We start from the raw sequence: 108,763 nt of genomic DNA, 5'->3' as shown, positions 1-108,763 counted from the left end.
TGAGTGGCAGCTATCTGACCAAAGAAAGGTTGTTTTCTCTTAACATAAGTCAAAATGGTGGTGAACAGAATTGTCAATGAAGCCACCTTGCATAAAACCCTGAGTTTACAGAAAAATAAAAAGAAAGGAACTGTTAGAAAAACAAAAACCAGGTGGAACATGGTGGCTTGTGCCTTTAATCAAGAGGCAGAAGAAGGAGGATCTCTTGAGTTGGAGACCAGCCTGGTCTACAGAGAGAGTTCTAGGACAGCTGGGGATACACAGAGAAACCCCAGAAGAAGAAAAAAAAAAAAAGGAAAAACAAGAAGCCCAGATGGATCAAAATCTAAAAGGCAATGTACATGTATATGAAGAGTGACCTTCTGGAATTTTCTTAAATATATAGAACAAATTTCAAGAACTGTATAAAGACATTCTCAACAGAAAAGCTGAGCCCAGCTGGGCATGGTAATACATACCTGTTAATTCCGCCACTGGAAAGTGGAGACAAAAGGCTCAGGAATTCAGGGCCAGACTAACAACAGAGCAAGCACAGCAAGTCTGAGATTCTGTTAAAGGGGGAAAAGAAGGAAAGAGGTAAAATCTGAATGTCAAGGTCCAGAGGAGGAGAAGGAAAGAAAGAAAGCAAGAAAGGAAGAAAGGAAGGAAGGAAGGAAGGAAGGAAAACAGACAGACTACTCCAGAAGAGATGAAGACTTAAAAAAAAAAAAAAAGCTCCTTATGAACTGTCAGTTTTTTTTTTTTTTTCTCAGAACTGTCAATTTTAAAACGTAGCTGAGATTCAAAATGTCTCTGAGTTTGAGGCCAGTCTGATCTATAGAGTGAGATCTAACACAGTCAGGGCTACATAGAGAAACCCTGTCTTGGAGAAAAAACAAAAACAAAAAGGATGGGGATAATAAAATATTAAAAAGAGTGCAGAGCTCAGCTACCTACCCAGACCTAAGGGCAAAACTGCCAAATTAATTCATAGCTTTGAAAAGGATAAAGGACGATAAAACCTCTTGGGCTACCCAGAGAGAAGAAATTCACATAGACTTTTTGTAACTTTGCAGAGTCCTTTAAGACATTTGTACACTCTCTTAACCTGTTTTAGTTTTGAGAAAAGGTCTCACTGTAGTATTGGCTGGCCTACACCTCACTAAATAGATCAGGCTGCTTTGATCTCACAAAGACCTACCTGTCTCCTGATTAAAGTCCAGCGCCACCACACATAAACTCAGTTTACTGGAGATGTTTTCCTGCTGACTTATTTAGCTCAGTGAATAGAGGGCTTACCTAGTATGCATGAGACCTTGGATTTGTCACCAGCACAACATAAACACCAGTGTTGGTACTCACTCTTTATTCCCAGCACTTGGGAGGTAGAGGCAAGAGGATCAGTTCAAGGTTATCATTGGAATTTGAGGCCAGCTGGGAATACATAAGACTCTCAAGAATTAACTGCTTCTTTGGGCTGATGAGATGGCTCAGCTAACCACTGAGCATTCTTTGGCTGCTCTTCTTTCTGGAGGACCCAAGTGCAATTCCCAGCAACCACATGGTTGCTCACGATCATGTATAAAAGAGTCTGATGCCCTCTCCTGGCACGCAGGTGTACATGCAAACAGAGCACTCATATATTAGAAAGTGAGAGAGAAAGACAGAAGAAGGGAGGGAGGGAAGAAAGAAGTGAAGAAAGAAAGACTATCTTTAAAAAAAATCAGGATGAATTGCTTATGGAGGACGTGCTAAGCCATCCACTTGCAGTTTTAGAGAACTGCCCTAGGCACTTGCTAGGAAGACAGCTGTAGTTAAATAACCATGTGTATTCTGATCCTGTCCCCATGGGCACATTTGACACAAGTGTTCTGCAGCCTATTGGGTGAATTACCAGGAAAACTGCCTAAACATGAAAAGCATTATTTAGCAGAATCAAACAGATATCAAGAATTTAACCTGGGGCTGGAGAGATGGCTCAGCGGTTAAGAGCACTGACTGCTCTTCCAGAGGTCCTGAGTTCAATTCCCAGCAACCACATGGTGGCTCACAACCATCTCTAATGGGATCTGATGCCCTCTCTGGTGTGTCTGAAGACAGCTACAGTGTACTCGCTTAAATAAAATAAATAAATCTTTAAAAAAGAAAGAAATTAACGTGGAAACACAGGAGAGATAATAAATTGAGAGCAGAAGGTCCCTAGATCGTGGAGGATGGGCTGCAGCTCAGCAGTAGTGTTTATGAACGTGTATGAGATCCAGGATCGATCCAGGATCGATCCCCAGTCACTGGGGAAAAGTCACTACAAAATTAGTCAACACTCCTGCTGATAAACAGCACTAACTGCACTCTTACACTGAGCCATCTCTCCAGGCCCACCAAATTAATGTTGAATGGGAAAAAGAAATCACAATATGGGGTTGGAGAAGTGGCTCAGTGGTTAAGATGAGTGTCTACTCTTCCAGAGGTCCTGAGTTCAATTCTCAAGAACCACATGGTGGCTCACAACTATCTCTGATGGGATCTGATGCCCTCTCTGGCATGCAGGTGTACATGCAGATAGAGCACTCATACATTAAATAAATAAATCTTAAAAAAAAAAAAAAGAAGAAATCGCAATATGTGATCACAAAATAGGAAGAAAAAGCAATTTTAAGCAACTATATAGGTTTTTTTCTCTACATTTTTGCTTTGAGTTCTGTCATTCAAGATTCAGGCTTCATGTGATGTCCAGACCATTGCGACTTTACGAAATTAAAATGTGCGGCTGAAGGCTCTCTTCTGCCCAGTGTGGAAGCTTGCAGTGTATGCGCACAAGGGCACTGAGTGCTTACTCACTGGCAAATGTGACAGGCGCTGGCTCAGGAAGTTCTGCACATGCATGTGTGTGTAAACACTTGGCTTATGAAACCTAGAGGACTTACTCCATGTAAAAGACTAGACTGCTGTTTTGGTTAACTAGGCCACTTAATGGGTAGGAACAGCCACCAGTCTTAATCTATTCTTCCATAGATTGGAATGGTAGGAAGATGAAAGGAAAAGAAAGAGTGGTTACTCGTCTTTCTTTTCTCTTATTTTATTTTATTTTATTTTTTATAGTAAGATCTAATCGCGTGTGTGTGTGTGCGCGCGCGCGCGTGTGTGTGTGTGCGCGCGCGCGCGTGCGCGCGTGCGCTAGAGTTCCCAGCAGTTTAGAGCTGCCTGATGTGGGTGCAGGGAGTCAAACCTGGGTCTTCTAATGTGGGTGCAGAGGCTCAAACTTGGGTCTTCTAATGTGGGTGCGGGGAATCAAACTTGGGTCTTCTAGCAAAACAGTACATGTTCCTAACCACGGAGCCACCACCCCAGTGCCTACTGCCTAGTTTTATAGAAAAGAAGAACAGTTACCAGGGAGATGGTCTGCCCCCAGCACGCAGGGGTGGAGCCAGCATCAGATCATCATTCCAGTAGGTCAGCAGGTACATGTGCACAGGGAGCAGGGACGAGTCTAGCATCCTTTGTCACACTCTGCCCATTCCACCACCTTTGAGACAGCACCTTCTCCCCTTCCTCCTCCCCCTTCCCTTATCCTTCCTCCCTCCTCCCCACCCTCTCCACCTGGGGCTTGGGTCTTCTTAGCTAGGCTAGAAGCCAGCTATCTTCGGTCTCTGCCCACCTCAGAGCTGGGACTACAGGCATTTGCATGGATAGCTGGTGTGTTAAGCAAGCGCTGGGATCCAAACTGCAGTCCTCATGATTCCAGATCTCAGCCATCTGTGAGTCCTACACACCCGTCCCCCCCCACCCCCCACCCCCACCCCCCATCCCCCGAGGCTGGGGACTGAACCCAGGGCCTTGTGCTTGCTAGGGCAAGCGCTCTACCACTGAGCTAAACCCCCAACCCCACACCAATCCTTTCTAAGCTGTGTTAGATCTCCTGAAGTCATTGAAGAGCAAGTAGCAATATCGAGTGAAAGAGATGGCTTCATCTCAGTGTAGTGGTGTACACCTATAAACCCGGCACTCCAGAAGCAAAGACAAGTTCAGGCCCAGACACAGCTAGTTCCGGGCTATCTAGTTCAATGTATCAAATTCCAAGCCAGCAGCAGCTACAAAGCAAGACTCTAGCTCAAATTTATTTTTAAAAAGTAAATCAAATGAAAAGTAAATGAATGCTTCAAAATTCACAATCATTTTCAATGAAGATTAAATTAAACTATATTCTTTGGATTGAGAGAAAGAGAAACTAGGATAGCCCTGAAAAAATAAAAGTTCCGTAGAACATTGTGAGTGACATTCAGTCCATGCTGGAGGTGTGTGAGGATCAGGGAAGGCTTGCTAGAGAGATAGTCTCCTGAGATGTGTCTTAGCCAGGACTGCAGAGAGAGCAGTAAGAGCAGAGTTATTACATAGATAATAAGCAGCACAGGTACTTACACAGACCCTGGAGATCAAGACTGGAGCTGCCCACTTGGGAGAATGTCTGAGGTCTGCCACTGAAGTCAGGACTCTGAAAGGAGGGTTAAGTGGTGTTATAAAGTGGATATGAGGGAAATATCACCCTAAAGGCTCATTTGTTGAAAGTTTGACCAAGTGCACAAGTAGTGCTCAGAGATATACTTTAGAAAGTGATTGGAGGCTGGAGAGACGGCTCAGAGGTCAAGAGTGCTGGCTGCTCTTCCAGAGGTCCTGAGTTCACATGGTGGCTCACAACCATCTATAATGGGATCCAATGCCCTCTTCTGGTGTGTCTGAAGACAGCTACAGTGTACTTATATATAATAAATAAATCTTTAAAAAAAGAAAGTGATTGAACTCTAAGGACTCTTGTTAATTAATTAACTAACTAATGGGGTCATCGTTGAAATGGTTGTAATGGGCCAGGCAGTGGTAATGAAGTCAAGAGGCCAAGGCAGATGGATCTCTGTGGGCTAGAGGCCAGCCTGGTCTACAAAGTGAGTTCCAGGACAGCCAGGACTACACAGAGAAACCCTGTTCCAACAACAGCAAAGGTAACTCAGTGGCTGTCTACTATGCACAAAAGCTGTGTTCAGTCCTGGGTGGGGTGTAAACTCCTGGAACTCTAGCATTTAAGACGTAAATGCAAGAGTATCCTCGACATAAAGAATTTGCAGTCAGCCTGAGCTACATGAGGGCCCATGTTGAAACAAAAATATTCATGTTTTTTATTATGTCTGGAGGTACAGGGTAGGAATGTGAATATGTGTGGGGGTCATAGGAAACCTTCAGTGCCAGTCCTCATGTTCAGTCTTCTTTGAAACAGGGTCTCTCGGGGTTGGGGATTTAGCTCAGTGGTAGAGCGCTGCCTAGGAAGCGCAAAGGCCCTGGGTTCGGGTCCCCAGCTCGGAAAAAAAAAAAAAAAAGAAACAGGGTCTCTCTTGTTGTTCTCAGCCCTGGGGCTTCCAGGGGTTCTGTCTCCACCTTACATTTTGCTCAGGAGCACTGGGAATACAGGTGTGTGCCCTGTGCCCAGTTTTATGCAGGTTCTAGGGATCTGAACTCAGCTTCTCACACTGGCAGGGCAAGCGCCGCACCCATGGATCCATCTCTCCTAGTCTCCTCCCCCAGAAAAAGAAAACTTCCTCAAAGTAGCAAGGAGCCAAATAGTGGTGGAAATGGCTGCAATATTTGAGGCAGACTTTCAGAAAACATGGAAAGCATAAGTTATAGGGCTGGAGAAATGACTCAGTGGTTAAGAGCATTGACTACTGTTCCAGAGGTCCTGAGTTCAATTCCCAGCATCCACATGGTGGCTCACAACCATCTGTAATGGGATCTGATGCCCTCTTCTGGTGTGTCTGAAGACAGCTACAGTGTACTTATATATAATAAATAAATCTTTAAAAAATTTATATATCGTCGAGCAGGACATGTAGAAAGACAGAATGCTGAAATGACAGAAATTAGTGATCAAAAAGGTATTAAACTGGGCTGGAGAGATGGCTTAGTGGTTCAGACCACTGGCTCCTCTTCCAGAGGTCCTGAGTTCAATCCCCAGCAACCACATGGTGGATCCCAACCATCTGTAATGGGATCTGATGCCCTCTTCTGGTGTGGGTGAAGACAGGATGGTGTACTCATACACATAAGTAAATAAATCTTTAAAAAAAACAAACAGGCTAAGTGGAAAGACAGACCATGTACACATAAATTACTCTTAGACTAATATAAAATTATCAGTAATATAACTTCAAAACTACCCAGGAAGGGCTGGTGAGATAGCTGAGGATAAAGGAGCCCATCACCAAGCCTGATAAAGCTGAGTTCAATCCCAGGGACCCACAAGGTGGAAAGAGAGCCAATTTCTGTAAGGTCTCTGACTTACACACACATACAAGTGCGAAAAAAAGCAAAAAGAACCACTAAAATAACATCAGTTACTAAGTTGTATAATTTACAAACAAATAGAAAGCCCACAGGACAGATAAATACTTAAAATAAAAGAAAAATGAAATGAGAGAGAAATGTGCTTTTACTGCCAAGAACCTGAAACTCTGAGCTCTAGTTATGACCAGAGTTAATGACTTAGCTCCAGGCTAATTTTAAAACCACCATGATTAGGACAGTATGGTGAGCCTGACAAGGTGGTACACATGTTTTAAACCAGCACCTAGAGGCAGCGGCAGGTGACAATTTGATGTTTGTGACTTCAAGGCCAGCCTGGGCTATATAGTAATTTTATAAACCAACAAAAAATAGTGAAACAATTCAGTGATTAAAATTATTAATCTTGGGGTTGGGGATTTAGTTCAGTGGTAGAGCGCTTGCCTAGCAAGCACAAGGCCCTGGGTTCGGTCCTCAGCTCCAAAAAAAAAAAAAAAAAAAAAAATTATTAATCTTGGGCTGGAGAAATGACTCATTGGTTAATAGCACTGATTGTTCTTCCAGAGGTCCTGAGTTCAATTCCCAGCAACCACATGGTGGCTCACAACCATCTGTGATGGGATCTGATGCCCTCTTCTGGTGTGTCTGAAGACAGCGTACTCATAATAAATAAATCTTATACTAAAAAAAATATTGATCTTTTTGCATGAGTATATATGCATGGTTCACATGAATGTGGATTCATGTGCGAGTGTGTGTGTGTTTGTGTGTGTGTGTGTGTGTGTGTGTGTGAGAGAGAGAGAGAGAGAGAGAGAGAGAGAGAGAGATCTGTGTATGTTTTTTATTTGTGTATGTTTTTTATTTGTGTATGTTGTGAAAAATCAGGTCCTCATGCTTGTGTGGCAAGAATTTTATTGGCTGAACTATTTCTCTAGCCCTGTAAACTTGCTCTGTGGACCAGGCTGGCCTTAAACCCAGACATCCAGCCCCCTGCCTCTGCCTGAGATTAAAGGTGGTAGCCACCGGCATCTGGCTTGGTTTGTTTGCTTGCTTGCTTGCTTTTTAAAATCAAGTTTCTGATTATAGTCCCAGCTGAACTCAAACTTGTGATTCTCCTGCCTCAACCTTCCAGAGGCATGGATCACAGGTATGTTCCATTGTGCATAACTTAAACGATTTTAGAGAAATTCTGTATTTGTCAGCATGAGGGAGGTTGGTTTGTGTTTTTATTTTCCCTGTATCAGGGTCGTGCTGGTGTCAGGAGTTAGAAAGTGTTTCCTCCTTCTCTGTTTTATGGAGGAATCTGTATATAACTGATGTTCTTTTTCCCCCTTAAGTATTTGGTGGCATTCACCAGCAAATTCATGTGGGCTTTGAGTCATCCTTGTGAGAATATTCTAAGTAAAATTCAATGTCCCTATTGTCTTTTCTTTCTGAGTGCCTTCTGGCAGCTTGTACTCTTAGAGGCATTTGGCCGTTCCTTGTAAATGTATTTAATGGTATAAAGTTGGAGAGATGGCTTAGTCTGGACAAGAACATGAGGACTCTGGTTTATTTCCCGGTAGCCACATAAAAAGCTGAGTGTGGTAATGTACCTACTTGTAAGCCCAGTGGTAGAGAAGCAGACAGGCAAATTCTTCAAGCTTGCTGGCCAGCCAGCCTAGCTTAACTAATGAGTACAGGTCCCAGTGAGGGATCACATCTAAAAAGTGGACTTCTCCTAAGAAAGAGACTGCTGGCCTCCACACACACATGCACACACAGGAACATGCAGACACACTCATGCTTCCTACATATAAAATTATTAGTAATTGGTAGTTGTGTATGTGATGCTGGCAAGCAATCAAACCACAGTCCTTGTACATAGTGAGTGTTTTACTCATGAGATACTGAGATACACCCCCAAACCTATACTTTCTCTCCCCTCCCCCCTTTTTTAGCTTGGCCTTGAACTTTGAGTTTCTCCTGCCTCAGCCTCCCTAATATCAAGAATATAGACAGGCGTGTGTCACTGCATCTCACTAGTACCCTTTTTTGTCGTCCCCCGGCCACCCTGAAACTCACTCTGTAGACCAAGCTGATCTAACACTCAGAGATCCACCTGCTTTTGCCTACTAGTGGTGGGATTAAGTCATGCACCACAACTGGCTTCCTTCTGCCCTCTTTATTATAGTGTTTGCTTATTTTGGATCCTTTTATAGCTTTAAAAGACTTTATTTTATTTACATGAGTACACTGTTGCTGTCTTCAGACACATCAGAAGAGGGCATCAGATCCCATTACAGATGGTTGTGAGCTACCATGTGGGTGCTGGGATTTGAACTCAGGACCTCTGGAAGAACAGTCAGTGCTCTTAACCACTGAACCATCTCTCCAGTCCCTTTTATAGCTTTATATGATAGAAACACAAATATTGGGTTTTAGCTCTTCTTTAAAAAAAAAAAATCTCTCTAGACATTGATGAGTTTACTGTGTTTTCATTTTACATGGTTTCTGTTATGTGTATGCACATTTTTGACTGCATGCATGTCTACGAACCACATGACCTCAGTGCCTGCATAGGCCAGAAGAGGACATCAGGTCCTCTGGAACTGGAGTTACAGACCACTTACTGTGAGTACCCATATGGGTGCTCTGCGTGGAAATTGAACTCAGCTCCTCTGGTTTCCAGATTTTTTTTTTCCTTTTTTGGGAGCTGGGGACCAAACCCAGGGCCTTGCACTTGCTAGGCAAGCGCTCTACCACTGAGCTAAATCCCCAACCCCAGGTTTCCAGATTTTTATAACCCTTTCTGACTTCCCTCGTGGCTTCTTTTTGACCAAAGCTTGCCTTTCTTCTTCTTCTTCTTCTTCTTCTTCTTCTTCTTCTTCTTCTTCTTCTTCTTCTTCTTCTTCTTCTTCTTCTTCTTCCTCCTCCTCCTCCTCCTCCTCCTCCTCCTTCTCTCTCTCTCTCTCTCTTTCTCTCTCTCTCTCTCTGTGCTATAACTCTTTCTGATTTCCCTTGTAGCTTCTTTTTGACCAAAACTACCTTTATTTATTTATTTATTTATTTATTTATTTATACTGAAGATAGATCTCAGGACCTTGCCTATGCTGGTCAAGGTTTCTACCACCACACTATACCCCCAGCTAGCCTGAAGTATTACTTAAAGCTATGCTGTTTAATTTCCAAATACTTCAAGATGTTAATGTAGCCCCTGGAGATTAGTTTTTTGTTGTGTTTACATAGCAAATATTTTTTTTTTGGTTCTTTTTTTTTTTTTTTTCCGGAGCTGGGGACCGAACCCAGGGCCTTGCGCTTCCTAGGCAAGTGCTCTACCACTGTGCTAAATCCCCAACCCCAGCAAATATTTTTTTTAAATCTTTTACTCTGTTTATATTTCAAGTCAGTTCCTTGTAGGGCAGATGCTATTGAACCTTGTTTTTTTGTTTTTGTTTTTTGTTTTTTTCTCTCAACTATCCAACAATCCTAGCTTTGTTGTTGTAGTATTCAGACCCATTTTATCTAGTTTCAGAATGCTGAGTTTAAATATACCATCTCACTACCTGATCTCTACTTGGTTTATATGTCTTTTACGCTTTTTCTGACATATTGCGGATTAACTCGGTATTTGTTCTTGTTACTCCTTTTTGAGAGGAAGAGCTGAGTCTCACAAAGCTGAGGTTGGTTTTAGATTTGAGAGACTCTCCTGCTCTGCTTCCCAGTAGCTGGGACTAACAGCCAGGCTACTGCTCAATTTATTGCTAACATTAACTAGCTTGCTCACTATACATTTTGGGGGGTTTGGTGTTCATGATAACAATATTCTTGTCATAGTATACCTTAGAAATACATGTTTTCTTTTCAGTTTTTGTGTGTTTATGTTTCTTGCCTGCTAGCCTTGTGTGCTTGGTGCCCGAGGGATAAATGAAGGCGTTGGAACCAATGTTACAGATGGTTGTGCGCTGCTGTACAGGTGCTAGGAATTGAACCCAGGTCTTTTGGCACTACAGTCAGGGATAAGCGCTGAGCCTTCTCTCCTGCTCCTATAACGCCATTTTAAATGAGTATTACCTTCACGTACTGGGGGAATAGGGCCAGGAAGTATGTGTTTGGGGGCGTAATTGGAGACAGAGTTTACAGTGATGCCTGGAATTCAGACCCCAGAGACCAGCATCAGAGTGCAGATACAACTTTATTGTTTATTACACAAGCTTATTTATAGCTTTTTAGCCAGTTAGGATATATTTATGTATTCAATGATAAATCAGGGCGCTACAGGTGTTGTTTATCAGAGTCTGACTCACCCGAGTCAGAGTCCGGTCTATCCAGGAGCCCGTAGAGGAGGGTCCAATCTCCGGGGGAGATTTCCGGTCACCGCCCTGGCCTTGGGTCCTTTGTGCTGTCTCACCGGTCTGTTGGGAGTTGTCACGTCAGATCAGACACTGTGTACAGTGGATCAGGACTCTTCGGGGAGCTATAGGAGCCGCAGGAGCCTGTGGCGCCTTGCTCTCTGTTCGACTTCCTCCGCATTCCCTACATCCTTCACGTCTGATTCCATGGTTGGTCCTGTTATTTCCCTCCTGCGTACGCTCCGGGATGCAATGTTTTTTAATATTTGTATTTGTTTATTTTGTGCACATGCATGTAGGTGTGCATATGTTGAGGTCAGCGGACAAACTGTGGGAATCAGTTCTCTTCTTCCACCGTTGGACATCCTTGGAGTAAAGGTAAAGAACATTGACCTGCTGAGCCATCTTGCTTGCCCTAGTTTGTGTTTAAACAGTTAAGGGTTGTTTAAATAGATTGTCTCAGCCGTTCCCGTTGTTAGAACAAAATATCTGTGAGTGGGACTTGCTGCTTCTCTACCCAGTACAAGGCTCCAGGTTTGGTTCCCAGTACTGAGTGCAAGGAATCTGTTGCTAATTTATTTCTCACAGTTCTGGGTACTAGGATTTCCAGATTCTATATCCTGGCAAATTTAGAGTCCAGGCGAAGGCCTGGCTTTCTGCTTTCAGGATAGAACCTCTTTGCTAAGTCCTGACATAATAGAAGGTAGAGGGCAAAAAGGGCCAAATCAATGTGTGTGTGTGTGTGTGTGTGTGTGTGTGTGTGTGTTTCACATGTGCAAGTGCCCATGGAAGCCGGAAGAGGGCCCTTATTAGAGTCCCTAGAACTGGAGTTACAGGTCATTGTGAGCTGCTATGTAGGTGCTGGGAATTGAACTGGGGTCCTCTGTAAGCTACCTCTTCAGCCATTTGTGTATACATTTTCAGGTGTGTGTGCAGGTGCGTGGGGAGCCCAGCAATGAGGTTGGGTGTTCCTCAATTTCTCCCTGCCTTATTATTCCTTAAATTCCTAATTGAGTCAGGGTCTCTAATTGAATCTGGAGCTTACCAGTTTGGCTACATTAGCTGGCCTGGGAGCTCTAGGGAGTCTCCTGTCTTCCACATCATCAGTGATGGGATTACAGGTGAGTTCAATCCCTAGCTTTATTTGTGGGTGATGAGAATTGAACTCTGGCCTTCAGGCTTAAACAGCAGGCCCTTTACCAACTGAGCCATCTCCCTGTCTTCCCAGCCCCTTTGGCTTTTCTCCAAACCTGCACATTTCGTCCATTAGGGGAGGACCTCCATGCTTCACTCACTTCCTGAACTTTCCACCTCAGTGTCTCCGTGAACCTTGGAGGGACACAATTATTCAAAACTAATAAGATATTTTCTGACACTTTTCATTCCTTTGTATCTATTTAAATTTTGGGGGGTATTGTCCTTCTGTTTGAAGTGTTCTCTACGATTCCTGTAGCGCAAGTTTGCTTCTGAAGAATTCGCTTTGATTTTCTTTGTTTGAAAAAAAATGTTAATTTTGTTTTCATTTATCTGTTTGATAATTATAGTAGATGGAAGTCTCAGTGATAGACACATCTTACTTGCTGAGTTTTTTTTTTTTTTTTTTTTCGGAGCTGGGGATTGAACCCAGGGCCTTGCACTTGCTAGGCAAGTGCTCTACCACTGAGCTAAATCCCCAACCCTACTTGCTGGGTTTTTGTTTGTTTATTTTTGGAGACAGGGTTTCTCTGTATAGACCACACTGGTCTAGAATTCACAGAGATCTTCCTGCTTCTGCCTCCTGAGTAAGTGCTGGAATTAAAGGTGGGCACCACCAAACACTGCTTCTGATTTTTTAAAAACAATTTTTATTATTATTTTGGGGGGGTGAGATAGGGTTTTTCTAGGTATGTAGCCTTGGCTGTACTGGAATTCACTTTGTAGATGAGGCTGGCCTGGAATTCATAGAAATTCACCTGCTGGGGGCAGGAGAGATAGCTCAGTAGTTGGGAGCACTGACTGCTCTTCCAGAGGTCCTGAGTTCAAATCCCAACAACTACATGGTGGCTCACAACCATCTGTAATGAGATCTGATGCCCTATTCTGGTGTGTCTGAAGACAGCTATAGTGTACTTATATATAATAAATAAATACATCTTTAAAAAAAGAAAGATATTCACCTTCTTCTGCCTTCAGAGTGCTGGGATTAAAGGTTTAAGCCATCAGTGCCTGGCCCAATTTTTATCATTTTTAATTATATATGTAGACTAATGTGCCTGATTGTGGTATGTGCATGTGAATGTAGGTGCCTGCCGAGGCCGGAGGTATCAGATCCATTAGAGCCAGAGTTGAAGATGGTTGTGAACTACCTGACAAGGATGCTGGGAACTGAACTGGGATCCTCTGGAAGTACTCTTAACTGCTGAGCCGTCTCTCCGGCCCCATTTTTCTATTATTAATTAATTAGTTGATCAAATACGTAGGTCTGTGTGAGCACCTGCGTGCCACGGTGCAGACGCGGTCAGAGGACAATCTGTGAGTTGATTTCTTCTCTTTCCACCAGGTGGGTCCAGGGCCTTGAGTTTAGGCCATGCTTGGAAGCAAGGATCTTGGCCCACTGAGCCATCTTGGCGGCCCATTGTGCCAATTCTTACTCATGGGGACTTTGCTTCGTGAGCTGAGGCTTGCCCTCTTTTAGAAGGGATTTCTGTTTATAGTTACTGTGCCTGTGGTCACTTTGATTCTACACACTGGCCTCGAGACAATAAATCTATGAGGATAAACTCAGAAAGGGCTCTTAGCAGTCCATTGTAATGGCGAGAGTCACTGGCAGCCACTTACAAAAGACATGCTCCTTTCGGATCTCAGGTTTCTCTCATGCATTCTTCTCTCTACCCTATCCTTTGAGTCAGCTTGTTCAGGCTCCGGGCTCTCTTTCATGGACTCCTGTCTTATCCAAAACCTGAACTCCCTTTCTCCTACATAGTTATTAATCATTGAGGTAATAGGATAGACCTTCAGGGCTCTCCCATAAATTTATTATTGCATATTTCATTTTCTTTTGTCATGCTTGGGATGGAATCCATGGCCTTAGACTAGACAAGTGCTTCTCCATTAATCTCTGCCTCTGGTTCTATCTTCCCTAGCACTCGAGGAATTCTCTTGTTTTCCTATCAGCCCAGTGGTCCACTCCAGTACACATTGGTTGTGGTCTATCTGCCGTCAGAGTGTTCTCATACATAGGATTTTTCAGAATCTGAGTTCCAAACTCTTCCCCCAAAACCCCCCGCCTGTTTTGGAGGGAAGGGGACAGCATTCTGGAGTCAGAGTCCTTGCCAAACCCACTGAGTGGACAAATATCTTACCAATGCACAATGGGCATCCTCCAAACTGCTGCATGCTCAGTAGCAAGTGCCCCTGTGTTCACTAGTTTAGGACATCGGGCTGGGAAGTGTAGGCACATGATTACAACTCAGTACTTGAGAGCCAGAGAGGGTTGCAGCAAGTGCAAGGCCAGCCTGGTCTACATAATGAGGCCAACCAGGGGCGAACGGGAAGACTCTGTCTGAAAAAAATAAAACAAAATAAATTCACTGAGCAGAGACTCTGGTTGGCACAGTTAGTGACCAAGATAATGTAGTACGAATGGGAAGGTCAGGCCCTGCTTCTTGGGTTGGTGAAACAGGATCCAGAGAAAGAGAAAATAAACTGGTGGTGGTGTTCACACCTTTAGTCCCAGTACTCGGGAAGCAGAGGCTGCTGGATCTCTCTGAGTTTCAGGCCAGCCTGATCTGCAGAGCAAGTTCCAGGACAGCCAGAGCTACACAAAAAGGCTGTCTCGAAAAAACCAAAACCCAAAAGCCAAACAAACAAAAACAAAACAAAAAACAAACAAACAAAACCTTATTTATAGAAAAGCACCTCTTTTATTCTCTCTAAGTGCTCTAAACTTTCAAAGAATACATCAGTTTGCAGATTCAGTCTACAGGATTATTTTAGTCATAGAAGCAACACTAAAATGGCAATTAAAATATTGTGTTACATTCTAGTTTATGTTGTATATGTGGCAGCGCGTCGCACAGTTTGAGTCTGGAGAATGATCTGTGGGAGTCAGTTTTCTCCTTTCTCCATGTGGGCCATGGAGACATAACTCAGGTGGTCACACTTGGTGGCAATCCCTCTTACTTGCTGAGCCATTTCGCGGGCCTAGGAGCAGTTTTTGAATAATGCCCAAACCTCTATGCTAAATATGTCTTAGACCTTCTCTCTTCTACTCTGACCGTGCACCCCTGCTTATACTGGCCTTGAAGTTGCTATGTAGTTGAGGGTGACCTTGGAGTCCTCCTCTGGTATTACAGGGCATGTCCTACCATTCCTGAGTCTGTGCTGTGTGTTCTGGTTTATTCTTTCGATTCATGAAATTGTCTATATGGACTCTTCTAGAGTCTTTCACAAACAAAGCATTTCAACTTGACCTAATTTAAACTAATGTGTGTCTACTTTCTATTCTATAAATTATCTTTTTGGTTTTACATCTAAGAACTCTTTGCTAGTTGGGTCTGGTGATGAAGTCATACAATTTAGCAAGGCCTTTCCTCTTTTCTTTTTTTTTTTTTTTTTTTGGTTCTTTTTTTCGGAGCTGGGGACCCGAACCCAGGGCCTTGTGCTTCCCTAGGCAAGCGCCTACCACTGAGCTAAATCCCAACCCTCCTCTTTTCTTTTACTTTTTTTCCACTTTTTGTGCATTTGGTGTTTTGCCTGTATGTATGTATATGTGAATGGCAGTGTTGGATCCCCTGGAACAGGATTTGCAGACAGTTGCAAGCTGCTATGTGGCTACTGGGAATTGAACCCAAGTCCTCTGGAAGAACAGCCAATGTTCTTAACTGCTGAGCCATCTTTCTAGCTCCAAGGCCTTTCCACAACAACAACAACAACAACAACAACAACAACAACAACAAAAGAAAAGTCTATGCTGTATAGCTCAGTAGTAAAAAAAATATGTTTAAGGTTCTGGGTTCAATCTCCAGGAAAGCAAAAATGAGCAGAGCTCAGGATCAGCAAGATGGCTCAGAGGGTAAGGCGTTTGCTTTGTGAACATGGTGATCTGAGTTCAACCCCCAGGATTCATGTAAAGGAGGAAGGCGAGAACCATCCTGACAAGTTGTCCTTTAACCTCCATATGTGTACTGTAGCATGTGTACAGTCCCCACCCATCACATACACACAGTAAAATTAAGCAAATGCATCTAAAAGTATTCTAACTTTTAAAAAAGCAACGGAACTCTGCTCAACCCACGTCATTGGACTTTTCTCATGTTTTCTTTCAGAGGTTATTTGTTTTATGATTTTTATTTATTCATTTGTTTTTATGTGTTTGTGCATCTGTGGGATTGTGTGCATGTGCATGCAGAAGTCCATAGAGGTCAGAAGAAGGCATTGGAGTCCCTGGAACTGGAACTACAGATAGTCACGAGCCACCATGTGGTGCTGGGAACCACACCTCTGTTCTCTGCACGCACATGCTCTTAACAACCGAGCAATTTCTCTAGCCCATGATTTCGTTTTAGATCTACGACCCATTCTGAATTAATTTTTGTATTAAGTATCAGATTGTTTTTCCTCTCTTCAGTAGCACCCTTTCTCTAGAATAGAGGACATACTATTTTCTCCATTAAATAGCTTTCAGAAAACATTGATTTGAGGCTGGAGAGATGGCTCAAAGGTTAGGAGTACTTTGTGTTGCTCTTGCAGAGGTCCCTGGTTCAATTCCCAGTACTACACATGGTAGTTTACAACCACCCTGGAATCCAGTTCTGCTCTCATTGGGCATCAGACATGACTGTGGCATACATTTCTACATACACACATGCAGACATGCAGACACTTACACATGAAAGAATTTGTTTGTTTTTCAAGAGAGAGTTTCTCTGTGTAGCCCTAGCTGTCCTGGAACTCAATCTATAGACTAGGCTGGCCTCAAACTCATTGATAAGTCTGCCTCTGCCTCCTGAGTGCTGGGATTAAAGGTATATGCCATCACTGTCTGGCTTAAAGATTTTTAAATATTCATTTTATTTTAATTCTATGTACACCTGTGTATCGGAGTGTGGCTGTGCATGTGAGTGCAGTTGCCTGTGGAGGCCAGAAGAGGGCATCAGCTCCCTTGGAATCTGAAGTTGATATCCTGTGTCTTTCCTTGAACCGCTCTACCTTTATTTTATTTTTAAAAATTTGTCGGGTTGGAGAGATGTCTCAGCGGTGAAGAGCACTGACAGCTCTTCCAGAGGTCCTGAGTTCAATTCCCAGCATCCACATGGTGGCTCTCAACCATCTGTAATGGGATCTGATGCCCTCTTCTGGTGTGTCTGAAAAGAGTGACAGTGCACTCCATACATAAAAAGTAAATAAATTAGGGGTTGGGGATTTAGCTCAATGGAAGAAGGACCTGGGTTAGGTCCACTGAAAAAAAAAAAAAAAAAAAAAAAAAAAAAAAAAAGTAAATAAATTAAAAAAAAAAAAAGGCATGCACCACCATACTTGGCTTGAGAGTCATTTTACTTTTTAAATTTATTTTTGTTCTAATCGTGTGTATATGTGTCTGTATGAAGAAATGTGCAAGTGAGTGCTGGTGCCCACAGAAGCCAAAGCAGCTGGATGCACTTAGAGTTGTCATTACAGACTGCAGTGAACCACCTGACAAGGCTGTGGGAACGGAACGTGGGTCCTCTAGAAGAGCAAGAGGGTTCTTAGCTGAGCTATCTCTCCAGCTCCCATGTTATTGTTGTTTGTTGTTTGTTGTTGTTGTTGTTGTTGTTATTAGTGGATTTTGTTGTTGGAAGTAATCTCTCACTATGTAGCTTTATCTGGCCTGGAACTTCCGATGTAGACCAGGCTAGCCTCAACATCATAGAAATCTGCCTGCTTCTTCTGCCTCTCATGACTGGGATTTAAAACATTTGGCACTTTATCTTATTTGTTTTAAGCTTCATATTTTATTTTTTTCTTTATTTTTAAGTGACATTTATGTGCATCCCTGTTAATGTGCACACACATGTGCCACAGCATGCTTGAGGTGACTAAATGACAGCTTGCCGGAGTCCTCATGGGCGTTGCCTGGGGTTTTCAGCCTGGAGGAAGGCCCCTTTACCTATCGAACCGCCTTGCCAGCCTCCTAACTTTACAGGTTTAAGGTTTTCATTGGTATAAATCTTTGTATATTGGGACAAAAATGTAAGATTAATTCTGTTCCAAGACAACATCTACACGTTTCAACTCTTAGATAGTCCTTGTGCCTATGCAGCTCATTTGAAAGTACAAGGTTTAACCCGTCCTTTTAAGAGATGCTATTACACAGTTTTTAGGATAATTAAGCAATGCAAGTTACTAGCCAGTCAACCAAACTCATGTCATGTTGGATTATCTTAGAAATAGACTTCCTGGGTCAGCAGATAATAGGGAGCTGGAGACGAGCAATGTTTGCTTGTTCGGATATGCTATGAATAGATGCTCTTCCGGCCTCAGAGACTCATAGGATATGGCATGTAAAGATCTTTTCTATTAACTTAAGGCTTTTTGACATTGAGACATGACAGCTCCCGGCAGCAGCCTCATTTGACTTGGAAGAAGAGCATCAAAAAGCCTCCCTATGGAGTTGCTTCAATTGTGACAAACTAGCTACTGGGCAGAGAAAATTCCCAAACTGTATCTGCAGACAGAACGCCATCCAGAAAGGACAAATGGATGCAGGGAAGTCGATTGCCAACCTCTGCCAATACAGGGCAAGCAAGTCTTTCATAATTACTGCTTCACAAAAGGTCTGTCAGATATTCCAAAGATAGATGCTCCAACGTTATAGAGAATTTTAGGGACTGTCGGGGTGGGGGTGGGGTCAACTGTCTCTGTCATTTTATATTTTTGGAAGCTGCATCCTTGTGCATCCTGCATACAAGTAATATTTATTTTCTTCTCAGGCCTTTGATGGCATTGATGACAAAATAGTCATAGTCTTGCTATAAGCTTAAGTTGTTTAGGATATAAAAGGATGCTCTAGAAGGCAATTTTAGGAATGTAATGCAAATTAGGATAGAAATTGGTTTAGATACAGAGCTCTGAACTAACAAGGAGAGGCTAGATAATACTCTCTCTTGAGTTGCCAAGTATGAATAGACTGGATTATTTGAATGTAACTTTTATTTAATAATTTTCAAAATAATTTTATAATTGTTCCTAGGGTATGTTGTTTATTGTTATAAGAGAAAAGGCCTTTTTTAGTTAGACAAAAAAAAAGGGGAACTGTTGATGTTCGGTCCATTGCCATCTATTGTAATGCTACATTCTATACTGAAAGGTCTAAGCCTAGGAGAGATTTCCCTTCCCTGTTTACAAGCTTTTGTTGCAAACCTTCTTCCTTAGTTTAAAACTATTGGTTAAATAAAATTGGCCACAGCCAATTACTGGAGGGATTAGAGGTAGGTGAATTTGGAGTGCCCTGGGTAGAAGAGGAGAGACTAAGGAAAAAGAGGAGGAAGGAGAGAGGAAGAGGAAGCTGCCGTGACAGGAAAGGAACCATGAGGACCTGACCAGGAGAAACTGCAAGTATCTGGGGTTCACTACCAGAGAGGTAGCCAGGCCTGCCTGCAGTTAGAAGAGTGGGTTAGGGGTAACCCCCAGTAATTGTTAAAGCCCAATAAAATAGCCATAGTGTGAGCCTCACTTCTTTGTGAGCCAGTCAGGAATAAGCTTTAATTGTTTGTACCACACACACTGAACCTGAAATTTTACCGACTCGATAGCTCGGGCAAGCCAACGAATTTCAAAGATTCCCCTTTCTCTGCTAGGGCTAGGCTTCTGGCACCCACCGATGTGCCCAGGTTTTTATGTGGGTCCTAGGGTCCAAACTCAGGCGAGTCGCCTCCCCCAGTCCCCCTAATTCACTAACTCATTTATGAGTGGATTAGTCATTCCTCACAATTCCACCGGGTCAGCTGGGTGGTGATAGTGAGTGCCATTAATCCCAGCACTTAGGAGGCAGAGGCAGGCAGATCTCTGAGTTTGAGGCCAGTCTGGTCTACAGCATGAGTTCCAGGACAGCCGGGGCTACACAGAGAGACCCTTTCTTGGAAAACCATAAAAAAATCCACTTGTCTGTCTTCTCTGTTTAACACTTCCTAGTGGGATCTGGTGCACCGTGGGCTTTGGCAGTGCAGTAGCACAGGCAGCACAGTGAATGCATCCTGTGATGGCTTCCTCCCAACTTGTTAGGTGAGACCTTGCTGGTGATGTCTGCCTCCTGACCATGTTTTGACCCAGATTCTCCAGTCTTCCCAACAACTCTAAACCATGTTCTGCTGTAGAATATTCGCCAGTGAAGACAGTCTGGACATGGGTTTAGGCCATGGAAAGTCTTTATTAGCTGACTCTTGACTTCACTGCATGTTCAGGACCCCAGTGTAGCCCTGCCGTCTTTTCTCAGGGTGAGCTTTTAAGCACAGAAACCATGTTCAGAGTTGACACACTTCAGTTAATAACAGTTAGCCAGAAGTGGAACTACAGAAGCTAAAAAAGGCAAGGTTAGTGCGCTTTGAGACTTCCAAAAACTCTGTGGACTGTGATGGATTAGGTCTTGGTCTTCATTTGGTAGGTGGTGCTCTCTACATGCCGAGTTTTAGAGCCCGAATGGCTCTTCTGTCATGGAGTCAGCTGTGCTAAGGCCTACTAAGTCAGTGGCTGGCTCCATTACAACACTACCTTTCCAGTAAGTTAGCTTTCTTTTTAAATTAATGAGAGTGAATTGATAAGCTTTCTCTCAGTGGACAGCAAAGAAACCTCAAGGGAAATTGAGGAATTAAATTACTCTGTTGCCGTGGGCAAGAGCCACCCCTAAAATGAGGAGGGCTATGTGAGTAAGCCTTTCCTTGGAGGTGTTCACTGGTCTGATTCCCTTCTTGTTCTGATCCTAGCATCGTCGAACACTGTTCTCACTACAGTTCTCTCATAGAACTATTATGGGAACAAACGTGCTGTACTAATTTGAAGGAGTCTAGTCTGAAACTGGGTATGGTAGAGCATGCCTAGTTTCCCTGTGTGCGTGCGCGTACGTGCATACACACACAAACACGCACTTCCAGTCTGGATAACATAGATAAGAATAGTATCTCACTGGAAACTTTTGGTGTGGTATCTCCAGCCTGGTAAGCTGGGTTTATGCATTTAAAGGTGAGTTCACTTCTGGACGTGATAGGAAAACCAAATTTTCCTACCTACAAGGCAAGGCTAAAAGTGCGTTTCTTGGGATCCGGAAAATTCACCAAGTCAGTGGCATTTCTTAGCACCATATGTATACTTCACACTATATACCTGGATGCAGTCTCCTGAACTTAACGTGTGTGTGTGTGTGTGTGTGTGTGTGTGTGTGTGTGTGTGTGTGTGTGTGAGGAGAGAGAGAGAGAGAGAGAGAGAGAGAGAGAGAGAGTTTGAAAGAAATGTCCCTTGTAGGCTCCCATATTTGAACACTTGGACCCTGATTGGTGGCATTGTTTGGAAGGTTGTGGAACCTTTAGGAAGTGGGCCTTTCTGGAGGAGGGCGGGCTTTGAGAGTTGATAGCCTCACCTCACATCCAACCTTATCATAATTTCAAATTTGTGGCGGAAGATATGATCTCAGCTACCTGTTCCAACTACCTGTCATTATGGACTCCCCGTCTGGCAGAGAACTTTTTTTTTTCCATAAGTCATTTTTGGTGATAGTGTTTTATCCTAGCAGCAAAAAATAACTAATCATGTATTTGAAGAAAAAAAGTTGTAGATTAAGAACAAATTTGTGTCCCAGCCCTCAGGGGGCAGTGTATACTTTTATGCACATAGGGACATGTGCATTTGTATCTGTCTTTTAATCATGTTTTAAAATATTTTATTTTTATTCCATATGTCTTGCTGTTTTAGGTTATCGGGGCCCTTGTTATAGACAGTTGTGAACTGCAATGTGGGTGCTGGGAATCGAACCTAGGTACTTTGGAAAAGCAATTAATATTCTTAACTGTTCAGCCAGCTCTCCAGCCCCTCTTTTCATACTTTTTGTATTTCCTGGGGCCGGGGAGATGGCTCGGTAGTTAAGAACACTTGTTGCTCTTGTACAGTATCTCGGTTTGAACTTGGCGCCCACCCGTACATTGACTCACAGCTACTTGAGACTTGGCCTAAGGCTCTCATTATATTATCTGGGTTCCCAAAACTGCACAAGATGCCGAGTCTCCCTGCCCACAGCTGTTTTCCATTGTAAATAAAGTTGCCAGCAGCCAATGGCTGGACAGAGAGACAGAGGCGGGACTTTAGATTTGCTGGGAAGGAGACTGAGAGGACAAAACTGCCATACTGGGTTCGGGTGGGCAGTGGGGAACAGGGAGAGGAGTGGAGAGGTGGGTTGAGGGGAGGAGAGGCAAGGAAGGGGAGGAGGGCAGGACAGAGAGACAGCCAACATGTAAGAACCGGGGAGGAAGAATGCCCACCCCCAACTGGGTCTAGGGTAGCAAAGGTGGAATGAAGATTTTAGTAAGTAATAACTCAGGAGTTTCAGAGGGGAGGCGTCAGCAACGTGGAAGCTTGGGAGTGGCCCAGATATTGAGCTGTTTAAAGCATATTAAAATAGAAGGCTGCAGGAGTTTGTCTTTCATTTGGGAATCCACAACCTAGGCGAGGTTAGCGAGGAACTCACACCACAACCGCCAGGAAGATTAGAGCAGATTAATCAAATACAGCAACACACAGCTGCCCGCAACCTCAGTTCCAGGGGATCCAAAAGGCATGAGCACATGATGCACATACATGCATGCAGGCAAACATTCATGTACATACAATTTAACATCTAAAAGTATTCAAATAGTTTTTATATTTCTTGTTGCAGCTTATCATCATCATCATCATCATCATTATTATTATTATTAATTATTCCTTCTGTGTGCTGGGATCAAAGGCTTGGCTTTTCTGAGTCTCATGGAGCAAATGGGACGGAAGAAAGGCCCAGGACCTGGTGGGAACTCTAAATCTGGACACTCAAGTTCTCACAGAGGTGAATGGGGAGTAAATACACGCCAACCCGACAAACAGGAAGGACAGTTGTCACGGAATGGGAGAGGTTGGGGAGTGTGTGCTGCCACTAGACCCATAAACCGGGGTTTACAGCTCAAACAGAAATGTCCTGGTGGCCTTTAATTAACTAAAACAAAAACAGTGAATTTAAAATATTTCTTCCTGAGGGAGAAAAAGGACCAAAAACCCCACAGTAAATCCTCTCTGGAACAATGACCCAGTATTGCTCTCACAGTCAACATTCCAGTTAAAATACCAGGGGTGGAAAGAATGGAAAAGAGCAAAACCCACTGAAAATGTAAGATCTGATAGACCCAAGTCGCCACGAAAGGAACAAAACTAGTTTCCCCTCATTGTTCATGAAATTGTGTTTCTGCAGTGAAAGGATTCAAGAACTCTGGGTTCGTTCTCTGCAGAAAGCCACACAAAATAGACTGCCACCAGCTTTCTTGGATTTGGAGAGATGGCTCAGCATTTAAGAGCACTCCTAGATCTTGCTGAGGGCCTGACTTCCCAGGACTAACATGGGGGCCTCACAATTGTTCAAAACCACAGTTCCAGGGGATCCCATATGCTCTTCTGACATCTGTGGGCTCATGCATGCAGGTGGTAGTGTATATGCATTCACCTAGGCACACATGCATACACCAGGCACACATGCATACATCAGGCACATATGCATACACCAGGCACACATGCATACATCAGGCACACATGCATACATTAGGCACACATGCATACACCAGGCACACATGCATACACCAGGCACACATGCATTCACCTAGGCACACATGCATACATCAGGCACACATGCATACATCAGGCACACATGCATACATCAGGCACACATGCATACATCAGGCACACATGCATACACCAGGCACACATGCATTCACCTAGGCACACATGCATACATCAGGCACACATGCATACACCAGGCATACATACATACATCAGGTACACATGCATACAGCCAGGCACACATGCATACACCCAGGCACACATGCATACAAAGAAAATAAGAAAGAAAACAACTTTCTTCTGCACCTTAATTGTCCTCCCTGAGGAGGGCTATTGCCCACGATTTTGGGGATTTTTCTTAGCATCACCATTTAATGTGGGATTCAGGATTGGGTAAGTGCTTGCTGGGCTAGCAAGAGGTGACCTAGGTTAAAACCTCTATATTCACATAAAACCCTGGCTATGAGGGTTACACTTAGTTGTCAACCTGACTAGTTCTATACCCGTGAGGGCAGGTTGTCCTTATGCCTCCCTCTTCTGCCCCCCTCTGCTCTGAGACATAGTCTCACTGTGTTCTCTCTGGCTAGCCTGAAACTCCATAAACAGACTAGGCTGGCCTTGAACTCAGAGAGATCTGCCCATTTCTACCTCCTGGGTGCTAGGACTGAAGGCGTGCAGTTCCACTACACTGAGCTGTACGGGGGTTTCTTGAACAGTTGAACTGAAGTGGGACATTCAACCAGAATGTGGGTAGCAATGTCCAGTGGCAGCGCAGATAAGAAGGAAGTCCAAGAAACTCCTGCTTTCTCCCTACTTGCCTTCTTTGTGCCGGCACTTCATCTAACCGTTGGCATTTTGCTCTCTTTCACTGCTGCTGCCATCTTTTGCCGAAAGACCTCAGTCTCTTTAGAATTCCAATATTTACTGAAGACCAGTGGCTTTTTTAGAAATCCCCCAGGCCTTCAATGCCAGACTAGGACTACTGAGGTATCTGGCCTCACGGACTGAGCATGCTCCTGGGCTCTCAGCCTCTCCAGTGTAAAAGCAGCCACTGTTGTACCTAGAGTACATTGCGTAAGTCAGTTGTACTGGTAAGTTTAATGTCAACTTGTCACATATTACAGTCATCAGAGCTTCACTTGAGAAAATGCCTCTATAGGATGTGGCAGTAAGGCATTTTTCTTAGTGATTGATGGGGAGGGCCTGTAGTGGCTATTCCTGGTTGTCAACTTGACTGTATCTGGAATTCCGATTCAGAATTGGAAGGCTCAACTTTGATCCTGATCTTGAGGCTAGGAGATACAAGTTTCTGGCCTGGATCTTGGTATGGAGATCTTGAGGCAAAGTGACTGTGAATTCCAGGAGCCTAAGGCAAGGAGATCTCTAAGTTCAAGGTCACCTGAGACAAAGCAAGTCCCGGATCCAGGCTTGGTGGTACTCACTTTTAATATGGGACACACCTTCTGCTGGAAACTTACGTAGAAGGAAGAGTCTCTCTTTTTCACCAGCCTGTCTGCCTTGTGGGACTGAGCCACTGCTAGATCCTTGGACTTCCATTCACAATGCTGCTGCTGATCATTGTTGGGGAGTTGGACCACAGACTGTAAGTCATCAACCAATTCTCTTACTATGTAGAGACTACCAATAAGTTCTGTGACTTTAGAGAACTCTAAGACAGGGCCCAACCCATTGTGGGTGATGCCAATGCTGGGCTGGTGGTCCTGGGTTCTATAAGACAGCAGGCTGAGCAAGTCATGGGAGAGCAAGCCAATAAGCAGCACTCCTCCATGGCTTCTACATTCTCCAAGTTCCTGCCCTGTTTGAGTTCTTCTTCTGGCTTCTTTTAGTGTCAGACTACAATGTGGGAGTTCGAGCCAAATAAACCCTTTCCTCCCAAACTTGTTTTTTGATCATGATCTTTAATCATAGGAATAGAAACCCTAATTAAGATATCGGTTTAATAAGTCTCCATTTTAATAAATATGCAGTGTATTGGTTCTGTTCATATACTGGGCATGGTAGCATACTTTTGTAACCCCAGTACTGCGCAATAGAAACAGGAGGATCTTGGGAGTTCACTGGCCAGGCTGTCTAATTTTCTTGGTAACTTCCAGGCTAAGTGAGATCTCAAACAAATAAACAAACACCCCAAACCAACCAACCGACCGACTGACCAACTGACCTACCTACCAGCTAGTCAGTCAGCCAACCAACCAACCAACCAACCAACTAACCAAAACAAGGTAGATGGCTCTTTTTTTTTTTTTTTTAATATTTATTTATTTTTTTTTATATATGTGAGTGCACTGTCACTGTCTTCAGATACACCAGAAGAGGGCATCATTGGGTCCCATTACAGATGGTTGTGAGCCACCATGTGGTTACTGAGAATTGAACTCAGGACCTCTGGAAGAGCAGTCAGTGCTCTTAACCGCTGAGCCATCTCTCCAGCCCCTAAGATGGCTCTTGAGGAATAATGCCTAAGATTGACCTCTGGCCTAAACATGCGCCTGACTCATGTGCCCATGCACCAGCACCCATACAAAAACACAAAGAAACTAAACCTTAAAATGCTAAATGTTTGTTCCTGTGATGTTTTAACCCCATTTTTTTGTGGTGCTGGGGATCAAACCCAGGGTCTTGTATATGCCAGGCAAGCAATCTCTTTCAAGCTACACACATAGACCAATATATTCATTTTATAAGTAAGGTTATGAAATAAACTGGCAAAGCTACACACAGCCACAGAGGCGTCCTAAGGATAAAACCTTTGTCATGCCAACCAACCTCAGGCTTGTTTAAAACTTGTTAGCTTAACTTCTTTTATAAAATCCCTTCTTTCTTCTCCCTACAGCATCTTATTTCTAGTAAACATTTACTTTTTAATGCGATATAGCTTAGTTCTTATTATCCTGGTTTGTGATAGGGTGCAGGAGGAAAAAAAAAAACAACTCCTCACCCAGGTTTTCCCACTGTTGGCTCTGTGTTGTGAAGAGATACTTCTCAGCAGTACAATCCATGCGCATAGCTCATTCACTGTTTTGTGGATTTGGCTTGACTATTGATCTAACTATGTCCTCTGAATCAGAAGGCCATCGAGTGTCCTGCTGGAATCAGAAGATGAGGTCTTATCCAGTGTTGTCAATAGTTTGCTGTGTACCTTGGCAAGTAACTTAACCTTAGTTTTCTCTCTCAGGTTAACCATTATCAAGATAAATCATATGTTAAGATTGTCAGAGCCATCAGAAATTACTCAGCAAAATTCCTTTATTTTATGGAGGGACTACCAACCTAGGTAGTTAGTTTTCCTAGGCATTACAGAACAGTGTCTTTTTCCATGCGTTGTGTTTTCTCTCCCTGTTGTCTCAAGAAATAAATGAAAAGAAAGGGAAAGCACTAAACAAATAAAAAGCTATTTTTAAAAAGGTCAGATAATAGTATTGACATTAGCAGGCACTGTAATCTTAAATTTTATTGGAATGTGTGCTCTAGCTATCTTGCACAATTTAAAAATTAAAAGTTATGAAGCCTATGTAGGGAAAAAGACAGGAAAGGAATAAGGCTGGAGTGAAATTAAGTGAGTTGGTTGAATACCTTTGAAGGGAAAACAAAACACCCTCAAGCACAGTAATATCCTCTCAATGTTTACTGGTGTTTTTCCATTTTGAGCATTTCTGAAGGAAAGATGTACAATAACAATGTGCCGTGTCATTTCCCAGTTATATAGAACACCATATCATTTGTTTAATTTACAATACTTCTTCCCAGGCCACTGCCCTAAACAAGTTGCGGCAACCTGCAAAAACCTCAGTCCCGGCCGAGACTACAAGTCCCGGAATGCTTTCCGGCCTATATGCCCCACCTATTCGCAAAAGTGATACTTCTATCGGGAATTGTAGTCAAGTAGAGCCTGTATTTCTGGGCTGTGGGATAGCACGACAAACATCCAAAAAAACTACAACTCCCAAAAGACCGTGCGCCCTTCCCGCTCCGCTGTCATCGCGCTCCACCCCTGGCCGCTCCTCCCTCTCTGGGTTGCGCTGTTCATGCCTTCCTGTTGGTCCGAGCTGGGAGAAGTTCACTCTGATCAGCTGATTCCAACTGACAACAAGAGAGGAGGAAGCCTGGGAGGCAGCAGAGGAGGAGGGGGCGGAGATGGAACTGAGGATGGATCCACCGGGGCCCTAGAGCAGCCCGGGTCCCGTCGCCAATCCGCGTCCCGCCACACACCGCCTTGCCTTGGCCGAGCTGCTCCGGGTGGGCTCTGCGGGCCGCGGCGGACAGGGCGGGGGCGCCTCGGCCCAGCCCCGGGCGAGCTCTTGTCCCGGGGCTCCAGTCGCTCCTGGGAGGAAGGGGGGACGGGTGCGGCTCGGGTGGGGGTGGGGTGGCATAAACAATGGATTCGGCTCCGGGTTGTGCGGGTTAGGGTGAGATTTGGGGGGCCTTCTTTGTTCTTCAGCTCTGCTGCCACCCCTTGGGCTGTGGTGGTGCCTGGGAGCAAGGTTGTGGGGTGAGGGACCCTGGATTGGAGAGAGGCGTCGAAGTGTGTGTGTGTGTGGGGGGGTCCGAATGGGCATATTGTTTGCTTGACCTGGTGGTGTTGGTGGTGAGGGTCAGCTGTTCTTTTGAAGGTTGGTTTTCTATTTTTCTCAGTAGTGACAAGTTTTGATTTTTTTGTTTCCCTTTTGGGAGCTGACTGGGCACGTCTGAGGTTAAGGTGAAAATAAGGTCTCCTGGTTACTCCCTTGCCTTCCTTGTTTATCTGAAGATCAGATGGATAGATTGGCTACTGTAAGGGAGGAGTGAATATCTGAAAGGAGGATTTTTACACTTGGTTGTGCTCTTGGCATAGAAGGCAAAGGTAGGGAGAATTAAGAGTGTAGTTACATGTAGAGTGACCCAAAACCCCTGTCCCGCCTCCCCAAGTTTTTAATTTGATTTGTTGTGTTTTAAGTATTTGAGTGACAAGAGAAAATGAGTTGTTTTGACTCACTCTAGGGCCTGGCTCTACTGTGCGCTCTCTAGTTCAGGAATTCTGCCTCCTGTTGCTCCCAGCTCTCTTTCTCTACAGAAAGAAGGGACAAAAGGAAGCAGAGTAGTTGTTTTATTGTTTTTGAACATGAAATTGGGTCTATTGTTGTCAATTTTAGAGCCTTTACTAGGCCTTTGCTTGTCCAGAGCTGAAAGAGTCCATTTATAAGGATAACTGGGTTTGTGGAGGTCTTTGAGAGAGGTCTGAAGTTATTGTTAGAGTATTTTTCTTTAGCTTTTTACAGGCCACCTTCTCCACTTCTCATAAAAGGAACAGGTGCAGGGGGCTGGCCTCCTCAAAACTGTTTGGTGATTTCGAATCAGAATTTAATAAAGCAAAAAGAGCATTTTACCAACAAACCTGCAAAATCCTTTATAGGCTCTGGTCCTAGAAGTGTTTTGTTATTATACATGTTTGTTTTGAGACAGGGTCTCTCTTTAGCCCTGGCTGGCCTGGAACTCACAGAGATCCACCTGCCTCTGCCTCCCATGTGCAGGTGCCCCAGGTTGATTTTTATAGTTTAGTAGCTGGGCTTTAGTCTTTCGAGTGCTAGGAATCACAGTGTACTAGGATTCAGTGTACTGCCGGTGTAACAATTGTTTTCAGAAAATGAGATGATTCTGAGATGATGTGTCTAGTCCTAGAATAAGCCACTGTAGGTTTTATAAGCAAGAATGAGGGTTCTCTCTGGTTTTGGCCTAGCATTTAGGTGCTCTTTTTTTTTGTTTGCTCAGTTTAAGGTACACTTCTGCTTTTTTTCCCCAGATGAGTAAAGTCTCCTTTCTCTGTTCTAGGTAGCCCTTGAAACACTGGCCCGAGGTCCAAGTAGATCGAACAGCTCCTCACCGCCTTCTTCCATCACTATGACTTTGTAGCTGAGGCCCAAACCGATGAGCCGACCTTTGTGAACCCAGCAGACCGCTCGGCGTGCACGTGCCGCAGAGGCTCTGTCATTTCCACCACATCTTTCTTTGCACTTTGCAGAGGATGAGACCATCAAACTCGGTTGTCGCTGCTGCTGGTTCAAGGGACTTGGAGGCAGACAATTAAAAACTTGAACATTTGTGAGTGTGTAAAACTCCTAAGCCAGACAGGTTTTCAGAACCCTGTGGACGCGCTAGCCGCCTTCAGACTCAAAGCATTTGTCTTCCTTCGTTCCTGGAAAAGCACAGTAGTGACTGTTGCAGGGTGGGTGGTTTCCAGAGAGTCTCAGTTATGAGTGCCCAGACTTCCTTAGCAGAGAAGGGCCTGAATCCGGGCCTCATGTGCCAGGAGAGTTATGCTTGCAGCGGGACTGATGAAGCTGTCTTCGAATGCGATGAGTGTTGTAGTTTGCAGTGTCTCCGCTGTGAGGAAGAACTCCACCGGCAGGAGCGCCTTCGAAACCATGAGCGGATAAGACTCAAAGCTGGCCATGTCCCTTACTGTGACCCCTGCAAGGGCCCCAACGGGCATTCGCCAGGCGTCAGGCAGAGGGCAGCCGTGAGGTGCCAGGCCTGCAAGATCAACCTGTGTCTGGAGTGCCAGAAGAGGACTCATTCAGGGGGGAACAAGAGAAGACACCCCGTTACCGTGTACCATGTCAGTAAGGTCCAGGAGTCCCTGGAGGGGGACGAGATGGATGAGGAGACCAAGAGGAGGAAGATGACAGAGAGGGTTGTGAGCTTCCTCCTGGTAGATGAAAACGAAGAGATCCAGGTGAGTCCCCAGCCATTAGGGACTCCTGTCTGTGTCTCTCTCTGTTGCTGGGAATTTGCTCTCCAAATCCAGAAGGAGGCAGGGCCCCTTAGAGGCAGAAAAGGCCAGGGCCTCAGAAGCCTCAGGTTGTCTGGAGTCAAATTTATTTAGTTAGGTGGTTGTTGGTTTTGTTTTGAGAAGTTTTACTCTGTAGCTAGGCTGGCCTGGAATTTACAACAGTCCTCCTGCTTCAGCTCTTTAAGTGTGGGGATTGTAGATGTGAGCCATTATGCCTGGCTTACCTGATGGTTTTTTGAGATAGGGTCTTACTTCGTAGTAAGTAGTTCAGGCTGGCTTTGAACTGGTGATCCTCCTACCTTGTCCTCCTGAGGTGTTGGGATTGCAGAGTTAAGATTTAGTTATTTACCAGCTAGGTAATCTTGGGCCAAATTCATTTTCCTTTCCTCCAAGCCTTAGTTTTCTCATCTATACAATGGGAACAATGATGGTGAGAATGAAATGAGGGCGTTGCCTCCCAGTACTGTCGTTAGTGGTAGGAAAAACTGCTTAAAACAGCCTAAAACATACAGGAGGGTATGCAGAAAACTGAATAATGTTACAAATACGGGACTGTGTATCCTGTATTGAGGGGAAAAAAATCTTTTACAAAACAGTATTCTTTCAGATGGCCTCTTTTGGTTTAATTATATTAACTTCTTAGTCCATTATCTGTTGCTATGGCAAAATATCTGAGTCAGGGTAACTTATGAGGAATAAAAATGTCCATTTTGCTCACAGGTCTATAGGCTGGAAAGTCTGAGTGTCTCTGAGTATTATAGGGCAGGGGTATCAGGATCCTGCTCAAGTTTCTTGGCTCAGTAAGCCACCTCTCCTCTCACAGGGCTGTACTTTGATGACCTTACCCCAATTACTTCCCATAGAGTTCACTTCCAGAATGTCAACATATGATATGAGGATCAAATCTGGGTGGGGCAAGACTGCTTAGTGGTTAAGAGCATTGGATTGTTCTTGCAAATGACCCAAGTTCACAAATGCTCACAGATGCCTGTAGTTCCAGTTAAGGGATCCAGCAGTCTCTTTTGGTCTCCAAGAACACCATGTGCACAATCCCATATTCCACATAAACAAACATACATATATATGTGTATGTATGTATGTATATACTGTGTATGTATATAGTTTCAGAGGACCACTCCAACCATGGTGATGCAGCCAGGCAAGGCCTCCAGAGTGACTCTGGTTTGTCTCACTTGGGGAGAGGGTGGCAAGAGATGGATGTGAAAAAGTATGTCAGGGGTTGGGGATTTAGCTCAGTGGTAGAGCGCTTGCCTAGCAAGCACAAGGCCCTGGGTTTGGTCCTCAGCTCCAAAAGGGAAAAAAAAAAAAAAAAAAAGTATGTCTATTAAGCTGGGAGGGAGATAGTAGCCTGTGACTGTCAGGAATGACTGGAAAGAGTAATTTGTTTCTGTGTTTTTAAGACAGGGTCTTTCTGTAGCCCTGTCTGTCCCAGAACTCCAATCTGTAGACAGATCCACCTGCTTCTGCCTCCCAAGTGCTGGGATTAAAGCCGTGCGCTCCCATGCCCTGGTAGGGTAAGTGTTAGGTTTTTTTTTTTTTTAAGTTGGCTTTTAAAAACGTGCATGCGTGTCTCCCTGCACATATGATGGGACAGTTTATGAGAGTTGATGCTTACACCATGTGGTTCCCAGGGATTGAACTCAGTGTTGGTGGCGACAAGCTTCTGCCATCTTGAGGCAGGCCCTTCAGTTGGCTGTCAAGGGGAGATTGCCTCAGTGTTGAATTCATATCATAGCTCAGCGCTCATGGGCTGTGCAGCCACAGCAAGCTACTCCCGCCTCACTGGTCCCTTCTGCCTCAGTTTCATAGAACCGCCGAGAGAGAGTGGGGGTGGAGACGACTTATCTTACAGGGCCTCACGTCCTGTACAGGTAGCCTCACGTCCTGTACAGGTTTGTTGTTGCCAGTCCCCTTGTGGTATTTGTGGCCCAGTGACTTAGTATTTGGTGATGACTCAGTCTCCAGAGGGAGGAACTCCCGATGTAAGCCACTAACAAAGAGATTTCCCAATTATCCACTAAGTATTTCTTACTTCTCCCTTTTCCTATGTTGACAAGCTGATGGAAATGAATTACGTCATGATCCCTATTCACTTCCCCTATCACTGGACACTTGCTAACACAGACTTCCCTTTATTGGTTTGAGAGGAACTAATAGAGTTAGGGAAGAATGACCCAGATCCCAGTCCGCCTCCCTTGTCAGCAGTAATGTCTTCATTATGGATTATGCTCTAATTGGGCAACATCGTGGACTAAATGTTTTATAAATGGAGCAGCTGGATGAGGTTCTTTTAAAAATGTTTACTGAAGGTATATGCTCATTTTACCTTAATATTTATCCTAATCCCCGCGGCCGTGTGTGTGTGTGTGTGTGTGTGTGTGTGTGTGTGTGTGTGTGTTGCCTGTGTGTGTGTCTTTTTGCAGGCTGAAGCTAGAAGTTGATCTTAAGTTACTCTTGAAGACAAAGTCACTCATTGGATATAGAGCTTGCTGTTTTAAGCTAGACTGTTGCCTGAAAGCCCTTGGAATCTTCCTGCCTCTGCTCCCACCTTTACTGTACCCCTAGAACTCGGGTTCCTGGTACCTGCCACCACACCTGTATCATCTTATCCCCTCCTCCTCTTTGTCCTTTCTTCTTTCTGGAGACTTTAAAGACATTGTTTAGTGTAGCCCATGCTATCCTCAGACTCTTTGCAATAAAGGATGGCCTTGAATTTTCTTTTGAGACAGGGTCTCACAGGCCTTGGATATACTACAAATCACCAGGCTGACTTTGAACTTGGAGATCAGCTTGCCTCTGTCTCCAAAGGTATGTGCTTAGCACCTCCGGCTTGGCCTTGAGTTGTGATCTCTTTCGACTGATCCACCTTCCTACTCCTGGGATTACAGGTTGTCCCACCAAGCCTGGTTTGCATGGTGCTGGGGATTGGCCCTAAGGCTTGCTTCACGGATACTTGGTCAGCACTTGGCCAATAAAGCTACATTCCCAGCCCAGTCAGGCAGTCTGCCCATCTGTTCATCTCTGTCTTGTTCTCTTAAAATATCTTTCCCTTGAATAGGGTAGAAAAGAAAAATCTCAGTATTATTAATCACTTTCAGATAGTGTTTTATGGGGCTGGAGAGTTGGCTCAGAGGTTAAGAGCATTGGCTGTTTTTCCAAAGGACCTCTGTTCAATTCCCAGCACCCATGTGGCAACTTCCAGCTGTCTTGTAACTGTAGTTCCAGGAGATCTGATATTCTTACACAGATCTATGTGCAGGTAGAACTCCAGTGTACATAAAAGTAAAAGTAAGTAAATTATTTTTTAAAAGAGAAAATAACCTTTAATATTTATTGTGAACCAGTGTCATTATTTAGGGTAAGTAAAAGTAAGTAAATTATTTTTTAAAAGAGAAAATAACCTTTAATATTTATTGTGAACCAGTGTCATTATTTAGGGATACTTAATGAGCACAGGCAATTTATCAGTGGTTATACCATGAAGAAAAATATCTTCTCTTCCCTAGCAACTAGTAATTAAATGCCTGGTGATCCTGAGGAAGGCATGTTTATTTTTTTAATGAAAATGTTTTTATTTATGTGTGCGTTTGAGCTTGTCGGAGTTCATGTGTGCCAAAGGTGTGCAGGTGCCAGGAAAGGCTAGAGGACAGTGTTGGAGGCTGGAGTCGTGGGCAGTTGTGAGCCATCTGATGTGGTTGCTGGGAATCAGTCGCTGGTTCTCTGCAGGAGTGGTCCACTCTCTTAACTCTGAGTTACCTTTCCAGGCCCCTCTTAGGGTTTATGGCAGGGTCTCACCGTGGACCTCAGACAGTCTCGAACTTGTAACCTTCTTGTCCCAGTGCAGACTATGGTCATGCCTGCCCTGTAGTTGTACAGTCCATCTTTCTTTTTCTTTTTTGAGGCAGTTTCTCTGAAACTCTGGCTGTCCTAGAACTTGCTCTGTAGAACTCCGAGATCTGCTGGCCTATCTCCTGAGTACTGGGATAAAAGGTGTTTGCACCATACCAAGATGGTCCATGCTTCTTAACAAGGGATTAGAAAGAAAGAAAGAAATCTAATGAGATAAATCTCGCTCCACGGAGACGCCTGCCCTTCATCTGTTTTTGTTTTTGTTTGCGAGTGTGGTGTGTGCAGCTGGGTTGCTGAAGGGCCCTGTTTGCCCTTCAGTCATAAATGTTGACCACTTCCTGGGAAGTAACAGTTTGTCAATCCCAGCAACATTAATTGGGAGGAGTGGATTGGAACAGAATTCGTTCACTTTAGGTGAGGATTTGTTCTCATAGAGCTGTAAGTAAAAACTTAGGCACGGGGATTGATTATCTAGTCCAGTGCTCTAACAGCTGTATGTACAAAGCAACAGCACATGGCTGTGTAACACAAATGTGGATTCTACGTTTATCTAGTTTATGTCTTAGGCTCTACACAGCATCACGTGCCATGAGAAGCACTAGGGTACCACTGCATTCTACTTTATTTCCCTTTTAATAAGAAGTCTTCAGACAGGCTGGTAGAGTGGTTCAGTGGGTAACACCAGGAGAGGGACAGTGTCCTCTGATCTCACATGTTCTGTGGCACATTCATGTGTTCTCACACACGAATGAAGGAAGAGTTAAAGAAAACGTAGACAGAGTCTGATTGTGTAGTTCATGGTCTCAAAGTTCTTCTTAACCCAGTCGGTCCTTGAACTTCTGATTTTACCTCTGCCTCCCAAGTGCTGGTATTACAGATGCATACCCCACAGCTGGCCCTGAAGTTATTTTTCTGTGTTCTAGTGTTGGCTCATAATAGCTGACGTTTAAAAAGTCTCCTCCTACTATGGTGTTAGGAATTTTTCTCAGCACCTGCACGAGACGTTTAACCCTAATGATAATCCTGTGTATTAGTTTGATATCGCAGTAACCAGTCATCATGTAGATTACCATCTAATCTCAGATCAGAAGTCTTAAAGTGAGCTGGTAGGCTGTGCTCTTTGTAGAAGCTAGAGAGGAGAACTTGTTTCTTTTGGTTTTGTCTAGCTGTAAGAGTTGAACTGGGTTCCTTGGTTTGTGGCCCTGTCCTTGAACTGCAAAGTGAGCCATGGAACAATTTCCACTTCCGTCCATTTCCATCCAGGTCCAGTTCCGTCCAGTTCCGTCATGTTTCTCTGCTTTATTATCACAGTCTTTCTGCTTCTGTGTCCTTCTTGATGCTTCTTTGTATAGATCCTTGAGAGTGTATTGGTCCTACCAAGACAGTCCAGCATACTATCCCCATTTCAAGCCCTTAACAAGTTGTCCTCGGGGTTGGGGATTTAGCTCAGTGGTAGAGCGCTTGCCTAGGAAGTGCAAGGCACTGGGTTTGGTCCCCAGCTCGAAAAAAAAAAAAAAAAAAAAAAAAAAACAAGTTGTCCTCAGAGTCCTGTCTGTCACATAAACTGGTGCTTCATAGGTTCCTGGGATCAGGGCTTGGATGTCACTTGGGGGATGGCAGTCTCCAGCCTGCTACATCTTGGGGAGTAAATTGTGTTTAACAGATGAGAACCCCAAAGGTTGATCTGATACAGAATGTCCACAGTGCCGTGATTGAGAAATGGATCTACCAGATAAAGGTTCATGACAGAACTAGGTTCCAGAGGTGTAAAGCAGTAGGGCAAAGAATTTAACCAAATGCCCTTCTTGGTTCTGATCTCTCAGAAGCAACCCTGCTGGAGAAGCCCGTCCTCTCTTTCCTGTGTTTTGTGGCCTTTTTGGTGAAATGGGCAGACTTCTGGGGTTTCACCCGTGGTGTTTTCTAGGCCTCAGTGGGGCTGACTGAGAAGAGCGAGCAGAGTATGTAGAGGCCCATTATTGCATTGGCCACGAAGGATGTGCTGACAGTGTTATAATGTCCAGAAGTCAGACCAACACCCTTAGCAAATGTCTCAAAGGTTAGGAGAATAAGCTTTCTAGTGGCTAGGGTTCTTACAGGAGGAAGAGGCTACTGTTTTCCTATTTTTGGGGTCTTCAGGAAGTTGAACGTCTTGTTTTGTTAATATGCTTAGTTATTGGGGGAAAAGATGAGAATCAAAAAGAATCATTCTTCATTCTTTTTCTTCCAACATTTAGGCCAGTGATCTCATTTTCTAAGATGTATGTGTTTTTGTGAGTTCGTTGCTGTGTGTGTCTGTGGTACCCTGTGCATGTCTGGTGCACAGAGTTAGCGGTAGCTGACAGTTGTAAGCTGCCACGCGGGCGCTGGCAACCAGGCCTGGCTCCTGTGAAAGAGCAGCCACTGCTCTTAGCCTCTGAGCCACTCCCGCTCTCCCTTTAAAAAGACTCTCCTCACCCTAGCCCATTCACCTCTGTGATTAGTTTTACCAAGTCCCTGTGCGTGTTCTCTCTGGCGGAGGCATACTACCCAGAACTGTGTCTCATCTTCTTGCTGACTGAGACTCGGCCAGCAGACTTGGTCTCCTGAGCTGACTCATGGGGTAGTTGTGGGCTGGGGTGGGGCTGGGGGAGGGGTGGCTGACAGTGTCTGGGTGGGTCAGGCTTTCCTTGAGTCGCAAGCATCCACAGAGTCTGTGACATGGGAGCCCAAGCTGAGTCTCCTGCCCTTCCCTCAGCCCAGTCATTGGATACCTCACTGAGGCCGGTCCTTTAAGAAGACCCAACACACTGCTTGGCTGCCTCCCTGTTGACAGTCCCAGAATAGTGCTGCTCAAAATACTGGGACTTGGCTTTTTTCTTTTTTAAATTGACCAAAAGAGACCTTAATTTAGGAGGTTTCAAAAATGGAAAAAGATGTTTTCTTCCTGGATGGGAAGTCTTTATCCTGATGGGCTGGGCAGGTCTGCCACGTGCCTGTTTTGTGTCATGGTCCCTGGGCCTGCTTTACTCTGTCCTCTGTCCTAGGTAGCTTCTGGGACCCTGTCTTTGGGTAGCCTTGTTCAAACCCTGAAGGACTCCATTCTAGCCAGTAGGTCATGAGCAAAAGGAATCCTGATTTTCTACATTGTTCTAATGGCCAGATGGATAGGGAATGAGAGCTGACGCTGGTGCAGTGGGGAGTTACCTGCTGACAAATTGTGGTCAGGATGTGTCTACCTTTTGCCATTAGCTTCTTAGGTGCCATGCCAAGGAAACAACTCTCTGGCGCTGTCAAAATCATAATCAATAATAATCGCCTAAGCGGGGCCTCCCCCAGCCCAGCCCTTTACTCACAGGAAGTAAAAGCTCCTTTGTTTAATGATGGTGATGGACTGGGCAGACGGAAATGGGACTACTGGGAAACCCAGCCTTGTGGATGACGAGGACAAAGAAGCTTGAAAGAGCCCCTATTGTGTCTTTAGTCTCCTCTCGGTCTTGGGAGTATTCTCAGCTTTTCGTTCATTCTGCGGTTACTAACGCCTGACTCTTAACCTGGGAAACTATTTTGTTTAGTACAGGGCTGTTTAAATTTTAACCTATATAAACCATCAAAATTACAGTGAGTCAGCTTTTTTTTTTTTTTTTCCGGAGCTGGGGACCGAACCCAGGGCCTTGCGCTTCCAAGGCAAGTGCTCTACCACTGAGCTAAATCCCCAACCCCGTGAGTCAGCTTTTTAAGGAACCCATCTCTATCTGTTCTAAGTTACCTCCACTTTGTGTGAAGTTTCCTTGACACCCTCCATCCCTCAGCAGTTTTGAAGTCATCTTTTTAAAAAATTCAAAAGTGCTTGCCTTTTTGAGCCAGGATTAATGGAGAGGGCAAGTCTCTTGCTGAGTTGACTTTGTGTGTTTTCTCTGGGGATGTGTCTGCTGGCTGTACCACGCTTGGTCTTTCCTGCAGGCTGTGTAGCTCTGGTGGCTGGCTGGACTGTGCTGGGGACCTGGCCTGCTTAGAAACCTAGGAGCTCCTAGGAGATTGCTTTTAGTTCATGTTTAAGTGCTAACTGATCGCTGATGAGAACTTGAAGGAGCTAGTGGGGAGACCATGATGAAGGGAAGGGAAGCTGAGGTTTAAAGGTTGAGGCTGACCTTGAATTCAGTTGGTAGTGAGGATTACCTTAAACTTCTGATCTTCCAGCTTCAACCTTAGACCTGGGATAGACAGGTAAGCATCTCCATGCCTGGTTTGTGCAGTGTGGGACTTTACCCAGGGCTCCATCAGTCTGCCAAGTGAGCTATTCCCAATCTCATTTTGCCTTTCTTAAAAAAACAAACAAAACAAAAAACCTTGATTATGTGTGTGTCTGTGTGCATGACAACTGTATGTGTGTAACATGTATGCCACTGCCTGAGTATGGAGGTCAGAGGATAACTGCAGAAGTCGATCCTCCTTTTTATACGAGGGTTCCAGGGATTAAACATAGGTCATCAGACTTGGCAGCAAACGACTTTTCCACTCTGAGCCATCTCACTGGCCACTTTCTTACCCCCCCCCCTTTTTTTTAAGATAGATTTTACTGAGTGTATTTTGATTTGTAGACCAGGCTGGCCTTGGACTCACAGAGATCCATGCTTCTACCTCCTAAGTGCTAGGATCAAGAGATTGTGCCACTATATCCATCCATCAGTCAAGAAGAAGTTTGATTTGCGGGTCAGCATGGCCATGGTTGGAATTTTAGGGTAGAGGTATATACTGCTTATGTATAAGAACCTGACCTCAGGCTTCACTCCTTGGGAGGGTGACTTGACTTTCTGGTAACTCCTAGACTCCCCACCCTCTACCTGTTTTTGATACTAGATCATTTCTGGTAGATCATTCTAGATACTGGGTACTTGAAAAGAAATAGCTTTGCTCCTTTCCACACCCACATTTAAGTTAAGTGACAGCACAGCCTGGAACACCTTGGAAGTTAAGGAATACTCTAGAAATTCTACTTTCTAGTTAAGCTTTGCTATCTGGCGACTGCGTCATCCACATGGCTAAACCATTCTGTATCCTCTCATAACCTTTTCTTTCAAAGCTTTCAAAGACATCAGTCTCCTGCTTTGAAATGGTACTTACTGAGGTGTATGTCTTAGTAGTTGGGATAACCCCTCTGTGCAAACCCTTTTTCTCTTGTAGCACGGGGATCAAACCCACGGCTGTATGCTTGGCAGGCAAACGCTCTGCCACTGAGCCACAGCCCTAACCCGACTCCAGTGGTCTTAAAGGAGACCCTCTGTGTGGCGAGTGAGCCTGGGAGGGGGGATGGAGGCCACCCCGCTCGGAATGCCCAGTTCTCTTGCTCGGAATGCCCAGTTCTCTTGCTCGGAATGCCCAGTTCTCTCGTTCATCCGAGTTCTTTGGGACCACAGTTCTTTTTGCACAGCGTCTGGTTCTGATGACCGTGGGTGTGGGTTAGTAGATCACTGTTTCACCATTATCTCCTTAAACTCCGCTGTTTAGATCTGGAATCTTTGGCAGACAGGCAGACAGGCAAACAACTTTCCACCTTCCCTGCTTCTTTCCTTTCTTGCCTTCCTTTTCTCCCCCTTTTCCCCACCCATTTTCCTTTTCATCATGAATTTAAGAAATGAAATCTCCCAACATTAGGGAAAACAGTTGGTGCCACCCAATACAAATGACTTTAGGGTTGTGTTTCATTCTGGTTGTTCTTGAATTTTTTTCTTCCCTTATACAGAAAACCGATTGTGTGTGTGCTGTTTATTTACCTGTCTACATGGGTCTCACTGTGTGGCCCTGGCTGACCTGGAACTTGGAGTGTGTGCTCAGCTGGTCTTGAGCTCACAGAGTTCTGTCTGCCTCTGCCTCCTAAGTGTTGGGATCGCAGGCATATGCCATCATGCCTGCCCGTAACTTGGAGGTGTGGCTCAGTTGGCAGAGTGCTTGCCTGCATGCTTGGAGTCCCACCTCTACAGCTCTGCATAAGCCTAGTGTGGGGTTGCATGTTTGTAAACCAGCACTTGGCAGATAGAGGTAAGAGGGTTGGGAGTTCAAGTCATTCCTGGTCACATGTTGAGACCCTGTCTACAAAACAAAACACAGCAAAACACAAAATCCAACTTTATTGAGATGTGTAGTTTTATAAATTGACAAATGTATGCATCCATGACCAGTAAATAAATACCGTTGCCCCTCCCCTGGGCCCTGGGAGGCAAGTACTCCTACCCCATCATATCTCCATCTTCCAGCACTAAGTTATCCAGGCACCCTTGGGTTTATGGTCTTCCTGCCTCACTCTCCTGAATATTACACCCAGCTTACTGTGCTTTTGAGAGTCATCCATATTTTTTGTACAGTTTATAAGGAAATTCATTTTATTGCTGAGTTATATGATAATTTATTCATTTATCATGATATATACATATATACATATATGTGTATGTATAAATTTTTTATTTGTAGATAGGGTCTTAGCTTATGATCCTTCTGTATCAGCCTCTTTGAGTGCTAGGGTTTTAGGCGTGGCCCTGGCACTTAGCCTGACCTGTGTATTTATATTGGATGTTGTGCATCTTTGCATTAGAATGGGAGCATCAAAGATGGCTGCATTAGTTAGTGTTTGCTGCTGTGAAAAAGGCACATTAAGGAAGGAGGGCTGACATGGCTGGACAACATGGCCGCAAGCTTGGGAGGCAGCCACACTGCAGGGCTGTGGGTGGCTGTGGGTGACGTGGTGGCTTGCAGGTCTCTGTCTTTCTTTCTCCTTCTGTGCTGCTCTGCCTGGATTTGCTTTGATTTGATTTTTATGAGTCCTAGGCATAAGACAGCTTTGGCTACCAAGCTGGACATCTAGGTAAGATGAACAGAGGACCACCATCTGCTCTGCCCCCGACCAATACCAGAACAACACACACAAACAAGGCGTCTCTGCCTATCACCAGGGGATCTCTTTCCCCTTTCTTTTTCTTTCTTTCTTTTTTTTTTTTTTTTTTTTCTCTCTTTCTCTTTTTCTCTTTTTTTTCTCTTTTTTTTTTTTTTTTTTTTTTTCTTTTTTTTTTTTTTTTTCTTTTTTTCTTTTTTTTTCTTTTTTTTCTTTTTTTTTTTTTCCGGAGCTGGGGACCGAACCCAGGGCCTTGCGCTCGCTAGGCAAGCGCTCTACCGCTGAGCTAAATCCCCAACACTCCCCCCCTTTCTTTTTTAAATCCACTCACATCCCTCTTTCCCTGCTATTCCAGTCCAGAGCTCCAGCCCACTGGATGGTGTCACCCACAGTCAGTTAAGCTTCTCTAGAAATACCTTCACAGATGCATCTAGAGATGTTTCTGCTTGATGGTTCTAGATTGCAAGGTTGACAGTCAAAACAACCATCATAGCATTAGAAATAGTGGAGTAAATCACGTTGCTGCATTCACCTCACAGAGAGAAAATTGAGGCCAATGTAAGTTAGATGATGTTGTCAGGATTGTCCTGTAATGGGTAGTCAGCCTAACCAAGCCCTCCATGCTGGTAGTACTCTCTTTTCCCCTGTGCTATCGTGGTTGATTCATGGGGACAATACATACTGACTTCCTGTTGTGCTAGGCGTGCTGTATTATGTGGCACAGACCAGACCCCTGCCCCTCATCCAGGAGCTCATAGTTGTGAAGCTGAGAGCTAGGAAGGAAGGATAGACTGCAGGCCAAAACAAAGGGCGGTGGGGTGAGGATTTGAGCAGGACAGGGGTTTCATCAGCTATTTCTGGTGTGCTATTTTTATTCATTCTTATTATTTGTTGATTTTTAATCTGTTTATCTAGTTTGTGGCCTGTTTCTTTGTCTTCTAGTCTGTTACTTTCCCTTCTAAGGTCCCCCGTCACTAGTGCTCATGCTAGTTTTGTTGTAGCTGAATGGAGTTCGTAAGAGGGAAGATCTCTTGGGTAGGTATTTCCAGTCCTCAGGATTGGAAGGCTTTTTTTTTTTTTTTTTTTCCAGAGCTGGGGACCGAACCCAGGGCCTTGTGTTTGCTAGGCAAGTGCTCTACCACTGAGCTAAATCCCCAACCCCAAGGCTTTTTATTCAGATAATAGGAGAGCTGAACTGGGTGAATTGGGAATATCAAAGAAATTCATCATGGAGCTGACAAGAGCTGTTTTGGAAGGATCTGTGTGAGGCTCATTTCTGTGGCTCTGGTCTAAGCTGCAAGGACAGCAGAGGAACTGTGGGTAGTGCTTGTGAGGCAAGGGTCAGCTGGAGTTATAAGACATGGCAGGGGAATTCCTGACCTTTCCAGTCATGGGACACTTCGGGGACAATGGAGTGGAAGAAAGTGATCTTTGTCCTTACCAAATGTACTCAGTGTTTGTGAGGCCAAACCTGTGACTCCAGTCACCTTAAGAAAACATCTGATAGGGAACTGGCTATGCTTCTAACAAGGAACTCCACCTCACATGTGAACCCACAGTAAGTACACACTCTGTGAGGATAGTGCACACGCTGCTTCCGAGCCTCCTGTGACGTAGAAGCAGGGTTTCTAGAACTTTCTGTCATCCCTTATAAGGAATGGAACCTTTGCTGGGACTTCTTTAAGACTAGACCCCTGATACGTTTGGCATCGTTTCAGTAAAGTCCTACTTGATTCTTTTATTTTTGTTTATGTACATTGGTGTTTTGTTTGCATGTATGTGTGAGGGCATCAGATCCCCTGCAACTGGAGTTGCAAGCAGTTTTGAACTACTGTGTGGGTGTTGGGAATTGAACCTGCGTCCTCTGAAAGAACAGCCAGTGCTCTTAACCTCTCATCTATCTGCATATTTGAATGGATACAAGTTAGATGGTGACTATAAATCATTGCCTGGTGTTCTTTTTACTTTGGGAGGGTTGGAGCCTCCAGGGCCTCATCATGCTCTACCTCTGAGTTCCTGATGGATTTATTTAGTTTTATGAGCATTGGTGTTTTCTATCTATCTATCTATCTATCTATCTATCTATCTATCTATCTATCTATCTATCTATCTATCTATCATCTATCTATCTATCTATCATCTATCTATCTGTGTATGGGCGCCAGATTGTTTTGGAAGTGGGGTTACATATGGACAGTAGTGAGCTGCGATGTGAGTACTGGGAATTGAATCGCAGTCCTGGAAGAACAGCTAGTGCTTTTAACCACTGAGCCATCTTTTCAGGCCAATTTAAAAAAATATAAGTATTGGTTTTTTATTTGCCAGTGAGTGAATGCCCTATGTGTGTAGGTGCCCATGGGTGCCAAGAGATGTCAGATTCCTTGGAGCTGGAGTTACAGGAGGCTTTGAACTGCCTGACATGGGTATTGGGACTGGAACACAGGTTCCTCTAGAAGAGCATCAAGTGCTCTTAACTGCTAAGCCAGTGCTCCTGCCCTGTTGTTTGGAGTAGTATGAAAATGGTTTTTTTTTTGGTTTCTCAAGGGAAAAACCCCCTCCCTTTCCACCTCTCCTTCCTCTACAAGAAAAGAAAATGTAATGCTGGATTTTGTCGCCGTTGGTTATTGATTTGATAGGTACAAGGTGAACTTGGTACTACAGAAAAACTACTTGTATTTTAGGGTACTGGTCTCAGTTGTAATTAGAGAATCTCTTGGTTTCTTTGGCTCTTTTCCTTTGAACTCAGCCAAAAAAGATAAGAAGCAAAGTGAACTAGAAACCAACAAATACAAATAATTAAGAGAAACTCAGTGTTGAAAATAACTGCCCATATGACTTAGTTACAGATCAACCAGTGGGAAATTATAAAATAATCATTTGTTGGATAGAACTTATCATGAGGTTTCTATTGTGATGGAGTAGGGGAGCTTTGGATAGTGCTTTGTGTTACCTGGGGTGGGACTGACTGATTTGGGGCTGCTGACAGTACAAACAGCTTAGCAAACTTGACCGGGATGTCCGATTGTAGTTGGTGCAGATCTGGTTTGCTTTCGAGGCCCGGACAAGAAGGGCCTCCGTGTTGGGCAGCTTCAGAGTGCTTCACGTGCCTTTGTGACTTCTAAGCCTGGCTGGGCTGGAACCCCTTTCCTTCATTCTCAGCTCATTGGTCCTTCCCCATTGCTGCTTTTCCCTACCCAGGGCTGCTGGGGAAGTCCATGTGTCCATGCTTCCTGAACTCTGATTTCCCAATAGAAAGGTGGGGATCATTCATTTTACAAAATGTGCTTGGAATGTTACACAAATTAAGTTTTTTAGTAAGTTGGAAAGTGGGAGAGAGAAGTGGGTAAGAGAGGTGCTGTTGAGTTTGTTTCTGAAAGATTGATTTTTAAAAAATTGTGTTCATGTGTCTTTGGCTATATGTATGTGAGTGTAGGTTAGGGGCACTGGGTCTCCTAGAGCTGGGCTACGTTCTTGATTAGGTGCCCTGGTGGGGTGGGGGGGCATCCTCTGAAGAGTAGTACATGCTCTTAACTGTTGAGCCATCTCTCCAGCCCCCTTGTTGGGTTCCTTTCAGCTTAATATGTATTGGGTGTCACTTTACTAAGAGTCAGCTGCAGCACCGGTATTTATAATGCTATTTTGTTTTGTTTGAGACAGGATCTCTTTATGTAGCTCTGGCTGGCCTGGAACTCTCTTTGTAGACCAGGCTGGCCACGAACTCAGAGATCTGCCTGCCTGTTCCCTGAGTGCTGGGATTGAAGACGTGTGTCACTGCTGCCTGACAATAATGCATGCACTTTTGTTTGATCAGTGTCTGTCTGTCTGTCTGTCTGTCTGTCTCTCTCTCTCTCTTGAGACAAGCCTCACCAGGCTTGGCAGCAAGTTCCTTTACCTACTGAGTCATCTTGCGTGGCTCATTGACCTTCTTTGAGGCAGAGTCTCACTGTGTATGCCCTGGCTGGCCTAGAACTCATGGAGGTCACCTTGACTCTGCCTCCCAAGTGTTGAGATTCAAGACACGGGCCACCACATCTTCTGTTAATTCCTTATTTTGGTTAGTGGGAGAGGAGAGGCGTTTTTGAAGTGTGTGGTGAGATCTTTGATTTTGGGTGCAGCTGGTTAGGTCTGGCCACGCTGCTGAGTTGCTGCCGTCTGGGTAACAGGCAAGGGGAGCCTGGTTGCTCTTGCAGCACACTTGGGTGTTTTCCCAGGGGCGGATTCTAAGTAATAATGGCTCCTGTTCTCTCTCCCTGTGTGCCACACACTGGGCTATGCCCTTTGCTATTTATCTTAGAGAGTACTTTATCTGAGGCAGTCCTCTGTGTCCCCACAGGGTTGGGCAGTCAGTTGTTATCTAATGTCCCGGAGGCTTCCTAGTGAAGTAGCTCTTTCAAGGCCCTGCAGTGGCTCAGCTCTGGGTGGAACCTGGGAGCTGCTGAGTCGCCTGAGGTCTCAGAGTCCGGGAACCGGGAGGAGCAAAGGTGATGTTGCTCCTGCTTTTGCTTTGTTTCAGGGCCAAGGGCTGTTTTAGACCATCAGAATTGGGTGGGGTGACAAAGGTGGCTCATTTCTGAAATGGGGTGAAGATGTGGTGGATGAGTGTGAGCAGACAGGCTAGAATTGGAGCTGGGCCGTGGCCTTCCAGAGCCTTTTTTCCTTCCCTACAAAAGGGAATCTATCTTTTTTTCTTTCTGAGATGTGGTCTTACCAGGAAGTCATGGCTGACCCAGAGCTCCTCTGCAGCCCTGATCATCCAGCCGCAGCCTCCTGTGCCCTGACCTCTTCCTTGACCTCTGCTTTTCCTAGTTTGAAAACTGGTCTTCCTGCCACCTAAATGAAGGCAACTGAGTCCTTTCTGGCTCGGGAAAAGTTGTCCACAGGTTGTTTATGAGTGTTACCAGGGAGCAAAGTAATGTGAAAGACAGAAGGGTGAGGCCTGCCTTTGTGTTTGCCAAGCAGGTTTTCCTCATCTGTTCATTTAATTAGCCTCTGCTTTCCAGTGGAGGTTAAAATGGTTATGTCCTTACTTTACAGAAGAAAAAAACTGCTTAGCATATGCTGATTGCTCATAGACCGCCGGAAGGCAAACCTACCAAGGCTTTTGAGTTCTTTCTGAGTCTGCTTTCTGGGTCCAGATAAGATTCCAGCTGTTAGCTTATATGCATATGTTATCATATATGCATATACACAGAGACGTTACGTGTGTGTGTGTGTGTGTGTGTGTGTGTGTGTGTGTGTGTGTGTGTGTGTGTGTGTGTACTTTGCTTGCTTGCTTTCTGAGATGGGTCTTAGTAGCTTTGCTGACCTTGAACTTGAGCCTCCTGCTGCCTTGGCTCCTGAGTGTTGAGACTGCAGCTGTGTAAGCACACCTGGCTTATGTATATATTATGCACATCATTTACTGGTAAGGCAGAAACACTTAATTCTGTACCTAAACGACTGCTCTTAAACACTCTAGATACCAGTTGCTCTTTCTGGATTGATGAGGTAGATTTTCAGGGGAGACACTGGAGTCCTTGCCTCAGGACTGTTTGAGCACATAGCTGTTCTTCCAGCTGGCTACCCTGACCTTAGCTGACTCCTTACTAGTGGGAATTTATGGGGCTTTTGTTTGTGTCTTGCTGGCCACCTTAGCAACTTGGAACCAGACTGGCTGAATGACCCAGGTCCAAATGGACTGTTCTTTGTCACTTTTTTTTTTTTTTTTGGTTTGTTTTTTGAGACAGGGAATCACTATATTGTAGCCCTGGCTGCCCTGAAACTCTGTAGACCAGGCTGGCCTCAGAGAGATTCACTTGCCTCTCTTTCCCCAGAACTGGGATTAAATGTCCATGCCACTACACCTGGCCACTTAAGTTTTTAACTGGGACTGGAGGGATGGCTCAGTGGTTAAGAGCACTGACTGTTCTTCCAGAGGTCCTGAGTTCAAATTCCCAGCAACCACATGATGGCTCACAGCCATCTGTAAGGAGGTCTAATGCCCTCTTCTTGTGTGTTTGAAGAGTGTTACAGTGTACACACACACACACACACACACACACACACACACACATTTTTAACTTAATTTTTTGCGAGAGTCTTGCTGTGTAACCCAAGTTTGTCTTGAACTTACAGTCTTCCTGCCTCCAACTCTTCTGTGCTGGGATTATAGATTTGAGCTACCATGCTAGCTAGCTTTTGGATCTCTTGTTTCTTAGAGTGATCAGGCAGTTCAAGTAGCCTGGCCCCAAGCTGATCAAATGCTGCTGTGTTCAGGTCTGTGGAAAGTCTGAGGGGCAGGGCTGAGAGGGATTCAAGTTTTAGCACTGTGTTGTTCCTGCGTCCTAAATGCTGTTTTGCTCTGATGGCTGAAAGAAGTTGGTTAAAGGCTTGTTACTGCTGTAGCTAGAGGACACCTGTGTGGTGGAGGTACTGAGTCGAGGTTCAGTTGTCTGAGTTAGTGATCCCGAGGAGCTTTCTGAAGCTCTGTTCTGGATCTTGAAAAACAAAAACAAAAACCCCAAAGAGAGGGAGAAGAGGAGAGAGAGAGAGAGAGAGAGAGAGAGAGAGAGAGAGGGGTGGGGTTGGGGATTTAGCTCAGTGGTAGAGTGCTTGCCTAGGAAGCGCAAGGCCCTAAGTTCGGTCCCCAGCTCCGGGGAAAAAAAAAAAAAAAAAAAAAAAAAAAAAAGAAGAGAGAGAGAGAGAGAGAGATGCGTGTCTTTATGTGTGCATGTATGTATATGTGAATGCTGGCTCTTGGGAGCGCATGTGAGGAGGAGTCTGAGGAGGTGGTTAGAGCACTCCTCTGGTTACCAGGGTGGAGGCAAGTGAGCCATCAGCCCTGCATGTTCTTTCAGTTGTCATGAGGGTTATGAATGTATGAAGTCATAACGGTAAACTTTTAAAATATCACAACTTTATTAAGACGGAACTCAACTTAAAGTTGCCTTTTCAGTATGAGGATATGGGGCCATGACCATGCAAACAGTCCTGACTACTAGATGTGACCCTCAATCTAGATTGGTCTTTTAGAGGGTGCAGGTCACTGAAAGCCCATGCTCGGTCTGTTCCCCAGCACCACAAATGAATGATGAAAGAGAATTGAGTGCATTTAGTATAATCAAAACCTGCAGCCAGAACACCATGTGATTCCAGAACATTCCATCACTTCAAGCAGAGACCTTGTCCTTTAACAGCCTCTCCCTGTTTCCTCCTCTTCTGGCTGCTGGCAGTCACTAATCTACTTCCTGACTTGTGAAGTGGATTGTCCTGAACATCTGACACAAATGAATCACACAATATCTGGCTGTTCTGTCTGGTTCTTCTCATTCAATCTCATTGTTTAGCATGTGTTGGTACTTAGGTTTCTTTTTTCCTTTTAGCATGTCAAGCAAATACCGATAGTTGTTTAGTTTTGAGTCAGTGTTTCTGTGTTCTGAGTTCTGTGTTCTGAGTCAGGTTTCTTGGCTGTCCTGGAATTGGAGTAACAGACAGTTGTGAGCTGCCATGTGGGTACTGGGAATTGAACCCAGGTCCTTTGGAAGGGCAGCCAGTGTTCTTAACCTTTGAGCCATCTCTACATGTCATGGGTTTTTAGACATTTTTGTCTAAGTGTTTTTGGTGGCGATGAAATTGTTGAAAATTTCGTGTTGGTATTATTGTATTTGTGTAATAAATGTATGTGGGTGTACATGTGCCACAGTGACCTTACAACAGCCACTAGTGACTTTTGAGAAGTTGCCTTCTTTTACTGTGGGTCCGAGGTTAAACTCAGTATATAGGGCTTCTAATGAGCCTTTTTTTTCTTGGTATTTTAAAAACAGCGTTTTTCTGTGTAGCCCTGGCTGTCCTGGAACTCACTGTGTAAACCAGACTGGCTTCAAACTTAGAGTTTCACCTGCCTCTGCTTCCTGAGTGCTGGAGTTAATGGTGTGCACCACTGTGCCTGGCTGCAGTGAGCCATCTTGCCATGCATACATGGATGTATACATACATACATACATACATACATACATACATACATACCATAAAATTTTCAGGTAGACTTGCACTTTTCAGGCTAGTCTGAAACTTTGAACATCTTAGACCAAGCTGATCTTCAGCAAGTGGTCCTGCTGTCTCAGTCTCTCAAGGAACAAGATTGTAGATGTTTACAACTGTGTCCCCTTTTGGTTTTTATTATTTTTATAGGGAGAATATTTTTATTTTAACATTTGTAGTTATTGTTTGGGGGATGATACGTGTGTGCAAAACTGTCATTTGTCCAGTTCATAAACATATTTAGAGTATTGGGTTGCAAATAAAAATACTTTGTACTACAAAATATCATAAATTCTTTTAATTAGAACTGGAAACACTAAGACAAATGTAATCATGCTAATTTCATGTACTTCTGATTCAGTAAGAGGTTTGTTGTAAGTGGGATTTAGATAAAAGACTAGTGTGAGTCTTAGGAGAATATGCCTTGTAATTACTTTTCCCACTGAAAAAGTAATTGAAATGATTTAGGAGACATTTTCCAGATAGTTCTTCAGATGTGTAATTCCTCCCCAAAGCTCTTCTCAGACCTTTTCTAACCAGTCAAACAAGTCAGTACAGAAACAGCACCTCACTCTAGGTCCGAGGACATTATTGTGTGTAATGCATGTGTGCTTTTCAGCCATGGGCAGACATAGTCTCACTGCAGCATTTCCTCCCCCGCTGAAGGTGTGTGAGCAAGGACATAGGGAGAAGACTCAGGCGAAGGTGCTAGCCTCCAGTCCTTCCCAGCCCGAGTGTGACCCGGGGACCCACACAGTGAAAGGAGAGAACCAACCCCTTCAACAGAAGCACCATGCTTTCCATGATGTGTCAGTGCACTCGTGTACACACACACACACACACACACACACGCGCGCGCGCACGCACACACGGTGCGTACAGGCAAAGCACCCATACACATAAAATAATTTTTTAAATTAAAAAAAAAAACCTTAAAAATTTAGGTGGTTCACACCTTTAATCCCAACATTCTGGGAGGCAGAGGTAGGTGGATCTGTGAGTTTGAGGCAAGACAGGTACACATAATATGGCCCAAGCCAACCAGGTCTATACAGTTAGACCCTGTCTCAAGAAAAAAAAGAAAAGAAAAAAACATTTTTGGCCAAATCAGCAGTAGGTAAGGCATTTGCTGCACAAGTATGAGGATGAGTTTGAGTACTTAGAGGCCATGTACAGTAGTGTACACGTCATCCCCGTGCTGCTGCGGGGAGATGGAAGGCAGGGACCAGAGACCCACTGGAAGCCTCCAGGCTGGTGAGCCTGATGTAAGCCGAGATGAAGAACAGGGAGACCTCATCTCAAAATGGCGTGGCAAAGACTGACACCTGAGCTGGCTCTCTGACTCGCTCCATGGTATGCCATGGCGGATACACACGCACGTTCAGCACACACACCCCAGAAAGTTTTACAGAATCAGGTCAGAGTAAGGCACATGTGAGAAATGTCTTAAAGGTGAAGATAATAGTTGTAAATGGCAGTAGTGGTCGGGCAGAGGCTCAGCCTCCTTCATGGCTAAATGGTAGCCGTTGTGGGACACGCCGAGTCTGCGCATTCATTCACCAGTCGACCGACCGGTGTAGGGCTGCCTTGGCTTGGGCTGGTATGGCTAATGCTGCTGTTTGTGTTCATATATGGAGAGGTTCTGTGTGCTCAGTTGCTGGATGTAAACCTACACATAGAATTTCTGAGTCACGGGGGTCTTGCATGTCACCTTTTCTTTATTGCATTTTTTTATTTTATACGTGGGTGTTTTGGCTGTGTACTGCGTGCCTGTCTGCTGCCCATGGAGGCTAGAGAGGGTTTTAGAGCCTCTGAAAGCAGTTACGGGCTGCTCTAAGCTGCTGCGTGGATCCTGAGACCTGAACCCAGGTCCTATAAAAGCCAATGCTCTCAGTCACTGAGCCAATCCTCTAGTCCATCTTCCATTGTCTTCGAAACTTTGTAGCACATGGTCTTAAGCTATTAATTTACCTCTTTTTAGAAACGATTGGCTAACCCAATGATTAACATGTTTTCTTTTAAGAACTTTACAGATTGAGCTCTTTATTAAAGTTTTGTTTTTCAGTTGTTGATTCTGTGTGTGTGTGTGTGTGTGTGTGTGTGTGTGTGTGTGTGTGTGTGTGTGCCTGTGGAAACCAGAAGAGGGCATTTGATCTCCTAGGACTAGAGTTACAGCAAGTTAGCCTTTCAGTGCGGGTTCTGGGAACCAAATTCAGGTTCTCACTAAGAGCAGCCAGAACTTTAAATCATCAAACTGCTTCATGCCCCAGTTTTAGCTTTCATGACTACCACGTTCTCCCCCGCCTGAACCTTCAGAGGGTCCCACAAACCGTTTGCTAATGAGCAGCTCTTGTCTTGAGACTTCCTTTTCCTTCCATTTTGACGAGTCAGAAAAGGTCTTCTTCCCGGGAAACAGTTGTGTTTCTTACAGGCATCAGTTTTTCCAGCTTCTATATTTTATTGTCTTCCTTTTTTTGAAGGTAACAAATGAAGAGGACTTTATTAGGAAATTGGACTGTAAGCCTGACCAGCATCTCAAGGTGGTTTCCATTTTTGGAAATACTGGTGATGGAAAGTCCCATACCCTCAACCACACTTTCTTCCATGGCCGAGAAGTCTTCAAAACGTCCCCTGCTCAGGAGTCCTGCACCGTGGGAGTGTGGGCAGCTCATGACCCAGTCCATAAGGTAGCAGTGATAGACACAGAAGGGCTCTTGGGGGCCACCGTGAATCTGAGCCAGAGGACACGGCTGCTGCTAAAGGTCCTGGCCATCTCAGACTTGGTCATCTATCGAACTCATGCAGACCGGCTGCACAATGACCTCTTCAAATTCCTTGGGGACGCCTCGGAAGCTTACCTGAAGCACTTTACCAAGGAACTCAAGGCTACCACTGCACGCTGTGGCCTGGATGTCCCCTTATCCACTCTGGGCCCTGCAGTCATTATTTTCCACGAGACTGTGCACACTCAGCTTCTGGGTTCTGGTGAGTAGACAGCGGTGTGTCACAGACTGGCTTTTTAATGCATAGGAGGTGGCCTCTGGGAGGCAGTATGATGATGGCAATGCCCAGAAAAAACTTGGACCCGGGCAAGACTCAAGAAAATGTTCAAGAAGGCTGAATAATCAACAAGTACAGTAGACTAAGGGTCCTGGGAGATCGGGATGAGGTCTGTTTCCCTGGGATGCTGATGGTGAAAGCTTCAGAAGAGGGCTCAAGAGAGACTAGAAGAGCTAGGCAGAGTGATATATACCATAATTTGAATATTCGAGAAGCTGAGGCAGGAGGATTGTGAATTTGAGGCTAACCTGGGCTACATAGTGAGACTGGTGGTACATTGAAACAGAAGAAAGACAAGTATAATGGTGCATGCCTGTAGGCCTAGCATTCAAGAAGTAGCTACATCCTTAGCTACATTATGTCAGGGCTACCATAGGGTACAAGAAACCCTTGACCCCAAAAAAAAAAAAAAAAAAAAAAAAATCTAGAAAGCAAGAAGAGAGCTAACATACAAGGCACCGACACAAGCTTGTGAATATGTTGAATGAATTCTTGCCAGGAGTTCCGTAGAGGGAGAGAAGTTGGACTATAAAGTGGTAGCTGGCGGCTCATGTGGAATTGCTAAGAACTTCCCTTTTAAAATATTTAAATAGTTGAGATAATGGTGTACTGATGAGAATGACTCTTTAGAGAAGGGGTACATGTAAGAAAGAAACCAGACGCCTCGAATGCTGGAGGCCCTGGTTGAATCCTAAACAGTGCAAATGGCACATGTGGCAGTGCACACCTGTAACCCCACACTTGAGAGGCAGACCCAGAAAAATCGCTGTAAGTCTGAGGCCATCTTGGTCTACACAGTGAGACCCTCCCTCAAAATAAACACGAAAAATTAAAACAAAACAAAACCAGAAACAGCTGGGGTGGTTCTCCGGTGGAGGAGTCGGCATGACTTACGTCTGTGTGTGAGAGGGGAATAGAGCCTATGGGGGTGTGAGTGGGGAGTGCGTCTGCAAACTACCCTGCTGTTTCTGCTTCTTTGAGAAATTTAGAGCAGGGTTATCAGGCGCAACAATATAGATCTTAGGTGTGGGGTAGTGGCCTGGCCCTGAGCAGTTCTACTGTTCACGTCTGGCCATTCAGTCAAGAAAGGACCCACATTGTGTGCTAGGCAGAGAGGAATAGAGCTAAAGCCTCTACCCTTGGTCTACTTGCACAGACCGTCCAGTACTCTGTTCTGTAGCTTGTGTAGGCCCTGGAGCTGCGGGAATGGAGAGGTGGGACCACACATTTAGGAAAGAGGAAGCGATGTCTGCAAGATGAGCCTTGGATAGGCAGAGGAGGGGGAAAGCATGTGCTGGGGGAGCAAATCCCGGGCAGTTTCCCAGGAGCAGCTATATGCAGGGAACTGCAGTGTCAGCCCTTGGGATGCATTCTCTGTCTTCCAGAAGGCTCTCTGGAATAAAAGCTTCAGTTATAATTTAGATACCGTGGCTTGTGATATTCCTGGTTGCTTTCTGTTACATCAAAATGTAATAGAAGCCAAGGGGGAAAAAAACAATCCAGTAGCTGGATATGAGCATGTGCACATCCTGACACTCAGGAAGCTGAAGCAGGAGGATTGAATGTTTGAGACCAGCCTGACACATTGAGACCCTGTCTCAGAAATTAAAAAATAAAATGAAATTTAATCTAAACTCAAAGGTGTATGTTTTACCCCTGCCAATGTGTCTGGCCATTTGTTACCTCCCTTGACCCTATCTCTCCTCACTCTGCGTTGTGCTTGCCCATGTGTATTTGTGAATATGTGTGTGTGTGTGTGCATGTTTATAGGTATGTATAAACAGTGTGTGTATCTGTATGTGTGTGTCTGTAAATATATTTTGCATATGCACATGTGGATACACACACACTGCTCCCTACTACTGGCTGTACCATCTTTTCTGTGTTCTCACTTCGGGATATACTGTCTGTCTGGACCTCTGTGCCCCAGCTACCTTATCTGGGCCAAACCTTTCCTGACCTATGCCGTGGTCCTTTCTGCACTCTAGTGCTGATACTGTCTCCGAATCTGGAATCATCTTGTGTGTGCTTACTTGTTTTTGGTGTTTTCCATGGAAATGGAAGCGATATGAAGGCAGAAGCATTGCCTCCCTTGCTCACTGCTCCGTCTGTCTTACAGGGCCAGGCGGATGTCTGGTGCACAGAGGTGTTGAAGGGCTAGTGGAGAGCGGAGACGGCACAGCATAGCTAGTGTGTGCTCGGGGGAGTTGGAGACACTTGAGGGTCAGACTATGGGTGGCCTTGGGTCAGTTCTCTGAGGGAGACCTATATCCCCTGTCAGGTCTGTATTTCAAAGCATCCCCCTTGCCCAGCCCTGTGTCAGGAACAGGTAGAGGAGCAAGGGAGTAGGGGAGTCTCCCTGATGGTCAGGAAGATGTGGGGACTGAGCCATGACAATGGTGGTAGGAAGAGTGGTTGTTTTAATGACCTGGAGCCAGTTGTTTGTGGTGGTTCCAGTGAGTCATGCCCTTCCAGAGACTAAGTAAGAATGGCTATGAGATAAGGTGAGGAGACAAGAAATGCTAACTCTGGAACTTCCCTGTGTGTGATCAGTCCTTCTAAGTCATTCTGGGTCTCTACAGCCTTAGGGGCCAGGTTTAATTACCAGTTTAGGCTTTGAAATAGCCAGGCCCTAGAAGTCATCCTTTTGCTTTGTGCTATGTAGGCCACTGTGTGTAGCAGCCTCAGATGACAGGTCCAAGAACTCCTTGCTGTCTGTAACCAAGGAGGCCCTTGCAGAACTGGGGCTGGAACACCAGCTTCCAATTCTGATAATCTGGAGCCTTTCCTGGAGCAACGGGGCTTCTTAAAGCCTTACAATAGAGCAAGATGGGCTGGAGAGAGATGGCTCAGTGGTTAAGAGCACTGACTGCTCTTCCAGAAAGGTCCTGAGTTCAATTCCCAGCAACCACATGGTGGCTCACAACCATCTATAATGGGATCTGATGCCCTCTTCTGGTGTGTCTGAAGACACCAACAGCAACAGTGTACCCACATATATAAAATAAATCTTTAAAAAAAACCAAACAAGATGGAGCGAGACAGCAGGGTAGGAGGAGTGCCAACATGTGGGCAAATGGGGCGTTGCATTTTTCTTGCCTCACAGCTGTTCAGCTTCCGATTTCTGTTTGATCTTTTTGCTGTTTTTCTGGAGTGCTGGTAGGAGTTTAATAAGAAATGAACGACAGGTTGAGTATTCCTTACCCAAAATGCTTGGGACCAGAAGTAGGATTGGAGGCTTTGGATTTGGAATATTCGCCAAGGTCTGAGAAAGGAGCATCTTGAATCTGCAAGTGTGAAAGCTAAGCGCTCTCCTGGCTAGGTTCAGAAGTCAACTCGACAGTCCAGGGTTGTCAGAGGGAGTCACAGCTGGGGAACTGGCTTGAACAGACTGGTTTGTGGGCATTTTCTTGATTTATTTTTATGTGTATGGATTTTTTCATGCATAAATCTGCACACTGTATGTATAAACCAGCAGTGTCTGCAGGACCCAGAAGAGGGGTCAGATGCTCTTGGAACTAGAGTTACAGGGTGTTGTTAGCCAAACGTGTGAATGCTGGGATTTGAACCTGGGTCCTCTAGAAGAGCAGTCACTGTTGCCTTACCACAGAGTTTTACCACAAGCCATCTCTCTAGCCCCTATTTTCTTTCTTTACCCCTTTGCCCCCAAAAAGTGTGTGGTTGTTTTGCCTACATGTAAATGTATCTACCACATGCATGTTAATACAGAGGGTGTCAGATTCCCTGGGACTTTGAGTTATAAACAATTGTGAGCTGCCATGGGAGTGCTGGGAATTGAGCCTGTGTCTTTTGGAAGAGCAGCTAGTGGTCTTAACCACCGGTCCATCTTTCCAGCTCCAAACCTTGTCTTCTTGATTGCTAATTGATGTGTAGAGTCTAGCCCACTGCAGGCAGGGCCATCCCTAGGTAGGTGGGCCCTGGCTGTGTAAGAAAGTAAACTTTGCCACCCCCCACACCCCAAATTGCTTTTGGTCAACAAAAGAAATCAAACCAGGACAGTGTTGAAATCATTTCTGACCTGGGAGATTTATTTAGGGATGCCCTGGCTGGATTATGTTATGTAGATGAGCAGAATGAAGTCTTTGGAGAGCAGCGATTGCAAGCTCAGGAAAGACATGCACGGACATTGGGAGGAAGGGAAGGGCCGGGTCAGGTTCCTGGGCTGCGGTGGGAGAAGGCAGGGACGAATGCCTCCCGTATTTCTTTCAAGTCTCAGCAGGAACTGAGTGTAAGGAATAAGTCCAGGATCATGATGGCTGCTATTTAATGACTCTGTCCTAAAATGTGAACTAATACATCTCTAATGTTTGAGTGCTTTTGTTACAACGTTAAAGGAAGTTAATCTAAAGTATCTGTGCAAACAACCCTTTACCTCTAAAAGGTTCACTGACTGCCCTTCCTCTGGCTGCTGATCGGTTGGTGCTGAGCCTGTTACAGGCCACTTCCCTGTGTTGCTAGCTTGTCATAGCTTTGCAGCTTCGTGATGCAAGAGCAGAGTTCTCAGAGCATAATACTGAGTCCTCACTAGTAAACAACTGGTTACGTATATCTGCAGGCCAGTAAACTATATAGCTCTTAAAAGAATAAGGTGCTTCTTCGGTGTATAGTGTAACAAGCGATTACAAAGCAAGCTGTGTAGGAAGGTTTGTGGTGATGTCACAGAAAGTATGGACAAACACAGACCGTGTTCATCTTTCCTTTTATGCTGACGGGTCTACCTTTTCCTTCCAGTAAATCTTTTTCAAGATTCTTCTAAGATATACATGCAGACGAGTGCACATTACGTCACCGTGTATAAGGCGATGAATCACACACCCATGTAATCAGCGCCTGTTTGTGAGATGCCCTGCCTTCTTCTTCTTGCTCCTTTTCAGACAGTGCCAAACAAGTACAATAATTCTAACCACGTGGTAGTTGTGCCCGTATGTGCTTTACCTATGTAGAGTTAAAATTTATCTTCTCCAGTGAGAGGTAGGTAACTTTCATTTTCAAAAAAGGCACTCACTATGCACATGCCTTTCTGCTTATACAGATCACCCCTCAGAGGCTCCTGAGAAGCTCATCCAGGACCGGTTCAGGAAGCTGGGCCGCTTCCCTGAAGCCTTTAGCTCCATTCATTACAAGGGAACGAGGACGTACAATCCCCCCACAGACTTCTCTGGGCTTCGGCGTGCCCTGGAACAGCTGCTAGAGAACAACACTACGAGGTCTCCTCGGCACCCAGGGGTCATCTTCAAAGCCCTGAAGGTCAGCTGGCTCCCGCCCTGGGTACTTCTCATCAGTCCCCAGTACTCCCAGGCTGGTGCTCGGAGGCCTGTGCTGGACTGAGTCGGCACAGAGGGCATGTGTGAGCGGAGGAGGCACACGGCCTATGCCTTGTCTTGTCAGGTGCTCTGGTAGGAAGGAATCTTGAGTCCATAAGACAGTTGGTAACGGGTGAGGAGCTCATAGCTCAGTTGGTAGACTGCTCCTGTTGGAGGTCGGCTCCCCTGGACCACATAAATTGGACATATGGTGGTGCACGCCTATAATCTGGACACTGGGGAAGTGGAGACAGGACCATCAGAAGTTCAAGGACGTTTTGGCTGCTGATTGTCAAGTCTGAGGGCACTTGGGGTTTACGAGACAGGAGTATTTAGGAGGATCTTTGCATGAGATTTTCTTCAGAGCAGATTCTGAAACATTGGGGGAAAATTGCAAAGGGGATGATTTCTGTGTTACCTACATACATGACATACGTGGTATTGGGCTAATGTTTGGGAAATCCATCTTTGAGAATTATTTTCTCAGATGACAGATCAGTGAGTTTAAGGCCATCTTGGTCTACATAGTGAGTTCCAGGCCAGCCAGAGGCACATAGTGAGACCCTGTCTTAAAAACAAAACAAAAACCTATCATTTTCCTGTAAGTCAGGCACATTGTGGATCTGTGCCAGCAGTAGGATCAAGCTGCTGTTTTGTTAGCATAAGAAATGACATCCTTTGTAAAGCCCCTGGCTGTCCATGTTCTGATGGAGGCTGCTTGCTGCTTTGTAAGACAGGCCTTACACCCAGAAGGCCCTACCACCCAGCTGTGTATTTTATTTTCTAACCACCATTCGGGCAGTGTCACACAGTCACGTGTAATCCTATTTAAATATTTTCATAATTTGGTTTTTTTCTGTCCTTTTTCCATCAAGGTTTGACTTCAATATAATCTTTTCTCTTCATTTTATGTACTTTAATTCACTGTTCTCTGTACTAAACTCATTAGCTTATTCTTTTGAGTAAACCATTTCTTTTCAACACTGTCAAATGCTCGCAGGCCCAGGGCAGTAGGCAGTAGAAAGGGAGCAGGGTCTTGAGGCAGTGATAACATTTAAGCTCTTGCAGGCAGGCAAGAGGGGCACTGGCCAGGAGACTGTAGCTGTGCTGAGGATACCCAGTGGCTCAGAGGATGGACAAGGGGACCTGGGAAGGGTGGGACAGAGGATGCCATGAAGCAGGGCGGGCCTGGCCTACATACTCCAGGATATGTCCATATGCTTGGTGTAGTGGGGTGCAGTCTAGACAGTGAGTGAGCTCACTCTTTTAGAGTTTCGTTTTAAAGCCCCTGTAGTCCAGGCTAGCCTCAGTCTCTCCATTTCCCTGGCTTTGTCCCCACACCCCAGGGCTGGGATCACAGATGTACACCACTACACCTGGATAATTTGCACAAATTGTGAATTGTGTCCCTTAAGCTGTTTTTGAGGTGTTTTTTGCAAATTCTTGTATAGAAATAAAGTCACCTGTGGATTGGTACGATAGCTCAGTAAGAGTGCTGACAGTGAAGCCAGGCGGTCTAAGTTTGATATCCAGGGTTCACAGGTGGGAGGGCAGAACCAGGTCCATGCTGTGGCATGTGTATCTCTCCTCAGAAACACACGTCTATAGATAAATGTAATTTAAAACTTTACACAGGTCCGTAAGTCTCTCCATTTTGAGCACCACTATTCTCCTGCAGTACTGGGGTCAGGTCTTTAGCTTTGCCAGAAATAGTTAACTTGCTTCTTTGGAAAACATCTTGGCTTGGTAGTATATCCATGTACACCGAATACACTACACTGGAGGCAGAGGCACAAGGATCACTGTAAATTCAAGGCCAGTTTGGTCTGCATAGTGAATTCCAGGCCAGCCTAGGCTACAGATTGAGACTCTTATCTATAGAACCTTTAAAAAGAAAAAAATCACAAAGAGAAATCTGTATAACTTAGAAGTCTGGGAGCTGGGCATGGTGGTACATGCCTGTAGTCCCAGCACTTTGGAGGTAGAAGCAGGAAGATCACAAGTTCATAGCTAGGCTCGGCTACATAGTGAGCTTGAGGCCAGCCTGGGATACATGAGAATTTATTTCAAAAAAACAAACAAAACTCAGAGATCCACTTGTCTCTGCCTCCCAAGTGCTGGAATTAAAGACATGTGCCACCATCTTCCTCCTCCCCGTCCTCCTCTTCCTCTTCTTTCTCTTCCTTTTTTGAAATAGTGTAGTGGCTTGATTAGGAATGGCTCACACAGGCTCATATATTTGGATGCTTGGCAACACTTCACAAGGATTAGGACATGTGGCCTTGTGGATGAAGTTTGTCACTGGGACTGGGCTTTGGGGTTTCAAATGCTCAAGCCAGGCCACTGGCACTCTTCTGCTACCTGTGGATCCAGATGTGGAACTCTTAGCTACTTCTTCAGCATCAAGCCTGCCAGTGTGCTGCCATGATTCCTGCTATGATAAAGGACTAAACCTCTGAAACTGTAAGCCAGTCCCAATTAAATGTTTTCCCTTATAAGAGTTGCCATGATGTCTATTCACAGCAGTAGAACATTGACTAAGACAGACAGGGTCTCACTATGTAGCCCTGGCTGGTCTCGAACTTGTTCTGTAGACTAGGTAGCCTCTATCAACCCAGAGATCTTTCTGCGTCTGCTGGGAGTAAAGGCATATGCTACCATGCCTGGCCTTACTCCCTTGTTCTCTCTGGTTTTTGTCCTGGGGATTGAAGCCAGGACCTAGCACACATTGGGCAATTGCCCTCACTTCTTACCTTCACTCATATTCATTAGAATGGGAAGAGCAGCTTTGCAAATGTGATTTATGAGAAGGGATGAAACACTGGGAGCATCACTGGCTGCACTTTGAACACGTCGGAGATGTCTGGGCTACGAGTGGCTCGCCAGTTTGTGCCTGAAAATGGTTCCCTGTTCACGGGACCACTTTCCCTGTCATCTGGACACATTGTGTTCTCCAGTCCCCAGAACCAGTCTTAGTTGGGATAACCACTCCTTCCATAAAGGTTCACAGTAGCACCAGCCTAGATACCTGTGAACATGTTTCACAGTTAGGGAATCAAATGAACCAAAGGGGGCTGAAAATTAAGTGGATATCTGTACTTACAGTTCCGAACAACCAGGAGATGCATTTTCAGGTTGAAGCCATGTAGGTGTCATGTGATACCTTCTTTAGCCTCCGATCCTGAAACTCATTTTCCAATTCCATCAAATTGGGAAGCATCTGTTAAATATTTATGAAGTTATTGCTGGAGGGTGGCAGCATTGATTGAAGAATATCCATTTGGAACCAGGCCTTCTACTGCTAGCTCCTGATAAAAGGAGCTAACCTTAAAGGTACAATAGAAAGTCCCCTATTGTTGCCAAGGCAACTAAAGTTCAAGATCATCTGGTTTCCAGGCAACCAGGTCTCCAATTTTGCCTCAAATACTTTGACAGACTCTCTCAAGAGAAGCCCTTCCTTGCCTTTCCCTTGTAGCTTGAGACCTGAGGAGGAGAGACCAAGAACTATGGAATGATGTGAGGTTTGGAATCTTTTTTTAGTGCTAGGGAATGGGCCTAGGACCTCATGCCTGCACATCCCAGAGCTGGGTCTGGGAATTTTGTACTGGCTGAGCTAGTGTGGGTCAGCTAGGGGGTTCTGTCTGTACTAGGAAGCAATACAGTAGAAGGAAGACGGTTTTTCCATCCTGTGTCTAAAATATGCTACCTTTGATTTGTTTTTGATAGTTACTATTCTCTTCCCATGTGCTTCATGTTTCTAAGTCGTCCTGAAGCATGTCAGGGCTGGGGATATGATTGTCAGCCTGTGACTTGGCAAAGAAGTGGCATGCTGGTTCTCTTACCCAGCATTTAAAGGGATGGGGCTGTTTGTGTAGGAGTTCTCTCTGATGTCATAAGAGGTTACTGTTGCCTTTGACAACACAAGTCAGCAGTTAGTGTGTCTGGGTCAGAGAAGGCTGCACTTCTGAGGGCATGACTGCCTTGAGGGGAATGCCACAGCTTGGTTCAGGAAAAGCTCAGAGATACTTTAAAATGGTTGTTTTTGTTGCTGTTTTCAGACAGGGTCTCACTGTTCGGCCCTGGCTGGCCTGGAACTCAGAGATGCACTTGCCTCTGCCTCAACAGTGATGGGACCAAAGTTGTGCACCACTAGGAGTAGCCACTGCCCCCATTTCCGTAAAAAACTTTCAGAGTAGTAAACTGAGCCACTTGGGATGATATAACGTGTTCTGTTAGCCTTGCTGGGTGACAAGTTCCTCCTCAGAATTCAACCCAGATAGTGATTGCATGCTAGCCAGGTACTGTTTATTATTTTGAAGGAAACAAGTATGACCAGAGTCCAGTGGCATCCTTTATGCTGTGGCTTGGGATGTGAAAGTGGGGGGAATCAAGGAGTTTGGGTTAGCCTTGGCCACACAGTAAATTTGAGGTCACACTGGGATGCATGAGACTGACTCAGAACAAAAATGACAAGTATTTAAGTTAGCCTTTGGCCTAGCTGCTGTAGAACCCTCAAGGCTATAATGTTGCTGTTCTTTGGTTTCTCCCCTACCATCTGTAGGGCAGACTCCATGTTCCTTCCCCGGCTTTCTGTTGTATCTCTGTGACACTTCATTAGATTAATAAACATTTGTTTGCAGGTAAGTGTTCATCTGCAGGTGCTAGCAGCCATGAAGACCAGTAAGGAGAGAAGGCCCTTTTCCATTGTTTTGTTTGAGTTGGGGTCTCATTAGTCCAGCCTGGCCTCAAACAAGGATCACCTTGACTTTCTGGTCCCCTGGTTGCACCTCTTCAGTGCTGGGATTATAAGCATACAGCCTGAGAAAGGCTCTCAGGTCCTGTGCGCTGTCTGTCTGTCAGCGAGAATGCTTAGGAAGAAGGGAAAGCCACCTGAGTATCAAAACCAGTAAGAAGATGCTAGCGGCGGCGGCTGCTAACAGGCACAGGTCCCACATGGGTGGGCTCCTTTGATACTCGGTGTTTGTTGTGAGAGCTAATGAAGAAAGTGGTAGAGGGATGGATGGCCCATTCCAAAACAGAGGAAACAGGCAGCACAGCACTGTCAGCTACACACTGAAGTGACTTGTGTTTCAGTGCAAATTTTCCATTGATTTTCTGTATCAGGGCTCTTTAAAGGAACAGGGCTGGTAGAATACTCATATGTATGCACACGCGCGCGCGCGCGCACACACACACACACACACACACACATGCAAAGAGAGAGAGAGAGAGAGAGAGAGAGAGAGAGAGAGAGAGAGAGAGAGATTTTTACTAGAGTGGCTTCTAGGCTGTGTTCTGAGTAGTCCACCATAGCTGTCTACTGAGGGATGGGCCAGTAGTTTTTTATAAAACTGATCCCAGTCTGGTGCTGGAGTCCTGTGGAAGCTCTAGAGAGCTGTCAGTTTACAGTCCACATTGGAATCCAGAAGAAGCAGGTTCTACTCTAGTGAAGGAATGGCTCAGACAGGAGAGATGAGCTTGCGGTGAGAGTGAGGGCAAGCAGACAAAAGCCAAAGCTCCCTTCTTCCATGATCTTTTATGTGGGCGGCCAAAAAAAGGTGTTGCCCAGATTTAGGGTGGGTCTTCTGACTCAACTGATCCAACCAAGAAGAATTCCTCCCAGGTGTGCACAGCTGCTTGGTTTTAACTTATTCCAGATGTAAAGTTGACAGCAAAGTTTTTACCCTATTATCTTCTTTGGTTTTTAAAATATAAAAATAACCTGCCAACTCTTTTGGTGACGTAATAGGACGATGATGACCTACTTTCCCACCATTATCCTCCAAGTTAGTTGTGCCAATCATGCTTGAGAAACACAGCTTCCTGTCTTAGGGTTTCCACTGCTGTGACGAACCACTATGACAAAAAAAGTAAGTTAGGGAGGAAAGTGTTTATCTGGCTTACACTCCCAGATCAGTCCATCACTGGAGGAAGTCAGGACAGGAACCTGGAGGCGGGAGCTGATACAGAGGCCCTGGAGGGAGCTGCTTACTGGCTTGCTCACATAGCTTGCTCAATCTGCTTTCTTATAGAACCCAGGATCACAAGCTCAGGGTGATCACCACGCACAATGGGCTGGGCCCTCCCACATTGATCACTCATTGAGAAAATGCCTTACAGATGGATCTCACAGTGGCATTTCTTCAAGTGAGCCTTCTTCCTCTCTGATGACTCTTAACTTGTATCAAGTTGACATACAGAACCAGCCAGTACACAGCTTTAAGAGTTATAAAAATTTTGGCCAGTTAAAGGAGTAAAACTTGAGACGGAACATGAGATAAAAGGCTGGGGCCAGACCAGGACCTAGAAAGTGAAAGGAAGGAAGGAGTTGGTGCTTGGTGGGTCGATGCTTGGTGGGTCGGTGCTTGGTGGGTCAGTGCTTGGTGGGTCGGTGCTTGGTGGGTCGGTGCTTGTCACTTCACTGAAGACCTCTGCTTAGGGTTTGCAGTTGATTGCAGAGGAAGCTTGGCAGGGTTGTGATCTAACCTGGGAGGAAAACGTGAAATATCCATGGTGTTGCACTTCAGCCTGCTTAGTACCTAGGTCAGTGGTCTGGTGCAGTCGGTGCCTCCTAGAAGGTGAGGGTGTGGTACAGTGAGAGAGGGGAGACCAACACATTCCCTGATGGGAGAGTTAGGCCAGCAACTGGTTATCACTTTATTCCCATTACGATTCCACACACTGTCAATCGTCAGTGTCAGGTCTTTGCTTTGCTAAATTCCCAAGGAGGATAAGACAGACAGAATTTTTGAAGTCTTTGTTAGCCTGACTCAAAGATTGCCACTTGGTTGCTGCCACTTAGGAATGGTGTTTGTGGTCACTTCTGTCCTTGCTTTTGTGTCAGTCTCTACTACTCTGGCCTTACACTGATCTCACTCAACACTGCACCTCATGCTGTTGTATGCCTTTAAGCTTACAGCTCAGGTTAAGGTTTTATTGAAAAGAAGAGAAAACTATTTTACTTTTTTGCAGTGCTGTGTTAGAATTTATTTAGGTTTTAATGCATTCTCAGCAAATTCTTATTGAGTGAGACTCTTTAAAAACCTTGAAAACTGGGCATAGTGGCACACCCTTCAGAGGTAGGTGGGTCTCTGAGTTTGAGACCACTCGGGTGTACATGGCTAGTCCCAGACTAGCCAGGGAAAAGCAAAACAACTCCCCTCCCCCAATAAATAGCTAACTAGTTAAAGTCCAGTGCCTAATCTTGGACCAGGTATGGCGGCTCATGCGTGTAATCCCAGCACTAGGCAGACGGAGGCAGGAGTGTCAGTTTAAGGACAGCCTTGGCTACAGGAGAACCTGTCTCAGAAACACCACCACCAAAGCTCCCTCCTCTCTTCCCTGCATAGTGTGTGGCTGCCTCAGACTTGGGATGCTGATGTTAGTGACTCCCTCAGAAGGCACTGGAGGGTCTAAAGCCTGGGAAGCCCGTTAGTGTTTGTATCATTAGGCTGAAGAGCACTTCAGATAGTGGGGTCTGGATTTGAAACAGAAGCACTCTGCACATGAGATGTTCTCTCCCCTCCTCAAGCACCTCAGCTCCCAGTTCAGTGTTTGCTTTGGCCATCTGCTGACGTTTAGGTTAACAGAGTTGATGAGTGACTGGGAAATTCGTTTTTTTAATTGTGTTGGACAGATGACCTTTTTTCTGTGTTGAGAGTTTTGTGGCCTAGTTACGTTCCTGGGGAGCCAGTGCTTAGAAAGTGGAGGGAAGCCTAGGACACCCCCAGCTTGTTTCTCGGCTCCTATCCGTCCTTGAGTCTGAGTTCTTTCCCAAAGGACGTGAACATCAGTCAATATAAGTGATGAAGATCACAGTCAATGTTGAGTAAAATGCTGCATGTGGGAGAGAAACTTGTGATTTCCAAGGCAATTAAGGGAAAAGAGTAACTGTTTGCTTTTGATCTCTTTTGAAAGGCAGTGGACTGCTTTCTCCCAGGCTTCCTGTGGGGAGAGTTGGTGCAGGTTGGGGTCAAGGTCCAGAGAGTAAGGAGTTTGTTATGTATGGGGCTCCCTTCTCCACTGTGGTATTTGCAGGAGTGAGGGGGCCATCCTAGAAAGGCAGACGAGGGGGGGGCTGGAGCCCGGGCTGCCCGAGGGCCTTCACAGACTACCTTCCCTCTTTGGTAGGCACTAAGTGACCGCTTCAGCGGTGAGATCCCCGATGACCAGATGGCGCACAGTTCATTTTTTCCAGATGAGTACTTCACCTGCTCCTCGCTCTGCCTCAGCTGTGGGTAAGTGAGAGGCACCATGCCCATCCGCCAGCTTAGAACCAGACGTGTGTTCCTTCTGACTTGGGTCAGTCACCCAATTGCTAGTTAAATTATAGAATCTGATGGGCTTGGGCCAGCAAGTTGGCTGAGCAAGGGAAGGTTCCTGCTGCTAAACCTGATTCTGTCATCCATAGGGGGAAAGAGAGAACTGACTTTGACAAGTTGTCCTCTGACCTCTGCTCCTGTGGTGTGTGTAATTTAAAAATTAGGAAAATTAATTCCTAGGGTTAAGACCAATGGTGCATTTCTGACAAGTTCCAGGTGATCCTGCTATCTGGAGACTGCCCTTTAGCGGTAAGGGCTTTAGGAATACACCTCAGGAAAGACTCGAAGACTGGTGTAGATGTGGATTGATTGGCGTCTGGTGTAGCCAGTTTTCAGTAGGAACCTGGGTTGCCTGCTTCTCTCTGTGTCTTGGACCACTGGTTGGTTTCATTGTCATGTGACAGTACTTATTCAGGTCACACTCAAGGGTCCCCACACTCATTCCTGCCTGTGGACAGAATTGTGTGATAGACAGTAACCCTAGGGGATTATTTTTCTCTATAAGAACAAACCCATGGGCTGGAGAGATGGCTCGGTGGTTAAGAGCACTGACTGCTCTTCTAGGGGGCCTGAGTTCAAATCCCAGCAACCACATGGTGGCTCACAGCCATCTGTAATGGGATCTGATGCCCTCTTCTGGTGTCTGAAGACAGCTACAGTGTGCTCATATATAATAAATAAATAAATAAATCTAACAACAACAAAAAAGGGACAAATCCTGAGAACATAGAATTTTCTAAGGAACATTCAGAATTAAAGCCAAGGCCCCACATTCAAGGGTTTTCCTTGGGTGGATCTGGGCTGTGACCTTGGCTTTGTTGACTTACAAGGCCCCGGAGGTATTCAGAAGTATACCTTAAGCTGAAATTATTGGGTTAGAATAAGTCTCCATCTTTAACCTGTAGTACCTTTAGTTGTTAAAATCCAGGCTCTGGATCAGTAGGTCTGGGTGGGGCCCGAGATACGTATGCCCGTGTCTTGAAAAGGTGTCAGGGTGCTGCTGTGCTGCTGGTCTGTGGAACCCACTCGGTCACAGAGGGGTTAGAGCAGTGACTCACAAATTTATTTTAGCATGAACCAGAGGAACTCAGAGTGTGCTAAGTAGATTACTTACTCCCATTTCAGATTTAGTAGATCTGCAAAGGACTTGAGAATTGGGTTTGACATTCCCGGGTAAGGGTGATTCCGCTTGTAGGGCCTTACCTTGAGGGTTGCTGCATCACTTTAAGCTGTTGTAGGCAATTAAATCACAGTCTTATTTATAGCTTGCCTGATGGCTTCCATGAGTTTAAACACAGTGTGTCAAGGCCAGGTTGCAATCTCCTTGTCCTGTAGACACAATTCCGAATTCCCTTCACCTCTGAATTGTTTTGGTCATGTCAGGACCACCATTTATTCTACACCTTCCCCTCCTGCCTGCCCATTTACAGGAGGTGACCTGAACCTACTCTTTTATGAATGGTTGACCTTTGGCCTGGGATGCTGTACCCCATCTGAGGGCTACAGAACCATTTCTGAGCTGGGTTAACAGGTCTTCAGTTGTGCAGTCGAGGGCAAGGACGTTTTTTGGAGAGTTCCACCTGTGAAGAGAGAACATGTCTTAGTTACCAGGGTGGCAGCCTTTTGCTCCTCCCAAGTCCAGCATGAGAGGACTAAGCACTATTGCTTACCTTTCACTCTGAGCATCTGCAGGATTTCTAGAATGTTCTGTTACTACAGTGAACCCTAAAGTGCTGATCTTTGCTTCTGCCTTGTCAGCACAGCAGAGCTTGCTGTTCCCTTGAAAGTTTTTGTGGTTCAGCATTAAGCTTCCCCTGGATACATTACCAATTTGGGGGCTAGCTTTTTATGTTTACATTCTGGCAACCATATGGTTTAGCTTTACTGTCTTAGTTGCTTTTCTGTTGCTGTGAAGAGATATTATGCCTAAGGCTACTTATAAAAGAAAGTATTTAATTTGGGGCTCACAGCTCCAGAGGGTTAGAGTCCATGATTATCATGGTGGGGAGCTTGGCAGCACACAAGTAGGCAGGTGCTAGAGCAGCAGTTGAGAACTTACATCAGGCAGAGGGCGTGGCTGGGGATGAGAATATGAACTAGGAATGGTCTGAGCTTTTAAAGCCTCACAGCCCCACCTGCTCCAGCAAGACCACCCTGTAGTTCTAATATTTTCTTTAGTAAATCCTGGTGTGTGGTAACTACCCGCCTCAGTGGTTTGTTCTTGAATGAAAGAAACACAGACTTTATATGTTAATATGCCATAGGCAGCACACTAGCTGGGCTGCTGCCTACTCTTCATGCTGTTAGAATCCACCTCCCACCGACAGCTCCAAGTTACTACTTAATTTCTATGTTCCATCTTTCTTTGCTGCTCTTGACCCAGTTGAGCAGCCCTCTGAGCTGCATCCTCTTGGCCCCTTTACATGACGGCTCTGCTTCTCTCCTGCACATTCTTCATATATGGCATCTCCCCTTCCTTTCTTCCTTCTTGAGGTCGTCCCAAGCCTGGGAACCCTGAATCCCGCCGCTGTCTCTCCTCCCCAGCTATTGGATAATGGCATCTTTATTTACCAATCAGAATTAACTGGGGGTGGGTTCCCAGAAGCTATGTGTAGACCCTTTCATGCAGATAGTTTGGGGGGCCCAATTAGCATGCAAGCAGCTACTCTGGTAATCCTTCTAAACAGTTACACCAACTGAGGGGCATTCAAGCTTAGGACCATATTGGAACTATTGTCATTTAAACTAACCACATTCCCATTATATCTCTCTTGTCTTTTTTTCTTAAGACATATTCAGCTTTCCTCTCTAGTCAAGTTCATGTCTTCTATCTCTTCCATTTCTACAGAGGAGCCAGGTTGATTTTTCCTTTTCTCCATTTCCCCATTCAGAGTAATAGTTGCTTGCTCTCTGTTGTGCTACTGCTTCAGATGTTTGCACTAGAAGCCATTCTAATAATTCTCAGATAAGTAACTATGTTTATCCTGCACCAAAAGTTGTCTTCTGCCATGTACCCAAAGAGATTTCTGAGCCAAGTGACTTCCAAACATTGTGTGACAAGTTAGAGTTATATCATGTCTAGGTCAGAAAGGGGCTTAGATAAAACACTGCTTGTGTGCTTAGGAACCAGGTCTGGTTCAGGCCCTGCGTCTGTTCAGAGCCCGACACTTCTGTGTGAGTGGTACTGTCCTCTTCGCCCTCTCATTGTGTGTTTGGCTTCCTTCAGGGCGGGATGTAAGAACAGCATGAACCACGGCAAGGAAGGGGTGCCTCATGAAGCCAAGAGCCGTTGTCGGTACTCACACCAGTATGACAACCGAGTTTATACCTGCAAGGTGAGTCCGCCGAGCCTCTCCCCACCACAACCGGGAAAGCCTAGAAACCCTGCACTGGGCAGAATGAGAAAGGAAATGACCCAGCAGTGCTTACCCCTCACTCTGGGGCCTCTTCTCTAGTTCAGCTTATTTATCCTCTAGTTTTCTTCTCAGGAAACCACTTTAGATGGATTTTTTTTTTCTGTCTGTGACAAGAATAGAATTTAGAGCATAGTTCTGGGTCCCAGACTATTTTACAGATCTTTCTTATAGAGAGCACTGGCTTCTTAAGAGAAATTAACCTCCTTCTGAGGTGCTAAACTCAAGGCGTGTACCCCTCAGCTGGTGTGGTGATTTTCGGGGTGGAGGTTGTGAGGAGGTCATGGGGCCCAGGGTACCTAGAATAAACTGGCAGAGTAATCCATGTTTCAGGCCTGCTATGAGAGAGGCAAGGAAGTCAGCGTGGTGCCCAAAACATCCGCCTCCACCGACTCTCCCTGGATGGGTCTGGCGAAGTATGCCTGGTCCGGGTGAGTCGGGATGGCACGGCCAGAGTGTGGGTACTGTCTGTGTGTTTTGTTGGTGCTGTTTTCTTAGCAGCTGACTGCTGACTTCCTCCCTGTAGGTATGTGATCGAATGTCCTAACTGCGGTGTGGTCTATCGGAGCCGTCAGTACTGGTTTGGGAACCAAGATCCTGTGGATACAGTAGTTCGGACAGAGATTGTACATGTGTGGCCTGGAGTAAGAACTATTCCTTGGCTTCCCTCCCGGGTTCTTTGTTGTTTGTTTGTTTGTTTGTTTGTTTGATCCTGTTCAATTATTGAGTGTTTGTGTCTGCAGAGGTGGAGTTTGCTTAAAGTAGAAAAGTGAGTGGTTTAGAGAGACAGGATCTACAGAGCCCATCCTGTTCCCGCTCTTCGCTTCTTACTCATTATGCAAATGATAGGAACACAAACTTGAATGAAATGGCTGGAAATTAGTCCACTAGCCAGTAAGACCTCATCTTGTATGCTCTTATTTATTTTCTATATGCAGATGCTTATTTTGAGAGATGTACTTACTGCTCATTTAGTTTTATGTGGAGATGGGGTTACACTGTGATGCTCAGGCTGGCCCGGAGCTCCTGGACTCAAGTAGCTTCCCTGCTTAAACCTCCTGTGTAGCGGAGACTATAGGCATGTCCCAGCAGTCTTTGCTCAAGTATATTTTTGCCATTCTCCTCCCTTTTCTCATGACAGTTTATTTGACTTAGTGCTATGGTTCGTCTTACCATTCTTATTTTTGACATCTATTCATTTTATGGTTTCTTATTAACGAATATGTTTTAGTGACTATCTGTATGTGGGAAAGCTATTTCTGTGTTCTGGGAAATTGTGTGTGTGTGAACATGCACGCATGTGCATGTGTGCTCATGCTACAGCATGCATGTGGAGATCAGAGGACAACTTGTGGGAGTTGGTTCTCCCTTGCTACCGAGTGGGTCCCAGGAATCGGGTTCATGTTGTCATGTTCAGCTATAAACTCCTTACCTGCTAAGCCATCTTCACGTTCTAAATAGTGGAATGTTCCTCTTGAAATGGGGTCTCACCGCATTGCCCAGGCAGGCCTCAAGCTTGTGGTCCTCCCAGCTTGACCTCCCAAGTGCTGAAACGCCTGCATGCCATGGCCCAGCATACAGGATCTCTGTAGGCCTCTCACTGTTGTCTGCTCTGGAAAACCAGATCTGTTTAGGAGACGGCAATACAATTAGTGCATCCATTCCGTCAGTCATTGCTCACAGTTACTCATGGTAGTCAGTGTGCCTTTGTTCTAAGCTCCTCGGGAGGCTGAGACAGGAGGATGGTTTGAGCCCAGGAGTTTTGAGTCCAGCTTGGTGCAACATTAGATGGGCCCTGTCCCAGCATAAAATCAAATCACTGGTTGTATTTGGAATTACTCATGAATCATAACAAATCCAATACAACTACTTTTCTCAGAGGGTATCATTTTACTGTCTGTTGTTCCCCTGCTGGATAATCCCTGTAGCATTGTTATTTAAACTCAAGTGGAGCATTCAGCCCATAGTCATGGGGGTCAGCCTTCTGTTGCTGTAACACACATCAGCTTAGACAGTAGAAACATGGACTGGAAAGATGGCTCAGGGGTTAAGAGCACTGACTGCTCTTCCACAGGTCCTGAGTTCAATTCCCACCAACCACATGGTGGCTCACAACCATCTGTAATGGGATCCAATGCCCTCTTGTGGTGTGCCTGAAGACAGCAATAGTACACTCATATAAATAAAAAATTAATAAGAAATTTTAAAAAAGAGAGAATAGAAACACGTATCAGCTCATATTTTTGGAGGTTTCTACCCATGACCAACTGACTGGGTTGCTCAGGACTCCAGTAAAATAGGGCATCCTGGTGGGCGTGTGTGATAGAGGAGACCTGTTTGCATCCCTTAGAGACCAGCGTCCCAGTCCCCTTCAAGAGCACATCCCTAATGTGATCACGAATTCAGAGGGCCTTCTCTTCTTTCATTCCTAGAATCCTTTCATAGAGCTGGGGGAGGGGGGGAGGTGATACCTTGGTGGCCTTGATGGTGTAGGCTGGCCAGTCTGGATGGTTTAGCATGGCTGCCTGCTTTTCATTGTTTTACCATGTTGTGATGGTACTGTGTATCCAGTTGACCACCATTCTCGGAGTCCATAGTCCAGCAGGGTTCACATACAGATGTAATAGCAGCTGTGCTTGCAGGAGGAGCGCGCTCGGTGTGGGCTCTCGTAGGATGCACTGCCTTCTGTACCACAGGGCAGAGTTGAACAGCTGAACAGCTGTCCGGTCACACTGATGAGACTCCGTCAGTGCAGACTGCTGTGGTAAACTGCCAGCTGCTGGGGAGAGTGCCAGTCTGCCTGTGCTCTGCCTCCCCTGGGGGCTTACGTTCTGAAGTGGCCCCAGATATCCCTCTCCCTTTCCTCCCTTAATGAGCCCGTGTTTTCATTGCAGACGGATGCATTTCTGAAGGATAACAACAATGCCGCCCAGCGTCTGTTGGATGGGATGAACTTTATGGCTCAGTCAGTGTCTGAGCTTAGCCTTGGACCCACTAAGGCTGTGACTTCTTGGCTAACGGACCAGATCGCTCCTGCCTACTGGAGGCCCAACTCCCAGATCCTGGTATGATGTAGGAGTCTTCTTGAGTTCTGACGTAGACCACCCTGATTATTCTGTGTTGCCTGGGAGCTAATCCCATTCCAGGAGGAGGCGCAGACATTTCTCCCTCCTGGGTTATCCCTGAGAGTCTGGGAGGGTGCAGCTTTATGTGGCTTCTCTGCTTCTGGAGGGCCTTTTGTATGCTGTGAGTATTCTCTGTGGTGGGTGGTATTTCGGGGCCTGTGAGAGCCAATTAATATTGCCTAGATGTCAGAGAACCACAGCTACAGAATCTGGAGGAAGGAGTCTTTCTGAGGTCATTTCTTAACCACAAATCTCAGGGTCCCCACAACCTGGAATTAGTTTCTGCTCAAACACATGTAGCAGGAAACGCTCTGCCCCTCTCCTTTCTTTATTCAGGGAACTGTTATTGCTAGAAAGCCTGGGTCCTGACTGAGCTGGAACCCACCTTCAGGAGTTTGTGGTTGCCCCTGGGTCATGTCCACTCCCCAGCCGAGCAGGCATGTAGGACCTCTGCCTCTGTTTTGTTTTGGACTTGGAACAGAGCTGCAACCAGTGTGCGACATCCTTCAAGGACAACGACACCAAGCATCACTGCCGGGCCTGTGGTGAGGGCTTCTGTGATAGCTGTTCATCCAAGACCCGGCCAGTGCCCGAGAGGGGCTGGGGACCCGCGCCTGTCCGTGTGTGTGACAACTGCTACGACGCCAGGAATGTCCAGTTAGGTAATGTGGGTCTCAGGAGCTGCGAGAGTGGAAGGCGAGGCACCCTTCTTTGCACCACTGAAATTGGGCACTGCTCCGACCATGTCACTTGTGAGAGCAGTTGCTCTTCTGACCCAGGCTAGTCGTCCTCTGAGCTCCTAGCTAGTGTAGGCCCATGCTGCTGATCCTTGAGATGGAGTTTCGGGAGCCAGGGTTAGCTGGGGCCTGGCCTGAGCTCTGAGCTCAGCGGTGCTTCTGAGAGGAAAATATCTGCATAGCTGATGGTTCTGGAAAACCACACAAGCTTAGATTGAGTCCTCTCTCTGTAAAAGTTTAGGTCTTGCTCCCAGAAGCAATCTTTGACTTTAAAAATAAGTTATAAATCACTTCTAGAGAGATAAAGGACAAGAGGTGCCCAGGCCAGTTTCAGGCTCTCAACTGGCTGGCCCCACAAGTCACTTTTAGTTACTGTGGGAATCCAGAAGTGCCCCAGCGTGGCCCTGTCTCCTGTATGGGAGGTGACTACCGAGAGGCAACAGCTGCTCTTGTTGTCCACAGATGTGGCTGAGGCGCAGGCAGATGACGAAGGCGGAACGCTGATCGCCAGGAAGGTGGGCGAGGCCGTGCAGAACACCTTGGGAGCCGTGGTGACAGCTATTGACATACCACTAGGTGGGCCTGGGCAGTGCCTGAATTGGGTGTAATGCATGTAGCATGAGGGGTTTCAGGGTACCCTGAATGGCCATTTTGTCTTGCTTGCTTACTGGATTGAGTCTGGCAGCAAGGAATGAAGGAAAGTGTTAGCCTTGCTTTATGTGCTGAATCCTTTAGTAGTGTCGCTTTGTTTCTGGAGGCCATCCTTTCCACCATCTGTGCTGTGCATAAAGGCAGGTGCCTATGTTCTGTCTAAAACAGTGTGAGTGGAGTGATCAGAAAGTCTGCTTATGCCCCTGGTGTCATTGCCTGCAGCTGCTGTCTCAGTGTTGCAGGGGAGCATTTGAGCTGATTCGGAAGGTCCACGCTGATCTTCAGAGGACAGTTAGAAGCTAGGCTCAGTGGGCGTCCCTCTACCTCACTGCGTACTCTGGGCCTCTCCACTTGGTGTCTGGTAGTAGATGAACCACAAGGGCATTTCAGGGTTTCGAGAGCTGATGCTTGGTGGCCAGACAGTGGCTCGGTGGTTAAGAGCTCTTGCTGCTCTCAAATGTCTCAGAGGACATTTAAGTTCGAGTTCAAGCACCCATTGGGTAGCTTACAACCACCTGTAACTCCAACCTCCAGGGGGGCTTCTACTCTCTTGGGGTTTCCATGTGTATGTGTACATATGTGGATACATGTATTTGTGTGTGCGCACACACACCACACCCCCCCCACATACACACGCACATGCACACACATACAAATGAACAAATAAATCTTAATTAGAAAAACTTACGTTATGGAACCAGGTGCCAGTATATGCTTTTAATTCCAGCAGCTGGGTCTCTGACTTTGTGGCCAGTCTGGGTTACATAGCAAGTTTTAGGTCAGCCAGGAGAAACGTCTTAGAGAGAGACAGACCCTGGGATCTGGTGGGGGCAGAGTGGGGGATTGGTGGCGGCCAGCTTCAGTGTTTGAAGAGGTAGGAAGTATGCTTCTGTCATTTGTTGCAGTTACAGAGCCTGCTTAGGTTCAAGGAAGGGGAGCTGGCGTCTCAAAGACAGCGTGTGAGAGAGCTTGTTACATTAGTTTAGTCATGAAGTTTGTTTTGTGCATGTGTCCTGACCTGTGCGTGAAGGTCAAAAGGCAACTTTTAGGGTCATTTATCCCCTTCCAGGTCGTCAGGCCTGGGGGGTCGTGCATCTACCTGTACTTGCTGCCGCATCTCACTGGCCGAGCTGTTGCTACTTCAGCATTTAAGGTTCTTCTCTGTGCCAGTTGTGAGGGGTGCTTACAACCAGAGTAGGAAGAGAGACGGGGGAGGCAGGTAGTGTTTGGAGGACTTGGCCGCACAGGTGAGCCTGGGATGTATTTGGGTGTAGGGTATGAGAGAGATCAGAGTGGCTAGAGAGAAAAATGGGTAGCACACAAAACAAATTCTGAGCCTTTGACTCAAAGATATTAGAGTTGGTGGATTTGCCTGGTTTCACGCTCAGATTACATCTGCCGTCAGCTACCTGGGAGGGGCTTGGGCTGCCCTGGGTGGGAGTGGTTTGTTCATAGCGTGAGTGTTCCTTGCTGAGCTCCTATCAGGCTGGGTTTGGCCTGTTCTTTCCTCCTCCTCCTCTTTTTTTTTTTTTAAAAAAAAAACAAAAAACTTAAGATTTACCACAAGAGCAATGAGTACTTTTCTTTTTTTTTTTAATTTTGAACCTGGTTTCTCTGTGTAGCTCTGTCTATCCTGAAACTCATTCTGTAGAGGAACTCAGGCCTTGAACTGAGGCCTACCTCTGCCTTTGCTTTAAAGGCATGCAAACCACACTGGTTTACTGCGAGTGTTCTTAACCACTGAGCCAACTCTGTGTCCTGAACACATTATTTCGGGTTGTTCTGACAGCTTTAGAAGGGCTTGCTTAGTCCCATAGCTACTGTGCTCAGTGGTGCTAGGGTCCGACTGGATGTCTGGCTGGAGTCTAGACTTGCTTGTTGTCCTTCAGTCGCAGTGGGTACAGCGTCACTGTATTGTCACTCAGAGTGTGGTGGAGAGAGAAACATCAGGACGTCTGCTACAAGTCCTGTGGTCCAGGGTGGAAGAAGCCTGATGTCTTTTTTTCCTCTTTGAATAATTTGTCTTTTGCTTGCATGTGAGGGATGCTCACTTGTATGCATGTGTCATACATACACATGTGTCATGCATACACATGAAGGTTGGAGGACAGCTTGCTGGAGTTGGCTTCCCCTTCCACCATGTGAGTCGTGCAGGTTGAGCTCAGGCCTGGTGATGGAATGCTGAGCGGTTAGAGACACCTGCTGGGTAAGCCTGGCACTGTGTTCTGTCCCTGGAACCATGTCATAAAGGAGACTACAAAATTACCTCTGCCTTCCCCTCAAAACACTGTGCAGGGTGTGGATGTGGCTTGTTTGGTAGGGTTTGGGTAGCATTCAGAGTTGTAGGTCTAATCCACTGCATAGACTGGATGCAGAGTGCACACCTCCAACCCCAGGACTGGGGAAGTGGAGGCAGGAGGATCAGAAGTACAGGGTGGTCCTCAGCCCACCTGACTCTGAGCCCACCTGTGCTGTCCCTGAAATAATAATGAAAGTAAACAGGAGAGCACAGCAGAGTCATGGCTCTGTGTGCAGTTGGGATGACAAGCCAAAAAGTGTCAGAGGACTTGGGGCAGGTGAGGTTCTGGTGTCCTGACTGTTCCTGCTCCTTCCCTGATGTAGGCCTGGTGAAAGACGCTGCCAGGCCAGCCTACTGGGTGCCCGACCACGAGATCCTGCACTGCCACAACTGCCGCAAGGAGTTCAGCGTCAAGCTCTCCAAGCACCACTGCCGAGCCTGCGGACAGGGCTTCTGCGACGAGTGCTCCCATGGCCGCAGGGCTGTGCCCTCTCGAGGCTGGGACCATCCAGTCCGAGTCTGCTTCAACTGCAATAAAAAGCCTGGTGACCTTTAACCCCAGTTCCCTCTCCACTCCTTCACAGTTCCTTAGGTTCTCAGGGTTAGAAACAAGTCTCACTGAGGTAGGCCCTCCTCCTGGTCACCTGGTGTGGTGTGGTGTGGTGTGTGTGCCCCCTCACATCCCTGGGCTATTTTCCTCAGTGGAGGTGAGCCTGGCGGTAGATCCGAAGGCATGAACCACCTCAGGGCAGGGGACGGAGGGAACAGCTCCCAGTAAAGCAGATTGGACAAGAGTCCATTGCATTTATTTCAGCTAAAATAATAAATCTCTCTCTCTCCATTCATCCACGTAGAGTGGATTTGGAGTGCTCAAGACTGTTCTGCTTTGAAGACTTACCCTGGCCTGTCCCCGGCACAGGGACAGAGTGGCACTGGGAGTCAGTCTTTCTCCTGAAGCGAGCCAGGCTTAGAGTCACCTTTTGCTGCTTCTCCCAGAGCTTGGCAGAGTCCTTTTCTGCCCCTTCTCCCTCCTGCTCCAGCTGCCTGATTGGCCGGCCGCCTGGGTCTGAACCTGCTGCTTGAAGCAGTGTTGGTTCTGGCTTGTTCTGGGCAGAGGTCCGGCTTGGTTGGTGTGTAAGCTGCTGGTATGTGTAAGGGGCAGAGGGCAGGCAGGCAGGCAGGCAGGCAGGGTCTTGAGATATAGAAGTGAAAATGCAGGTCCTGGCAGGATATCTGCTCCTGGATGCTTCTGTCTCCATTAGGTTTTCTTAGAAGGCCATACCCTGCCCCTTAGTCAGAGCTCAGCTCCTCCCTCCCCCCTGACTCCAGTCTGCCCCTTCTGAGGATTTTTATTACTCAAAGTGTCTTACTCTTTGTTCCCATACATACAACCCCTCTGTCTGTTATAGGGGGAGGGGTGACCACGAGAAACCTTCCAGGGAAACAGCACAGAATGGACTGTTAGTTGTGTTTTTTAAAAATATATATAAATATATAAATAAATATTTCAACAGATCATAATGGAAAAAACTTCTCTTTGGTTCTTACAAGAGAAACGAAGTGAACAAATGTTTCTCAAAAAGAGCTTGGATATCCTATCGATCATGACTGGAAGACTGTTGTGCTCAACTCCTGTGGGGTGGAGTTCATCTTCAGTGGCCAAAAAAAGAAGAATTACAGCAATGTTGTTATTGATTGAACTGATGGGTGGGTGGAGCCTCGGGAAGTATGTGGGCGGGCAGTCGTCCCTGGGGTGTGTATCCAGTGGTTAGCCTTGGAATGGATTGGTCCTTCTCAGATCTGTCCTTTCTGCTTCCCGAGGCCCTGCTCTAGAACTGTGTCATCATTCACCACTATAAAGGACTCTTCTGCTGAGCACAGCGGTGTCGGCTCTTTTTTGCTCTTACGTCTCACTTCTAGTTGATAAGAACATAGCTGGTGGCTAGCAGAGCAGAGGGCGAGAGTATGTCTTAGAGGGGCAACGTTTTACATAGTATGTCAGCTTATTACTCGGAAGAGCTTTTTTTTTTTTTAATATATGTCCATAAACCCATTTACCCACATTTAAGATGGAAACTGTTTATACTCAAGAGCTCAAGTCATCCTTCAGCCTCAGCTTCCCAAGTAGCTGGGACTTCAAAAGTGTATCACAGTAAGTTCGGGGCGTGTTTTAACCAACCTCCTAACAGTTGGCACTCTCCTGGTTCCCCCTTCTGGTTTCATGTATTCCACATTCGAACCTCTTATTCCTGCCTCCACCTTCCAAGTGCTCAGATCAGGTGTGCATCACCATGCCTGGTTTACATGGTGCCAAGGCTCAAAGCCAGGCCCTCCTACACACTAGGCCAGCACCCCACCAAAGGAGCTATATCCCTCACCCTCATTTTCCAGGTAAGCATGCCCCAGATTGGCTGGCCAAGTGGACCAGAACTTTATGATTGCTCTGACTAGTCTTTGCTTAGAGAGGGTGAATGGTGGTCTTGGAATTCATACCATACTGTGATCCTTTCTCAAACCCTGCCACAGGAGGGTGGGGCGTTGAGAGCGAGGCAGCCGCAGTCAGGCCAGAGGTGGCTGGCCTGCTGAGTTGTAGCTTCGTGGCAGCTGTTGGGTCTTGGTCTCTCTCTGCCATCATGTCATGGTGTCATTGGACATTTCCTCCTGATCTGCAGCTTCAGTGTTTCAAAGACATGTCAGTCATCTGTGGAGGCAACGAAGAATTACCTGGTGCTGGACCCCGGTGGGGCCTTGTATGCCCTAGGTGTGTGCTTACCGTGTAGGTGTGTGCTTACCGTGTAGGTGTGTGCTTACTGTGTAGGAGCTTCTCCAAGACTCGACTTCCTACCTTGCCACCTGTCATGTCCCTGTTGTCCCAGTTTTCTGTGGCTAATGACTCTCTGTCCTGCAGCTTTTCCTTCATTGTCTGTCTGTCTGTCTGTCTGTCTGTGTCTGTCTATTTTTATTCCTTCTCTTCTACCTTTACCTAGGGAGAGCTGAGGAAGAGATGTGAAAAGTTCCCGTGTAAGGTGCTGGTCTGTCTTTGCTAGGGGACTTAGGTGTGAATCTTGCTAACCATGCCATGGGGACATTTCTACCCTCCCCTTCCCCCATTCCAGGCTCTTCTCAGAGAAATCTCACAGGAAAATCTATAAAAAAAATTTTTTTTCACGATGTTCAAATCAGTGCAGGAGAAGGAAGCACACTAAGGTGAAAAAAGGGGGCCACTTTTCTTAGCCAAAAAACAATGGAATCCCAGCCTATGCTAAGAGCGGGCAGGGAGAAGCAAGGTAAATGCAGACTGAAAAGGACCTGAAGAAACTTCCTCAGCTGTCAAACATATCAGCTTGGTTCACTTTCTCCAGCTGGATGCCACAAGTCCAGCCAGCACCTGGATTAGGAAACAGCATGGCTGTGCTCCAGGAACACTGGGTCCCTCTCCTCACAGAAAGCTCTCCTGAAACCAGGAGCACAGGTCGCGTCCCCCACCTTCCTCTTCAGGTGTTCCATGCAGTCTTTAAATAACTGCACAGAACTAGCTCATAGGTCAAGATGGCTGCTCACCATGAGCAGTGTGAATAGAGATCTTAGGCGAGCCCTGAGTGGTCTTCTGAGTGGCCTGATGCGGGCCTTATATGCCTGTTGGCATTTCTCATCTGCTTGGCTTATGGTTGGCTGTTGCACTGCTGGGCATTGTGAGAGTTTCAAGGCTGTGCTCACCAGCCGGCCCAGAATGGGCGGTGGTGCCTGTGCTTTATAGCTGCCGTGTGGGTCAGGTTTGGAAGTGCAGAGCCTCCTGGTGTAGCACCCAAGCCCTTCCAGGCACTGTGGCTCTTCCGCATTTCATGTAAAGTCACAGTAACTTTTCCTCAAGAGGGACGTTTAACCCGTGTCCATTAATGTCAGGAGGGCTCAGCACTCTATCCCTTTTTGTTGTTCTGAGGTGTGTCTATTACGCCAGCAACTGGCTCAGAGGTTACACGGGTTCTATTTGGGAACACAGAGCTGGCTTCCGGGTGTTGGCAAAATGAAGATCCTGTCGTACTGTGCAACTGTTTCCATTGCCAGCTTTAGAATCATCTTCAGGGAGGAAACTGAATCTGCCTGCAGTTTGTGTACGCTCATTAATGGAACCAGCTTTAGTTACTGTTTATAAGACGCTGTATACAACCCACCCTCGTTAGGTGTCCGTTGTCGCAGACCTCGGCACTACATGTGACCAGAGCCGTCTGGTTTGTAGTCAGCAGAACACACATTGCTTGGTGCTGAGCGATCTCGGTTAGCTACTGCCATGTTTTTAAACTGCTACTTTATCCTCACAGTTCTACAACTAAGAGAGCCTGTATTTCCGGGGCTGCTGTAGTCTACCCTGTGCCTTTGCTCAGGTCATAGATAGCTCCGAAGAGGAAGGACACTGTTTACTATTACAACAGCTTCTCACTTTAAGCCGGTGCTTCGTGTTTGACAAGCACATGCTGTACCCCTGAGCAGGGACCCTGGCTTCATCTGTAAGGTGACAGTGATAATTATGTTATTATTTATTCCCTGACTCCTTTATGAATTGTTACAAGGAGCAAATAAAAAGTGAGATACTAAAAATAGTAGATACATGATATTCTCACCCATTTTTGATGACTTGGTTTTGAATGTTATATTAGGATCCTAGGGGGAAAGATGAATATTCCCAATTTGCTTAATTGGGGAGTATCCTGGCTAACAGGAATATGTACTTAGGGACGAACAGAACAGTCATTAGAACCCAGGGAGCTGTGTTCCAATAGTCTCGAGTCAAACACTCAGTCTCAACAGGAAGAGAGCCAGCAGCCGAAGGACTAACAACCAGTCCCACCCCACTGCTCTGTTGCCACTGAGTACCCGGGCCGCAGAGATGGAGAGGTCCAGAGATGAGCTTCCTGGAGCATGAGCAGGGCAAGCCAAGGTGGGCATAGAGGGCATCTGCACATGTCCGCAAACCGTTAAGGCTGCTCTTAAGGCCTCTAACCCCACTGGCAGGCGCAGTAGGGATTTCCATGGGCAGCTGAATGCTTCAATAGCCTAGGGAACGAGATCCGGATCAGGCTGGGCTCGGTGTGTACACACCTCAGTCAAGCAGGCTGAGCCGAGCTCAAGGCCAGCCTGGCCTGCACGGAGAAACCCTGACTTGAAAAAAAGTCGACATCTGAACCAGAAACTTACCACATGTGCTTTTTACTTTGCTGATTGGTAGGAAAGATTTTTAACACTATAAATATTTCATAGGCTGCCACTCTAAGATTACAAAAACTCAAAGCCAATTTATTTGACCTTGGGTAGAACTGGCAGCCGAAAGCTGCTGCCTCCCTCGTTCCGCCTGGAAGATGCTGAGGAAGGCATGCTCGGAGCCACAGCGCTCGCAAAGCTCCATCTTCCCACCTGATGCCCATGCATGGTGACAGAACACGGGACCGGCTGGTACCGTTTGAGAAGGCCATGTATAAGGGTGTCAAACCTGGTCCTGAATCCTCAGACAAAGCCACGGCTTGCTTTTCCCTCTGCACCCCAGCTGCCTTTCTCCAGGGCAGAAGAGCTCTCTGGGCCTGCAGCACTCAGGTGGTCTCCCCACCAGGCAGTTCCTGGCAAAAGCAGGAGCTTTAATTCTACATTGTCAGTCTCCACTCCAGAGTGTACTTTGCTAGTGAAGGAGGGAGGTCTATGGAACTCAACGGGCAAAGGAAATGCACATCTTTTATGGCAAGGCCTTTCATGCTCTGAGCCTTTATTGACATTGTTCCACATAATGTACTTTGACAAAATTAGAAAATTGAAAAAATTTTTTATTTTACGTGTATGGGTGTTTTGCCTGTTATGTTCTATTCATATATCATGTGTGCCTGGTGCCAAGGAGATCAGAAGAGGGTGCTGGATTCTGAGATGGGTGTGAGCTGCCATGTGGTTGGTGGGAATTGAACCTGGGTCCTTCGGAAGAGCAGCCCATGCTTAACCATTGAGCCATCTCTCCAGCTCCCGAGTCAGTCACTTTGCATTCTGCCCGAGGCTGAAGGACTCCATCTGAACAGCAAGCGCCATTTATAAAATGTCCTCCTTAGAAACAGAAGAGGGCTCCCACCTGCCCTCCTTCAGACCATCTGGACAGGACGAGCTGTATGGGAAACAGTAAAGGTCCTGCTGGACAGCCATGAGCAGCCCTGGGGCTCCCCGGGGGCCCCCAAGCCGAGGAGAGAAGGCCACACTGGGAATGTTGGCCTTGGAGGTCGGGCATGGAGAAGGTATGGTTCTGAGCAGCCGGGCATCATGGAGGCTCCAGATTCTTGTGTAGCAGTCTTGGCCCACTAAGAAAGAGGAAAAGTAACAGCAGGTTAAAGAGGAAAGAATGTATGCGTAGACACTGCTCCTCGCCACCTCTCAGGGCCAAGCGACTACTAAGCCCCTGGTGCAGTACCTCTTGACCTGTGTTTTGCCACCCCATTTGGGTTGCCTTTCCCTGGGGTCGCCTAAGACCATCAGAAAACACAGATATTTACACTTCAATCCATAACAGTAGCAAAAACAGTTACTAAATAACAATGGAAATACTTTTAAGAGCATGAGTTGGTCTGTTGCTCCAGATCCCTAACCAACTGTACGTGTTCGAAATGGTAAGGATGCCCTGGCTGGCTGGGAGGAAGCAGTGGCTCGGCTCGGCCAGCACCCGCTTGTGGGTAGAGGGTTTTCTTAGGTGGGACCCAGCCCACTGATCTAGATGCCAGGCAGCTGGGTTCTTTTTGATGAAAAATACTACCAGGAAGACCTTCCAACTTTGTCATACCCAACAGAGCAGATGACAGCTACTTCTAGTTCAAGTTGAAGTTCCAAGGACACCTAAGTTATAACAATATAGCTTGGGACACCATGGGTTATGGTGGCCCAGATGCTAGATCTGTGTGGGCTTTTAGCAGTTAGACTTCAGACCACTCGGTGACTCTGGGGCTGCAGTGCTGCTGTGGCAGAAATGTACTTGGCTGGCTGTTGCAGCTGGGCAGACACTGTCTGCCTCTTAGCAAGGCTTGCCCACCCTGTGTCTACCATCCAGCATGGGAAACTGCTGAGACCAAGGCTCGGGTAATATCATTCTAGGAACAAGGCCAGTGCTGGTGCTGATGAAGATGGTAAGTACATCAAGAAAAGTCCCAGCCCAGTGCTGCTTAGCTCCCACGAATTTTAATGGAATGGGTGAGCACTGTCTATAGGAACATTAGCACACGAGGCTTCTGGAAGACTGAGAACATGTTCCTTATGTAGAAACCCTGAATTGGGGTTGTAGCCTACAAATAACTATAACTTGTAGTCAGTTTAACTCCTTCAGGGCTGAGTAGCCAGATAGCTGCTGCTCCTTGGTAGATCACGGCTATGTTAAAAGGCCAGGATCCAAGCACTTTAGAATCCTTAATTTCTCAGCATCTAAGTGAGCTTTTAGGCAAGATGGTGTCTGATGGAATCCTGTGATTCAAAGAGGCCCAATGTCCAACTCTGTCCCTAACTGCCTATTTCTGGGGTGCTGCCTGCCACTGACCTGCTGACAGAGGGCTAGCTGTTGATATCTCAGTGGTCCATAATTCCCTTTATTTACCCCTTTTCCCTCTGCTGTTTAAGATGTGAGAGCCCTTATGGGTAGCACTTGACGGATGGGAACTCCCAATCCCTACACACCTGCCACCAGGATTCCTTCCTCCTCGTGCATATGCAGTGGCAGGTAGGCGTACTCATTCACGTGACCTTCATACTGTCTCACACATTTAGTGGCCCTCAGGTCCCACAGCTTGATCTGTAGGCAGAAGCACAGAGGGTTTCTTGGGAAGAGTCTAGCAGGCACACAGCAACGACCAGGTATGCAGGCGAAGGGTGACCTGATCTCAGTGGCCTAGACGGAGGCCTCCGACTCCTGCCCATCAGAAACGCAGAACAGAGGCCCTCCGCACTTCTATCCAGGCAAGGTTAAGCTCATGGAGCGGCAAAGGATAGTCTGGGTCTTGGTACATCTGTGTGCCATGACCTGCACCCTGCTATCCTGAGGCCTGAGGTCAGTATTCCCTACCTTTCCAGCCATGTCTGACACCATCAGGTACTGCTCCTCCTTGAAGACCTGCACAGAGGTCACTGCTGAGTCATGGAAGATTTGAGTAGCCTTCCAGCCCTTGGCTTGACTTGGAGAACGCAGGTCAATGGCAAAGATCTCCCCAGAACGACAGCCATTAAACAGCAAAGGAGTCTGTGGAGAGGGGAACAGTGCCCAGTTTTTACTACCTGGCCATAAGGAAGGGCATGCCTTGGCATTAGGGCTCAGTGGAGTTAGAAGAGAGACTGACTTTTTGTTGTTGTTTTGAGATGAGGGTTTCTCTGTGTAACAGCCCTGGCTGGCCACAGAACTCAAGAGATCTGCCTACCTCTACCTCCTGAGTGTTGGGATTAAAGGTAGACCCGGTGCCTCCTCCAGTGTCACTTGTGGTGAGCCTATAGGTGCCTGGAGGTTAGATCATGGTCCCCTTAGGCTTCTTTTCTAAGGCCTAAGTAATGTCTCCCTGTGTCCACAATGGCTCTGGTGAGATCTGAGGTGATGGACTGATGGGAGAGCAGACAGCTCAGTTAAATGTGTGGTTTTATTACAGATGGATGAAGGGCTGAATGGTCAGTTCTGCTCCTGCCCAACACAGGTCAGTGACCCCCTCCTGCAATTCTTTTAAAGAAAGATAGCATTTTCTATAGCTAAGTCCTTGAAATACAGTAACGAAGACAATGCCATTTCCCATCTGACCTGTCAGTTCTGTGAGACTGCTTAAGAGCTATGAGTCAGTATCAGAGCTGCAGGATGGACTGCTAGGCAGGCACTCTACTCGAGAGCTGCAGCCATAGTCCCCACTTAGAATTTCACAAATGATCTGTCCCGACTCGTGCAATATCCAAGGCCTGCTAACAGCTGTCGGGAGACAGTTCCCCATCAGCTCAGACCTGCTCTCTTGGAGCTTAGGAATCCTTCTGGGCTGCTGGCCCACACCTTTAACCTCAGAATTCAAGGGTAGCCTGACCTCCATAAAGAGTTCCAATCATGGTTACATAGTGAGACTGTTTCAAGAAAACCAAAGTAAAACAAACCCACCAACCAACAGCAACCACAAACCCAAACAAACCAACAGAGTAGCCCGCTGACCCCTCCCATGCTTTTCCTCATAAGAGGCGCTGGCCCAGATGGTACAGCAGGGAAATCCAGTTTCACTCCCGTAAATGTTCCACTGTAAGGAACATTCTAATTAGCCCCAATCCAACTAACCTTGACTGCAAACTGCTGGGCCAAGACGTCACTGTTGGTCCAATATGACTGCCGGTGTCCTGTCACCACGTTGGTCAACAGGACCCTCCGAGACAAACCTGGTGGAGACAAACATCCCTGAGGGATGCTGGCAGTCTGGGGAAGAGGAACTGCATGGGGTCTTCAGGTCTCTGGAGCTCTGGACCCGACACCCAGGGAGGTGGCTTACCTGTACTGAAGCAGTTATTTGCCTGGACGTTCAAGGACCAGGCACAGGACCAGGCCCCGGGGATCCGGAAACTACACAGCATGCCAGGCTGGTCGGTACCTGCTAAGAGAAACAAAGTAAAACACGGCTGCCTTCTAGGCCTAGGGACACCTCTCCATGATACCAGGTTAGCAATCACAGATCTAGGATAGCACTGGGAACGCAGCTCAGACCCCAGCCATGAGTTAGGTGTTTCCCAGAGTTCATATTTACTACAGTCACCCCCCAAGTCATATGCTGATGTATTTCTGTGACAAAGCCTTTGGAAAGTGACTAGGATTTGATGAGGTCATGCAGATGGAGTTCCAAAGTAGGAATGAAGGGTTTACAACAGAAAGATGTCAGTAATAATGGGTTCACTCCCCCCCACCCCCCTTGAACTCTTGGACCAAGACTTCCGTTTCCTTATCTGTACAGTGCGTGCCCCACAAGATGTTGGGCAGTGAGATGCCAAAAGGCTAAATGTTCACAGTTTCACCTACTTCCACAAGGAACCTGCTGGGTCTCTGCTTGAGACAGAGGTCAAGCAATGTGCTTGGACGTGGGAATGCAGTAGCTATGCTTTGGGCCTGCTCTGCCTGGAGCCTGCACTCTTGGAGCTGACCCCACCCGGCAGATGCCATCTCTGAGAGTCTGAAGACAGCATGCGGAAGTCTGTCCGCAGGGGCAGAGTGCTGCCAGCCAGCGTGCCTATCACACGAGGGCTGAATCAATGCCTCTGAATGATGGCTACCAGCAGCTCAGGCCAGCGTCTTAATGTCTTGCTAGTCATGTGCACTTTTGCTCTAGCTGCTGACACGGCCTCAAAGGGTTTAAAAAAGCTGCAGCTAAAATGCAGCATTCCTGGGGTAGACTTTGACAGTTTCTCCTCAGTGTTGTCCATTCTGCCTAATGTGTGGAACAGCGGCCAACCCAGCTTCTGGTACCCACATTCCTAAGGCCCCCCACAGAGACAGAGGACACATCCTCAAGCATTTTTTTCCCCCAAAGCTAAGGAAAGGCCTCCGTACCTTGGTGACTGCTGACAAACAGTGATGCTGGGAGCAAGGTGGCACAGCCTGGCGTCTCTGCAAGGCCCATGAGGCACAGCCTGGAAGGAAATCTGCTAAGGATAGTGAGGTACAGACAGGGCCATCCTCTGGGAGAAGGATGCTATCAGTATCCTTCAGGAAGTTATAAAACGCCAAGTAGGGCAGAGAATCCTGTCCAGATGTGACACTTTTTACACTTTCCACACTCGGTTTCTGTTTCTTCGGGAACAAAATGTCACAGACACCATAAAAAGCTCTTAGTCCCATGCAATCTGCTTCCCGTCTTCTACTCAAGAACTGGGCTTCTCGGGGTGAAGTGAGGCAGGTAAGGCCATGGTGTAACATGCCCACATGTGTACTTGCCTGTGCACACGATGAACTAAGTCTCAAGTCCAACCAGCTAAGAGATTGAACCCATGACGAGTGTCATGAACGTATGTGTGTGAAACAAATTTCACACAGCGAGCACAGGCGCCGTCACAGTGAGCTACTGCAGTCCTAGAGAAGCCCTGCGAGCTCTGAGTGCACAGAGACCAGTGTGTTCCACAACCACAGGGCCTAAGATCTAGTCTTGTGCTTGGGGTCAAAAGACCTCCTTCCCTTCATGGCCTTCTGTTTCCCTAACTGCAGCTTCCTCCCTCCACCTCACAGTGGGTACCTTCTTAGGGATGTGCTAATCCTTTCTACTTTATTCCCTTGCCAAAACAAACCCCATGGCAGGGATGCTGGGTCTGTCTGGTGACCCATGAGCATATATCAGCGGTAGAACAGGTGGACCCTGGGGCCAGACTTCTAGGGCCCAACGCTATCCCTAGCCACTATACTTCAAGTCCCAGATGTCTGATGCATCATCCTAGAAACAGTCACCTCTGTACTTCGGTTCCTTATGGAGACTCCCTGTTGTGGACCCAGGTGTGGTCTTTCCCTAAAAGGTGAGACACCCCTCTCTGCCACCTCCACAGATAGCATGGCTGTCTACTGAACCATTTCGTCTGCGGAAGGATACAGAATGTGGGAGTCCAAGTGATTGAGCGAGGCCCAGCACACAGAGTTCACCTGTGGGGAGCAGGAGAGAGAGACTAGGGTGACTGCTGACCACAGAGAACAACGGCAAAATGGTTTCCTAGAAGACGGCTGGAAGGGACCGCAGAGATGGTTCAGCACGCGCTGCGTTTACGGAGGACCTGAGTTTGGGTCCCAGCACCGTGAGCACTAACTCCCTCTTCTGGACACATAGACATATGTGCACACACGCATACACACCCCTTAAAATTAAAGAGAAAAAAAAGGAAGGAAGAAGGAGAAAAGGGAGAGAGAAAGAAAGGACAGACTTGTAGAGGCACAAACTCATGACGCCTCCACTCCCTGCAATGCCGAGACCAAACGCAAAGCTCTGAACATGCTAGGCAAACACTCTACCACTAACTCACCCTTAATCTGACGTGATTTCCTTCTTCAGGTTTTGCTCTTAAAATGGGCTGCAAGGAGCATCCTGAGGATGGTGGAGCTCCCTGTGCAGATCTCTTAGGTCTTGAGGGGAATGGGAAGGAGTAAACTCCAGGCTTCAGTTCTTGCACATCAGCATGGGTCCCAAGCTAAGTTATCTGTCAACAGTCCCCTCCCCCAAGCTAGACCTGTATTCTCTTATTTTTTTTTTTAAAGATTTATTTATTTATTATATCAAAGTATGCTGTAGCTGTCTTCAGACACACCAGAAGAGGGCATCAGATCCAGATCTCATTACAGATGGTTGTGAGCCACCATGTGGTTGCTGGGAATTGAACTCAGGCCCTCTGGAAGAGCAGTCAGTGCCTTTAACCACTGAGCCATCTCTCCAGCCCTTTGGTTGTTTTTTCAAGACTTATTTATTTGTATCCTCTATTTTCACAGGACCAGGAAACAAACCTAACTTTTAACCAAAGGTGTCCTGTGTCTTGCTTCACCCTTTAGGGTTTTCTTTCTTTCCTTCCTTTCTCCACCTCCTCTGAGACAGAAAAAGGTACAGCTAGACTCACCTTGTAGCACAGGCTAGCCTTCAGTCAACAGCGACCCTCCAGTCTCAGCTTTCTGTGTGCTGAGTGAGATCACAGCTACCGCATTGGGCTCCCCATGCCATTTTTACCAGTGTCTCGCTGTGGTTTATGTCTTAGTGAACAGGAAGTCACTGCCTTAGACGCAACATAAAGGCTACGGGATGGGGTTGGGGATTTAGCTCAGTGGTAGAGTGCTTGCCTAGCAAGCGCAAGGCCCTAGGTTTGGTCCCCAGCTCAAAAAAAAAAAAAAAAAAAAAAAAGGCTACGGGATGGAGTACCTGACATTTTGGGATGCCCAGCGAAGGACCCCATCTAGGCTGTGATGGCTGTATTCCAGGAACCACGCCCCTCCAGATCAGTTCTGATCCTTCAGAAAAGAATCTCGCATGGCCACTGAAAGCACCCTGCCTTGAGCTCACCCCAACCACCTAAACTTCTCTTCAGATGTTACGGCTCTCTGGGACTTGCTCATCCTGTGGCCTCTCAGGAATTAGCAAACCATCTGTCCCTTGGAAAGTGAGATGGATCCTTCAGTCTTCACCAAGCCGTTTTCCCTTTCCCTCTCTGAATTCAGCCAACTACAGCAGTGGCCTAGGTCCAAAGGCAAGAGCTAGAGGGTGGAGACAGGACCTACCTTCCTGTTGGTAAAGTACAGGTTCTCATGCATGTGCACCTCGAACGTGGGGGCCTTCAGACCCTGCAGGCTGATGATGCCGTACTTGGAGCCTCCGATTTTGACGTCATTCACCGTGAAGAGGCGGTCACTGGTAGTGTCTGCCTGGAGGGAAACAGGCTGCAGGTGATCTCTCATGTGGGCTGCCTAAGCTCCTCTCCATGAAGGAGTAAGGCAGGGACCCACCTTAGCTCCCGCTCAGTGACTACACTCCAGCAAAGTGATCTCCCAGAGTCTGCCCTGCCATCTCTGAGGCACTGAAAAGATGGCAAAATGAGGGCCTGACCAGGAAGTCTGGTGACCTTAGTGACCACCTCAGAAACAAGTCTGGGAGGACCATACCATGTGGCCACCATAAAACCCACAAAGAGCTCTGAGTCCTAGACAGCTACATAGTGAGACCCTGCCTCATTTAATTTAAATATACAACAAAGGACCGACCTGTAATCCCAACACTCAGGAAGCTAATTATGGCAGGGGAAGTGATTGTGAGCCAGCCTGAAGTAGAGTCTCCTTGTCTTAAAAAGCCCGTTAAGTTTCCTCTGATAAAAGTCTAGACAGACAAGACACACTCGTGAAATTCCTCCTACAGTCTTGAAGAGTTATGTGCCTGGATGTACCCACCAATGATGGGAATCAAGTGGGTCAAGACGCCTTCCCAGTCCTCTGGCTGGCTCTGGGTACTACCCAGCTGGTCACACGGGATGCTGGGTCACAGGACGGCTGCTCTACCACAGGCACATGGCTAGGGGAGGAGCTCAAGGGGACCCATGGCAGCAAAGTGCCTGCTGTCCCGTCACCAGGCCCTCAGGAGGGCTGAGCAGCAGAGACTGGGGACTGACCCCAATACTTCTTTCTGCTGGACCAGGAGGCCTCAACACTGGCCTCAAGGGTCACTCTGTACTTTAGCCTCCCATCTTCCCAACCGATCACTGCTTCCATGGTCTCGTCTCAGCCTCCAAGGCTTTCCCTTGGCCTCCAGGAAGGATGACAAGCGCTCAGGGGGCCCATGGAAGAGGGAGGGTACGCTCTGGCTCCTTAACAATGCATTCCGGACCCTAGACTCTGGTAGTTGGATTGATTTCCACTCCAGGTCTCAGTGAATACAGAGACTTTCCACTTCCTACAAATGGTGTGATGGAGGTACGAATGGCCCTGCCACTGAAGTCAGGGACATTGAACGAAGGAACCCACCATGCTGCAGCTGATGGCACCTGGATCCTGCCCACACTGTGCACAGCCGGAGAGAAGACACTGTTTGTCGTATGTGGCCAGACCCAGGTTTATTTCACAGGATGGGACTGAAGGGTGAGTGATGGACACCCACACCCACACACACCCACACATACCCAACAAAACCCCACCAAACCAAAAGGAAGACATCTTTTTTTTTCCCCCACGTAATCGGCATCTTGTTAGCCAGGCTTAGTGAACACAACACCAAGCCAGAAATGGCAGGCACAGACACCGACAGACACATCTCACTCACCAGGATGAAGTTAAAGCGGTCACTCGCCAGAGCAGAAGGGTCTGAGCTCTGAATCTCTACCTTTTTCCTCTCCATGCAGGCCACCCGAAGCTCGTGGGAGAGACTGGACAGGGAGACAGAAACGGGAGGGCATGGACACCACGGCCAGACACCTGAGTGCCATGCAGGTGTGTCTGTCACCTGTTCCCACCAGCTGTGGGGAGATGGCTCGAGTTCAGAAGCTCAAGGCCAGTCTGGACCACATGAGCAAGGTCCTGTTTCAACCATAAAAAAAAGCAAGACAGCTGGGGTCCTGCCTTTCCTACAAATGCCCACCTCCACAGTAGTTTTCATATGTAACACTACGGACAACTGACTGGCTGGGTAGCCCTTCCCCAGTCAAGAGTTAGGCTAGAGCGGTTTCTCCAGTCACCCAGTACATTCTCTTGGGATGGAGAAAATGGGCCCCAGACACGATCAGGTTGCCGAAGGGCACACAGTGGATGAGAAGAGCCCAGATGTGCAGCCACTACCTTCCTGCCCCTTTCCTCTTCCCAGGACAGCTTCCTCCGCTCCAGGTCAAGCAGAGACTTCTCCCCTCCCGGGAGAGATGCTGGAGGCTGTATGCTAGCTACCTCTGCTGGCTGCTGGCCTTTCCTGAGGTAGGCACTAGTTAACCTCCTGTGCATGAGGGGAAGCAGAGGGTAGGGGGCTGGGATCAGGGGCTGGAGTCAGACAGATCCTGTTTCTGGTTTTTACCTGGAGTGAGTCATTCTGCCCTGAACTTCGATTTCCTCTTTAGAGAACAGGAGGGGCTGTCTCTCAGCCAGCCTTAAACTTAACTGGATTTCCCCACCACTGCCTCTCTGCATATGGTTCTCGCTGCCTACTTCCCAGCTCTGTCTCCCTTCAACCCATCTTACTAGACCTAGTTAGAATTATAGCAGGCGTCACAAAGGTAACGTATACATTGGAAATGCTAGGAACTGAATCGGGCATGTGAGGAAGTACAACTCCACTGGACTGCTGGCTTTTAACCCCAAGTCCGTGCCCCCCTTTGTCCGCCCCCCCCCCCGCCCTTTAAAGATTTATTTATTTTATTTATATGAGTGCACCGTAGCTGTTTTCAGACTCCAGAAGAGGGCATGCTTAGCTGCCCCAGGGAAGGCTCCGTGGGTGTGGCTTTTTGCATAATAAAGGGCTGGCAGCTTAGAGCTGAGGCTTAAAGACCTGTACAGCAGACAATCAGGCAGATAGAAGACAGAAGGTAAGAGTGAGCTGGGAAGCTGGCAGTGCAAACCACATGTAGAGAGGCAGAGGTGAAGTTCTAAGTTCGAGGCTAGCTGAGAGACATTCCCAGCAAGAGGCCAACTGTCTTAGCTTATGTAGATGTCTCTGTGTCTTCATTAAACTTCAAGCAAGATTCCCAAAAGCCCCCCTCCCCCCAGTACCCCCAGCTATGAAGACTGCTCACAGAATAAATAGCACAAGGTCTCTCCGCACTAGATTCGTAAACTACAGAGATAAGGACAGGAAAGAACATCCGAGATAAAATAAGATTATTTTACCGGCAATAACTGGAGAAGTTGAGAAAACCCAGCTGATTTTTCCGTAGGATGGACGATGCATTAAATCCCACTCTGGCAATTTTCTAAGTTCATAAATTAAAAAAAAAAAAAAAAAAAGAAAAGAAAAAAGATTCAGTGAAGGTAGCCATGCTGGCTTAAATCTGGAATTCTAGCATTGGGGAGGCGGGGAGGGGATACTGAACACTGGTTCAAAGCCATCCTTGGACACAGTGCTTTCCAGACTAGCTTTGGTTATGAGATACCTTGCCAAAAAGCAAAAACGAACAAACAACAAAAATATATTTGTTGTAGTTTGGGTAACAGAAGTAGGTATTTAATTCCACAGGACATGATGAGGGACACGGGTATTAATGATCAGAAATTTGATCAGTGAAATTTGATGGTGTCCTCTGAAAGTTTCCCCTCATGGGCAGTAAGAAAAACCCAGCACAAGGCAGTCTGGGGTCCAGCCAGTCTGCCCCACCTCTTGTTTGCTTATAGGCAATAGGCTGTGTATACAGCGTGAGACCAGATGCCAGGGTCAGCAGACAGAAAAGGAAGTGGGAAATGGGGCCTCTCGCCTGGTCTTTTCTCTATCGTTTCCATGCCAGGGAGACTCTGACAGCACAGTCTGACATATGTGAGTGTCACAGGGCATCTGACGGGCAGCCTGCTTTCAGCAGTAGATGGGTGCTGTGGGTGTAGTGGGCACTGGGTAGCCAAGGGTAGCCCACCTTTTTCTGCTTGTCCTCTTGCTGCAGCAGCTGCAGCCTCCTGCTCTCCATCTCCTTGAGCTGGATGCCCTCCTTCGTGAGGGGGTTGCAGTTGTTATGACCCGGGAGCAAACGGAAGTATCGGTTCTTCTCAGGGTCAAAGTAAAAACCTGGAAGGTCTGTAGGACAAAATAGTAAACTGACCAAATAAAAAAACCAAAACAACAATAACAAAAACAACAACAACAACAACAAAAACAGATCCACCTAATGAGAATACAGAGTCAGTGTCTCTTCTACTGGCGAAGTGACAGTCATGGTCACCACTGAGGTCCAGACTGGGGAGGCCATCTGCCCCAGAATCACTCCTGACACCGTCTCCTTCAGTCAGTGGATCAATTTGTTTCTAGAATTCCCTCAAGTCAAAAATGGGCTCTTGACTCCCCAGCAAGCGAACAGACAGAGCCCTGGCTGAGGACTGGCAGCCAGGACAGGGTCACTACCTGGTTTGAGGGGCCCTGCCCGCCTCACCACCTACCTGGCACTGAAGACTCTCCAGCTCTGCTGGACGAGGTTGATGGGCACTCAACATCATGGTGGCCGGAATCTTGCGAGCTCTGAGACGCCCCTGAGGTGTACCTGGTGACACACATGGCAATAGGGGTGTGTGTGCACATGGGGGCCAAGGGACAATACTGGGCATCAATCTTTTTAGGCAGGACCTCTCATGGGCCTGGAACTCACAGAGCAGACTAGGCCTGCTGGTGAACCCCAGGGTTCTGTTTGCCTCTGTCCTCCCAGCATTGGGGATCACAAGCACATGACCCCACACCTGGCTTTCAAACAAACCAAGCCACCTCCCCAGTGCCAGCTCTCATTCATTCTGACAGAAGGTCCTACTTAGCAGATGTGCAGCCTTGACCTGACCTTTGTGATTTGGGGAGCACCAAAACAAAGGCCGGCCTCCTTTCCTTCTCTTCCTCTTCTCCTTCCTCCTCCCTTACTAAGAGGACACGAGTCACAAGAAGTCCTTATCTTCTCACTTCTGCATTTGCATTCCTTGAGATCTTTTGGAATTCCCCAGGACGAAAAGGAACCCAGAGCTCTTTGCCAGTGAGATCGTTACCAGCTGGGCTCTCTGTCCGCTTGCCCTTTACAAAGCCAGGTGAGGTCCATTATTTACTGGCTTCAGCCGCAGAAGGCTCATATTTTATCTGGCCAGACAACCTTACAGATGGAGAAACCTCGGCGAACAGAGGTAATTTCCTCAGTAATATTGGGGTGGAGCCATGGCTGACACTGGCTGTGTAAAGCCACCGTGGCCGCTGTGGCAATTAGACTGGAATGCAGGGTGGGAATGTCTCTCCTCACACATAATAAAAGGAAGTCTGCAAAGCTAGGCTGAAGGAGGCAAGGAACAGCCCAAATCCCACCAACACCGATGCTATGCACAGGGGTGGGAAAATTATTTCTCTCCCTTTCCGCCCAGAGCTTTCTGAGGCGGCCTGGCCCGTCTGTATCAGCAGGAGGATGGATTAAGAGTCATGACTCTTTCTCTCCAAGGACTGCTGCTCCATTCTTTCCACACAGAGCCCAAAAGGTGGCTGTGCCCAACAGGTTTCCAAGCCACTCTGCCAAAACTGTGCTTGGGCTCTTGCACAGATCACATCTCACTACCCATTATGGCTTGTGGGAAGGCCTGAGGCCCAAAAAATATCCATGACTTTCCTAACAAAACATACCAACACTGGGCAGGGTGCTGACCTTCCTACAGTAGGGGTCAAACTGGAGATTTACACCCCGTGAGATGCTGGGTGCTCAAGGCTACAGGGGTTGGGCAGCTTATTAAGGGTTTTTATACAGTCAAGCAAGAGGCTGACAAGACAGAGCAAGATGGGACAGAACGAGACAGGAAAGTAGGCCTCCCCGGGTCACAGCTGTTCTCTCTCCCTCCCATCGTCTCTGAAGGATTTGTACTGTTTGTGTTAATTTAATCTGGAGAAGTACCTTGATATTTGAAATCATGACCCTGTATTTGGAAATTTAAAAAATTAAATGCATATGGGTGTGGGCAAGCATGCATGGGTGGAGGTCAACTTGAGGGAGACTGTTCTTCCCTTCCACAGTGGCAGCATGACTTTGCACCACTGAGTCATCTTGTCATCTTGCAACCCCCAAATTTATCTATTTTAAGAGGAGGGCTGGGCTGGCCAGGCAGCTAAGTAGGTACAGATGTTTGTGGCCAAGCCTGATGACCTGAGGTTAACCCCTGGGACTCACATGGTAAAGAAAAGAACTGATTCACTCACGCGCGCGCGCGCACACACACACACACACACACACACACACACACACACACACACACACACACACACACACACACGGGACTGACATGTGGAAGAATCTGACACTGGCACGTGTGTTGTAGAGACAGAGAGAGCAACTTGTGAACCTGAAAGCTACATGAAGACTTCCTCCTGTTAGGAGTCCTCACTGAAGCCCGGTGGAGAATGGGGTGAGGGGGTGGGAGGCTCCTATTCTGAGATAAGAATGGTTTTACTTCATAATATGATGGTTAATAGCATATTAGAGCAGGATAAAAGACCTACACTGGAGACTGTACATATAGTCTAAGATGGGTGGGCACACGGTACCCACTGCTCTATTACTCATGTACTTTTGTGTATATTAAGGTTCCATATGCCCAATGGTGGTGTCACTACGAGTTTGAGGCCGGTCTGATCTACATAGTGAGTACCAGGAAAGTCAGAGCTATGTGGAGAGAGAGCCCCTCAATACAATACCCCCTCTCAGTCTCATAGTTCACACACACACACATATATATGTATATATATACATATATGTATACATATATAAAATGTAAATGTTACATGCTATATATATTATATATATTTGCATAAACAACATATGTTAGATATATATTTATGTAAGTCTTTTTCCAGGACTTATACTAGATAATAGCCCCAGAAAGCCTCTCCCAAGTTTCCAAAATGGAAAAGCAGGTCTTCAGTTGTCAACACAATCTACCAGTAACTATGGCTGACACTAGTCAGAAGCCAGTCACTGTGAAGCAAAGAGTGATCTCACTTCCTGGAGCAGGGCTGATGGCAGGCAACATGTCAAGCTTTCGAGCCTACTGGCCTCACTGCCGACTGGTACATGTGTGAGCACTGTATGGGACAATGCCGGAACAGAACTGAGCAAAGCTGGCCCTCAAAACGTACCTCTCACTGGAATCGCACTGCCTGAGGGCAGGGCTACGGTGGTGGCTTCGCCCACGTCTTCTCCTACTCTTCCAGATGTTCTTATCCATTTCTGTTCCTAGGAGAGAAAAACACAGAACACCAGATACCCTGGCTGTGTGCTCTCCCATTTGACTGGCAGCTCTACCATGCTTGCAGTGGTCACTGCCGAGGCTACCACCCACACCTTTGTCTGCTTCCAGTACTTTCCCAATGTCCCCTCCTACCATTGACAGACAGTGCAATTCTCTGTCCTAGAGAAGTGACCAGGCAGGAATAACTTGTCCGGCATCTTTTCCACAAATACTCTTGTGAATTCTTACTCTTGTCTCAGAGAAATAAACATCCGTCTCTGTGCCTTTCCAAGACACACCACCCCGCCCCAGATGTCCACCTCATCCTTCCTCGGGGACACCACAGATGTCTAGTTACGTTTAATGCTCCCTCTCCTCTGTTGGAAAGCACACCAGTGGCTTCACTTGCAGGTCTCCCCCTGGGATCCAAAGGTGCAGAAGCATCCCAGCGAGTGATCTACATACCAATTCAATGTCTTCACATCCCACAACCCCAGCATTCTGCCCAAACATCCTCCCTGGAGTAGCAACTAATGATCCACACTTTCCAAAGTCGGGGCCTGGGGGTAGGGGATGTCGCATTCAGTTCCCACTCCTGAACTTAGCTTTGAATGGCCAAATGCACACTTGGAAGATTCAGGCAGTGAGGTCACCAAGTGAAGGCCAGCCTAGGCTGCCTAGCCTTTCAAAAGAGCCCAACAAAGAGCCGAGAGAAGGCTCAGCAGTTAAGAGAGCATGCACTGCTCCTGCAGAGGACTTGAGCTCAGTTCCCGGCATCTACACCAGGTGGCTCATAACCATGTGTTAACTCCAACTCCAGGGGATCCAATGTTTTTCTTCTGGCTAGGAAGGCACCTGCACCTGCACCTGCACATACCCTACCTCACATTTACTTGATTTTTAAAAAGTCGCTCAGTGGGAGGTAAGGGTGCTCTTTTCCAAACACGAGTTTGAACCCAGGATCCCAATGTCCTTTGACTACCATAAGCACAACCAACCGACAGCACAGTGAGCAGACATACATGCAGGAAAAGCACCCATACACATCAAATAAAAATAAATAAAACACATGGGCGGGTAAGGCAAGAGGAATGCAAGTTCAAGGTTATCCTTTAGGTCACACAGGGAGATTGAGACCAATCTGAGCTACTCAAGACCCTTAAAAACAAAACGCACCCCATTAGAAAAAACAAAACAAACAAACAAACAAAAAAGCCCATGTCTAAGGATTGGAAGTATGTTTTTCTAAAATACAAGTTCACTTTCAGGATACATACTGTGGTTTATATCTGCATTTGTCAGTTTTAAACTTTGTTTATACACTTCTGTCTCACTGGATGTGAATTCCTTTTTTGTTTGTTCTGCTACAGTGCTGGAGACCAACGGACCTCAGGGCCTTGTGCATGCTGGGCAAAAAATCCAGGGTCGTTCCTTCTATTCTTAGCACCCACTGACCTAGTAGGCTACATGCAAATTACTGCTGAGCTAAACAAAACAATAACCCTCCCCTCCCCAAGTATAACAAACCCTGTGGCTACTTTACTAATCTGTGGCCCTTGGGGTCTTACTATTGAGTTTACCTCCAGCTCCCTTCACTTATGAGACATTCAAAACCAGAATGTCTATGGGGATTTTGCCAGCATCTATGTCTGCCCATCACTCACACGCCTGGCACCTGAGGAGGCCAGGAAGAGGGTGTCAGGTGCCCTGGCACTAGAGTTACAGACAGTAAGATCTGCCATAAGGGTGCTAGCATCAAGCCTGGGTCGTCTGGAGGAACAGCCGATGCTGTAACTGCCAAGCCGTCTCTCCAGCCCCACTTCACTGTAAACTCTAAAGCTTCCTTCTGCTGGATGTTTTCCTACAGTATTTATATTTACACAGCACCCAATGTGCATGTGCGACAGGCACTGGGCTTGGCACTGGGAAGTGGGCAAGAGCAAAGAGTGGACAGGCTAGGGGACTGGGGGCAGGTGGACATGTGAGGACCCTGCAGGCGGTTTGGTACAACCAGAGTCAGGTACAAGGGACTGCAGGAAGAGCTGGGTCAGGCTAGGGAGGGCCTCAGACGCTAGGGCAGAGGCTTGATTACTTATAAGAGCATTAGAAACGGAATAAAGGATACTAGCCTCAAACAGCTTGAAACCTGCAATCTGGTGTGGTGTGGGGTGAAGAGGTGTCACTCTTCACAGCTAAAGCTAGCATCCAATGTGTGATTCTTGCTGTCTCAGCCTTCCACATGCTGTGTTTATAGATGGGCACCATCATACCTGGCTTTTTCATAACCTTAAATTATGAAAATGATCACACATGACTATGTAGGGCACTAAAATGCCCCAGAGTATAGTATTTTATAACTGTATTTCCATTCGCCGGAGTCCTTTAATTAATTCCACTTCCCAGCAGCTGAGATACTGAGCTGATATGAAGCTGGGCAATTTAGGAATCTAGATTCTAAGTCATTCCGAGATAAAAATGAAAATGGGAGAAGGATCAGCTGTTGATCCTTAGCCACCCTGTTACACACACACACACACACACACACACACACACACACACACATACACACACACACACAAAGCCAGGCAGGCCCACGACTGCAGTCAGAAAACTTAGCAGTAGGAGGCTGAAGCATCAGGAGTTAAAAGGTCCCCATGAGCTACGAAGTGAGGTCAAGGCCAGCCTGGCCCTGAACTTCCCTTAGAACTCCAGAGTAGCCGGGGTACAGGCCTACTATGAGGCGGGCAGCCAGTGTGTTCTTTATAATCTGGGGGACTGCTCAGTCATAGGGAGGTTGCCTCATATCACTTTTACAGTGCTTTCAAAGGTTCAGCTCCTGTGACTCCCAGTCTCTCCACCTCTCCTTGAGGGTGGTCGAGAAGTCCAGCACCCGGTCTGTTTGCAGTTTCCCAAGCCCCACTTTAGATGCGGGGCAAAGATCTACTTGTGTCTTTCATTCTGTGGGAGGCTGGGCTTTTTTCCCTGTTGTTGGTGGGCAGTTTCCCCACATATTAAGAGGGTTTAGAGGACGCCCACATTCAGCCTTTCCTCTTCTCCATAACCTTTCCAGGCAAGGCCTCAACATTCCCCATGATGCAGGTCCTGGCAAAGGCTTTGGTTTATTGGAGCTCTCTCTGTGTGGCAGCAGCCACTGGCTAGGCAGCTGACCCCATGGCCTTGGGTTGGGAGCACTGTGAGAGCAACAGCACATATGGGTTGTTGCTACCCAAGGACAGACCCAAGCACTGGGCGACATCTTAGCTTGAGGTCCTGGGACTGTTCCACCACTTTACCCCAGGCCATGGCTAGACTGGGGTCTGGGGTGTGGGGGTAATTGTAAAGATACTTGGAATTACATAGCAATGTGCTGCACAACCTTGCAAGTGTAATATAAAGCGGCTATGATAGCCAATGGGGGCTGCGCGGACAGCTCTCGGGCAGAGCCCTTGACATCTATATAGGCTGGGATCTTCAGAATTTTCACTCTATGGGAGCTTGGAGACAGGAGACTTCCCACAAGCTCCAAGGCCAGCTAGACTAATGGACTACAAGAGAACACAAAAGACCCTGTCTCAAACAAGGTAGGTGACAAATGACACCTCAGGTTGTCCTCTAACTTCCACACAACAGCACTCACATATACATACAAAAATCAAATAGATAGACAGATGATAGGTAGAGTGAGAAATAATGCAATCATAGGAAAAATTCAGTAAGACCCCGACTCCTAAGACAGGTTTCCACCCTCAATGGTATGGACCGTGAGTGAACACAGGAGGGGAATGAGAACATGCAGATAGCTCATTAAAAGTTCTATCCAGTGAAAAAATAAAATAAGAGACCGGAGAGGGCTCAGCAGCTAAGAGTACTTGCTGCTCTTGTAGAGGACCTGAGCTCAGTTTCCAGCACCCACTATCAGGTAGCGGCTCATAACCTCCTGCAACTCACTCAGTTCTAAGTGATCCAACAATCCTCCAGCCTTTGAGAGCACCTGAACACAAGTGGTACACACGTGTACACACACACACACACACACACACACACACACACACACACCCCTATCCTTATAAATTCCATCTCAACTCCATTTCCAGGCAGTGGGAGCTTTGTCTTCTCCAGGTAGCTGACTCATTAGCTGTTTTTTTGTTTTTGTTTTTCTTCTTACTGCCCTGCTCCACACACAAGGCTGTGTGGTACTCCCCAAAGTCACTTTGGTGTGCAGACTGCGTTTCTCACTGACACAGAACTTGGTGTGTCAGGGAATGGAGGCTGGTCCACACCAGGGCCTCAGGCAAGCCACCACTTAACCTCTCTTTCTGTATCTCTTTTTTTTTTTTTTTTTTTTTTTTTCAGAGCTGGGGACCAAACCCAGGGCCTTCTCTACCACTGAGCTAAATCCCCAACCCCTCTCTTTCTGTATCTTATAATGAATGATACCACTCGGGCTGGAGAGATGGCTCAGCAGTTAAGAGAACTTGCTGTTCTTCAGAGAACCTGAGTTCAATGCACAGCACTAACGTGGGAGTTCACAACGTCTCAAATTACAGTTCCAGGAGTTTGACACATTTGGGTCTCTTCGATCTTCCACAGACATGTAAGTACACACACACAATTAAAAATAAAAGCTCTTTTAAAAGGGGTTGGGGGGTGGGCGCTGGAGAGAGGGCTCAGCGGTTAAGAGCATTGATTGCTCTTCCAGACGTTCTGAGTTCAATTCCCAGCAACCACATGGTGGCTCATAACCATCTGTAATGAGATCTGATGTCTTCTTCTGGTGTGTCTGAAGACAGCTACCCCATATTCATAAAAATAAAACTTAAAAAAAAAAAAAAAAGGGTGCGTGTGCGTGTGTGGAGAGCAATCAGTGGTTAAGAGCGCTGAGGACCCAGTTCAAATTCTAACACCCCACAGGGCGGCTCATAACCATCAGTAATTCCAGTTGGAGGGGATCTGACTGATCTCTTCTGGCCTCCCTGAAGACCAGGCTTGTTCTCAGTACACACGTGTATGCAAGCCAAATATCCAAAAAAGCTTTTAAAAAAAAGCAAAACTACAAACTTCCAAAATCTATACCCCAAAGTACTACTGGCCTCGTGTTTCTTCACAGCCCAAATTTCAACATAGGCAGGAGCCTTAGGTCTGCGGGATGGACGCTGCAAGGTGATCCTGGGGACGCCGCAGGACTCGCCAGATCGGGGCCCACGCCCACTCCGGCCATGTATTGCACGCTCACTCCTGTTTTTAGCCTGGCCTTCCCTGTCCTCTTGCGTGGGTACAGCGGCACCCTCCGTCGGCGCTCAGGTGCACACCAAGCGTGGGAACAGTCTTACCTGCGCAGACGGTCCTCTCAGACACAACACGGCTGGGCTGGAGTACCCGGAGGCGTGCGAAGATCCGGAAAGACACCCATGTTCTGTGTTGTCGCAGCCCATAGGACTAAAGCGACCGGTTCTTTCTTCTCATTGGATTAGGCTTCTGCCTGTCCATGTTACTTTACGGAGGGCGGGACTTGGAACTTCCGCCTCGTCCCTGTCCGGCGTGCCCCGGCTTGAGACGCTTAGGGGCGGGGTCTGCTGCGCTTAGGGGCGGGGTCTGCTGCGCTTAGGGGCGGGGCTAGAGATTGCTACCTCCTCCTTAGAGTCCCTGGTACTGGTAGTGACCGTGAGTCTTCCCTCCTGCTGCGGATCGTATCCTGGGAAGTTTCTCTCGGCTTGGGGCCGGTACACAGGCCCGAGTTAGCACCGATATGTGAGGGAGGAAAGATGATTGTGTTGTGGAAAGAGCAAAGGAGGCTTGAGGGGGAAAGAGAAAAAGGAATCCACAGAAAGCCTTTGGGACACAGGTGCCGGAGGCTCCTCGAGTCTAGGTTAGGTTGTTTCCTTGCCTTGTGATCTAGGATGCGCCTATCACTTCTCTGTGCCTTAATTTCTTCCACTGTAGCAAGAAAGTTGAACAAATATTCTAAGTCAATGATCTCCAGCCCAAAGTTTGTACAGGCAATATTTCTAGAATGGGGTATGTGTGCCTGGGCCAGAGAACCCTCCAGAGTACTACTTCAAGGAAGATGGAGTTTGTGATAGGTCAGAAGTAATAGTAGTGTGAGCAGAGTTGCTTCAAATAGGCCAGACTAAGTGGGGAAGCACCAACAAGCTTGCTCTTAATGCCATTTGGAGGAGAACAGAATCCATTCCTGCAACTCTAGAGTACCTCATCGTGTGCCATGCTAGCTCGGGCTCCTGAGTGCTGGACCCACTAGATCATAGATGTGATCATAGATGTGGACCTGTGAAAGCACTTCAGTCCTAAGCAAGTTTACAGACATGTGCAGGGGGTGCAGAGTGCTAGGTTCTGAGGGAAATGAGAGAAGTAAGAGCTACAGCTTCCCAGAGCTTGAGCTGCCCGGCTGGTTGTGAGGACCCAAAGCTTTAGCAAAGTAGTTGGAGAACAGCCTCAGAGGCAGGGAAACCGTGGGACTCCAGAGGCTGGAGCCTTGTTGGATAAAGTACTTAAGGGAAGTCTCTAGGGTGGGGCAGAAGTTTCGGTGCAAGTAGTTAGGGAGGTAACCGAGGGATGGAGGTAGACAGAACAAAAGGAGAATCCCTGACCTGCATTCTGGGAGGAGGAAGGCAGAATTATAAACTAAAGCCTTGTGGTCCCTGGAGGACTGAGGAGGAGGGGGAGGGGGAGGGAGAGGAGGAGGACCAGGAGAACAGGGAGCTGGGAGCTTGTGAGGTATTGGCAGTCAGTCAGCTGACTGGCACCACTGACAGGCTCCATTGAGTTCCCACCACGGGAACTGCGTGGACATTAGTTTTGCCTTGGAAACCTGTAATACATACTCACTACGCAAGGGAAATGTGGTCAGAAGCAAGTCATGTGGCGTGCCTGACTCGGTTTTCTCTCAGGTAAAGTGATGATAGACTGTAATACTGAAAAAGAAAGTCCAGAACAGTAAAGGCTATGACCCAAAATAGGGTCTTGGTTTTATGGTTTCCAGTGGCTAAGCACCCTGTGTTACAAATTTAGCTTGGTGTCTAGATAGTGTATAGTATCCAGAGGTAAAAGGAAATCACACACAGACACACACACACACACAGACACACACACACACTCACACACACACATACAAACATACACACTCACACACACACACACTCACATACACATACAAACATACACACACACACGCACACACATACACACACCCACACACACGCACACACATACACATTCATAGACACACACACACATACACACACACACATACACACTCACACACACACACACACACAAAACACTACCACCACCACCACCACCACCAATTCCAAATAAAACAAAAAACAGAAACCGAAGCTGGCATCCATGTCCTGGAGAGTTGGCTTAGTGGTTAAAGAGCATTGGCTGCTCTTTCAGATGACCTAAGTTCCCAGTACCCACGTAGCAGCTCAAAGTGTAACAGGCCAGGCAGAGAAGGAAGATATTCTAAAGAGAAACTTGTGTCCCTCCTACCAAACTGTTGAAACAATGCATCTCAAAGAAATGAGAATTTCCCCCTAGAAATCTCATGCAGGGAGAAAGAACAGTCACCAGCTAGAGGGGACACAGGGGGAGCTTGTCACACACAGTCTCAAGAACTTGTTAGACTACCTTACAGGATAGCCTGTAGCAAGAAAAAGGGGGAGGGGAGATAGAGGGGGGAAGGGGAGAAGAAGAGGATGAGTCTGTAGCAAAACCCACAGCTCTTATCTTAAAGGGATCAAGAGGGGGCTGGAGAAATGGCTCAGTGGTTAAGAGCACTGGCTGTTCTTCCAGAGGTCCTGAGTTCAATTCCCAGCAACCACATGGTGGCTCACAGCCATCTGTAATGAGGTCCGATGCCCTCTTCTGGTGTGTCTGAAGACAGCTACAGTGTATTCATTAAATAAACATTAAATAAACAAATAAATCTTTAAAAAAAGAAAAAAGATCAAGAGATAGTTTACTCTGGAGCCATTGTGAGTGACCATGGCCCAGGAACACAGATTTAGGATACCCCCAATTCCACGCTCGAACATGGAAGCAGTTTAATGAAGTTTCTTTAGTTTTACAGAACAAAGAAAGTCACGAATCAGGGCAAGTTACATCAGAGGGGCAGGTATAACAAGATGGGGGAGGCCACCCAGGATGCTCTGAGTTTTTGGGTTGGTGGAAGCTAATGGTCGGCTGAGTTAATAGATTCTTAAAGGTTTTTATCTATTAGCCATAGGATGCATTGTGAGGTAGAGAATGGTTGTTCCAGAGGGTGGGCTAGAACTAGCCCGGGATAAGGGAGTCAGCCTCTGAACTTACAACATTCCAGTCTCTCCACAGGACTGAAACACAAATGAGCTTATCAGTCTCTGCAGACACGGCTTCTCGTCAGGATTTTTTTCACTCACTGGTCAAGGACGGACAGCACCACACCCCAATGGATTGATTAGTGTACACATCTTTGGCCCTCTGTTTAAACTTTGGTCGAACTTCAGTGCCCTGAAGACAGACTCGAGTTTGCTGGATAGGAGTTGCCAACCCAAGCTGGAAAACAACAGCCATATCTAACTGCTGTTCCAGGGGATCTGGTGCCCTCTTCTGACCTCCAAAGGTACCAGGCATGCAGATGGCACACAGACATACATGCAACACAAAAACATCTATAAAATAAAATATAAAGATAAAAAATTTAAAAGTTCATTTCCAGCCTGGTGGTGATGGCTCACGCCTTTAATCCCCACACTTGGGAAGGCAGAGGCAGGTGGATCTCTGTGAGTTCAAGGCCAGCCTGGATTCAGCTTGTTCCAGGACAGCCAGAGATACACAGAGAAACCCGGTCTGGAAAATTAAAACAAAGGGCTGGAGAGATGCCTCAGTGGCTAAGAGCACTGACTGCTCTTCCAGAGGTCCTGAGTTCAATTCCCAGCAACCACATGGTGACTCACAACCATCTGTAATGGAATCTGATGCCCTCTTCTGATGTGTCTGAAGACAGCTACAGTGTACTTATATAGAATAAATAAAGAAATCTTTAAAAAAAATCTATCACTCGAAATAAAGACTTGTAATGGCTGTCTTTTTGCTGGAGAATATGGTTGTTGTCCTTACTTCTATAACACTTCAATTGTTTAGCAGGTAGTCTGCGGACACGACTTTGTCGATCTTTTTGTGTTGATTTTTAGCACAATCTATTCCAAGCTCGCCACCCTGTAGTTTCTTTGTACCAAGTCTGGAATGAGTCATTTTCTCCGCTTAATAGAGATTGGGATTGGCAGCTGAGATGAGAACTCTATTGTGTTCACTGCAGTTAGGGTCCCTCCTCCAGGGTTCTTTGACTGATTACACTTGGGAATGTGTGCTGGATAATTTGTGTCAACTTGACATAAGCTAGTGTCATCTGAGAGGAGGGCTTGAGGCAAAAGGATAGCTATTCGAAGTCATTCTTGGCTAGAGGGCAAGGGAGAGCCAGAGTGGGCTACCCGAGACCACTGTCAAGGAGGAGGAGAAGAGGAGGAGGACAGGAGGAGGAGGAGGAGAGGAGGAGGGAGGAGGAGAAGAGGAGGAGGAGAAGGAAGAGGAGGAGGAGGAAGAGAAGAAGAGGAGGAGAAGGAAGAGGAGGAGGAGAAGGAAGAGGAGGAGGAGGAGAAGAAGAAGAAGAGGAGGAGGAAAGAAAGAAAGAAAGGAAGGAAGGAAGGAAGGAAGAAAGAAAGAAAGAAAGAAAAAAGAAAGAAAGAAAAGGAAGAAAGAAAGAAAGAAAGAAAGAAAGAAAGAAAGAAAGAAAGAAAGAAAAGGAAGAGGGAGATGGTTCCATGGATCGAGACAACTGGTGCTCAGCGTGACTGCCTGAGTTTGATCTCTGGAATCTACAAGGTGGAAGGAGAAATCAGGCTTGTCTTCTGCCCTCCACAAGTTTCTTGTGACATGTACATGTCCCTCCCCACCAAACAGATAAATAAATGAGGAAACCCCTAAGCACGGCCTTGCACTGAAGACTGTATGCCAAGGAGCTAGCCAAACTGTGTTCAAATTCTTGTTTTTTTTTCAGTTTCACATTAGTTGTGGGCCCTTGGAGATGTTGCTTAGCCTCTGTGAACCTCAGTTTTCCCATTTGAAAGGTGAGGAGGCTAAGTCCTCCGACGAGGAATAGTCACCCTTAGACTGATCGTGTAAAAGCACTTGGACCCGCGCCCAGCCCAGCGTGAGCGCTCAGGAATTCCCTGACATGGACCCCAGAGCTTTTCTCACAGGCACAGCTGGACCCCAGGAGAACAGGCTGGGGAAGTGCGGGAGAATTGCCTGTGGGGGGTGGGGTGGTTCTGGCCTCCGCTTTCCCACCCGGAGTCATGAGTGTAATTCTTCCACCACACAGGCTAAAACCGAGACCAAACCTGCTCCCTTACCTCAGATTCCCCTACCTCAGAAACTCGGCCATCTTATCTCCAGAGTGAAAGTCCTTGCAAGATAAGCTCCTCTTTGTACAAAAGCCATCTCCTGCTACCTCGGATTTCTAGTGGGGGAGGGAGGCTGACTCATTCTCTAGAACTAAATAAGCATGTGTTCCCACTAGCCCCATAGCTTGAGTGCCACCGTTAATGAGCTGCAGTGTTGCCCATGGCTGTAGGCATCATTAGAGAAACCCCAGCAGAGCTCTGTTTACTGCCAGGGGAGGCATCAGAGGCAGAGAAAGCACAGCTGGGGCTCCCAGTCCCCGGCACATGTGCAGTTTGGGAGGCTGGAGTAATCGCCCTTAGACTTGTGGAGTTAGGACATACATTCCAAGAGGAGTAAAACCAGCGTGCAAGCTCGAGTAGTGTTGGGCCGGGTGGTTAGAATCATTTCTTAGGTTCTGACAGCTTGAATACCTTAAGGAACTAGGATAGTGAAATTGGAAGTACAGATAGGGACTGGAGAGATGGCTCAGTGGTTAAGAGCACTGACTGCTCTTCCAGAGGTCCCGAGTTCAAATCTCAGCAACTACATGGTGGCTCACAACCATCTGCAATGAGATCTGATGCCTTCCTCTGGTGTGTCTGAAGACAATTACAGTGTGTTTATATATTATAATTATATATTATATATTTATATAAGTATATTATATAATTATTATTATATATAAGAACACTGTAGCTGGGGAGTTGTTAGCTGAGCACCCTGTTGTGGAACATGCCGAGCTCGGTTGGTGTCCTAGGCCAATGCTTGCTATTGCTCAGTGCGTATGCGTTGCAGGTGATGTAGACTGGCTGAAGCTACTGGGGACAGCCCATCATGAATGACTTGGGTTCATACCACAGCACAACATATATACAGTGTGTGACAACGTCCACTGGTCTTTTTTTGCTGTGAGACTGAACAAGCCTGCGGAAGTGCTCACATCGTATGCTGACAGTTGGCAGAGAGTACTGAATTTACAGAGAACACCCAGCTTGCTTAAGGCAGGCCCAGCTTCCACAGAATGGTCACGAGGTACTGGATTTAGATGTGGCTGACATTGGCTGGGTAGGGCTGCTTGAGTTTTCTAGGAGAGCTATTAACAACGTGTCACAGACTGGATGGTGGCAGACAGCAGACATCAGACAGACATTAGGTTTCCCACAGGTTGGAAAGTAGACGTTCAAGTCATTGGCGATTTGACTTTTTTTTTTTTTTTCCTTGAGGCTTCTTCTCCCCTTTGCAGCTTGGCCTAAAGGTGAACAACCCCAGAGTCTCTTTGGGATCACACAGATTGGGCTGAGGAAGTAGCCCAGTTGGTAGAGTGCACAGTGTACCACTCATCAAGGCGGTGTGTTCTGGGGTTGGAGGTGGGAGAATCGGCTCAAGAACATGCTTGGTTACAAAATGATAATAAAAAGGACTCTGATTAAATTGAATTAGGGCCCACTGTAAATGTGTTCATCTTTAAAACCTTCAATCCAGTGGGGTGGTGCAGTGCATGCCTTTAAGTCTAGCATTTGGGGAGCAGAGGCAGGCAGATCTCTGAGTTCAAGCCCAACCTGATCTACAGAGTGAGTTCCAGGACAGCCAGGGCTACATAAAGAAATTCTGTCTGGTAAAATAAAAATTAAGGGCTGGAGAGATGGCTCAGTGATTAAGAGCACCGACTGCTCTTCCAGAGGTCCTGAGTTCAAATTCCAGCAACCACATGGTGGCTCACAACCATCTGTAATGAGATCTGATGCCCTCCTCTGGTGTGTCTGAAGACAGCTACAGTGTACTTATACATAATAATAAATAAAATCTTTTAAAAAAATAAATAAAGGTCCCATATGCAAATTTAGACACAATCTGAGGACCCAGGAATTGCTCTTCCTTGGTTATTCCTCCTCCCCAACCCCCCGATTTTTGAGATTCAGACTGTGACATGGTCTAGGAGGTAAGTCCATGGAGAATGACAGACAGAGTCATAGTTCTCGCTGTTACAGAAGGGAGCAAAACATCCGGGAAGAAACTGAACTGGAGGCGAGATACTAGAGTGAAGTCATA

At 46.5% G+C, this 108,763-nt stretch overlaps 2 protein-coding genes across 5 annotated transcripts; one reads left to right on the top strand and one right to left on the bottom strand.

Moving 5' to 3' along the window:
- The first annotated feature begins 27,460 nt into the window (after positions 1 to 27,460).
- Positions 27,461 to 77,781, top strand: Zfyve1 (zinc finger FYVE-type containing 1). Of its 2 annotated transcripts, none has more exons than XM_032908091.1 (12): positions 27,461 to 27,695; positions 29,269 to 30,168; positions 51,457 to 51,961; positions 57,090 to 57,304; positions 65,491 to 65,597; positions 68,908 to 69,016; positions 69,428 to 69,525; positions 69,621 to 69,738; positions 71,989 to 72,159; positions 72,701 to 72,881; positions 73,419 to 73,532; positions 76,230 to 77,781. In XM_032908091.1, the coding sequence occupies exons 2-12, from the start codon at positions 29,686 to 29,688 to the stop codon at positions 76,460 to 76,462; spliced, it is 2,334 nt and encodes a 777-aa protein (XP_032763982.1). In that variant the 5' UTR covers positions 27,461 to 27,695; positions 29,269 to 29,685; the 3' UTR covers positions 76,463 to 77,781. The 2 variants fall into 2 exon arrangements, with proteins under 2 accessions (XP_032763982.1, XP_032763981.1); XM_032908090.1 differs by having other exon boundaries at positions 29,265 to 30,168.
- Positions 77,782 to 81,626: 3,845 nt separating this feature from the next.
- Dcaf4 (DDB1 and CUL4 associated factor 4) lies at positions 81,627 to 96,303 on the bottom strand. Of its 3 annotated transcripts, none has more exons than XM_032908092.1 (13): positions 96,183 to 96,303; positions 93,476 to 93,576; positions 92,959 to 93,116; positions 92,225 to 92,307; positions 90,678 to 90,780; positions 89,150 to 89,293; positions 87,489 to 87,538; positions 86,462 to 86,541; positions 85,413 to 85,514; positions 85,205 to 85,302; positions 83,975 to 84,148; positions 83,590 to 83,704; positions 81,627 to 82,232 (listed from the first exon to the last, which is right to left on the bottom strand). In XM_032908092.1, the coding sequence occupies exons 1-13, from the start codon at positions 96,269 to 96,271 to the stop codon at positions 81,970 to 81,972; spliced, it is 1,560 nt and encodes a 519-aa protein (XP_032763983.1). In that variant the 5' UTR covers positions 96,272 to 96,303; the 3' UTR covers positions 81,627 to 81,969. The 3 variants fall into 3 exon arrangements, with proteins under 3 accessions (XP_032763983.1, XP_032763984.1, XP_032763985.1); XM_032908093.1 differs by having other exon boundaries at positions 85,413 to 85,511; XM_032908094.1 differs by lacking the exons at positions 92,225 to 92,307; positions 92,959 to 93,116; positions 93,476 to 93,576; positions 96,183 to 96,303 and having other exon boundaries at positions 89,150 to 89,289; positions 90,678 to 90,768.
- Positions 96,304 to 108,763: the final 12,460 nt, after the last annotated feature.

This window comes from Rattus rattus, chromosome 7 (assembly GCF_011064425.1).
Source record: "Rattus rattus isolate New Zealand chromosome 7, Rrattus_CSIRO_v1, whole genome shotgun sequence".
NCBI classification, from domain to species: Eukaryota; Metazoa; Chordata; class Mammalia; order Rodentia; family Muridae; genus Rattus; species Rattus rattus.
This window is presented reverse-complemented; position numbering and strand designations above follow the sequence as displayed.

What these genes read in the sequence shown, in the direction of transcription:
- Dcaf4 (XM_032908092.1), bottom strand. Translation starts at nt 96,271, where the DNA reads ATGGATAAGAACATCTGGAAGAGTAGGAGAAGACGTGGGCGAAGCCAC. An exon ending in AACTTCTCCAGTTATTGCCG is followed by an intron (nt 90,781 to 92,224) that starts GTAAAATAATCT and finishes CTCCCTGTCCAG; the next exon opens with TCTCTCCCACGAGCTTCGGG. An exon ending in TGTACTTTACCAACAGGAAG is followed by an intron (nt 87,539 to 89,149) that starts GTAGGTCCTGTC and finishes TGCTCCCCACAG; the next exon opens with GTGAACTCTGTGTGCTGGGC.
- Zfyve1 (XM_032908091.1), top strand. Translation starts at nt 29,686, where the DNA reads ATGAGTGCCCAGACTTCCTTAGCAGAGAAGGGCCTGAATCCGGGCCTC. An exon ending in CACTCAGCTTCTGGGTTCTG is followed by an intron (nt 51,962 to 57,089) that starts GTGAGTAGACAG and finishes CTGCTTATACAG; the next exon opens with ATCACCCCTCAGAGGCTCCT. An exon ending in CGCCAGGAATGTCCAGTTAG is followed by an intron (nt 72,882 to 73,418) that starts GTAATGTGGGTC and finishes TGTTGTCCACAG; the next exon opens with ATGTGGCTGAGGCGCAGGCA.